Source organism: Helicoverpa zea, chromosome 18 (genome assembly GCF_022581195.2).
Source record: "Helicoverpa zea isolate HzStark_Cry1AcR chromosome 18, ilHelZeax1.1, whole genome shotgun sequence".
NCBI lineage: Eukaryota > Metazoa > Arthropoda > Insecta > Lepidoptera > Noctuidae > Helicoverpa > Helicoverpa zea.
Genome location: NC_061469.1, coordinates 2,783,460 through 2,897,046, shown reverse-complemented (window position 1 = coordinate 2,897,046; position 113,587 = coordinate 2,783,460). Strand labels below are relative to the sequence as shown.

At 37.1% G+C, this 113,587-nt stretch overlaps 6 protein-coding genes and 1 long non-coding RNA gene across 7 annotated transcripts; 4 read left to right on the top strand and 3 right to left on the bottom strand.

Annotated features, from left to right (window-relative positions):
• The first annotated feature begins 1,249 nt into the window (after window positions 1–1,249).
• Window positions 1,250–17,785, top strand: LOC124639087 (serine/threonine-protein phosphatase 2A catalytic subunit beta isoform). The gene is made up of 8 exons (XM_047176311.1): window positions 1,250–1,525; window positions 8,703–8,912; window positions 11,114–11,418; window positions 13,358–13,543; window positions 14,701–14,754; window positions 15,342–15,421; window positions 15,696–15,741; window positions 15,922–17,785. Exons 1-6 carry the CDS (start codon window positions 1,424–1,426, stop codon window positions 15,412–15,414), a joined length of 930 nt encoding a protein of 309 aa, XP_047032267.1. The 5' UTR covers window positions 1,250–1,423; the 3' UTR covers window positions 15,415–15,421; window positions 15,696–15,741; window positions 15,922–17,785.
• A 1,258-nt stretch (window positions 17,786–19,043) lies between these two features.
• LOC124639086 (graves disease carrier protein-like) lies at window positions 19,044–40,248 on the bottom strand. The gene is made up of 6 exons (XM_047176310.1): window positions 39,629–40,248; window positions 37,372–37,598; window positions 23,990–24,178; window positions 23,316–23,472; window positions 21,904–22,045; window positions 19,044–20,684 (listed from the first exon to the last, which is right to left on the bottom strand). Exons 1-6 carry the CDS (start codon window positions 39,690–39,692, stop codon window positions 20,507–20,509), a joined length of 957 nt encoding a protein of 318 aa, XP_047032266.1. The 5' UTR covers window positions 39,693–40,248; the 3' UTR covers window positions 19,044–20,506.
• Window positions 40,249–41,237: 989 nt separating this feature from the next.
• On the top strand, window positions 41,238–67,401 carry LOC124638758 (sialin). The gene is made up of 11 exons (XM_047175839.1): window positions 41,238–41,475; window positions 50,394–50,617; window positions 55,621–55,711; window positions 56,005–56,153; window positions 57,016–57,163; window positions 58,800–58,963; window positions 60,697–60,849; window positions 63,877–64,009; window positions 64,630–64,785; window positions 65,151–65,236; window positions 65,679–67,401. The coding sequence occupies exons 1-11, from the start codon at window positions 41,442–41,444 to the stop codon at window positions 65,835–65,837; spliced, it is 1,497 nt and encodes a 498-aa protein (XP_047031795.1). The 5' UTR covers window positions 41,238–41,441; the 3' UTR covers window positions 65,838–67,401.
• LOC124638759 lies at window positions 57,637–58,149 on the top strand. The gene is made up of 2 exons (XR_006985403.1): window positions 57,637–57,824; window positions 57,992–58,149. It is a non-coding gene; the product is annotated as an uncharacterized LOC124638759 (long non-coding RNA).
• LOC124638757 (5-methylcytosine rRNA methyltransferase NSUN4) lies at window positions 67,397–76,620 on the bottom strand. Its single transcript, XM_047175837.1, has 10 exons — window positions 76,434–76,620; window positions 76,170–76,356; window positions 74,543–74,789; window positions 74,048–74,226; window positions 73,586–73,714; window positions 72,855–73,038; window positions 72,270–72,390; window positions 71,896–72,020; window positions 68,548–68,685; window positions 67,397–68,021 (listed from the first exon to the last, which is right to left on the bottom strand). Exons 1-10 carry the CDS (start codon window positions 76,515–76,517, stop codon window positions 67,874–67,876), a joined length of 1,542 nt encoding a protein of 513 aa, XP_047031793.1. The 5' UTR covers window positions 76,518–76,620; the 3' UTR covers window positions 67,397–67,873.
• A 401-nt stretch (window positions 76,621–77,021) lies between these two features.
• LOC124638790 lies at window positions 77,022–91,252 on the top strand. Its single transcript, XM_047175888.1, has 10 exons — window positions 77,022–78,492; window positions 85,067–85,250; window positions 85,593–86,212; window positions 86,709–86,885; window positions 87,437–87,570; window positions 88,320–88,425; window positions 88,692–88,783; window positions 89,146–89,271; window positions 89,710–89,830; window positions 90,341–91,252. Exons 1-10 carry the CDS (start codon window positions 77,498–77,500, stop codon window positions 90,531–90,533), a joined length of 2,748 nt encoding a protein of 915 aa, XP_047031844.1. The 5' UTR covers window positions 77,022–77,497; the 3' UTR covers window positions 90,534–91,252.
• Window positions 91,253–98,960: 7,708 nt separating this feature from the next.
• On the bottom strand, window positions 98,961–111,591 carry LOC124638789. The gene is made up of 4 exons (XM_047175887.1): window positions 111,541–111,591; window positions 105,332–105,551; window positions 100,903–104,015; window positions 98,961–100,665 (listed from the first exon to the last, which is right to left on the bottom strand). The coding sequence occupies exons 1-3, from the start codon at window positions 111,541–111,543 to the stop codon at window positions 103,777–103,779; spliced, it is 462 nt and encodes a 153-aa protein (XP_047031843.1). The 5' UTR covers window positions 111,544–111,591; the 3' UTR covers window positions 98,961–100,665; window positions 100,903–103,776.
• Window positions 111,592–113,587: the final 1,996 nt, after the last annotated feature.

The window sequence follows — 113,587 nt, the reverse complement described above, 5'->3', positions numbered from 1 at the left end:
TATATTAGAAAATAATTTAACTGAAATTTATCCCACTACCGAAATAGTCTTGAGAATTCGAATAATAAAATAATAATATCGAAAAAGCAGTTCTTCGAGGCTTAAAAATATTACAACATGTTTAAGGAATTCGATGACACAAGACATATAAACTGTAGTAAAAATAAAATTGTATTAATTTGTTTAACTTGAGCATTTCTCCTCAAACATGACGTTTAGCTAAATCAAAACACCAGCTTATTCTCGCAACACATACTTTTCACGTAAGACAAAGGGCCTCGCATAGACCTGCCGCACGTAGCCTCGCAATGGCTAGGGCCGCCGCTGATTTCGTACAGATCTGTGTATGTATGTTACTTCCTGACGCTCAAACGACTGAACCGAATTTGTTAAACTTGGCAGTAACCTTATTCAAATATCAGAATAGTATAGATAATTGAGGTTACTTTTTATCTGAATGCTTTCAAGATTATTAAATCAGTTCCGAATGGAACCGGGTGAATCAGCAGGAGAAAGATAGTTAATATTCTCCCTTGACGCATAAGGGTTAATATTGAAGATTACTATAATAGTTTTATATTTTATGTAGATCAACGCACTCAGATGACAAGATAAATATACAATAATAATTTAAGTTCGTAAATATCGTTGCACAATTATTTAATTATAACTTTATCCAGAATTGCCGATAATTTACAATACGTATATAATATGTACAATTTAAGAGCAATTCAATTAATCGTCTAGGGAGCGCCTTACAAAGACAGAAATAAACTTTACTGAACGCACCTAAACTGATATTTTTGAAAAACGAAAATGTCAACTATTCAATTTCAACAAAATTCAAAAGAAAATTGTGAAGTTGAAATATATTGTCTTGACATTATAAAACTGAAAGAAGACTGATAAATTTTTGGAAATTATTTGCTTAATTTTAAGCTATTTCAGGAATTATTTACCAGTTCATATTATCAACTAAATGGATTTTATTGTTGAAGCACCCCAAACAATGGCTAAAGCAAAAATTGTACCATCCGGATCTCTGAAAGTATGTTTAGCACTATAATTGTTAACATTGAGTTCTTTATAATAGATTGATTGTTGGATTAATTTACGTATATCAAAAAAAGAAATATATATGCTTTTCCAAATCAAGATAAATAATTATCTAGATTATTACACTAACCGTGAACGCATCAGTAAAGTGGCATCATCTGCATTTAGTTCGTAGAAAAGCCGCTTGGTGGATTCCTTTTCGGAAAATTGACGTCACGCAAACGCCATTTTGTAAAGTGTCCGCCGTAGTCAGTTTTCTGGGCACAGTGTAAAATACGTAATTCGCATGGTTTTGTGTACATTTAAAACATAAAGACAATCAAAATCACAGTTAACGTCTCGTACGTTAATCTCACAGACACAAAGTATGGAGGACAAGGCGTCATTAAAAGAACTGGATCAGTGGATAGAACAACTAAACGAATGCAAGCAATTGACAGAAAATCAAGTAAAAACGTTATGCGACAAGGTATTGTATCTTTGAATTCATTATTAGATAATGTGTGCAGTAGATTAGAGACCGATTCTATTACTTTTGTATACATTTTGACGGTGTTGGTAGCTATATGTTGTATGATTCATATACCTACATACAAGAACGCGATTCTACATCGTTATAGGTTGTGGTGGAAGCTGTCCGCCGTTGGTACGCTAATCGTTCCGGGATGTCGGGGGATGGAGAGAGTTCTGTAGTAGACTAGTTCAATCTCTGCGTTTACCACACCCAGCTATCCATCTTTTCTGGTTGATATTAGCCTAATTGGTTAGAAGATATTTTTAGACGCGGCACGGAAAGTCTGATAATCAATTAACACTAGTTTTGTATTTGAAGTCATACGACTGGTGGTTTGTGAATGTTTATCATGGATGTTTTCATTGATTTTTTTGCGGCAAAGGTAGATAGCGTCTTACGGCGGCTTTAGGACTTTTAGTCGTATCAACGTGATTTTCTTGGGATATACATAGTTTTTGTGTGTAACTTACATCCATCCATTATTTATTTATACTCTTATACAAAGTTACTACTATTTTAATTCCTGGAAGACCTACAACATTTGATACAAAGTAGGATTTGTTTGAGTTTAGTAAAAAATAAGGGTATTTATCTTTCTGGCTGATAAAAAAAGCTAATCACATGTTTCTTGATATAAAATGTGTTCATAAATGTCTTAGTACTTGTTTTGGGGACAGTACAAACTTCATCTTTACTATATCTTGAAATAATACCTACATTATACAGTAAAAAACTGTGTTTAAACTGAAATAGTCTGTTTTCTTCGAGTTCCAAATACACCCTGCATCATTTAGTAAATATTTTGAATGTGAATCTAGTTTGCTCATCAAACAAAGCTGACTTTTCCTGTCTTAATCAAATCAGCTGTACCCTCATTTTAAACTGTTGAGTCTTAATCTTTGCAATACTTATTCATAGTAAATTCACAATGATTTTCAATTTCATCTGTTATCAGGGTGACTCATTTTATTGTTTGTTTGTTTTGTTTAGTTTTCAAACTGAAAACAACTTGAAATGGCTTGTAATATAGTCAACATTAGACATTGCATATCTTGTTTTCAAAAACCGAGAATAACACTTTAATTGTTTTTCTGTAATTAATTTCAATATGAGTATACCAGATAGATAGGTAAGGTAGATATGAATGACCCATGAAGGGCACTGAGAGTTAATTAATGCACAAAAGCAAATGCAAGGACAAAATAATACCAAAAAGCGTAAAAACGGTATCAATGCAATTTATTTTGTAATTAGTTTGCTCTATTTAACTGTAGGTAAAATCATTGTTGCTTTAAGTGTGACAAGAATCAAATCATACTGTCATGCTCTGAGTACTTGAAATCTAGATATTGCTTTCTGTGTCATACATGTAACCTACTTGATAGCAATCAATACATTGAAACCTCATTTGTTTTCAAATTATCTAAGGTCATATTTGTAGAAAGTTTTTTAGTCAGTTTTCATGCCTAAAACCTCCTAAGTCTGACAAATACTATGCTGAAATCCTAATCAAAATTGGATGATGCAGACACACACTGACTGAGAACCTCCTTTTAGAAGTCTATTAAAAATGTAATTTGGAGGGTTTTTTACCAATTCTTTATGTTAATGGTTTGTAAGGTTCATTGATAGGGACAATGTATGTCCTGTTTAAGTACACAGTATTGTGTCACTGCATTGACAATTATCTGAAAGGATGTAGCTGCTAAGTGTTAATTAGTACACATGTAGAGTACCATCCGATACATATTACCATGAAATTAAGGTTATTCGAAGCAAAAGTCATTTTTTTGAAGATAAAGTCTTACTAAGTACTTTAATACAAAGATATGGGATTTATTTCTTCTGGTAGTAATAGCATATTCTACTAAAGTTTATGATTTCCAATTTGTAATTTACCTGTTTCAAAAAGTACTTAAGTATTTATTTTGCAAAATTATGACCATGGGAATTACATGTGTAGGATTTCCATTTATAGTTTTCCTCTGCAGCGTAAGTGGTCTTTAAAATAGCTTTTAGAATCATAAAATATCATTGTGTAAACATTTTATGTTTATTGATTAAAGTAATTGATGATAGTGACGTGCATATTATAAGTTGCTAATGTTACTTAGCGCCTTCTAACAACTTTGACTTTTCAGTCTGCTATCTGTTGTTATATCATGTACTTGCTTTTCTACTAGCATTTACTTTGAGATATCTTTAATTTGGAATGCTTATTTATTTACTGAAGTTTTTGACAATATGATTATCAGCATTTGGAAGTAATGGTTAAAAGTAAACCAAAATTTCATCATTTTTCGTTTTAACAAAACACATTATTTCAATATAGTCTTTCTCAGTAGTAGGTACTTGTGTATTCAAAAGAAGAGATTCTAGTCACAACGTGATGCTAGTCTACTAGCAGCCTTAGTTAACAGAACCTATAGATAAATAACACATTGAAAAATATGCATACAATGCTAATTATCTCTTATTATTCTATCGCTAAACTGCACGTGCTCTATACATATTTACACATTATTTCTATCGCCCACACATGTGCTGTCGCCTGCACAATTGCTTAGCATTGAGCCTCCCCAGACAAACTAGACATTCATGATTGAACTACGTTCATTTGGTTTTTGTAAAGTATTCACGCACGCCGATTTGCTAAGATATTCTATGAATCATCGATAGCATACGTCAGATGACGCTCTTTACTATGATAAGCTAAAACAAAGGAATCTTAATGTATTTTCATCATTTATGATATGGTGCCAGCTTTCTTCGGCCCGCGATTATCCATTACAGACGCTGGTCTGCCAATTCTTAAATTATTCATGAATTAAAATGGCTAGTTTGAATGGTACGCAGTGTTAATAAAAACGCTTTGACGGCTAACAGCGCGGGATAAGTTGCAGCTGGTACTAGAATGTTTATTTTTTACTACAAAACTGTATAGAAGAACCGTTCAAAGTAATGTTACCGAGCTGCTTCTATTTCTTATGTTGTCGTTCTAAAATATTATACCGGTGTTGTCATACTTTTGTTATCAAATTCGTCAAGGTCTAAGAAAGACTAGAAACTAATGTTGACCTTTTTCGCGGTAGCATACAAAACGCTATGTTGTGAGACCACTTAAAACGAGTGTGTCGTCATGTAATCGTGTTGTGCTAATTTATTCCTAAGTTTGTATAGGTTGATAGAAATTGTACTGCGTCGAAAAGAATTTGGCAGCTCACGGACACCATGATCACTCGAATACCATCTTCTTATCGCATGCACAACTTTTGCTAATGAATATACTGACCTAATCATTTAAATCGAGTTAGATGATCCGAGACCTAAGATATTAAAGTACTAAAAGACCTCGAACCATACGTACTAAATAACTATGATTCATTATAATGAACGATAAAAGTTCCATCATCCATCAGTATCAGATATTTATAACGGAACAACATTGCAATTTCGCCATATCAGTACACGAAAATAGATATATTTTTTTCGTAGAAACGTCAGCGTCAAAGTAAAATATTGTCGTCGGGTCTTTCACCCTTTCCGATCCATAGACTTTCGTAAAGGGTAGACTGCACGCAATATGTTTTAAAAGGGAAAAATAATAAACATGCATTTGGTATGGAAAACAATATTTCATCGCGCAGGTTGTGGTCGTTAACAAAATCCTTGAAATATCTAATTTTGACCTTTGATCGCGTATCAATCCACATTATAATAATATTAAATGAATAAAGTAATTTGTTTCCATAGACGACATGTAATACATTAGTTACTTTGTAGATTCTTTTACTTAACATTGTACACGTTCCTTGAATGTTGATTCGTAAATTCGATGTCTACGTAGTCTATGCTAATTTCGGAATACAGATAACGCATTAAATCGTAAAAAAATCAACAGATTCTATTCGAGTTCGTGAATAGAAATCGAATAACAATGCCGCTGAATAGCTTCTGTCCGTTTTAACAATTGAGATAATTCATTACAATCAGATCGGTGCTATTGTTACATGCCTTTTTAGGGATAAGTAATCGTGACAATAAATTAGGTTTGTTTATTTTAAAGCGCCATATTAATTTATGTATAAATATTTTCTGACAAATAAGGACACAATGAAATGGCTGAGGAATTCTAATGAATGGTGGTATCAATTTATTATTCTATTTTTACATCAATACGTATTTCTACTATCAAACATTAAAGATTGGTGCAATAAAAATACCTTAGCGTGTTCACAAAAAGCCTTGCCCAAGCCTAAAAGTAGGCAAGTCCGGCGCACCCTGGGCTACCGCCTACTAGGAGCTACTTGATGACTTGCAAAATTCATCACGACACCCGCTCCGTTACATTCAGGAACAAAGTAGAAAGAATTCACACCATGAATTCCAAGCACACTTGGACCAAGTCACTTCTGTTCACATTTTGACATTAGCGCCATACAAATTATGTCAAATTCCTATCTTTAGTAAACAAAACAAAAGATAGATACAATATTGGGAACGGCTTAGACGATATAAAACAGTAATAACTAGTTTCCTTACATAATAAGTTATATAAAACTAGTGTGGCTACATTTATTTCAGTGGCCGCGGATCTTATATGTAGTGCTATCGTTATTTCTGCACCGGGAGCCTATCCGCCCTTCTATTGATTACACGTGACCCGCGTCAACCTGAATACGAGCAATAACTTTTAAGTTATGAATGCTTTGTTTCGTTTCGCGTTTTATGGTAGTTTTCCGGGTTTCGAAGTACCTACGTTGTGTGTGGGGTGCGTTCTGATGGTAAAAATTAGAAAGATTTTTTATAATATGGCAACAAGATAAAATGTAAGAAAGGTTTTTATGTATCAATAAAAGTTAAAGTTAATTTAATTAATTTAAAGACATTTAGACGACCCTTATGTCAATGACCTCTCTAATCGGAAAACCAATACATGGATTATTTTTCGGATGATCACAAAAAGACTTGGACTCTCTTTTTACAATTTTTAATAGGTAATTTATTATCTTGGGTTCTGTGGATATAGTAAAACATTGTTAATACACAATAATTAAGTCCTTCTACATTTCGATCAAATTACGACATTAACTTTTAATGAGATAAATATGTCTATAACCTAGAACCTATTGATTTTGATTAAAAAAAAATGTAATGGTTTTTGTAGCGTTACTAAATTCTAAGCTATTTAATAGCTATTTTATAGTCATTTTTACCCGACTACAAAAAAGGAATAGGTTCGCAATTCGTGGGAATCTTTTATTTTTTTACATTAACCATCGTTGTTATAAAAGAAAGAATACCCACGCTTAGCGTAGTCCTTTCCTTTGTACCTTAATTACATGTCATTAACACTCTGTAATCTTTATCTTTTCTTTGTATTTCTAGGACTTCTTGTCACAATTATTTATCTCTAGTATTTTTTTTTATAAGGACTCGAGGAGAACAGAAAAATTCAAGTCATTATGAAATGCCTAAATTGGGAAACTAGGAATTATTGTAATGATGATACCGCAAAATCTATACAAAAATAGTTTCCAAAAAAAGTGTAATTATTGTTTTTCTAAAAGATTAGCAATTCCACAATTTCAAATATTTACTTTTCTATAAAATTAATATATGTTATCAATGTTCTTTACTGACGCATATAAACCGTATCAGAGGCTAGTTATTTCTACGTAATTTATATCTATCTTTATAAAAGATTTTATCGCATCGCGACTGGGTAATCTCGGGTGCTCATAATCTTAAGCATGACCCTAACTGAATTACCACTATTAATCTATCGAAGAACTATTGAGGCACCTTCATTAATATTTATGGTCACGTAATCTACATATTTACACGTATTTTTATTACATATTTGAATGGTAACGTAGGTAGTTATGGAAAGTGAGCCAAAAACGCTCAATCCTTGGCTGTGTGAGAGTAGGCCTGTGCCCAGCAGTGGGCCGATAAAAAGGCTGAAGATGATGAGAGCCTTTTTTATTTTTTTTTTGAAGTAAGCATTCAAAAATTACTAAGCCTTTCTAACATTCGAAAGAGGTGTAATGCGTTCCAAGACAAGTGGCCTATGTTATGGAATTAAAACAAACAATACCATATTATGACGTCACTTTATAGCCATATCGTTTAGAAATTTCTATGTCCTATCCAAATAAGTATGTGATGACTAGTTACCACCAGCCCGCGATGGTTAAATAGACTATTGTTGGTTCTTCATTGTTCTGACTCGTAGCAGAAATTAATGTTGGAAAACTAAAAAGGCAATCAATTATGAACTTATCAAGACATTTTATCAACTGCTTTCTAAAAGCTGGTTTATTTTTAAGGGTTCTATAGCAAAAACAGTCGTTCGTTTCGTTTCACACGCCCATCTCTAGAATGAAGTGGTTACTCAAGAAACTTGTATCTTTTGTAATGGCTGTTACAATGTTGTTGTAATATTGTTATGAGTACTGCAGATTTTATTACTTTAATTAGAGAATCAGAAGGCCGTTTCTTCTTTTCTGATCATGTCTTCAGAATTTAGACCGTCTATGGCGGTTTTGTCAGTGAAGCTTTTCCAAAGTATTTGATAGGTTGGGTTATCGATCCAAACTCGGAAGATGCCTCCCGTCATCACATCAAAATAATTTTGCGAGATCAAGCAATTCGCTTGAGCACAATTTTAGCAATGATACCCCCAGGGTTGTTTATCGTTTCGCTGTATGGGGCAAAACCAATGCCATTCGGAACGTCCATTTACGACCTTTTTCGATGAAGACCAAACTTCAATATTGAGGTCAAGTGTTCGTTTTGTAAACAGTGAAATATTTGTTTTGGACCATAGTCGAAGTTTTTAGTTTTATGTGTTGAATTTTGCAATACTTGAGAAGGTAACAGGATGAAAGAACGCTTAGATTGAATGCATTGGCGTCATGATTGTTATCGCTCATACTACATCATGATGAGTGGACGATTTAATTGTTTGTTTTGTGTTTATTGATTTTTGTTTTGACACTTGTAGTATGGGAAACCCTTTAGATTATCCTGTTGACCTTCATTGATATCTCTATACTAGGAAGTAATATACATTCCACCCTTGAAAACAAATACCTACCCACTTACACATTCCATTCATTCTTTTCAGGCAAAGGAGATCCTTACAAAGGAGTCTAACGTCCAAGAGGTGAAATGCCCGGTGACCGTCTGCGGGGATGTCCACGGACAGTTCCACGATCTTATGGAGCTGTTCCGCATCGGCGGCCGTTCCCCTGACACCAACTACCTATTCATGGGAGACTACGTCGACCGTGGCTACTACAGCGTCGAGACCGTCACATTGCTCGTCGCACTTAAGGTAAAATTATTGCACTGTGTACTAAACAATCAATGGGTGACGTAAGCGCTTTCAGCGAAAGTGTGACGCCTGTTAGACGCGTATGACTGAGTGGTGACGAAATCCGGTGATTTTAATGGTCACTGATGACTCGATGGGTGACGGACTGCAATTATTGGATTAGTTTGGCATGATACATAAGCTAAACTTTAAAAATATCATTGGTTTATATAATTATGTATCTAATGGATTGCAATTTTATTCAAATAACCTCATCTCATCACACAAGAGATTTGAATGTCAGAAACTCAAGGGCAACAAACAAAACACGATCACCAGTCATGTGTGCATACAAACATTTTATTTTGCTTGGCCAACGTATCCAATTCGCTCACAGTTCACCATATTTCCATAGACCGGAAACCTTATTCTATAAATAACTTTTATACTCCTTTGCTTGAACGCGGGGTGTTCGGTACATTATGTGATATTGTAACTGTCATGATCTCTGCGAGACGGTAAAAACTTCTCACAATCATGCTACGTACTTTTCTTAGCAGAAATAACAGTATTCAACCATCATACACAATTTTGCTGGCAATATTTTCTAACGACTTGACATTACAGTAACACTACGTTTTTACTGAATAAAACTGGAATACCAAAAGTCACCTTCAGTGAAATTCAAATTGCTGCGTGCATTTGGTCGCGAGTTTCCACGAAATAAGCAATCCTATATCGATTGAAATGTGCTAGAAATGAGTCAGTAATTTGCTTTGAATAAACGTAATAAAATCATCTGTATCCCGGCTCACGGCTGTATCAACAACTCCAATTGGTTCGAAACAACATCAGAATCGGAGCTAAATCGAATTAGCATCGATAAAAACGCGTATACGATTCTCTCGATTTAATTTCCATGTCTGCTCATAGTGGACATGTATACGAATTATCTTTTGAATGAAAAGAAATTTCACAAACAATTTCTTTGTCTATCAGGATATTTTTCACGTGAGAATGACGACTGTGGTTATCAGCTGGTATCTTTGATAAAGTTCGGTCACTGTTTACATAGCCTTATCAACGTAACTTCATAATGAGGTACTTTATTATTGCACTGAGTCTAAATTAGGTGTATATGGGAGGCCATTAAACAATTCCTATCAGTTAGAAATACCTAAAATTAGATGACATTTATAACACAATGGGTATCGTTATCTCAATAATGACATTGTTATAAATGTGTAAACAAATGTTATTTATGTCATGTTTTCTGGGAAGAAGGAAATGAGCATGACAAAATAACATTTCTGATTTCGCTGTAGTAGTCAGTGTTAACGAAGACCTACCCACTTTCCAATTAATTTATTTTTGCCTGGAGCTGTCATTTACATGAAACACAATAGCTTTAATTGTGCAGTGGGTTGTTTTGTTCAATTAATTATTCTTTTGCGACCCTAAAATACTAGTTAATTTAACTAAGCTGTTTTTGTACCAAGTAAAATAAATGTAGATTTAAATTTTTATGTTCTCGCCTGCACATCTTAACGAGTCATCTTAGAATGTTTAATGTGTATTGTAATTGACCTTTGCTTGTTACTGAACCTTGTATTAATGTCAAACCAACTCAGAAAATTGATGTACACCGTTAAATATGTATAGGTTACATTTTCTACAAACGAGCAAAAGTATTACCTTAGCAACATGTAAAATTAAGCAATAAATTACCATTTAGAAATACTGAAGTAAGTTTTCAGAAGCTACGCACAAAACGGCACATGCGTTCACAAAATTAGTCACCTTTCGTGACTACAAGGACGAAACTATTTTGACCGAGGTTGTAAACATATGAAACCATTTCACTTTCAAAATGTAACTTTACTTACTGAGTAGGAAAACGTGTTAACTGAATACAACTCGCGTGTTACGACTAGCCTGTGCCGCAGAACGTTTAACTTTAAATTATTATTTTAAAATAGCCCATAGATTATATTATTTCTCACCAAGTTCATTAAATAGTTACTCGCTTGATTGGATGTCCAGGACTTTTACGAATGGAATGTTTCGATGAATGTCTGTGACTTGATCTACCGGTTCTCAACCGTGAGCCATCAGTAGTGGGCGTCTTCATAGAAGTACTGATAAAATACTCCATACATACGCAGTAATTGGATAAAAATAAATCGAAGCATCTTACTCAGCTGCAATTGAAAAATTTCCAGGTCCGATACCGCGAGAGAATAACCATCCTCCGCGGAAACCACGAGTCGAGGCAGATCACCCAAGTATACGGCTTCTACGACGAATGCCTCCGCAAATACGGCAACGCGTCCGTATGGAAGCACTTCACCGACTTGTTCGACTTCCTGCCCCTGACTGCGCTGGTGGACGGTCAGATCTTCTGCTTGCACGGAGGCCTCAGCCCCTCCATTGACACGCTCGACCACATTCGCGCCCTCGACCGCCTGCAGGAAGTGCCGCATGAAGGACCCATGTGCGATCTGCTCTGGAGTGACCCTGATGATAGGTGAGTGTGCTGCTATGACCTTGAACTCGAGAATCAATTTGTACCTGTATGACGTATAGAACAGTCCTTAGGAATCCTAATGATTGATATGATGGATATGTCATATCAATCAGGCTTAGTTGAACATGTGTAAGTATAGAATACATTTTTAGGTCTGGCGTTGAGTTAATGTTTCCTCCACCATGTTTAGGGTGGTAATTTAACGTAATAAGGCTAAACTTAGGTATTATACTTAAGTAAATTGTACGTTGTCTAAAAGGTAAATATTTTCACGTTACTCATTGAATAGTAAACTTTATACGTCTGACGTTGTACGATAAACGTTTTAATAGCCCACAAATTGTGTAACGATGGAAGGATGCGTAACAGGAAATTGTCATGAAACCTTATAACAAGTGCTTACGTGTCGCATATCGGCTCTCCGCCGCAAAACATGACAGTTTACGTAAGGTCAATGCATTTTACGTAATTCATGTTATAAGATTTACTGGGCAAGCACCCAGAAGATGCGTGGTTGCACTCGATAACAAAAATAACGTATTTGTACCACAATAAACACCTCCGGGAGTCAAGGACGTACAACGTATCATCCGCGATATAATTATAGCCGCGATGAAGCCGACGCGTCCTAAGCGTTATCTCCCTAAGTGGGTGACACTAACTAGGTTATTTTATTGATTTTCCGATATCTACTACATGTACATGTTTTCTTGAAGTTGTACCGAATTCGGTGGTAACCAATGACCTTGATATAGCAAGATTCGTTCCTGATTAAGTTGGTAGGACTGTTTGTTTGCACGCAATGTCTGGGGACTAATGAGTTACTCGTTTAATCGGGCGCTGCGAGTTCCGGAAACATATAATTAAGACATTGACTAGAAATAGATATTGAGTGACTTATAGGGGAAATAACTTGTTATCGCTGTTGTTTATATTCGTAAATGGAAAATGGCGACGTAACATAATGCAGAAGTTATGCCCGCAATATTTATTTTTACCCGGCTGCCAAGAAGGGGTATGGTTATCGTGCCCACCTTGTGTGTGTGTAATGTGTGTATGTCTGAATGTAATATTCTTTATTACTTCATATCTCCGAAACGGCTAAATAGATTATGCCAATCAGGGTATGTCTTGATTACCCAAGAGTTCTTAGTTTTCTTAAAGAATCAAGTAAACTAGCATAGTATAATTCTTGGCAGACAGGTAAAAGTAAGCTATAAAGTGACTATTAAATAAATTGGATAAATATCTTTTCAATGATAAGCTTCAACGTCCCGTCACTAAATGCTAAGCTGATTTACAAGAAAATGTCGTTATTTAACTCATTACAAGGCTGACTAACATCGTCATTGAGGTGTTCTTGTTTAATTTACAATTGCATCATCGTCACATTCTTAGAAACACGGGCACCTAATAATAAACACATTAAAATTTAAAATACTTATTATCACTTTAATAGTCACAAGTAATAATATAAATAGTTTTAATGTGTACTTAATTCCCAGTCCATAAATTATGTTGACATTTGTTTGAAGAGCTTGGGAAACCCCGATTGTTCCTTTAAGTTTCATCAGCTTAGGACTTTTCCTCTTGTAAAACTTAGGCTACTACTAATACATACAAATACGTATAATCAAAACAAATTGGGAAATAACCATGAAGCTATTGGCCATACTTTTTTATGGGAATTTACAGTTGGAAATGGGCAAATAGATACGAACTTTACTTTTTGTAACGTTCGAAAGGGAATACATAATTTGGAGTTTTGGGAGTCTATGATTTGGAGTCAATGACATTGTATTTCAAAATCAAAAGTCATTTATTTAAAGTAGGCTGAAAATTAGCACTTTTTGAAGGTCAAATTTACAAAAGACAGCCCGCTAAAACGCCCGCCCTTCACCACCATTTAAGCTAATACATGTTCTATTTTCACAAACAGAGGCGGATGGGGCATATCGCCGCGTGGCGCCGGCTACACTTTCGGCCAGGACATCTCGGAGACGTTCAACCACAGCAACGGGTTGACGCTGGTCTCCAGGGCCCATCAGCTCGTCATGGAGGGCTACAACTGGTGCCACGATAGAAATGTCGTCACTATATTCTCAGCACCCAATTACTGCTATAGGTAAGTCTTAAAACACCCCCTAATTTGTCTTGGACTGTGTTTGGTAAAACTTGATTGATTATTTTTGAATCATCAACTTCCTCCTGCCCTTATCTCAATTTTACTTGGGGTTGGCTGATCATTTGTTAATATTTAGATGTAATAAAATACCACTCTTCTATGGTCCTTTTGGAGACATAACTCGATAATCTTTAGTAGTGAGATCAACTGAAGGAAAAAGTTTTCTTGTGCTGGTTAGTTAACAGATTATTGTAGTGGCAATTTAAGTCACATATATTGGGAAGTACAAAACAAGACAGTTGTACCGGACATACTTAAATATTTCACTGACACATAAATTCAGGAAAAATCCTTCAATATTTTGTCTTTACATAACAATCTCAAGTTTCCTCAACAATTAAATGCACAATTACCAATTTCGAGGCTAGTTATTCCATGCAAAACCTCTTGACGTAATATTCCTCGAATTTACTACAAGTCTTGTCCTCCAATTATATGACAAATGTTGGTCCCCAACTTATGCAAAGTTGGGGACCAACATTTGTAATCTCCGGTTCTAGAGGACAACAGCATCAACATAAATCGTACATTGAGGTCGACCGAAGCTTAACAATGAACGAAATTGACTGTTTAGCATAAGACCTTCAATACAAATTATGCACTTTGTGCGAAATGTTCCCCACACAATTTGCATAAACTCGCGAATTTACGCCAGACATATATTAATATCCTAGCTACGAAATAATATCGCTTTTGATAGCATATGTTATTTTTATGAGTCCAATATTTCGTTGATAACGCTGTAACTGTTTAATAATAGAATACTTCCTCGTTTATCGAGTATAATTGGCTGATTCGCGATTTATAAACTTGAAATTTGTGATTTCAAGCTAATTTTTTCATGACAAAATGTAAACTACCTAACGAGTCTTAAGAAAAATTCATGTATGATTATTTTATCTAAAAAGTATGTATGGTTTGTTGACACATCAGAATTCTTCAGATATGCGAAAGTAATCTGACTGAAAACCGGAGAAAGTTTCCTCAAGTCCCATCTCGGCACACCTAGCCCCATATATCATACGATAAGATAGCCAGTGCAGTCGCATACAACAATATGCTCTTATGCAATGTTCTAATGTAAACGTTTGTTTCAGATGCGGTAACCAAGCCGCCATTATGGAATTGGATGATGCGCTTAAGTACTCATTGTAAGTATATTGTTTATATCCTTATTATCTACAAAACCTTAGTACACTCACTAAGTATATGACGTCACAGAAATGTCAAAAGTTTAATGACCTCACTGTCTTGTATCAGACGTCGTTCTTACTACAGAACAGACTAACATTTCAGAAAGAAGGATTAGCTGCATTTAAATGAAATATTCTGATCACGTGTATTTCTAGAACAATTAGCACTTAATTCTAGACGACATATCTTAAGTAGGTCTAAATATGTTTAGCTTAGTTGAAGGGTTTCAGTACTTCAAGGCGTTGAGATTCACGAGCGTGTACTTCAACTTCACCTTGTATTTGTGAAATAGTCAATAAAGTGTTTTTCCACTGTTATATGCTAGGCTTTATAGACTTTCGATAGTATCTGCTAATAGGTATTAGGATTTTGGAATGATTATCAGCGCAAAGTGATGACATAAATTTGAACTCCACATCAAATTTTAAATCGATAAATTCGATTATTATAAAATGGATAATGGAAAATATGACCTAATGCAGTAGTAACGTAATTAGCTGTTTGTGTTAGAATGTTTATTAATCAGTGTAATGTTTGCCTACAGCCTTCAGTTCGACCCGGCTCCGCGACGTGGCGAGCCGCACGTCACGCGACGGACGCCAGATTATTTCATGTAGGCTGCACGTAAGTACAATTTGGTTTATTCATTTTACATGAAAAACGTACAGGCTAGATAAAACTACTGAGTAAGGCTTATACAGGCGTAGACAGGTCGTGGTTGTCATGAGTTAAGTTTTAAGAGATGTTGATCGTGGAACTCCTGTATCTGTTGCTAAGAATCCCCTTATGTGCCGACTATTAGAATCGTGCCTTATCGTGTTATTTGCGTGTTGGATGCAGCTGTTGTCTGCTCTGGCTTAGGTGAGAGCTTTAGTATAATGTGTATGTATTGTTCCAGAGGAGGCGCATATGAAGGGGGCGGCAAGCGTGCGGGGCCTGGCGTGCGCGCGGCGGCGGCGCGGCGGGCGCGGGGCCCGCGGCGGCGGCGTGCTGCGCGGCGGCGTGGCGGGCGCGGCCGCCCGGCGCGAGCGCCGCGCCGTGCTGGACAGCCTGGTGCGGGTGGCGCACTGGCTGGCGCACGTGTAGCGCACGTGTAGCGCACGTGCGTCCGGCGCCGCGGCCGCCGCGCGACTGCCCCGCCGCGCTTTCATTTGTAAGTGGTTGTCACCAGTCGAGTCGTTAGGTTCTTGCCGTTCACTGTGCATTCGCTCCGCGCTAGTTATGCTGGTATGTTCATGTCCTGCGGAGCCCCGGCCTCCGTCGATATCCCGATGTACCGGACACTATTGGACCTCATTAAACTCGTACGTTTACTAAAACGGTAGTTTTATTTCGCTCTCGTCTCGCATCCCTCGGATCGACAGCGACCTATGGACATACCATCATAATGTTATCTTTGGTGACTAAATGTGCGCCCTATTGGATTCCCATAAAGCTTATGATCTTACATCTAATGTGCAGTAATGGAACTTATAATTAGTGAAACAACATAATTATTGTCAATCTAGCAAATGTATGATGTTTTTCGATTTAAGTTACTGTAGATCAAAATCTGTCGAAGTGCATCCTGTAATTTTGTATTTTTAGTTGCTTTACAAATGAACTATTAAAAGATTTTTTTACAATTTGATATTTACATTACACAATACTACATACTACGGGGGTATTGATCTGTCGAGGTCTACAAAGCAATAGCAAGCATTTAGTTTTATGACAGAATGGCATTATGTAATTATTTTTATTTTATAATTATTATACAAAATAAATTTAGTTCGACTGTAAGTCTGTAAAAGTATTAGGATTTTTAATTGTTTATATACCCCAGTGCAATCATTCTGTCATAAAATGTCTGAGAGAACAAGTTCTGCATTTTGAGATTTATTATTCAAAATTCTCCTTTTCTTGTGCCACAGTACCTGTATGACATGGAATAGTGATTCACAAGAGTGGAGCTTTAAGTTCTTTTTATTCTATATTTGATTATAAAATAAATAATTTTAGGTAATTGTGTAAATACCTAAAGATCAAGGCACCCGAGAGGTTGTTATTGTTTAAACTAAGTGTCGAATACTTTCCCATTAATGTACTCAATTCATAAAGGAGGTAAGTAACTAAATATATTAATAACAATTTTATATGAGATCATTGCGAACTGGGAAATTGTTTTATAACATCTTAGGATAGAAATTCGTAACAAGGGGGTTATATTGAAAGTGTTGAAGCATGTTTTTTAAGATTACATACTCACTAATTAGCCCTGGTTTCCTTATACAAAGCATTTTTTTTCTATTTATAGAATAACTGACAAAAGCAATTTTTTTATTCCATTTTCCATGTAGAAAACGTGTACTTATTTTAGAATCTGAACAGTGGACAGTTTCTTTTGTCAGTGCCATCTTTCAATTTAAAATAAAATTTCAGATTTATAAAATAATTGTAATATTATTTTTATTTCCTAAATTAAACGCGTGCGTACTAATTATACAAAGACCTTACCCACCAATGACACCTGAAGCCACACGTTTCGTTGATCTAAGTATTAAGTATGTAAGTTATAGATAAAAAATAAAATATAATATCCTTAAAGAAAAAAAAAATAACAAAAAAAAAATGAGAATGTATGGCGACCCTCGTTCGCGTGAAATAAACAATGGATAACTGTAGCACAAGTTTGATTTCTCTGCTTTTGGCATTATTTCACCCGATCGAAGCTCGTGTAAAATTAAGGCTTTCCTGGCAAACTGCATAGGCGATCGACATAACTATTGAGAAACTCTTGATCTTTTGTATGCATGGTGTGTTCATGTATAAATGGGACTGGATACTGTTGATAATGCGCCGACTACAGATAAACATACTTCCATCTGGATTCGCTACACAATGGCAATAATTTAAAATGTAAACACAGTACGGTAAATAATTATTCTTGCAACGTGTACTATGCCTGTTGATAGGAATTAGATATAATAAATAAAATTAATTATAAAATTCAAGGGTTTTCTTTTACCATTCCAATGTAGAAATAAAAACCAGCGGTACATGAAAATATATTATTTATTATAGTAATTATAATACATTGTTTTGCAGTTATTTCTGCATTTTATACATTAGACTAACGGATAATATCATTGAATTTATCGTGGATTACTTTTTGCCCCGTACGCTAACGAAGACAGAAGAATTTCTTGCCACAGTGCTTTAGGTATGGATTTTCAAATATTTTAAGTAGGTATGACACAATACAGGAAGTTTCAAAAATAAATCTCAATTTGTTGACTTGGCGTACAGGGTAACCTTTTCGACAAAAATACTATATGCCAATAACATCGAAAATACGATACATTATACTTCGGCCGTTCAGAGAATGCGTTCCTGACACCTATCAGTTAGTCACGACTAGTGATGGGCACAACATAACACTGAGTTCGTTACCGTTCCTTCAAAATGAACCGCCGCATTATTTTAAGATTATTTTCGTTTTAAATTGGCGGAATCATTTGTTTTATATTTTAGTTATTTAAGTGGAAACCAAAAAAAGGTAATATTCATATAATAAAATTGTTTTATTTATTCTTTGTTACAAGTACATTGAATTGAATGTGCGAACAGAATATTAATCAGACTCCGATTTGCTTGAGGAGGTGGTGTCTTCATCATCATCTTCGCCTACATGTATAATTATATTATTATCAATAACAGAATCAATCCTGATATCTCGGTCTAACAAAAGCCGGGTAATCAAATAAAAACAGATCGAAAACACTTGAAAAACGTGGTCTATGCGCACGAAACGACAACGGACGACTGTTTTAGCGTCACAAAATGGCGGCCCATAACGCCATTTGGGGTTACCATTTTTAATCTAAGTATAAAAATGCGGTTTGGTCATAGTTTTATTTTTATATTTCATAAACGTTATAATTAAGTCTTATAGTCCATTATTTTCCAATTCTTAAAAAGAAAATCAAAACGTATTATTTTATATTATAACTGTATAAGAACAGATTACGATACTTGCCTGTTATTTTTAGCACAGCACTACAAAATATAAACCGCTGACATAACCTTGTAATAGCGCAGTATAGATTTAGAAAAATATTGTTTACCAAGTTATTTGACACTCAGTTTGGCACAAAATTATAACATTCATTGATTATTGATATAATAATGTTGTTTTAATGCTCCTCAATTGTTAAAACGGTAAACAACCAGCAAAAATATTTTTATCGTAACTGCAACGCCATTGCAAAGTTACGTCGTCAGTTCAATCGCGACGTGTCAGGAACGCATTCTCTGAATGGCCGAACTTATAAAACATTTACAGAAATTGTACTAGAATGTGTTTGATCTTATCAATGCTATTACAAGAAAAGTGTTCCAACTTTCAATCGAAATAAACACATTTTATGTGCGTATAACTTAGATATACGTATTATATATGTTTTAAACATAAGACGCATCACATACGCGTGGAATGAATATTCTTATATACTAGCCTTGTCACCCTGTTATTGAAACAACACACCAACATTTAAAGCTTTTCTCAAGCAGTCGTCTTATGAGACTGAGCAACTTTTATGTAATGAGAGCTCTTGTAGTCTCTTGATTGTAATATTCCATGCTTTTACCTCCACTAGTTAACATTTCAGTCTGTACTCCCGTTTCCAAAATCCAATTGACAGTTTCACCTATCATAATTTATTTAATATCCCCAATCTAAGCAAAACATTAAAAATACTTTGACTCATGAAGACATAAATAAGTTTACATAATTGAATTGTACTAAATATGGTGAGAGTACATTTTTTGTGCCTTATTTAGAAATAAGCAAAGAATGACAAAACGTAGCAAAGGCACAGAATTTATACTTATCCAAAAGTTAAAACTAAATATTGTCTATTATAAATAGCCTTTAATGGGAAATTACCCAAACGCCTTTACATTTTTGGTTTAGATCCGAAAGCTAAGTGCAATCTGCAGTGATCTAACCAACTACTTATAAATTACCTTCCTTCAACTCATTCCGTTATTGCGTATACAATTTACATTTAGAAGACTGTTAAAAACAAAAAAAATGTTTGAACAGTAAAAGTTGAAGTGAGCAAAGTTTCCACAAATTACACAACGAATATAGAACAACACTATTCATTCAACTACCAAGTTCTAGAAGCTTACAAGAAGCGTAATTTTAAACTCACAGGTTTTTTAATTAGAATACAAAATGTGTACTTTATTATTTTATAGTGACAAGTATAAGTGAGCATTTATGTTTCAAATACTGATATTTGTATAAGTACAGAAGATATCTAGCCTGTCCTGTATGAAGCTTATACTAGGGTAGTTTTTGCTTAAAACAGGGATGTTTTAAAACCCCATTATGATGTTGCCTAACGCTCATATAGCTTAATTTTTAGTCATGGGTGGAAAAACTATAAAAATTGGGTCATATTTTGTGTATATGCACAAAATGGTTGTCATTTTATAAATCAAAATTAATTGTTGAACTAATGTGATTTTAAATAGTTTACAAAGAAATTCAATCCTAAGTCATATTTACAGCCTATTCATATTTACCAGAAACTGCTGAAATAGACTCAAAAATTACAAATTACTGCACTGAACCAAAAATCCGAGCAAAAGGTAAGCTTAAGTGTTCAAGTGACAGTAAAGACAGAAAATATGAAACCCGCCATTTTGTTTTTGCCGCCATTACGAGACCATCATTCCTGTGTCGAGATGCAGCAGTTGCTTCATGAGTTCGTATGTGGAGAAGGAGGTGGCGACCATGGGGATCGCTCGGATGTAGTTGATGCTCATGCCGCGGTACAAACCCTTCACTACGCCGTTCTCACGGTATATGAGGGTCAGAGTCTTCACCATGCCAGTGCTGAAATTATGGAGTCATTAGTGGGAGATAAAAGAGATTGTCAAATGTATTAGATAAATCAGTATGTTGTAGTGATGGATGACCTTCGATGTGCCTTTCTCGAGATTCCTGTTATAAAAAGATAATAAAATCGAGGTTAGTTAGTTTTTGGTAAGTAAGCTATGTAGGTACATATCGCTAGGCTTAGAAATTATTATTATGGTGAACCTAGTGGGGAATATCAATCAAAAAGTAATCGAATAGTTAGTTTTTTCTTTGTAGTAGGTTTATAGTAATAGTCAATTCAAGATGTTAAAAAAATCTTGAAGGATTTTGCTGAAAATAAGTTATAAGTAGTTATAACCTTCGGTAAATAAAATACGCTAGTGATTAATATTTGAGTAGTATTAGTTAGTGTGCATAGTTAAGTTACTACCTCAAAGATAGTTTCAACGAAGAGCATTGCTTCGAAAGCTAAATTGTCCAAAGTTCAAAATTCAGTCTCCATCTCGTTTTTTTAGGTCGCAATTTAGACATAAAGGGACATAATAAATATAAAGATTACACATTTTTGCATTTGTGATAAGATGGAAATTCAATTTTGAACAATTACATTCAGAATAAATTATAAATTAATTAAATAAAAATTATATACAAAAAACATAACCAACCTCCTGCAAGTGTTGCCAACACCACGTGAAAGAGTCATGCAATCAGAAATATCGTTGCATTAGTTATAGGAAGAAGTTTTTGCATTAGTGTACATAGGGGAAAGTGCGGGTACATAATTATGCATTAAGTACAAGTGCAAGTACATTGTAGGATGTTATTATTTCATGGAAATACAGGTACATACATTTATACTAGTCTATCTACTGTTACAATCTTCAGTCAATACAAAGTAGGTAGGTTATTTCCCCAGAATTAAGGGTCAGTCTAAAGATTTAAGGGTAAGTTTTTAATTAAACAACCTTTATTAGACTTTTCGCAGTTTCACATGGATCACCTTCGAAACATGGAGATGTAGATATTAGTAACCTTAAGGTCTGATAATTTTCATTTCTAGTGCGAGGACTAGGTCACCACCATCTACACATTTTATGTTACCCGTGCGATTACCATCTAATGCTTCTAAGTGCAATGCCTACAACTCCAGCTAAAGTATAAAGAATTATAGATGATTGTTATCACCAGATTACATAGGTGTTTAGAGATAATATGTAAAAGTAAGAAGACTTACCCAAACTTAGCCGTTTGAGCGTCCATGCAAGCCAGTTGCATGCGCCGTCGAGTCACATCGAGGGGGTAGGAGACGGATTGTGCGACCGCCCCCGCTAGGCCACCGCACACTAACTTGCCTGGCACTGTTAATACTAGACCTCCTGGAAATACAAATTGATACAGTTAATTGATGCCGAAATAATTAGGTATGTAGTTTTATTAGAAGGGATCTCGATATACCCGGTCAAAGGCGCAGTGGCAGACCAAAACTGCGGTGGTTGAGTGTCGTAAAGAAAGACATGAAAATCTGAGAACTCGAAGAGGAAGATGTCCTGGATAGAGTGAAGTGGAGGAATAAGATACGGAAAGTGGACCCCGTCACAAGACGAGATAAACGTTAAGAAGAAGTATTTTTATTAGAAGGGGTTATTTAAGGTATTGAAGACGAAGTCTAGTAGCTTCCTGAGAACAAATGCGGATTTCTATGTAGGTACATGCTGTGGAAAATTGTGGGATATTGAAAGCAGTTGCTGCGGATGAAAGCAAGCTGCCCAATTCAAGGATTTATGGTAAGGGTTCATAGCCATATGTTCAGTAGTGGATGGCAATAGGCTGACAAGATTATGATGATTAATATACACCTAGTATTCCTATGCTATTTCTCAGTCAGGTAAGTACAATCGTAGACAGACACAGTATGATACATTATAAGCAGATTTAACTTAAAGATAATAGCACGGTCAACACGTTTGCATGCATAATTAATTTTCAACGGAACGAAACATGCATTTTCCTATGTAGTGCACTATTACTTTTTGTATGCAGTTCATGATTTTGCACTGAACTTGGTAGAAACCTACGTATTGCCCTTCATGAGATTATTAGAATTCATCGGATGTTCTATATTCTATAGTTCGTCATACAACTGCATAGCAAGTTTGTGTCTGTTTGACAAAGTAGTAAATTAGTCAGATGTACTGAAAAGCGACGACAAGGCGAAACTTGTTGGCTATTTGTGTCTACAGCATTTTTGCACGTCTGCGTGTTATCTCCAGAGCATGAATTAAAACCTCATAATAGATTTTATGATTTAACAGATGGTTGTATGCAAAAAAGATTTGTGTTGCTGTAAGTATTCAAAAAGTTAGAGTAAAATAGCAACGTAAAACATAGCGGTAAATTGTAGACAGCAATTCTTTTTAATAGCTAACATATACAACACCAACTGTTCCCAGTGTTTTCACCCGCGTCCTTCTGGCCATGCCCGAAAAAATATAGCCTATATTACTCGGGGATAGAGTTTTTCAAATCGTTTCAGTAGTGTCGGGGCGTTTAGGGTACAAAAAAGTTTCCTCTTTATAAGTAGATATGCTAGTAATTCATGAGATGTGCTATGTACTATATACCTTCACTTCTTTCAAGTGTACGTACCGGTATTCCTATCGCACTTCCTACACAGCGTGGTGGGCACGTACTTCATGCAGATAAACTTGAGGTACTCGAAGCAGTAGAAGCTGAAGCCGGCGTACGGCACCATGCCCATCATGGTGGGCACGAAGCCGCGGTATAGAGCGCGGATACCACCCTCCTGTAAATATTAGAATAGAGATATAATAAGTATGCAGTTTCTATGTACAGGCTATTTACAGTCTAGTATTAATTGAACTCCATTTATTAATATTATCAGTCTTTTTATCGTCCCACTGCTGGGCACAGGCATCCTCCGAGACACAGAGATCTAAAACTAAAGTTAAGGCAACTGTAAAATGCTAAATCGGTTAGGTGGGATAGTGTTATTGTCTACACTCCTTGTGGTTCATTGCCTGGTGTTGGTTGATGGTCCTAGAGACCGCCCTTCCGAAACAGTAGGACGCCCAAGGGGTCGCGACAGGTGCTTGTGTCAGAATGAAACCGTAATAAGGTGACATAAGGAGACAGTTTCATCATTATCATAGTCTATAAAGGTCTGTCAAAAATTACATGGAAGCTACCGCGATATTTGATTTGATATCCCTAACATGGAATAAGTCATAGCATAGGTAAAATCTGTGAAAATTTGTCTTTGGTAGGTATAAAACATAACATCTAAAGTTCAATTCCCTTACCGTTTTAAACATAGTAGTAGCAGCATGTGCGATGCCGGTATACTTGTGTTCCCCCGTAATCTGGAAGGCCAAGCGCGCACGGATGGTGTCCAGAGGGTACGTGAGCGTGACGGCGGTGACACCGGCCGCTGCTCCCGCGACGAACTTGTCGCCATGTTGGACTACTGGTATGTGGACGCCGCTTAGGTACTGGAATTGATAAAAGGTGAATTTTAGATTTAGTAGAGAGAAGAACATTTTGCACATTTTTGACATGGTCTAGTAACATAAGTTTTATGAAAAACTTGGATGTGTCCTATCGTAATTTGAAGATGCTTGTTGCATTGATCTATTGCAGAGAGGGTGCTTTTCTACTTTTCAGATTTCTATGGTTAACTGACAAACATTATCTGGGGGCACGGTAGTGCCCCAGCCAAATCTCGAGAAAATCGGGCAGGGCCGTACCATTTTGTACGGGAGCGTATTAATACTCGTAATACAATTGTCGAATTAAAATACGGAGTGAAGACTAATAATCACGGATTGAGGCAATACAAGCTTTAATGTAGGCAAGTTGAGCATAGGAGTCGTAGACATTGCGAAAAACTTACAGGAAAACAATATTATTCGACAAAAACAATAAGACAACAATCGCCAACAATAGTAAACAGAAGTTAACGATATATTTGCGACAAGAATCGTGATCCCGCATTTAGACCGCAACTGCCAAAATATTTACTTATTTATTATTTAGTTCAACATGATAAGGATAAGAAACACGCTCCAATAGTGTGAATCAATAATACTCGAGTTCCGTCGCGAATAATATATTACGTAACGTTTGGGGGCTTGGCACAAATAGAAATAGTTGTCAGATCTATTTATTATCAACAAGACAGTACGGAAAATGTGAGTGTCTACATACTTTAAGAAAAGTATCTCATAAATCAGGTTTTTAGTTTTAACAGTTTTTCCAAATAGCTTCTCCAATTTGGATATTCTTCGCGCACAATTCCGTTATTTTTCATTCAGCGATTATTTATGACGGGGCAAATTCTATTTGACCTCAATCACACTTTTTTTAAGTATGTGTTGGTCAGTATTTAAAGCGACCAGACCAAATTGCTGGTAGACTTATTCAACTTTGACCGAGACATAGCTCGCGCTTTTCTTTTGTTTCAGTAGGTATTCATAAACGGAGGTATGTAGAACTATTCCTGAAATCGGCAAAATCTGATAACAGTGGGAAAGACTTACTTCACAAATCAATGAAATCACTCTGACGAATCACGGACCCAGTTTACGGAAAATACGCCATGGTCTGATCTTTATTTACTCAACTCGTAACGATACTTGCCAATATTAAGTAGGTATTTATTTTGTTTGCTGTTTTTCACATTTCTAAGTAGCAAACAGTATCGTTCGATAACCTTTGAGACTTTGTGACAAATATATGCGATCAATGAATATTCTTGTTTCGAGTTCGAGTTTTTGAAATTTTATTTAAAGCAGTAGTTAGAGGCTAGTAATAAAAAAAATCTACGTATGAAGGATTATGGAGCTCCAGTATGTAGTTCAGGTAACTGAAAGTGCAGGCCTAAACCTACTCCACTTTCTCCCCTCCCTTTTATGAAGAGAAAGTTTAAGTCCCAACGATGGGAACTTTATTTACTTTTGAACATTTGCTAAAAAATCACATAAATAATGCACACAAGATTGGCGCCTCAATCTCACGATGATAAATTATACTTGACATCTTTTCATTTCATGATGAAAAAGTTAACAGCTACATCACCTGATCTTCCGATTGCCGTCAAACTTGCGTTCGTAGCTCGGAGTTCATTTATATAAACTTAATTTTGTAAATTCTGAAAGACTATTAAAATAATGTGTAATTAATATCATGCTTCCGTATATGGCACAGTTACTGGGTCGTGCGGTCGTCTGGTGTCATAATGTCATCACGACACACTACTGCTTGCGAACCGCACTCTCTCTTTCGAAAGGTCAACGGAGTTTCCATTTCGTTTATAGTTTATGGTTAATGGCAATCAACGGTTTGATGAGTTGAATTTTATGATCATGATTAATCAAAAGATTGTAATAACTTATTCAAACCTAATACTATAGTCGCTTGAAAGCGTATGGTTCCCACGATCAGTTCAACCATGTTTTTTCGATTCAAAATCCCCATAGCGCTCCATTGCCAACATTTGCGAATGGAGCATTAAACCATTTTATCATATCTTCATTTCATATTATTTTGTCATACCTATCTTTGAGTAAAATATTGATGACAGAAGCCAAAAAACATTAACCTTATGACACTCCCCTTACAAAGTAGGTACAGCCTTATAAAACTTTAATTAATGTGCCGTTGTGCAGCAGAAACATGAGTCAGGTAATGACGCATACAACCGCAAGCCCATATTGTATAAATTCTTTGTATTCGCGTGAATTTTGCAAGAAATATGAAAGAGGTCACAGAAACCACAATTACTTTTCGTGAGAAAATTACCAACATCAGTTTGAGGTCTTTAGGACAAAAACTTTTTATACCTAAATAGGTATATGTAATAACCGTTGTCTCTACAACTCGACGTTACCATGGAAACCTTAATGATTTATTGACTAAACACCTCGTAATGAGAGTGCGGACATGTAGGATAATCCGAACCGGACTTAGTTATCTGGTAAATATCCATTTTTTAGGAATTAGCTGAGACATTATTTAAACTGATCTCGCAAGGTATTGTAAAAAAGATCCTAATATATTGGAATCCCTACAAGGCTCTACAAGATAAGTAGAGGTACATTGATTTTGTCAGGAAATATTCCATTTGCAGGACTAACATTGCCAAATTGCAAAGTGTAAAATAGCTACGCCCAAAACTATAAAAACCACATACCTGCTGGTGGTTACTTTACTTACATTATGAGCTACGCTGACCAACTGACCGAATGACAAACAAAATACCAGTTCAAAGGTACAGTTATTTAAGAGAGAGTTGAATTATTTACTCTCTGTTAAATCATTGGTTCTACTTTAGATAAGAATCTTTATACACCTGTCGTTCTTTTGCCTAGTTTTTGGGAGTAAATAGGTTGAAAGAAAATTTTGAGTAATATTGTCCTGTAATTATTATATACTCTTCAAATATTTCTTAATGGTTTGAAGATACTAATTTGCAAAGACAAGCATACATCAAAATAGCTGGCTTTAAGTTCAAGTATAACCAAGTACTAAAGCATCAAGTTGTCGGTAGAATCTGTCATCGGAATCACCGGCGCGCGCGCACCGCTGTGCCAGTTAACGGTCGGCGGCCCCACCGGGACCGAACACCGGTTCTTTTGAAAGTGAAGCCGGGATTCACGCATGTATGTACCTGCCTATGTTTGAGGTAAGGAAGGTGAAGAATGCCGTGGGATTGGTTTTATAATCACAATTTTTGAAGCATTCTGTCAGATTGTAGGATTTTATTGCTGAAGATTTTATTTTAGATGATTTATTATTTTGATGGATTTTGGATAAAACTGGAAAACACGAGAGGAACTTTATAACGTATGTTTGTTTTATATAATATGTTTAATTGGAGAAATAATATTCCTTAGTGCCATGATGGCATGATGCCATGGCTTTCCACCGAATGCCTGAGGAGGTGTTTCGAGTTTTTTGGACACGTCGCTAGAAAGAGATTGATAACCTGGAAAAGCAGCTGCTAACTGGCAAATTAAATGGGAAAGACCCAAAGGTATAAGTCCAATTCCTTGGTGAGACCATATCAGGTCCACATTAAACAGCACCACTTGCGACTATATCTTCGCCGCTGAAGATAGGACTAGATGGCGTATAATAGTCCAGGAGAAATTAATTCATCGAGGTCCCGACCCTCAACATTGAGGACAAACGACACAACGAGGAGAAGGAGTGCCACAATATTGTGTTATCATAGGGGACATCGCCCCAAAGAATGGATGTGTGCAATTTGCCAAACGAAAGATAAGCATCAGTTACCGGACATTGCAGATTATACTATCGCAATACCTATTTGCAGAAATCTCAGAGATAATATGACGACAAAAGATCGGATGATTATAAATTGAATCCTGTTTAGTTTTATCCTAACGAGTTTATTGCCTCCTTCAGCTTCTAAACTCTCAAAAATAAGCGCAGATCCTCAGATCAAGAATTGATCTGAGCGCAGATCCAAGTCGCTGTGGCCGAAATCGGTCAAGATCGTATAGATTCTATAGAATTACCTGTCTAGCAAAGTTCTACAAACAGCCCATGACACCAGTCCCAGCGAAACGTTCTAGTTTCTAGACCCGACCTCTGACCATCATTTTTGAAAAGAGTTTAAAACACTTCATATTAAAAGGAACCTGAATTTGTTTATTACAAACATCGTTGTTATGACATCGACGCTACCTTGAACTTGCAACGCAACAAAAATAGCGGTTTATTTTCAAATAATCTAAATTAGAACTCTGTCTTGGCTCGGCTCGCGTGATGTGACGTCATACGACATAACCACCGGATAATAATTAAGATAATACCTTATTTACTGGTGATGTAGGATAACATAGACTATAGATAAATATTTATGTTTAGTCTGCAGCTCTGATTGTGGAAAGAATGGTGCGATGAATTTGATTGTGTGTATAGGAATGCAAAATAATCTTTTACCGTCTGCCTTTAGTCACGCGATAAAAAATATCAAACAATGCTTTCAGTCAATGATTAATTATTAAAAAAATAATTGAAAGTAAGAAGTACCTGCAGTGACTGTACGTAGTCCTGTGTGAGTAGGTAAGTAGAGAATTTCTGGAATCCCTATTAATATTATAAATGCGAAAGTAACTCTGTCTGTCTGTCTGTTACGCTTTCACGTCTAAACCACTGAACTGATTTTAATAAAATTTGGTGCAGAGATAGAGTTGAACTTGAGAAAGAACATAGGATAGTTTTTATCCGGGACTTTAGGAGAATTCTCTTGGAAACGCGATATAACCGAACTCCAAGCGGGCGAAGCCGCGGGGGGAAGCTAGTTACGGAATATAACTATTTCACTTATGCCAGAACCAAAAATGGACTAAGTACTTATTCTGAATGACAACTTTAAATACCTCAGTTATAATAATACAGTACAAAACCAATACAGTCTACATAAAGTATGTTTGAATTGAAACGTGAACCACTACAGAATGTTAAGTATCAGTATAGTGTGAAGTCCAAATACGCATATAGATGAGCAAGATTTGAAGACAGAAAGAAAAATCGTGTGAGTGTGCATAGTTAACATCAAATATAATTAATGTCTACCTATAAGGCCCCTTGTACGAGTTACACTCGACATAATTACGAAACCGTGTGAAACGCACGCGTCATCATTTCTATAATTTGTTACAATATAAAAAATAAGTAATTGAGTTCAGTTCGTTTTCGGTCATCAAGTACACCGCGCGTTCTCACCCTTCATACATCTCTCATCAATATCAAGTAATTGTAATCAAGTTGGAGAATACAGTCATTTCAAACTATATCAAGACTTTTAATATCAAGTGCTAAGATATCAAGAGACGATAATCCTACATGGTCCTTCGAGCTTTCGGTAAGGCGGGACCTTAACGCGAATATAGTGCACTTGTTCGTGTTCCGGTTCTGACTTTAGCCACGTGTCCAGTGCGTTCAGTTCTGTATTAAGAACCAAGCTTTCGTGATATCAAGACGCACGAGAGCTACCTTGTCGAGGCTACGGCTGCAGCCAGATTGCATAGCAGCAAGGAGTACGGTGACCCTTTCGTATCAAGTAGAAAGGCTTATCAAGTAAGATCTTTCCTTTTATTAATTTTTGACCGGTTTTCGCCATGTCGCTGGTGGAAGAACTCCTGTCGGAACAGGAAAAGATCGCTGTTGCGATCGAAACGCTTTTTACTAACTTTAAAAAAGACGGAAGAGAAAGGAAAACTCCGGATTATATCCAACGACGTTTAGACTCTTTAGATCAATATTGGTCGCAATTCAATAATAATCATATCACGTTAGTGAACGTTGGCGATGCATCGCTTCACTATTTTTCAAGTGAAAGGTATGGGGTAATCCAATCTCAATATCAAACTATTAGAGAAACTATCAAGAATTATTTACTGCCAAAGAGCACCGGGTCAGAGGAAAGGCCTCAGACGCCTATACTCAAACCACCATCATTTGTGTTGCCAAGTGCTCAAGAGCAAGATAGAGCATCTAGCAGCAAGACCGAAGATATGTTGAAAAAACAGTTAAGCAATTTTAAGGCGTACATGAGAACTGTTTCAAGTATCAATATAGAGCTTGTCTCAGAAAAGTGGGAATTTGAAGATCTGTTGCGAACTCTGCAGTCCCGTTGGTCAGTTATTGACAAACTTCACTGGGAGTTGGATTCTGAATTAAGTGGTTCGAACAGTGAATATGAACAAGAATTCTCAAAGTATGAGGCACATTATAACAATATCAAGAAATCTATTAATAAAAAGATGTGGTCGGTTGCACACATTGAAAAAACTACACCAAAAATGGATATACCTATTTTCACTGGCAGTTATAGTCAGTGGATTCCATTTAAGGATCTTTTTACTGAGACCATCCACCGCAATCCATCACTTTCTAGCGCTCAAAAATTACAATTCCTTAAAGGTAAACTTAGGGGAGAGCCTGAAAGGTTGATTCAACATTTACAGATTAGTTCGAGTAATTATTCGCTGAGTTGGGCCATTCTCACTAATAGATATGACAATACAAGATTAATTTTTACTGCCCATGCTAATACTCTTCTAAACGTCCCCAATTTACAACACCAATCCGCCAATGGTATCAAGCGCATTCATGATGTCACAAACGAATGTCTAAATGCAATCAAGAATTTAGGCATTAACACCAAATATGAACCAATATGGGGTATATTGGTTCATATTTTATCCCAAAAGTTGGACACTGACACGTATCAAGATTACATGGAATCAGTGAAGCAACCAAGAGCAATACCTAACTTAAAAGAATTTCTAGAGTTCTTGGAAACAAAATTCACCACTCTAGAATCATCACGTCGGAAGCAAGACAATATCACACAAAAATCAAGTTCAAGCGATCAGCATCAAGCAACAGGAAAAAATGTAAACAAGCCTCATCAAAAACTAAATTACTATAAAACCTCATTCTCATCAAGCACTCGAGTATTCCCATCAAACAATATGGGCAACAAAAATATGAAAACTTTCACACCTAATAAATATTGGTGCTTTATTTGTCAGAATAATGAACATGGAATTTATTTCTGTCAAAAGTTTTTAGAGATGCCACCGCATATCAAGAAAAACGTGGTGGATAAAAATAACCTCTGTTATAATTGTCTCTACAATCACTATGGCCAACCTTGTAAATCAGAAAAAAGGTGCCGAGAATGCAATAAAGAACATAACTCAATATTGCATGAAGCATTTCAATCAAATCACATGTCACCTCGCCGCACGCGGCCGGAAGCAAGTTCATCGACCGCAACCACGGGGCAACAGGCTTCATCGCAAGTGCAAGGCAGCAGTCACGTGTCGCTGCAAGGAGACCCTATAGAAGTGTTGCTGCCTACTGCAATTATTAAAATAAAAGCTGCGGACGGGTCATATCATGTAATGCGTGCTCTTTTAGACCAGGGGTCACAGACCTCGTTAATAACGGAGAACGCGGCCCAAATATTGAAACTACCCCGCCAAAAATGCAAAGGTGTTATATCAGGAGTAGGCGCCAAGGAAAACAATTGTAAGGGGATGATTAATATACATTGCATGTCAACTGAAGGAGATTTCAACTTCGAAACAGATGTCTTTATCATGAAAACTTTAATAAAAAACTTACCAACCTGTTCGATACCCAAACCAAGTTGGGCATATCTTAAGCATATTAAGCTAGCAGATCCCGAATTTTACAAAAGTCGTCCTGTAGATATACTATTAGGAGCTGACGTTTACTGCATTATTTTAATGGAAGGCATATGTAGAGAAAATCCGAATTTACCCACAGCACAACAAACACGTCCGGGGTGGATATTAAGCGGAAATGTTAAAACTTCCTTTCAATGTAACGTGCTCTTGAATGATTTAAAGGAGATAGAAAGGTTCTGGGAAACAGAAGACATTACAGAATCGATAGATTTATCCGCTGAAGATCAACACTGCATTCAATTTTATCAAGAAACGACCTCAAGAAGAGATGACGGTAGCTACGTAGTCAGAATACCATTTAAACCTAATTATCAAGAAAGATTAGGAGAATCGAAAAATAAAGCAAGGGCTCAATTTTATCATTTAGAACGAAAATTTGAAAGACAGCCTGAAATTGCGAAACAATATAAATCGTTTATTAATGAGTATTTGTCATTAGGTCATATGACACGTGAGGCCAAAGAACAGGACGGCGACGGTAATATGCAACTCAGCTGTTACTTGCCTCATCACTGTGTGCAACGTGATGACTCGACTACAACCAAGTTACGAGTTATTTTCAACGCGTCAAATAAAACATCAAGCGGTTTCAGTTTGAATGACGTCATGTGCAGGGGCCCAAACCTGCAACGGGACTTACAGAGTCTTATTATCAAGTGGAGGCAATACAAATATGCTTACACGGCAGATATTGAGAAGATGTTCCGGAATATTTGGGTACATCCGCTGGACCAATCATATCAGAAAATTCTATGGAGAAACAATCAGGATCAGATTATAAGAGAGTACTTTCTCGCCACCGTTACCTACGGCACAAAATCTGCCCCGTTCTTGGCCATGATGACTCTTAAGCAGCTCGCTCTCGATGAAAGACACAACTATGTAAACAGCGAAGCCCCTGATGTCCTGGAGGAAAGCTTCTACATGGACGACCTGCTGCATGGCTCGCATTCCGTAGAGTCAGCAAAACAACTGCAAGAAGACCTGATAAAATTATTGAAAGCAGGGGGATTTAACCTAAGAAAGTGGAAAGCAAACTCGTCGGCGTTACTAGATGAAGTTATCTGCGATCAAGAAAATTTTGACTTCAAACAAGTGGAGTCTACAAAAACCCTCGGGCTTGGATGGAACCCTACTAAAGATAACTTCTTATTTAATTCAAAAATAATGCCTAGTACAGTCTCGGCTACTACAAAAAGAGCATTTTTATCCCAGATATCCAAGCTATACGACCCCCTTGGCTGGATTTCTCCGCTTACGATCAAGCTCAAAATTTTATTTCAAGATGTATGGAAGGCCAAAATACAGTGGGATGAACCTATACCAACAGACATAAGAAACGAGTGGGAAAAAATAAAAAACGACATAATGGTAATTAATGAAATTGAAATACCGCGGTGGTTGCAAACAAGGCAACATGACACCATCGAACTGCACGGGTTCAGTGACGCAAGTACGAAAGCCTATGCTTGCGTCATTTACTGCAGAATAAAAAGAGATCAAGACTCTTCGGTTGTATTAGTGGCGGGAAAAACAAAATTAGTATCACTAAATAAAAATACTTCATTGCCACGACTGGAGCTAAGTGGAGCTGTTTTATTGTCAAAATTTATGGCAAAAATCAAGACATGCCTTAATAACTACAATATCAAGATATTTGGTTGGATTGATAGTATGGCAGTATTGGGATGGCTAAATGGGGATGCCAACAAGTGGAAACCCTTCGTAGCTAACCGCGTCAAACAAGTGACTGAAGTGATGCCACCCAACTGCTGGCAGTATATCAAGTCAAAAGAAAACCCGGCTGATTGTGCCAGCCGAGGTTTAACTGCCTCTCAACTTAAAAAACACGACCTTTGGTGGCACGGACCGGCCTGGCTCCGAACATATGAGCCAGATCAAGAGGCTTTGAAAAATAACTATTTCACGAATCTGGAAATCAAGAAATGTAAGCAAGTTAACGTTGCCATGATAGATAATACCTTTATTACTGACCTAATCAACGATTTATTAATGAAATACAGTTCAATCAACAAGGCTATCAGAATTTTTGCATGGATCAATAGAACTGTTTGCAGGAAAAGTACAAACTACCTATCAGTTGATGAATTAACCCAATCAAAAAACATAATCGTCAAAGTAAACCAAGCAAGGGCATTTCACGATGAAATTAATTGTCTCCGTAAAGGGCAACCCTTAAACAAAAAGAGCCATATCTTAAGCTTGAACCCCTTTTTAGATAAAGAAGACTTATTGAGAGTGGGTGGCAGATTAAGACATGCCAACATGGACCCCGAAATGAAGCACCCACTCATCATTCCCAGCAACCGATTAGCAGAACTTATCATTGATCAAGCTCATGAAACTACCTTTCATGGTGGGGCTAAAATTACAACCTCTTTTATAAGACAAAAATACTGGTTGCTGGGTGGAAACAGGGCTGTAAAAAAGAGATTACGCCTATGTGTGATATGCAAAAGACAGAACCCAAAAAGAACAGTACAGATCATGGGTGATTTACCATCATCAAGGGTAAACCCGTCACGTCCCTTTTTTCATACAGGTGTCGATTACACAGGACATGTTTATATAAAGGCCAACAAGGGTCGCGGCATCAAGACCACAAAGGGATACGTGGCAGTATTCATATGTATGGCTACCAAAGCTGTACATCTAGAATTGGTGTCAGACATGACATCATCGACTTTTATTGCTGCCCTCCGGAGACTAGCTGCTAGACGCGGCGTCCCCGGTCACTTGTACAGTGATCAAGGTACAAACTTTATTGGAGCAAATAAAATATTACAACAAGAATATGCAGAAATTCAGAAATCAGTCGACCAACAAGAATGCAAATCAGAGATAGCAAAGATGGGCATCAACTGGCATTTTAATGCCCCATCGTGGCCATCTGCAGGCGGTTTGTGGGAGGCGGCTGTCAAGAGTTTAATTAATGTTTGTTTTAAGAATAACTGGGTTGGTATGCTATTTACCTATTTAGGTGCATATTTACTAATCGTAAACGGATTCCTTGCCCGAAAAATTGGCTCCAGAAAGATTAAATAGAATATTTGCACAGTCATTTATTTATGATTCGGTGTCTGAGCTCCTTTGTAATGCTTAAAATATAATTTGAGGCTACAACTTAAAATTCTTCATAAGTACTCTCTGATGGTAAAAACAACACCTGTCTGTATTGTACCTACATCAGGTTACTGAAACGGATATTTCGAATATGATAGATAACATGATGGCTCATTCATTATGTATTAAAACATGACCTTATTTCATTACTTGCCATTCAAAAAAGCAGACCGATATTATACCGATCAATATGGCTGTCTAACTACTCTGTAGTGGAACCGCAACAAAATAACAAAATAGAGGAAAGAGGTAATATAATAGAAATCATCATTAGTTTCCGAACAGTACCTATATTCATTGCGAAACGGTAATTGGTAATATTTGGCAACATTCTGTACTATTTGGGCAATAGATGCATAGGTACTGATTAATGACCTTTCATGACAATAGCTGCTCATAGAGGTATTTAGCCTTCTGCTATCACGCTGGCCAGACGGGTTGATAGAGGGTTTTTTTTCGAGTTTTCCTTCTCTCGCACTGGTGTTCGGTGCATTTTTGACTCCATTAGTCGACTTCTACGACACCCACTGGAAGAAGGGGTAGCGACATATGTATTCTTAAGCCGTCGCTACACGGCTAGCTACGGGAGCTGGATGCGAGAAGCTGAAAATCGATCTCAGTGGCGTGCACTTGGAGAGGCCTATGTCCAGCAGTGGACTGCGATAGGCTGATGATGATGATGATGATGACAATAGACTTATGTGCAGTTTATATTCTTGTAATAAAGTACTTAATAGCTCAATTTTCAATAACATGTTGAATAATTACTATACGGATAGAGCTCGTGGCTGCGATTCTCTTGCAATTAAATTCGAGCAATATTTTTTTGAAAAACCGAAGCCACCTTGTTACTGGCTTTAGTGCTGGGTTTAAATTAAGTTCCTTTTATGTTTCCATTAGCTGATAGCAGCAAAGCCGGTACTTTTTTTAAGACCACGTTTTATAATTTAAAAAGGTGAAGTATTTTTTGCATGGCATCTTTAAGTATTTCATGATTTATGAAACGACGTTAAGGTCTGAAAGATCTTTCATTCATCATACCTTTATTTTAAACTTACAAATTACTAAAAATATGATTCAGATTTTTTCCCTCGTGATTTTGTAAAGTAAGTACACTGCTATCTTCACGGTCAAATCAATTTATTAATAAGTATCGATTGTTATTGACCGTGGAAATATGACTGTCGTTGGAAATCAGTAATTATAGAGATAGTTATCGTGGTCATATTTTAAGTAGGTCTGTAGTATGATTAGGTCATAGACACATTTGTGGGTGGAGGAAGTGCATAGACCTAGTTAATGCGACTGTGATAATAGAAAATAGGTAGGTACTATTTCATTTAACCAGCCTGTTTTTACTTGACCATCTTTGGTTAAATATACAATTAAATTTAGAGGAATAAACAGTTATTTCTCAAGTAACTGACCCAAACATCCAAGTTTAATTTAATGTTGCAAAAGTGGATTATTTCTTTCTTTGCCGACTTTTTCAATGAAGACTTTAAAACTGATTAAAGCCGTCGTCATTATTTCAGACATCAATTCATGAATTTTCTTCTCAATAAGGAATTAATGATTAATCGACTATAGGTACCTACGTAATATTTTTCTTGACGTTAAATATAAGTTGTGTATGGAGAGAAACCGCCTGGCAAGGCTAGACCAATTGCAAAGCATCCGCATTCGCTCTGACGTACTAACTGGATAAAGGTAAGCATAGTAAAGCATTCGGTGCAGATCGGAGGGTTATTTTAAACTAATGTTCTAATAATTCGGGTCTAATGTTTTATGGGTTAATGTGCTAAATCTGCAGTTTTCAATCTGCGTCTCGAAGGACAAAAGCCTCCAAAATATTTATTTTATTTTAGTTTTCAGTATTTGTTGTTATAGCGGCAACAGAAATACATCATCTATGAAAATTTCAACTCTCTAACTATCACGGTTCATGAGATACAGCCTGGTGACAGACGGACGGACGGATGGACGGACCGAGGAGCGAAAACAATAGGGTCCCGTTTTACCCTTTGGGTACGGGACCCTAAAAACTATTTGAAAATACGTATGTTGTATTCTTATGCTTGCTAGTCTTTTCTTGTCAAACTCGTGAAAAAGAGATTGTTAAAATCCTTGAAATTTTGAAAAATCGCTTTTATTTGAAACATTTTAGCGCTTACCTTACTTCTTTCCAGATATTAATATTTAAAATGTATTAAAAATAAGTAGGTATACGACTTCAAATAAAAACTTTTTTACCTTATAAGACAGGAAAACGAAAATAAAAACCTTACCTTCTTATAAATCTCGAAGCTCGTGAACTGCGTGGCTGCATACGGGAATATCCTGACCATTTGCGCGCCATTGCCTTTGTACAGGGCTATTAGGGACTCCTTCTTGACTATGGCGGTTAAGCCACCGAGTACGCCGTGGTTCTTGTAGTGGGACGACTGGGCTTGGAGGAGGATCTTCATTCGGTCTAGTGGGGCTACCGTGGTCTTGGCGCACATGCCTGCCACACCTGGAATGGGGTTATATTTTTATTTGTTGGTGGTCGAAGATTGCAACTTGATTTTCGAAGATCCAGGAAAATTGCTTGTTCCTTCCTGACATGGTGTCTTTTCAGACACCATGTCAGGAAGAATGGAATTTTTAAATAGAAAGCCTGCAGAAATTCTGCTAGATGACGGGCGATTTTCGGGCTTATGATGGCTTCGTAAAAAATTCGCCTCTAATAAAAAAGGGCTAAATATACGCCTCGGAGACTCTAAGTCGAAAAGAGAAAAGCGGCCAATAAACTATATCTCCTTATTTTGCAGATGGTCAAAATAGAATATAGATTCATAGTGTAATAGAAGAGTTAAGACTAGACAAGATAAAAAGGGGAGGATTCATTTTATCACAGAGAAGACAATGTGATTTTTACAACATCAAAATGACTAAATGATTGTTTTATTGCACCTACTCTACTTCCATATGATAAATCTGTTTATTATCTGGATAATAATCCGTTCTGTAAATAAAAGGTGTTATCATAATCATAGATAGGCTTTACAAATGGCGCGTGTGTAATTTTTGTATATTATGGACTTTGGTACATTATGGTGTAACTTAGGTACATATTAGTATTTCCCATACCATGGGTCTTGCAAAAGAAAAAGTGGACAAAAGGATGTAAACACATCTTCCTATTTTGCACTGTTGTATTAGTACTGTTTGCACTTGGCAAACATTTATTGTGTGGCCAAAAATGGCAGCCTGATTATGACAATATGTAGTTACAAAACCGTAGTAGATACCCGAAATGGTTGTAAATAGCACTATGTACCCAATACAAAAAGTTTTTGATGTCATGATCCTAACAGCTTCTTCAGATCTTGTGCTAATTAGCTTCTATCCCTGTTTTTTCCCATATCCATACCCTGATAAAATATAGGGACTTTTGCATCCAATTTTTGTATCCTTGTTTATTTTATTACTTCTCAGATATGATAGAACAGTAAGATAAAATGTTACAGATTCATGCAATATATCTTGGGATATGAATCATAGCAGATTGTATTTTATCTGATAATTCTTTCATAAATCGTACATAATACCTTAGAGTACATATTGCAGTACATACACTAATACTTTAATTATCGTGGTGGCCTAGTGGGTAAAGGACCAATCTCTCAAGTATGAGGGCGCGGGTTCGATCCCAGGTCAGGCAAGTACCAATGCAACTTTTCTAAGTCTGTATGTACTTTCTAAGTATATCTTAGACACCATTGGCTGTGTTTCGGATGGCACGTTAAACTGTAGGTCCCGGCTGTCATTGAACATCCTTGGCAGTCGTTACGGGTAGTCAGAAGCCAGTAAGTCTGACACCAGTCTAACCAAGGGGTATCGGGTTGCCCGGGTAACTGGGTTGAGGAGGTCAGATAGGCAGTCGCTTCTTGTAAAGCACTGGTACTCAGCCGAATCCGGTTAGACTGGAAGCCGACCCCAACATGATTGGGAAAAAGGCTCGGAGGATGATGATTGTTGTTTACATTCAATTTGTATTCTGTCTGAACTAAATACAATAGTACATCCGGTTTCTGCGTCATCCGGCTAGTCTAGACTCCAAAAATAATATAGTTGTAGAAGGCTAGGCAGGTGATTTAATTAATGATGACCAAAATATCATAAACATTTTTTTTACTTTGTTGCTTAAAATATATATGTAAAGGAAAGGATATCTTATATTCCGATATTTATTTCCTGTACCAACTGCAGTCTACATTCAATTAAAGTTTTTTTTTTGTATAGCAGTAGTATAGTGTTCTGTTACAATATTTTATCTGAATCTTGTCTGAAATATTTCAAGCAAATGAATTGGCATTAATTCATACTGAAAATCAGTACTGAACATTCATAATTCATAAGCAGAGTGTGATCATTTATATATAAATTAATTAAGTAGGTATCTGACCTCTTTGCATAATTACCGAACTTTCTTCATTTCAATACGAAATCAATGTTAACAGATCCCAAATAATTTATGATGTTTTCTTAGCAAGTTCTTACCTCCAGCCAGCAAATTCTTTAGTATAAAATCAAGATCATTTTTCTGTTCCATGGTTAATGCCATTATCACTTCAGTTCATGAAAATATACAACATTTACAGAAACAAACTATGATATCCACTGTTTTCACTCGACCTTCACATTTGAACGTAAATATTCGATATAAAATCACCAGTTAAAGCCATGGCACGCTTTAGAAATTGTCCAATTAATTTATTCAAAGTACAAGCGAGCTGTAGACATTTCTTGACGACTGTTCACGCGACATCTGCGCCAACTTTCACCAGCGATTATTTCCGACACTTTATTTACACGTTAGCCGCCAAGGCAGTCCGCGCGCGAGTGAGCGGCCGCCGCGCCTAACGGAACAAACCTGACTAAAATACCAATCTCTAATTTGAATGTTCAAGCAATACTCGTTCAAAGTATTTCATTGTTTCTTGTCGGCAATCTGGCAGTCAGCTGTTACTGTTGACGGGTTAACCAAAATTCAAAACACCAGTTGATATTTTTTGATAAGATTATAATCACTGCGGAATGTGCTTAAAGTTTAATGTTTCATTCATAAAGTTAGGAATTATAGAATAGCTGACTTTTATAATATTTTATTTCTTTCCATTTTCCTTCGAAAACTCAAAATGATAATTTGTTGCGGCAACTTCAGTGATGACAATAGATTGACGTTGACAACTTATTTGTCAAAATATTTCATCGTTGTCTATGGTTTATGAGGATGTTATTCTCAGAGCGTCACAGATGACGCTTTAGGACTGCACCTAATTCTATTGTCTTTGTCATGTTGTGACCGCCAAATTCAAACCAGATTGTTGAAATAACTACCGGAACATCTTACTAAATGTTTTGCTCCTGTATTTCACCATTTGCATGTATTTTAAAATATGTGTATATTACTTTAAAATACATAGATTAAAGTTTTTTTGTTGCAACAAAAAGTTTTCCATACTTGCATTTCTTCAAGCTGCGGGTACGCGATGCACTTTTTTAACAATGCAGTCATGCATCATCATCATCATCTCCCGAGCCTTTTTCCAACTATGTTGGGATCGGCTTCCAGTATGTATGTGCCTGCCTATTCATTCCATTGTTTACTTGTTTAATTAGGAAATGGAACAGGCCACTTCTATGAGAAACGTAAGAAAATAAAATCTTATGTAATTTATGGCAATATTGTGAGCAGCATTGCAGGACCCCAAATAGTTATTTCGTAATACGCATGTTATAATATAGGTACATACTGAGTCTATAAATGAAAATCACTTTACAACTTCTGTGAGCATTTAATCAATGGTATTGAAAAGTTGAAAGTTCAAATTATAACTTTATGTGCAGTGCATTATGTCAGATGTCAGCACACAAAATGTTTTATTTTCACAAGAAGGTACCCTATAACCCTATCTATAAACCGCTGGAGAAGCAAGTATCCCCATTTCACTGAATTTCACAGGACCTCCTATCGATTACAACTTGAAGGTCACCTTGAAGCTTTGGCGCCAAAAGCTCAGAGGACGCGTGTGACGCGTCTCGTACATTTGGTACATGGCGCTTAGCACGTTCCTTCTTCGATATAAATAAAGTAAACAAACGTTGCACCAGCATTACTGATCATTTCGCCATGATACGAACGCGTTGCGTCTGTCACGCAGTGGTTAGTTGACCAGTAACAGGAACGCGCGTAGTTTTGAGTCTCATTTTACGTTTCCCGCGTATTTTACGGGCGTGATTTATTGTGAAAATAATTTAAATTATTTAGTTTGAAAGTGTTGTAGAAGTTGTTATAGAATAAGACTGAAAAATGGATGTTCCAGTAAGAGAAAGTGTTTTGTGGCGTAAGTTATTTCAATTTATTTTATGACTGAATAGTTTTGAACAGTGTTTTGTTCATTTTAAATGCTCAAAATAAATGGAAATTGCAATAACTATTGTAGAAGAATATAGGTAATACTAAAATGGAAAAATTTGAATCATATAAAATTAAAATCCTGGTCAATTTATTTATTTAAATAAATAATTTTTCAAAGCTTTTATGCTGCCTATGAAAGCAAATAAAGTTTATTCCTAAAAACCATCTATTAATATTCGGTATAATTTGTTTCTTTTTCTCTCTCATAAGACTCCCCTATAAAGGCTATATAAAATAGAAATAATAATAGGTGATAGATATAAATTTATGAGATAATAGAAATGCATTTATTTTGGTAGCGCCTCGTTGTCCTTGAAATCGGGAAGGTCATAGAAGGACGCGCGCTTTTGGGAGGTTTAGGAGTCTCATGAGGTTGTTAACCCCGCTTACGTCCTAGCCTCAGATTCGGTAGGCAATATTTTTAGAATGGTATTATGGTGTTTATTTAATGTGGGTACGAGTGTGATATATGCATTTTTAACCGACTTAAAAAATTAGGTTCTCGGTTTGATCTGTATGACTTTTATGTTGTTTGTAAAAAGTTTTTATGTAATATAAAAAATACAGTGGGGCTGGTCTAGTAACGAGTGTACAATTAATAAATGAGTATGATTTCTAAATTGGAAATTAAACTGGCACCCACCGACGACCACTGGGACGACGAATATCACCCTCTATGTATAGAATTTTCATATTATAGGATATTCATATTATTTTATTTTTCTATATAGTTAACTTTGGCCCATTTTTAATCTGTCTACTAGTAGATAAAATAATGGTAACGAAGCAAAAATAGATGATTCATTGAGCCACTTGTAAAGGTGCGAAGTTTTCCTGTTGACTGTAGTACTAATTTTAATTATAACGTGTCTTATTAAATCTCCGTTATTGTTGCGTAACGGTGTTTGTTATTTTATCTGCTTTAAAACACTCATAAATACTTGTATTGATCTTTTCTGTTAATAATAAAACCAATAAATTCCATGGACTTGTGTGTGGTGCTATATGTATGCAGTGGCCACACTGGGGCAAGCTGGGGCACTTGCCCCACCCTGGGCCCTTGCTCTGACCTATAAGGTGTCTGATTAAACAATGTTTTTTTTACTAACTCTAACTAAAAACATCAACAATCATATGTACTATCCGTAAGTTATTGCACAAAAAAAATTGTCGACTTTGAAAAGAGCGCGATCAAGACAAAATGCACGCTCGAGTTCCCGAACATTTGAAAGGGAGCCGTATTCCCTAAAGGCGGGTCTACGCTAGACGAACCGAGCACGAGCGAAGCACAAGCGGAGCCGTTCTCGGCTTCGTCGATAGCGACTCAAGTGTGGACGTACAACGAACCTACAACGATCACTGTTAGCAAATCCCTTTGTGTTCGTCAAAAACCGACAACAGGCGGAGCGCAGCCGAGCACGAACGAAATGCTCGCAGCGCGCTCGTTAGAGGCTTGTAAGTTGGTCGCTCGTGCTCGGTTCGTCTAGCGCAGACACAGCTTAAGAATAGGTGCTATGTGGCGTAGCTAGCCGAGCCGTCCATCTAATCCAAAAAATAATGCATTGAAGGAGATGGAACTGGTAGATGTGATCAAAATTTCGGAAATGCAATTTTATCCTAGTGTAAAAACCGCGCTCGCTATTTTGCTTGCCCAGCCGTGTACGACCTGTACAATAGAACGATCGTTTAGCACAGTGGTTCTTAACCGGTGGTCCGCGGACCACTGGCGGTCCCTGGAGGCATTCCGCGAAGTGGTCCGCGAAGCTTAGCTGCGCGACGTTGCTATACGTTATCTAACTCTATTTTTATCGACTTTTCTATGCGAGCGAGGGTGTTTTCGTACCTATGGACGTAAATCGCGTGTGTCGTACCTAGTCCCCCCATTCATGAAAATGTATATTTGGGTGACATTTTACGTAGTTTTTGGTTTTGAGTCTTAAAAAATAATTATTTCGCAACTATTCAGAAACATTCAGAAACAATATTATTTTTGTATTTGTCAAGAAACAAAAAGTTAAGTACGTTTGGGCTACATTTTACGTAATATTTGGTTTAAAACCGATAAAAATTTCACGCTCGATTCGCTCGCGTATTCAGAAACTATATGCCCTTATTTTTGCATGTGTCAACACACAAAAAGTTAAGTACGTTTGGGCTAAATACGTAATATTTGGTTTAAGTCCGATAAATATTTCGCGCTCGCTTCGCTCGCGTATTCAGAATCTATATACCCTTACTTTTGGCTTTTGTCCTGTGTGTGATTGTTTATTTTCTGTACCTGAAAATATAAACCTCTCAAATTAAGAGATTAACAAGTTTGAGGTTAACAGCTCAAGATACAAAAAATCGGAGGGACCCCGCCCTCCCCCGGGGGATAGGTTGACTGCTGCCCCACCCTGAGCCCAAAGCTGGCTACGCCCATGTATGTATGTTAACTCCCCGTAGAAATCCATCCGTAGGGACATGATTGATTTGACTGATTTATCCTAAAAACGTCATGTGTATTCGTAATCGATGACGATTAGAGCTCTTTATCTTAACCATATGACCGCAGGCCATGCGAATTGAAATTATTTGTTTGCTAACACAATACCTACAAGTATTGTTAAATTTTTATAGACTGTTTAACTGTAACATCATGAAACTAATCTAAATCTCTTGGAAATCTAAGGGGCGATACAATTTGCTATTTTTTAGTACCTATGAACTGCAAGGGACAGCTTCAGCATAATAAATTTGTAGAATTTGGCGTAACGATCATTTCGTTCCAGTTAAAATAGAACACGCTTTCCTTATCGTCATCCTTGGTGTCACTGCAGTTCCGTGCAGTTAGCAATATTTCTATCTTTTACCACAGATTACTATAATAGTTAGTTTTAAGTTTAAGTTTAGTTTTTTTAAGTTCCGCAAAATTTCAAGTGTTAGTTTACCGGCATTCCTCTCCTCGGTTCACGGTACTGATACATTAACCAGAAAAATATTGTCTTCTTCTGCACTGGTTGATGTTGAAGTACCGTGTTTGACCGATGCGCTGGATGCCTGGAAAATGGCTACTCCCAATACGGATTTGCCCGGCAACCGCTGCTCTCAGAGACAATGGGACGGGCCGCTCTGTAGCACTATACGGAATAATCTATATACATATAATAAATCTGTAAAAAAACTGTGTCTGTACATTGAATATATTAAAAAAATAATAATTGGGTGGGGTTTAGAAACAGTAATGGAGCACAAATCCAAAAAAAAAATTTTGTCTGTATGTCTGTATGTCTGTATGTCTGTTTGTTTGTACACGCTAATCTTCGGAACTACTGGACGGATTTCAATGATTTTTTCTTTGTTGTATCGGTATAAAGTCGGGGCAACATATAGGCTATAATTTATCTTCGAAACTTGAAGACCTGGTGCAGAACTGCAACAGATCAGCAAAACTATAAGAGATACAAAAATGGTGCCATGGCAAAAATTGTTCCACGTGATGAGCATTTTCGGTTGAGAGAATAAATTTGAAGATCTGGAACACCTGATGTGGAACCCCAAGAGCCCAGCTACACTGTAGCATATACGGGTATGACGTTTTAGCAAAAGTTGTTCAATCTGATAAGCACTCTCTGTTGACTTATAAAAAATGAAGATCTAAAACACCTGGTGTGGAACCCCAAGAGCCCAGCTACTCTGTAGCATATACGGGTATGACGTTTTAGCAAAAGTTGTTCTATCTGATAAGCACTCTCTGCTGACTTATAAACAATGAAGATCTAAAACACCTGATGTGGAACCCCAAGAGCCCAGCTACTCTGTTGCATATACGGGTATGACATTTTAGCAAAAGTTGTTCAATCTGATAAGCACTCTCTGTTGACTTATACAAATTGAAGATCTAAAACACCTGATGTAGAACTCCAGAAGCCCAGCTAGACTATAGCATATAAGGTATGACGTTTTAGCAAAAGTTGTTCAATCTAATAAGCACTCTCTATTGACCTATAAAAATCGAAGATCTGGAACACCTGATGCGGAACTTCAAGAGCCCAGCTACACGATAGCATAGGTACATAGGAATACCGTTTTAGCAAAAGTTGTTCAATCTGATGAGCACTCTCTGTTGACTTACAAAAATCGAAGATCTAAAACATCTGAAGTTGAACTCCAAGTACACTTGAAATGACGTTTTAGCAAAAGTTGTTCGATCTGATGTATATTTTCTGTTGACTTATGAGAATCGAAGATCAGAAACAACTGATGTGGAAATGAAAGCTATCTCTAATTTCACTGTATAATGATATAATAAGCTGCAAGTACCTCCAAGCGGTGAAGGCGGTAATAGTTTAGAACAGGCTTTCAATGGTGATGGTAGGTATATCATCGTCAATTTTACTCTTTTACTACAAAACTTTATAGAATGAATGTTCGAGTTTTAATGCTATTTGAGTGTTGTATTCTTTTCCATTTATCTTCATGACAGGGTAGCCTACTCAGTACCGCGGGGGACGAGGGGGCAGGCAGCTAGATTTTAATTAATCAGGTCTATCTAGGAAATCATCATCCTCCGAGCCTTTTTCCCAACTATGTTGGGGTCGGCTTCCAGTCTAACCGGATTCAGCTGAGTACCAGTGCTTTACAAGAAGCGACTGCCTATCTGACCTCCTCAACCCAGTTATCCGGGCAACCCGATACCCCTTGGTTAGACTGGTGTCAGACTTACTGGCTTCTGACTACCCGTAACGACTGCCAACGAACGAAACACAGTTATTGGTTTCAAAACCGGTCATTGGTGGCCAAAATATTCTTAGAAAGTACATACGAACTAAGAAAAGTTGCATTGGCAAGTACTTGCCAGACCTGGAATCGCAGTCACACACTCATACTTGAGAGATTGGTTCTCTAAACACTAGGTCACCACTACTTTGTTATTTAATTAAGGGTCCGTTCAGAAAAACCACTTAAATGCGGACTAATTAGAATCACTACTTTTATCCCTATGGTCACGCCTATTGCGCTTTAGTTCTTAGCGTTTTGTTTAGTCTGCTGTGCTTTTGCCGTTGACGTACAAAAGTGAAATTTATGGAACGTTTCGAATGATTTTGCGTATACTGTTGTTTGCCCGTCAACGGGCCCTTTAAATTCAACATCAGACGATCCAGATCTTTAATTTTGCTGACCCCGCAGTCGCTGGCATAAGGGACAGGATCCGCGTACGAAGTCGCGGGCAGAAGCTAGTCTATTAAATACGTGTAATAGTGCTGCTGAGCGTGCCCGTTTGTTGGCTATGGGAGAGTGGGAGTCGGGCCTCTGGTTACAGGCGATCCCGTCATCTAGCATACGCACTATGCTGGATGACACAACGTTCAGCATCGCTACATGCTTACGGTTAGGCGCTCCCTGTGTTGCTCCGCATCGCTGCCATTGCGGTGAAGCCGTCGACAGCCTCGGGCACCATGGTCTGTCGTGCTGCAGAAGTGCTGGTCGTATTGCACAGCATGCCAGCATTAACGACATTATCCGTCGTGCTCTTTCCACCGCCGGCGTACCAGCCGTGTTAGAGCCTAATGGACTGGTACGTGACGATGGAAAGAGGCCAGATGGTATGACGTTGTTGCCACGGAAGTTGGGTAGGCCCTTGGTGTGGGATGCAACGTGCGTCGACACCCTGGCGCCTTGTAAAGTAACCGCGAACTCGGACCATGGGGCCCGAGTTCGCGGTTACTTTACAAGGACATCGCGAAAAGGCTTGTCGACGCTTCGCGTGACCAGAGGGCTGGCTTATTCTTTGGACAAAGAATTAGCATTGTCATTCAACGTGGCAATGCAGCCAGTCTTCTGGGCACGTTTCCGGAAGACAGTGATGCGGAGGAATATGTTTTATGTTTATATATATTTTGTATATAGTATTTTATTTTTAGTTTTGTATAAAGATAAGTAGTTTAAGTTTGTATATATGTATAGTGTGTACTAGGGCATGCAATACCGGTTTACCGGTTTCGGTTTTACCGGTAAAACCGCCCATTTTCGTGATTTTTAAATTACCGGTAAAAATAATATGTAACCGGTAATTTACCGGTTTTTACTTTTTCCTGATAAAATATAGCAATTGTTCATTTGACGTCAAATTTTCATTATGTAGCCTGAACATAATGTAAGATTGCATACATTACATATTGTAAGAGTGTTAAAGTTGCTGTTTTTTAGGAAAGTAAACTTATGTGGCTCCTTAACTATCTCTAGGTTAGAAACAAATCTTCTTTCTCATCTTAATTTTCGGTTATTCTGATTTTCCTGTCAGCTCATATTAGGTAAAAATGTAGCTTACGCTTATTTTACCTACTCTGTGACCTTACAGAGCAAGGGCTTTTACTTCACCACCATGCGGACAGCTCTGAGGACAAGGTGGAGCACACAGTCCAGGTGTGCACTGCCTGGGAAGAGTAACGCCCAAGGGTAACGTGTCGTCGTCGAGGCAATAGGCAGCGGAACCTCTCGCGTCCGGTCCTGGTTCAAGCCATGGTCCGGAGTGAATGGGAAGCCGTCGCCTCCTTCTGCGAAGCAGTCATGCTCGAGAAGGAGACGGCGGAGCGACTGCGAGTTCGCACCACTCATCTCAGCCGCTGTAGTGGAACATGAAGACACCACGGGCGCCGAGTATCGAGAGACGACTCCCGGCCACCGCAGGCGTCGGTCTTTGGGCGGTGAGTTCGGGTGGCTCATTGTTCCTCCGTCTGCATAGACAGCAGACCCGTATCGGCGGCGCGCGTTGTTCCACGCGCTCCTCAAGGAGATATCAGCAAACACAGCGGGGCCCAGCAAGGCCAATGCCTGCTGGGGCTGCGGGATTTTTCGAAAGAGTTACCGCGACCCTGGTCCATAAAATGCCTACGATGTACCATAAAAAAGGTCTTTCACTTCAATGAAAGAAATATTTTTTTTCACGGTAATTCTTAGCGTTTATCCCGTCTTGTGACAGGGTCCGCTTTCCGTATCTTCTTCTTCCACTTCGCTCTACCCTGGACATCTTCCTCTTCGAGTTCGTAGATTTTCATGTCATTCATTACGACATTCAACCAACACTTTGACCGGGTATATCGAGATTGAGTACATAACATTGGCGATGTATTCAGTTGGTCTCTTTTTTACATGTCCGTACCATCGCAGCCGTTTCTCTTGCATTTTGTCGGCGACATCGCGTACGGATGGTACTGACATGTTTTTTTGTTACGGCCACGTCACAAAAAATATTTACCACCTTAAACCTTGTACTTTTATTTTTATTTTTTGCTTTTAGACTACCCAACGTTATGGTTATAATATCACATTTTAAAAAATACAAAAATTACCGTTTTACCGGTTTACCGGTAAAAATATTTTTATTACCAAATTTTTACCGGTAAATTTTATTTTACCGGAATTGCATGCCCTAGTGTGTACATTGTATAAAATATAATTAAGTTACCTATTAAATGACAGCTAAATATTGATGAACTATAATAGTTAAGTACTACATACGCTTTTACCGTACCGATACATACTTCTCTACATAGGTAGAGTTAACATTTAGATAGAGAAAAGAACTAGGTATAATGTGCATAATATTTTTGGATACATTGTCGCTGATTGAGAATTACACGTTTACATCTGATAAAATTAGGATAGATAAAACAGATCAGACAATTAGTCAGTTTTTGTTTCAGACTTCATTTTGCTATAAATAGACACTGCAGTTTCCGACGGAATTATATTTGATGACTATTGTCGGACTCATTTGTAAACTAATAAAAGTAACATCGGAAACATCATCTTGGTGTAATTATCCTTAAAACATTATTGTATCATAATTGGCACTGGAGACCAGAAGACATAAAGATACTTAAATAAATTCTCGGAATTGGAAAGCTGAACTGCATATTTAAAATTATTTTGAAGTCAATGGATACGTGACCGATGTCGCATCGATGCTCCCAACGATCAAAATGAATTCGCTGGTGATTCTGGTTTTAAATCAGTACATGGGTACTTACTATCTGTATGTATTAACGGGTATATTTGTTTGTTATTTAGTTAGCGGGAAAGTGGCTTTGTCATTAGTAGAGTATGCTATTACGTAGGAGAACAATAATGGCCAAACATTAGCTAATGATGCTTTTGAACCAATTCGCAGAACTCAAAAGTATGGTCGTATGTTTTCTTAAGTCAAGGATAGGAACCAAGATATTTGGGAAAGGCTAAGAAGACTATTGTTAGAAAAATGCGTCTCGTATCTTCTAACATATAGACTGTAAAGTAAGTCTTGGATGAGCCACAGCGTTGAGAAGTGATCACTCCAGTTGTCAATATTGACCGAAGGTGCGCCAGTATACCTATCAACATGCAATCACTTAGGAGATATTTCTAGGAAATTGATGTTTATATTGAACAAGTTATAAATGAAGAAGCGTTTACGTAGAAGTCATAAAATTACTTCAAAGCTGTACTTTAAACCTTGAAGAGCCTTTGTCCTAAATTTTATCTTCCACTGACCCAGTCTTTCATGTTCCTTCTCCGAGCCTTTTTCCCAAACTATGTTGGGGTCGGCTTCCAGTCTAACCGGATGTAGCTTAGTACCAGTGCTTTACAAGGAGCGATTGCTCTATCTGACCCCCTCAACCCAGTTACCCGGGCAATCCAATACTCTTTGGTTAGACTGGACCAGTTTCATGTTCATTATGGTAAATAAATTCTAAGGATAACATTGATCCATAAGGGTTCATTTATTTCCTTTTGAGGTATGAATCTCCAAAAACTGTAAACTAGCAGACATAAATCTCGACCAAGACTCCTGAAAAAGCTCTTACACATTGTTTTTTTTTTCAGGTGTCTTCCCAGCCAGATACATATTGGCAGTTCTTGGGTCCATAGGCTTTGCAATAGTCTATGGACTCAAAGTGAACCTTTCAGTTGCCATGGTGGGAATGCTTAACCACACTGTGATCAAGATGGCCCAGGTAGCTGAAGGTGGACATGAGAACAAGAGTGTACAAGAGTTGTTGGGAGGGGAAGAGGAATGTGCCCCGACTGGGGGAAGCAGCAATGTTACAGTGAGTAGTGATATATTTTCTTATCGAATTTTCGCTAAAATACCCATTAATGTGTATGAAATGTTTTCCAATATATAGACGGGATTTGTGTGACAAAAATCCACCATAATAAACTAATGACATGCATTACTTAATGAGTAGTAAAAGGTTGGCATTTATCTGTACAGTTCGGCTCACTATTTATAGATTTAAGTCTAATTAAGAAATAGATTAGGGACTATATTGGTCTCTTCGACTACGGTAATGTCATATGTACCTAATATAAGGTAAATTATTGGTTCTTTCCACAGCGTAGTAATTTTTATAATGGTGACGCTATTGACAGAAATTAAGTACTTATTACACGAATATTGGCACTTGATAGGAGTTGCAATATTTACGAGCTTACTTTACTGCCACATAAAGTACCTATAGAGAAGTTAGGTAGGTAGTTACAACTTTTAATATTCTAAGTGCCCTTTGTTGATAGTGATTACCTACACTTCTCTGAAACCTACAGGGGCCCGATTCTCCAGATTTACGATTGCAATATGATTATAGAGCAAACTACCGTTTAGTTTAGACCAAAATCACCAAAATAGCAGACCAATCGCAAACCAATCGAATGTCGTTGGAATACGATTGGTCTTATATTAGTAGCAGAATGCCCGATATGGTTAACACTGCTATTGCGATTCAGTTTCTATTCAATTTTGACATTATTAACTTTTATTGGGCCCCAGTTTCATTATCTTCAGTATTTTTACGATGTGACAAGATCTCGGAAATGTTCTCAAGACCAGGTTTTCCCGCGACACATAGATCGAAGATTCCCGGTAATAAGGAAAAATATTCTCTTTAATGTTGATAAAAAGTTCTCTCAATGTTATTCATTTCGTCTGGCATTTAACATGAGTTGTTTTTTAAAACAATTGGGTCGATCGTAAACTGTGATATACGAATATGATGCATTTCATTGGCTATATCAATGTTGTCCTCATAAATTACGAATGTCAACTGTTATAGCTTTCTCGTTAAACGCTGTGATATTGTTTTGTTTTAATTTTGTACGAGGAAAATCATGTGCTAAAGAATCTTCGCGTGTTAGGTGTAGGTGTTTTGCGAAATTATTCTAATTTCACCCTTTTCTGTGGACCCACGTACAGTTTCCGCTATGGGACTTTTACTGACTAAAACTCAACTTTATTCTTTCCGGAGCGCTTCGTGTGCCAGCAGTCCTTTAGTTTTCAGTCTGGATTGAATTAAAGAGATGATTTTTTATTCTATCGCCGATAGTATTCTTCTTCTTCTTCTTCTTCTTTCTCCTGCCCTGTTCCCAAATTTTACTTGGGGTCGGCGCAATATGTCATTTTCTTCCATTTTCCCCTGTCACTCGTCATACTGACACTCACTCCCTTCCTATTCATATCATCTTTCAGGCAATCCATCCATCTTTTCTTAGGTCTTCCTCTTCCTCTCCATCCATCTACATTCATACTTAGCACACACTTTGTTGCATGCGTATCATCCCTCCTCATTACATGTCCATACCACGACAATCTTCTACTCCTCATCTTTTCTGTAACTGGCGCTACTTTCAGACTTCCTCTAATGTAATCATTCCTCACTTTATCCATTCTTGTAACACCACACATCCATCTCAGTATTCTCATTTCTGTTACATGCACTCTCTTCTCATCCCTCTTTTTCAATGCCCAACACTCCGATCCATACAGGACGACAGGTCTAATGACGGATTTGTAAATTTTGCCCTTCAGTTTGAGGGGCATCCGCGGGTCACAGATAGCGCTAGTAACCTGTCGCCACTTCATCCATCCAGTATTGATCCGATGCGTAACGTCCCTGTTCACCTCACCGTCACTTTGGACGAGTGAACCAAGGTACCGGAAGTCGGAGCAAACTGGTAGGGGCATGCCGGCTAGGGTTATGGTCATGGGTCCCGAAATACCGCCAAAATCACAATGAAGGTATTCGGTTTTGCTCCTGCTCACCTTCAAACCCACTGTTTCCAGTCTCAGCCGCCATGCCTCCAATCTACTCTGGACCTCTGGCCCACTCTCCCCCACCAGAACAATGTCATCGGCGAAAAGCATACACCAGGGTGCCTCCTCCCGTATATCTGCCGTAAGCGCGTCCATTACGAGCAGGAAGAGATACGGGCTGAGGGCCGACCCCTGATGTAAGCCAACACCTACACTGAAGCTGGCGGTAGTGCCCGCTGAGGACCGGACTTCTGTACTGCATCTGCCGTACATCGCTCGGATCAACTGCACATACTTCCCTGGTATACCTTTCTCCTCAAGGGCCCACCACAAAACCTCACGAGGCACCCGGTCATATGCCTTCTCGAGGTCAACGAACACCATATGCAAGTTTTTGTGTGCACCCCACCCCTGTACTTTTCGCACAATTGGCGAATACAGAATATAGCGTCCGTTGTACCCCGACCAGGCATAAAACCGAATTGATTTCGTGCGATATCACTCTCTTCTCTCAGCCTCCTTTCAATAACTTTCTCCCACACTTTCATACTATGTGACATTAGCTTTATTCCTCTATAGTTGTTGCAATTCAACACATCACCCTTGTTCTTAAAAATGGGCACCAGGAAACTATTGCACCACTCGTCTGGTATAGTTTCCTCTTGCAACAACTTATTGAAGAATAAAGCCAGCCATTTCCATCCATCCATCTTTAATAATTTCCACACTTCCACTGGTATTCCATCTAGTAGTATTATACAACAAGATTTAAACTGAAATGGGTATTTGACCTTCAAAAGTCAAGATAACTTCGTTGATCATACTTTTTGGATCGATTCCAAATAACCCGAATGATTCTGGAGAAAGAATTTGCAGTAAAAACAATTCCATTTCATATCCAATAGTACATACAGTATGTATGTGTGTCCAATAGTACCAGTATATAACTTACTAGATATCAACAAAAAAATACGAGGTTTTTGAAGTCATTGCTTGAACTTAGCTGACCTTTGTGTAACCTCCAGACTTCAGCTAGACAGATTGACATCAAACCTCGTAAAAGTTTAGATTCTCATCTTTCATTTCGTGAAACGACTGTATTAAATTGAATTGTTTAATCCTCAGCTAAAACCAAGACATTCAGAAACTGATGTTGCGGGTTCTCATAAAATAGTAGGCAAAACCAAGACCGTCTAGCTTTGAACATCTCATTAATCTGCAAGAGTGCAAGTGTTCGGTAGACCTTACTGAATTTAGGAAAAGAAATAAGTCGAGACCCATGGAAGTATTTGGAAGCTTTTATCTAGTTGTGTAAAGTAGTTCCCTCAGGAAGCATACGACACTGAGGGAAGCAGCTGATTAAATATGAACTTCATGATGGCCTATTTAAAAACAGTATTGCGATTCAGTAAAATCTTTTGGGTCAAGGATATCGACGTCCATTAAAATTTTATACGTTTTTCCAGACGTCATTTATGATCCAGAATCCAGAGTCTGAATTAATTTCATAACTTGTGTAAAGATAAAGATAAAAGATAAAGATAAATTTATTTGTTTAAAACATATGTTACAAAGGTGTTACAATAGTATTTATGGTTTCAATATGTTTTGCCATGTCAGGCGTACAAATTTACATATATTAAACTTAAAATCTAGAATCTATAACAAATTTACAAACATTTATTGAACTTAAAATCTACAAATACTTGCTTTACAATACAAACTACAAATATTACTACAAAACTTAGTATATTAAATATTATCTTTTAAGAAGTCACCTATACTATAGTATGCTCTTTTACATAAAAGTTTTTTTAGTCTTTTTTTAAATAGGTTAATATTTAATAACTTATATCTATCTGGTACTTTATTATAAATTTTGGGAGCCATACAGAACAAACTTCTCCACATGAGGGTAGTTTTGGCGCTGTGCAAGCATAGTCTATTATTATTAAGCCTATTGCGTTGAGATATACTTGACTGAAGAGGAAACAGTTGCGGATTCTTTTTGACGAAAACACAAATTTCTAAAATATACAAAGATGGTAATGTTAGTATATTATGTTTTATAAAGAGTGGTTTGCAGCTATCTGTGACTTGTAGACCAAACATAGCACGGATACAACGCTTTTGTATCTTAAAAGCAAACTCTTTGTCTACCGAATTCCCCCAGAAAATAATGCCATATCGTAGAACAGACGCAACCAAACCGTGATAAGCAATTATTAGGGTTTCTGTATTTACTGTAGGTGCTAGTTTATATAGTGCGTAGGATGATTGACTTACTTTTTTGCAAATCTTCTCAATGTGTGCTTTCCAATTGAGTTTTTTATCTATTATTAGCCCGAGAAATCTAGTATTATCTACCTCTTGTATTATCTGATTGTTATAACTTATGTTCATATGTGAAGTTTCTTTGCGTTGACTAAAATGTATTACGTAAGTTTTAGATAAATTTATTTTTAAATTATTATTTTTTAGCCAGGTTATTACAGACGAGATGGATGAATTAATGTCATTTTGATATGAGTTCTGGTTATTTTTTGCAATTACTATTGAGCTATCGTCGGCAAAAAGGGACATTGGTTGCGGGACTGAATTAGGTAAATCATTAATATATAATATAAATAATAATGGTCCCAAGACGCTACCTTGGGGAACTCCGAATGCAACATTACATTCGCCAGACAGATAGACTCTTTGGTTTTTTGTATTAGTATCTAATTTAGTAATTGCTGTAACTTGTTTTCTATTAGATAGGTAAGAATTGATGAGTTTCAAAATGTTTCCTCTGATACCGTAGCGTTCCAATTTGTCTATTAATGTTTTATGATCAACATAATCAAAAGCCTGCGTCATATCACAAAGAACTGAACATACAGGCGTACATTTATCGACCTTTAACATTATGTTTCTTAAAAAATCAAAGATTGCTAGATTTATGCTCATATTTTGTCTAAAACCTTTTGTGTACCTCTGTAATTTGGTTCTTTAATGAATGTGTGTTATTTTCGTTTTTAGGAACAAGATGGTCCCTTCGTGTGGTCTTCCGAAGTACAAGGCATTGTCCTGAGTTGTTATTTCTGGGGATATTTCGTATCACAGTTACCTGGTAAGTTCAATAAAATTATGTCAAACGCACTAAGTCCAATCATTTATGTTACCTCCCATACTTATTTTTTCCTAACTCCAAGATTTTTATATGTATATCGCGCTATGTATGTATTTATCTACGTATTTTTGGCGCCATATCATGCAACATCTCGGCCTAACTCACAGAATGGACATGTGAGATACTGCCATTCAGTCACATCTTATAGATTTTTTCACCGCAAGACACAACCAAACAACAATAATATTTGCCGAAGTCAAAATCCATACTTACACCAACATTTTATCCTATAGCTGCCCGCATAGCAGAGTTGTACTCAGCGAAATGGGTGATGTTCTTCAGCGTGTTCATCAACGTGGTGTGCACTCTGCTTACTCCGGTCATGTGTGAACTGCATTATTCTGCTGCTGTGCTCATGAGGATCGGGGAAGGCATTGGTGGGGTAAGTTCTTCCAGAAATTGATATTTTTTTGCTGAAACTGCGGCGTGAGGAAATCCGAACTTAGGGAATGCCAGCGTGTATCGCCAAACAAACCTAACTGGTGATGCATTAGTGCGTCGACCATATATTTACGATCCTCTTAACGTATTTTCTGTCAGTTAAGAACCTTCGCCTAGCATATTACCAATCCATTTTGACTTAGCGTTGCGATCGTTCCTTGTCTTGTGAGGAAGTCTTTTCCCGACTGCGATACGTCGATATAATGTCTGAAGATTATTTGGGGCAGCTGACTGTAGTGATAAGTAGATAATGATATTTGATAGCAAAAAGTAAAATTGAATCAACGGAATCCATACCATAATTCAGTTCCGAGGATGGAGGAAGGAATATACACGGACATACATCAGGACAAATAAATGTAAATACGAATAATTTATCATAAATAATATGCACGAAATAATAAACAATAATGTGGGATCACTCTCCGAATTAACTACGTAATGACGTCAATATTATGATTTCATTTTGTTAGGCTGCCCCAGCGCACGTATTTATAGCACTGGTTTATACAACAGGCAAATAGGTATAGAGGTAAAAATAAAATAAAGAAATGAATAATCCCTATTAACGGTTAAACGATAATGCAAATTCCAAACTCGAAATATAATAAATAAAAATAAATATATGAACCTACCTCAACCAACGATGATCAAAAATAATGCAGGTAGACAGAAACGCAGACAGGTAAACAGTAGGGAAATAAATAATTGAAAGTCTATTTATTTTGGATAGCACAAACGTAGATTACCAAAAACCATGAGTCTTTGTGGATAACCTTTTCCAAAATCTACATTATGTCCAGGGTGTGACATTCCCGGCGATGCACACGCTGCTGTCTAAATGGGCGCCACCATCAGAGCGCAGCTTCATGGCAGCGTTGACGTATGCCGGCACCTCGCTCGGTACTGTCATCTCTATGCTGATGGCGGGAGTTCTTACTGCTAATATCGGTAAGTTTGGCTTCCTTTTTAAGGCGACGAATTGGTCAACAATAATTCCATAACCGGCACGCGCATCTAAGGCGCCAAAAGGGGTCGGAGCGTCTGAGCGGGGCGCGCTAGCTTATAACTAAAAGTCGTAAGCGACAAAATGGTTTTGTAATTTTATTATTTAGAAATGATAATTTGATAAAAATTCCTTCTACAATTTTAAAGAGTATGTATATACTCAACTACTAAAAAAGTTAAGAGGCTTAAATCGGTCCCGTTTGCCCATAATAGATATGTGAATCTCTTTTTAAAAAGAGGTATGTTTGATATATTTTTCTCTGTTATAAAAGTTACCTAATCATGTTTCTACGTCTAACAAAATAAGGTTTATATCATGAACTTTCAGGTAACCAAGTTGTATTTTGATCCGTTTTGTATTTACTGAGAAAAATTGAGATCCTTGGCGCCAAAAATTCCAATTCGTCCTCTTAATCTTTTGTTTGATTGGTTTGATGTGAATGTAGGGGAGATGTTCCTAAAACGGGTACCCCTCCTAAAACGGGTAGGCTTTGCCATTCGTATATTATAGGTCTTAGTGTGAACCTGTGAGTGTAGAGCGGTGCACTACCGTCCCGCCGATCACGGTCAGTTGGCTCGCGCGCCTAGAGTGAGCGTTTTCGAGGTAAGACGTAAAAAAGTTTTTTGCAGAGTTTATTAAAAAAATTCGGCTAGTGCTGACTACTCAAATATGGTGCAAGATACGGTTTTCGTAGTTTTGTATTATCATTTTGCATGTTATATGCTTATTAATTGTGAATACTTAGTGGTCTCCTTGTTTACTATTTTAAGGTTAAGGTAACCCGATTTGAAATAAGGGGCCACTTCCTCAACTGATCCCACAGAAAGCTAATCGAAGACAAAGGGAGCTAAAGAAGTACAGGAACAGCGTGAAAAAGAAATTAAAATATGTTTTCTCTGATTTTTAATAAAATTATCTGCTGGTTGAATTATTATTTCAAATGTAACATTTAATAAAGTAAAAGACTGATCAAAATAAGAAAACTGTTTAACATAATTAAGGAGACTAATTAATGATAAAGATTTCCTGGATAATAGGAGGCTAAGATATATTTTCTAATTCATTTATCACATATATTCATTCATTACCTGCTTTGCCCAAAGGCGCTACCCGTTTTAGGATCCCCCCGAGGGCAAAGCGGGTATTTCGAGGGGGTTTATTTTTTTATTTTTTTTTCTGAATTTTGAAGAAGACCACTAAGACTATCTTATGTTTTCCAAAGTTTATTATATAAACAACCCTATGAGTACAAATACAGGTCGCATGTAATGTTCTTGGTTATTTTATTTAACATCTCCCTTAGCTTACCCGTTTTAGGAACATCTCCCCTAGTGGTCGACATTATGCTATGGCATTATATGGCAAACTACAGTATTGGTAATTTTTTTTGGTAAAAGGGATGTGGAAGATTAAAGAGCTTCGACTTTGGAAGTCTGTTCCTGGTCTGAACTAACTGAAATGATAATTTTATATCAACCCTATTAAATACACACACTTATATACTTACTTTTAGAACTCATGAACCTTTGTAGAAGATTTCAAATAGTACTTCATTATTTACCCAATTTTTCCATAAAGGTTGGGAGAGCGTATTCTATGTGATGGGAGGTTTATCGCTCATATGGTGCGTGCTATGGGTGGTGTTAGTTCAGGACTCGCCGCAACAGCAGCGGTTCATGACGGCTGATGAGAGAGCTATGGTCACCACGGCTCTGGGCAACCAGGGACAGCAGTCGCATAAGGTGAGGATCTGTTTTTTTTATGGCATAAATCAGTCCATGGTGTGCAGAACACCTGTTCCTGATGAAAATACCTTAATTCAGAAACTTCGATATTTTGTGTCGCTTGGAAATCAATATTTTTTTTACTGACAATAGGACACATTGTAAACATTCATACATAAATCTTTGCCTTAATTTCTATCGTCCCGTACAGCTAAGTCTATCTCTTTAGTTGTTCCCTGTTTATTATGATTGATTTCAGCATAGACAATATAAGATGGAAAATAGATCTTCCATCTGAGAATCTACATACGTATTCAGTTTATTCTCTTTTTGCAACTCTAGGTAATATTTTCGGAGAAGCCAACCAAAATTATTCACTACTTAGCTGAAGAGATTGTTCCACCATTTCTTCTTCCCAATGAAAACACATGGGAAGTCATGAAGGGCGGTAGTTTAAATTAATATTATATAACTAGCTTATGCCAGCGACTTCGTCCGCGTTAGAGTCGGACTTTGTGCAAAGAGAGGAAGAAATAATAAACACCAGCCCCTCCAATTATCTAAATCTATGCGTACTTACTGCTACTTTAAGTAATAAAATGTAAACTATTAATAATTTGTAATTTGAACGAATACTTAAACACAAAAATAACTAATAGGTACCAACCTATTTTAAAAAATAACAACAAAAGAAAGTTAAAAATAAATTATTTAAAACCTAAGGGCCTTACTACAAAAACTTTAAACCATATTTTACACTTGTCTAATAAAACTCTGGCTGCAAAATGAACCATATGTCAACGTCATAATTTGACATTTTTTTAGACAAGGCATAAACTGACGTTTAAAAGTTTTTGTGGTAAGACGGTAAAAGTCGCGCAATAAGGTTGAACGCTCTGAACATCTATTCGCATCAATCGCACCAACAGCCAAAATTGTATGAAGCTTGCGCAGCGACCGCGCCGCGTGTCGCGCCGAGCGCGGCGACCGTTGCACAAAAATGATCCTTATAGCGTGATTCAGTATTCACGCGCGATGGCTTATTACCGTTTTTCATGTATAACTTTGGTGTTTCTTTACCGATTTAAATCATTCTTTTTTTAATGAATAGGTAATACTGTTAACTATTTTTAATTAGTATGAGTGAGAGTGTTATAAACGAAATAGTAGACAAATATAATCAGAAAGCTCCGAACGTTATTGTGAGTCAACCATAAAAGATAGACATATGCTGCCATGGGATATTTTTTACATAATTTTATGAAGAACATTTCCGTCCTACATGGTTTCTGTGTAGCTGTAACCATTAGGGCTGCACACGCGACGGAAGCTTAAAAAATGGAGTAACTTCTCCCGTTTTCCTAACATTTACCTTCACTGCTCTGCTCCTATTGATCGTAGCGTGATGAAAAGTATCCTATAACCTGCCCAGGAGTATGAAGAATATTTGTGCCAAGTTTCATTAAAATCCGTCAAGTAGTTTTTGTTTCCATAACGAACATACAGACAGACAGACAGACAGACAGACAGGCAGACAGACAGACAGACAGACAAAAATTTTACTGATTGCATTTTTGGCATCAGTATCGATCACTAATCACCCCCTAATAGTTATTTTGGAAATATATTCAATGTACAGAATTGACCTCTCTACAGATTTATTATAAGTATAGATAAATTATCGATTTTATCTTTTCTAATTTTGACTGAAGACCTCTTTACCTCATAATTGCTATGTATATCTCTTCCAGCATAACCACCCAGTGCCATGGCGAGCAGTATTCACATCGCCGGCATTCCTGGCTATCCTGGTAGCTCACACGTGTTCCAACTTCGGCTGGTACATGGTGCTCATTGAGTTGCCCTTCTACATGAAGCAGGTGCTCAAGTTTAATATGACTGAGGTAAGTTCCAGTGATTAAAAATCGATGAAGATATCCGCGAACACACATAAAAATAAAATATACGGGGTCCAATTGAGAAACTCCTTCTTTTTTTGAAGTCGGTTAAAAGTATATATTTTTGTTGGGAGGTTTTGTAGGTAGGGGGACAGTGGAGGAATTCAACATTTCACCCGATGATCATGATTTTTACGAATTTGGAAGCTTCCTAATATCTGTGGTGTTAAGGCAAAAGGGGATAAGTCAGAAATTGTGAAAAATGAGTTAATTACACAGTTGGGTACAAAATTTTACGAACTATCATGGTAAAAAGGAGATAAGTCAATATAATGCATTTTATTTCGTGAATCTCAAATAAAAAATACGAGTCTAGTCATAAATAGCAAAACCTAAAAAGTAAAAAAGAGTTTTGTCTAGTTATCTTCTTATTGCATACGTGATCCTTTACTTATAAAATTAGGTATAATGAGATAAGTCGACTTGTGCCTAAATTCATATTCGTCGTTCCGCGTTAGTTGCATTTCGCGCGCGAAGTTGACGTCTTTTTACTAGTGCAACGGTGCAAAAAATCCTAAAATTATGGTTTACGTGGGTAATTTGAGTGTTGCAACCTACAGAAATGAATAGGATTAACAAGTTCGATTTAACGTAAGTATGATGGATTTAAAACCTTAAAATTATGAGCTGATTCGGATCTGGAGGACAACCAGTATGGTTTCCGTAAAGGGCGTTCAACAGTTGACGCTATACTGCTTCCTCCACGCATACGCGTGAGGGTCCTGGCGGTCCTGGCGGAGGAAGCAGTTGACCGGGGCGAGGTGGTTTTGGCGGTGTCGCATGACATCGCTAACGCGTTCAACACCCTGCCCTGGAATATCATAAAGGAGGCGCTCCGTTATCATGGAGTGCCAGGGTACCTCCGTCGCATAATCGGGGCCTATTTATCCGAAAGAGCTGTCGTGTACCCGGGTCGAGAAGGATGGAGTCGTCAGAACATTTCTTCCTCAGGGGTCGGTTCTCGGCCCTCTCCTGTGGAACCTTGGCTACGATTGGGTCCTGCGCGGTGCGCTTCTCCACGGCGTCAGCGTGATATGCTACGCTGACGACACGCTAGTCACAGCACATGGGTAGGCGTACCGGCAGGCGGCCATTTGGGCCACAGCCAGTGTCGCGCAGGTCATGGGTAGGTCTTGGCCTCGAAGTGGCCTTGCACAAATCCGAGGCCCTTTGCTTCCATGGGCCAAGGAAGAAGCCACCTCCGGGGTCCAGTATCGTGGTGGGAGGGGTTAACATCGCTGTGGAGCCGACAATGAAATACCTGGGACTCGTTCTCGAAAGTCGTTGGGACTTCGGACCACACTTCCAGCGGCTCGCTCCTCGGTTGATGGTCGCAGCTACAGCGCTCTCACGCTTATTGCCCAACCTCAGGTGACCCAATACCTCCTGCCGGAGGCTCTATATGGGGGTCGTGCGGGCGATGGCGCTTTACGCCGCGCCAGTATGGGCGAACACCCTGACGGCCCGCAACCTTGCAGTGCTGCGAAGACCACAGCGAGCGATGGCCATCAGGGTTATAAGAGGATACCGCACGATCTCCTTCGAAGCTGCATGCCTCCTAGCCGGATCCCGGGACTTCGAGACCGACAGCCCTCGCGTCACTCTATACATGGCGCGAGGAAGCGGTGGGGCGGGCCGAGCGCCTCGTGCCTCAGCAAGTTGAGGTGCGCAGGGCAGAGCTCGGCCAAGACCTCATTGCGGAATGGGAGCAGCGACTTGCGCGACCCACGGCAGGGCACGCCGCTCTCGCGGCGGTAAGGCCCATACTGAAGGAGTGGCTGGAGGGACGCCACGGCGCCTTCAGCTTCCGGCTGACACAGGTCCTTACCGGACATGGGTGTTTCGGAAAGTTCCTGTGTCGCATCGGTCGGGAGCCCACGCCCGAATGCCACCACTGTGGCATCTGGGGCAACGCAGCGCCGTGACCTAGCGGCAGCAGTAGACGCTGCGGGAAGTCTTTCGCTGCCGGCTGTCGTGTCCTGCATGGTCGGCAGCGAAGATGGATGGAACGCCGTCGCCTCCTTTTGTGAGGATGTGATGGTTTTAAAGGAGGCGGCGGAAAGGGAGAGAGAAGCTGCTTCCTCTCTCCCCGCCCGCAGCAGACGTGGAGGACGTCGCAGGCTGACTGATCTCCGGCCACCATAGGGCGCGGCCTGCGGTCGACAGACTAGGGGCGTCTGTCGTCCGATCAGAAACAGGCCTCGAAACGGTGGCGTTGTGTTGCGAGCGCCTCTTTTAGTGGAGCTTGCTGTGGCCGCTGGGTGACGGCCACAGCGGATGACGAGGCCCGCCTTTGAACATCTGGGGGGCCAATACCTGTCGGGGGTGCGGAAGAATGCTTTGGCGATACCCGTGCCCTCGACAATAGGTAATTGAAGGCAATACTGGGTGGGTTTTTAGCCGGTAAGAGTTCGGCACACCCCCTCCACCCACCCCAGGTGGAGGGAAGTCCATGAGGATTTCCACCCTGCCAAAAAAAAAGGTATATACGTAAATAATAATAGCAAATAAAGAGACGAGTCGTTCTAGTATTTTTTTTTTAATTTGTACCGTGTTATGGAAAAAGGAGATATGTCAGTTATTTTAATAATTAAGAAATAAAAATACTTTTTGGGTACATATAAAAGACGACTAAATTAATAAATGAATATTAAAACAGAGTTGTGTTAATTATTTCTATACACTTTTGATTAAACTGCATTTTTATTACAAAACAAACACGCGTTTTTTTGATTAGCCCCTGGTGAAAAGTTGTGTTTTTTGACTCATCCCCTTTTGCCTTAACACCACAGATATTATCGGTAAATTCATAATGTGTTGTTTCGTGACGGCAAAAAGTTTGGCGAGAATCATACGATTGATGTACAAATAAGAGAGATAAATAATTTATTGTTGCAAAAAAGATTAGGACGTAACGGGTTTCCAGAAGTTTCTACCATTTTGAAATTTCTAATATCTATAACTTTGTTACAGAACGCATTAGCGGTGTCTATGCCATTCCTATCTCTGTGGTTCTTCAGCATGGTGTTGAGTCGCACCCTGGACTGGCTGCGCGGCAAGTCCATCATCACCACCACCACGGCCAGGAAGATTGGCACTATATGTGGTAAGATTAACATTATCCTGATATATTCTCTACAGAGTATCCTCAATCCTGATGTTCTCATCAGGATCCAAATCCTGTTGTTCTCTTCGGGGTCAGGACTCGCATAAGATTTTTCTAATCTTTTCCATGAACGACTCCTCATGAACTCTAAAAAAAGATGGAGAGTCTTGATGTAAGTTTTAGCAACCTCTGGTTTTGTTACTGAAGTAAGTAATAGCAGAAACATGGCGAGCGGAACTATTCCCTGGTGGATAAAAAGTTTTCCTCGATAAATGGTTTACCCACCTAATAGACTTTTTTTTGTTGGACCATAGGTTCATGATCTACGAGTCGATGGAGATAAGACCCACCTTTGTTTCTTTTTTTAACGACATCAAAAATCATCAAATGACCCCTCCTGCTGTGGTTTGGCAGTGGTGTGGGAGTGTCATACTCTTACTGACTAAAAACCGACGTCTTCTGTCGTAGGCTTTTTATGTACCAGGGCCGCGGTAACTCTTTCGAAGAATCGTGCAGCCCCGGCCGGCCTGGGTCCGCTGGGAGATATGACCCACCTTATTTAATTTTATCTACTTCTAATAATATATATCTTTGTACCCCCAAAATTACGTTCTCCTCAGCATCTCTAGTGCCAGGAGGCTGTTTGCTAGCGATCTGCTACATCGGCTGCAGCCGGGCGGCGGCGGTGGCGCTCATGGCGGTCGCCGTCACGTCCATCGCCGGCATGTTCTGCGGCTTCCTCTCCAACCATATCGACATCTCGCCTAATTTCGCTGGTAAGATTTAAAGTTCTAGAATATTCTGGAAAAACGTGCCTGCGGAATTTTGACATATGTGGGATTTTTTTGACCGAGGAAATTAACAAATATCATGAGACTATGAGACTATATTGGAGTACCTACCTTCCTATTTACATGAGCAATATTTAAGAAAAGATTTTTGAGGGAATTTTATCATCGTTACATAATGGCACATACCCAGTTTGAAAATTGCGGCATGTATTTTGTTTGAAAACTGAGTACACACATATAAGTACCTGGTGTAGGTACGACTTATACTGTAACTTGATCCTAAACCACAAGTGAACATAATAACATAAAGCTATATATAATTATAATACACTTGCTGCTTGTGTTCCCAGGTACACTGATGGCTATCACGAACACAGTGGCGACAGTACCCGGCATTGTGGTGCCCATCTTCGTAGGATACGTCACTCATGGAAACGTAAGTACCTACGTAAATATCTAGTTGTTATAACTTAATTAACATAAAAGGTAATTCAAAAAAGCATTTATAAAGCTTTTTCTATCGACGTCTCCATTTCTGGTCGCAACAGAGCATTTCTCTATGTATCCTATATCCTACATAGTGTATATAGGTCTTTTTTTAATGAAAAGATGTGGTAGGGTGCAAGACCACATAGGTACATTGAACTTGGAATATTTTTCCGAATTATCTACTGCACCTTAATTAGCCTTCTGCCCTTATCCCATTTTTTTAACATGTTGTCCTTTTGCATGTCTGACGCCATCCCACGAGTGTCATAATTTTGAGCCATTTTTTAATACCTACTTTTTTCCTACTATATTTTAGCCATTTACAAAGACATCTGCAGTGGCCTATTTCTATTCTATAGAATAATAATGAAATTACATTTAATTTCCAGCAAACAATACACGCATGGCGCAAGATATTCTTCACCACCATAGGCTTATATGTCATCGAGTTGGTAATGTACACTATATTCGGCTCCGGAGAGGAACAACCTTGGAACAAAGTGGAGACTGAAGACAAGAAGGAAAGCAAGCCTCTTAATAATGAATAATTTTACTATAGAGTGAATAAGAAAGTTTTAAAAGGAAATTTCTCAAAAATATGTGAACGTCAAAATTACAAAAGTCAGTCTCATAGAATTTCTATCCTTTATTTTTCCCTTTAACACGTTCGAGGACAGAACGAGATTAAACGTCATCGTTCGAAATTTTGATATGGCACAACGTACAATGACGTCCAAATAACTTTTTGACTTTACAACAGAACGTTCATTTCCGGTGAAAGTTCAAGTTAAAATCCTATTGAATGTATCTTGAGTTACAACATGTAAAATACCCGAAGCTGTACTGTCACGTAGAGTAAGTTTTAAACTATTTCAAATAAGTTCCGTTGACAGTGGGCGGTAACGGTACTCAACACGCACAACGCGCAACGTGTATACACGTCCCGCGCGCACACCGCGCTCGGTTGTGTCATGACGTCTTTTAAAAATATATTTTCATGGGACGCTACGTGCATACACGTCGTATAATTTGTATGGACATTTACTGTGTCATTTTGGTAAACAATCTCAAGTTGTAGCGTCCGCGAAAGTGGAATAGGAAGAAGTAAAATAAGTCAATTGATGTGAATACTACTGCCTTTTAGTTAAGTTTAAACCTAACTAGGTACGACTGTTTAGTTTACAAAAAACTTAAAACTATGACTTACAAGGATCTGTCTAAATGTTGTGAACTCTATCGCAATTGACTGCCTAGGCAGGTTTATATCCATCCTCCGAGCCTTTTTCCAAGTATAATGGGGTCGGCTTCCAGTCAAGGCAGGTTTGTAAAGAATGATAATTAAAAAAAAAAATAGTAGAGATTTTATAATACTTTTATTTCCTAAATTACGCTTTAAATGTTTAGGTAATCAATATAATATTAGCTAATTAAATATTTACTGACTTTATTTAAAGTGGCAGGAATAATCTAAGGATAATACATATTTTGTGGTCTATCGTATGTATAATGAATAGTATTTTTGTAACAATAACTTTATTGTTTTTAATAGGATTATAACTGTATGCGAAAATGAAAATTTAGTTTTTACCTATTTTTATTTTAATTGTGAGAGAGGTTAGATTATACATTGGTAAAAATTATACTTTTTTGTAAAGGACGAATTTTCACAGCTTTATTTTTAGGTGACTTTCGTATAAAATTGCGCAACTAAAGTTAATACGAAAAAAAGTTTTAACTAATGATAACATAATATTATGTTTTCGATTGAAATAGATATTGGAAGAAAGATTTCTGAGCTTTTTTGCAAGTCCTAGTAATTTCTCTCTATTTATGGATCTCGACAAAGTTCTTTTTTGTGACACACTAATAAAAGTACCTAAAATTACTGTTTTATTTTGAAAATAATGTGTTTTTTTTTGTATTTTTAGATTATTATGGACTGACAAAATTATGAAAATATAGTGTGTAGTGTTTTCAAAGTTTCATATGAAATTATTATGCATTTATATTCAAAATATTTAAAAATTGTACTTATACTTGAAAGTTTGCTTACCAAAGACATTTTGTGTACTTACGCAAAGGTTTTTTTATAAATAAAAATTATTTGTTTTATTTTACGTATTTTATTTTATTTACAATATTTACACAATTTCAACTTCTGTACCAATACATGTTCTTCATTTAAATATATAGCCAGGGTGGAATACAACAAACTGAATATGACATAGACCACAACATTTTTACGTGTGATAAACATGGGATTGTTTGGAATTTGCAGCTAAAATGCTATAAATAATTCCCTGGTAAATCTTTTCTTTATGATGCTAGATTAATGCTTCTATTTATTCTTCGGCGAACGAATTGTTCTTAATACAAAAAGTCGGCAACAAAAGTACATTAACTCAATTAAAAATTGCAAGAACTGTGTACAGCGACTTTTGTAATTCTCTGATGTTCGGATTATTTTTCTGATTCACAACATTAGAATTTTACACAAAATTCATTACCAGAACAGTATATATATTCATTCATATGGCTTAATAACTCCAAAGACCAACAAACGAACTCACCCTTTTCCAAACTTCTATCGAACGCGAACAAGTTTGGCGATATAAGAAGGTCCGAAGTTAGCGCCGACAGATGGCGTGACGAGCTGTCCGTATTTCGGTGCCGCGTTCCCACTGCCCAGCACTAGTGTGCCCGTTAGACCCGAGAATGGTGTTGACATGTCCCTGGAAAATTATCATATTGAAATATTTTAATGATATAGGCTGTGGAAAAGGGACTTTTATTTTATTATTCCCACTTTGATATAGGTACATGAATTTTATTCCTACTTTTTTTGTATCGGTGACCATTATGCGAATCTAATTTTTATTTTAGACTTTTGTTTCTTAATTTTGTGAAATAATTCGTATTGTTATTTCTTAAACTGCTTTAAATTATGTAGATGTGAGTGTGTGCCAGAGTGTGTATTTTTGTGTTAGATACAGTTCGCGTCAGTTAACTTTGCATTTCTGAAGTTAGCTATTTGGCGCCTCATGCGTAGTATTGGACAACTGTGCGGTCAATAGTAGCCAACTTCGGACAAGCAAAGCTTTTCGACAACGACAATATCTGTACGAACAAATGCGATGGGATGGGAGTCAAATAACTAAATAGCTAACTTCAGAATTGAAAATTTGTGGCGCGAACTGTATTAAAATAATGGCATAATAAGTCTTCAACACTGCAAAACAAAATAGAAATCGCACTCACTTGATAGTAGCAACAACGCTATGCGCTTCGAAGGCGTGTTTGAGCGCCATGTGCACGACGCCGTCGTTCTGCACGGGGCTCAGCGAGCACGTCGCGTACACCACTGTGCCGCCCACTTTCACTAGCTTTAGTGCGTTGCTGGAATATTACATACCATATTACATATATGATTACTCGAAATATGATTAATATTTAGATTTATCACTATAAATAATAGCTTTTTATAAGAAAAGTCGAGTATCATTCTTCTCATCTATATCTATACATATAATAAATCTGTAGAAAAGTAATTTTTGTACATTGAAGAAATTGACAAAAAAAATAGCCAGCATGTTAAAGGATAACTAACAGAACCCATTTCCATCATTTTTGTCATTTTTGTCTGTTTATCTGTTTGTTTGTTCTGGATTCACGTAAAATCTACGAATTAAATGCAGACAATGCTTATATACAAAAATTCTACGTAACTTGGGGTATTACTTAGTTTTTGTTTCATCGAAATCGATTCACTCTATCAAAAGATATGATTAATTTTGTGAATTCAAGATGTAAAATATTACGACACGCAATCTATTTGTCAAAACTGTACATTTGAATGTTGTACTTATATTAGTTGATCGGCCTATTATTAATCTTTACACAGAAAATCACACCTTTATAAGTAACTTCAGAAGAAAAAAAAATATGAAAATTTTGTTTAGCTAAGGTTAAAGTAGCTCCATCTGTGGTAAATAAAATACATCAAATTTGTCAAAGGAGCGAGGTGGTAAATGACAATATTACCATACATTCTTTATAGAGGATTATTATTTCAACAGATGGAGTTGTGTATTTTCCGTAATTCACCATATTTTAACACGTAGTGTAATTTTTCGATAGACATTTCAATAGTGTTTGTCAGTTTGCCGTGCCACATCAAAATCCAACTATAATTATTACCTTGATGGAAAGAAAATTAATAGTTCTCAGCCAAATTTTAAACGCTGCCATCTAAATTATTTTTTGAACATTATGTCAAAAATGATGACTTTAGTGGAACAATTAATTATCATTTAAAGTTACAGATGGAGTTCATATCAGGATTTTTTCATAAACATAGTTTAGCTTATCTTCCACTAATGTGGTGGCCTTAAAACAAATTACTTTGAGTGAGTAGTACCTATTAAGTAGACCTTAATTATTTTTTCTGATGCAAAATATGTAAACTTAATCCTAGAAGAAATGAGGATCTATCTCTCGCAAGCGCTGCTAAGCGTGAGGAAGGTAATGTAGGATTCTGTAGCTTTAAAAACAAGCCCAGATACAAAGTGCAGATAAGAAATGGGAGCTCTCTCTATTTAATACCATACACACGTAAAATGCTTTATGCGTCTGAAAACGTACAAATTACGCGCCGCATACCAGAGACATGCTTACTTTCAACTTCTGATCGCAAATACACTGTTCACGATTACGAACAGTCTCAGTAAGACCCGAGCCAAGTCTAAAAACCCTAAAAAACACCTTTTATATAAAACTACGTTTGATATCATTTAATCACAAAGACAGAATTGTTCTCTGTTGCAAATCCTATTCACCTATATCCTATCCTAATCCAGAATGCATTGCAGGTGTGCATTGCACAAAAACCAATGGTATCCTATTCGAGAAGTCAAAAGAGTTGACCTGCCAACGTCAGCTTCTGCGCTAAGCAAGTGTTCTTAATAGTACCATCAGAATTACATTCATCGTTGAATGAGGTGAATAAATTTTCAGAAACCACAATAACAGTAGGAGCCAAAGCGTATTATCGCTTCATAGAGCTCTGATTGGCCCCAGGTGACCAAGTCAGGTCTGATTTGTTCGTTCATCAGATCTTTGAAAGTGTTTCGGTGGATACTTACTGTCGTCCTGTTTACGTGTGACACAAAATATGGTATATGAACGTCCTCCGCAAGAGCGAAATTTTCCCGGTGTGCGGTAGTGACGCACAGTATACAACACTTATGTTTCTTTTGATTTGCTGGCTCCACCAAGAAATGACAAATTGCGAGCGTACATTCTGAAAATCTTGGCAAAACTACAGGTTTCAAGTACGAACACATGAAGTGGACTCTCACAGATACGTACATTTTGCCTATTCGTGAACTAATGCAAACATTTCGGTGAAGTCCCGGCTTAGGCCTCCCCCACATTAGGCGTGCGCGATCCTCGGGCGTGTGAGTAGCGCGGGCGCCGCGCGTGCGTCGCGAGCGCGTTGCGTGAGCGTCGCGTTTTGCTGCCCTGCGGCATTTGCAGCGCGCTCGCGGCGCGCACGCGCCGCTCTCCTTGACGTTTAACTGCTAAGGCGTTTAGCGGGCGGCGGGGATAGCGGGCGAAGGGGTAAGAACGCAACTCGAGCGCCGCGTGCTCGCCGCGAGCGCGTCGCTTGCACTCTTCACACATGCCGCAGGGCAGCAAAACGCGACGTTCACGCAGCGCGCTCGCGACGCCCGCGCTACTCACACGCCCGAGGATCGCGCACGCCTAATGTGTGGTCAGCCTTACCATGAGTAAGTGAAACTATCCTACCCTATGCGCCTGCTGATGATGATGACTCATTTTATCATCCATCCAGCTATTCCCCAACTATGTTGGTGTTGGCTTCCAGTCACCGAATCTGTTTTAGTACCAATATTTTGCTTGGAGCGACTACCTATCTACAATCCAGTCAACTACACAAGACGATATCCATATTATGGTAAGACTGACAGACTTTCTGGCTTCTGATTAGTCGCAGCAGCTGCAGAAAATGTACAAATGACAGCTTTATCAGACTCAAAGCATGTAGACATAGATTATAGCTGTTTCCTGTGAAAATTACTTACGCACCATACGTAATAATTTTCCAAATTGGCTGAACAACGTCACAAACTTTACTTCTTTTGTTTGGATAAATGGTCACATCCACAACACAACCTTGATCAATGAATCTATGCGACTGCGAAGTGCTAATCCTAATTATACTGTCACGTGAAAGAATGCACCTACCGGATAAGTAGTATTTTGACGATTCTATATTGCCCACGCAGACGAAGTTGCGGGCAACAGCTAGTTAATATTATAAAGGCAAATGTTTTGTGTACACTATTTTCTATACAGGTGCAGATAGTAGCTTCTAGCTTCCTCAGGAAGCAAGTGAAACCACTGGCATTTACCTAGCCAGTGGTCTGTTAGAGATATTTGTCTCGCCTTCACTAACCATATTTCAAAAACTATATTTCTAGCACTCGTAAATTTGCAATTTCACTTAAAAGATTGGTTTAATTGATGAATCACTTTCATCAAAGCGCCAATTTAATAAAAATAAAATTCTATGATGTTACTCACACGAGTAACTGCGATTGCATTTCAGGTATTCTGAGCCTCTCCTTGATTCTGTCCGGTCTGAATATATTGTTTTCATCTTCATTCATGGAGTGACGGTCTGTCGTGCAAGGGACGTCCACTAAAACCTAGATAGACAAAAAATATTATATTTGAATAACAGAAAATTCACCAACGTTATAGGCTTCAATAGAAAACAGATGTCAATCACAATAAAAAAACAAATACATATTCACATATGCAAACTCTTGAGAGATTTTTGGAAGTTTACGAGTTGCGCCCAACTCTGCGAGAAAATTTTGAAAACTGATCGTAGACACTCTTCTATTATGTTCAGAATGTATATTTTTATAACAATTAGCTGTATGATGTCTTACCTTGTCAAACCCTTGATCATCAGTATACAATCGGCCATCAATTCTTTTGAATATGACTCGTTCGCGCCATTTGTTGCTCGTCTCGAAATCGAACAGGTAATCTTTAAAAGATCGCTGTACCCTAGAATAAATAATAAAAATGACAGCGGAAAAAAATCGGTAGTTTGGTAACATTGCAAAATAAGAACAGGCTTAAAAAATTACGACACGAGTAACCACGATAGTTATTTCGATTAAGATATAATTTTACATATCGACATCATCGATAGTCACATTTCCTCTCTCTATCTTCAATTTAATAGAAATTAATATAACAATTTTTTTTTTGGTTTGTACCATAGAGACTCCGAAAGTACTGGATAGACTTGACAAATGCACTGTTGTGAAGCTGGACTATGCCCGAGCAAGTCAATATTTTTTCAGAGTACTGGAAGAAGTTCCTCTGGGACACAGGACAACCATGGGCTACCGTTAATTAACATCTGCGTCCCAATGGAACTTTTTCCCGTACCCGGAATAAATATAGCCTGACAGTTAATTACCGTGAATTATAAGCACATTTCTTTCTAGACATTTATAACTTACCTATTCATCCTAGATATAGAAATATCATTGCATACAATAACGTCAGGCAGTAAGGTCTGTAGTGCTACTAGGGCTTTGCCCCCGGGAGCTGAGCACAGATCCAGTACGCGGTCTCCTGCGGAAAGCCCTAAGGCTAATACTGAGAGTACGCTGCCACAGTCCATTGGGTAGTAGTTGAATACACCTGAAAGTTTATAAAAACAAAAACAAAATAAATTATTGTATTTACAGTAATTAAGTATGCTTCACACTTTGTCTGTAGTAAAATATGTCGATACGAAATCTTAAACTAATATTATAAAGCGTAAGTTAGTTTGTTTGAATGCATTCATCTCAGGAACTGCTGGACCAATTTGAAAAACTATTCCAGTCTTAGATAGCCTATTTATCGACAATGCAAAGTGCGCGGAGAAGTTCTCATGGGATGCAGGTGAAATCGATGGCGGGCCTTTTCCGAGCCTTTTCCCAATCATGTTGGGGTTGGCTTCCAGTCTCACCGGATTCAGCTGAGTACCAATGCTTTACAAGAAGCGACTGCCTATCTGACCTCGGGCAACCCGATACCCCTCGGTTAGACTGGTGTCAGACTTACTGGCTTCTGACTACCCATAACGACTGCCAAGGATGTTCAATGACAGCCGGGACCTACAGTTTAACGTGCCATCCGAAACACAGCCAATGGTGTCTACTTACTTATAAAGTTTTCGTGAAGAGTACAATTAACTTAATACCTGTTTGACATCTCCTGGGTTCAGGAAAACTGGTAGCTTTGCTGTCCATTTCATAAGTGTACACTTTCAAATGTTCCGGATAGTTCAGTGCTGTTTCTGGTTCTATCAGTAACGGAAAGTCTTTCTCCTCTGAAAATTATAATTATCATATAATGTTTAGCTATCCGAAATGGCAAAATATTATTATTTAACTTAATTTTCATGTAACATATCTATGTAATTATCAGTCAATTTTACAGATCTTACATGCCTAATTCATGCAATGAAGCATCATCATCACCAAGGCTTTTAACCAGTCTAACCGGATACAGCTGAGAACCAGTGTCTTACATGGAGTGACTGCAATCTGTCTGTTACAATCCAGCTTTACAAGCAAACAAATAGGTAAGACTGGTTGCCAGACTGAAATTCTAATTCAGAAGCAAGCACAACATAACATAGGATGACGTAAAATATACTTACTAGAATAATAAGAATAATGCACAGACTCAGCGACAAAATCGTCCATTCCTTTCAGCTTAGTGGCTGGTAGGAACTGGTAGAGTGACTCCGATGTCATTCCTAGTGATGGGTCTATTATTCTGGATTCATCTATCTGTGCGTCTGCTATTGATTCTTCTAGAGTTTTGTTTGGGTAGGAGCTGTGAACACAAATATTTATATAACAGATTAAAGACTGAAGAATCAAATGATTAGCTTTATATTTAACAGTATTTATCAAAGGGCCATGAAACTTGTTTTGGGGCAATTTAAATAATATAGATATAGAACCAAAAATGTTTACAGACAGGTAATGTCTAGCTGATTCTACTGACAAAGTTAAGCAATAAAGTTGCAAGCTTCATACTAAAGTAACTCCAATTTTGTGATTTGTTTGATTGATTATTTTGGGAGACTTGTAAATTCTACTTTACTTCTCTTCTAAGTTTTAATTCTACTTCATCCTGCATCACTTACATTTCTTCCTTCACCTTTTTACTGTCCACCCTTTCAGCATTGTCCGCCATATCCAATTTCTCAGGCACATTATCAGTCTTAGGGTAAATGCTAGATATTTCATCTGTCTGCTGTCTCTCTATGTATGCAGCGAGTCTGTCTGACTGTCCGTCTGTCTGTGGGGGGGCTTGAGTTGGTGGGGGCGTGATGTTGAACTGCTTGTGGAATTCCTCTTGTGTTGATATTAACTTTCTTAGGCAGTGTGCACCTGTAGTTACAATATAGAATTAGAAACTTTTTAAGCTAAGTAATTGAATGTTTTTTTTACACATTGATTTTGTAGATTATTTATGTGGATTTCAATAACATTAGTTAACCTTACATAGCTTAGACATGGTTTACTTATTAAGACTTAAATATAGCACATTGAGGCTACAGTTATCTAAGCGCAGCGGCGGCCCTAGCCATTGCGAGGCTACGTGCGGCAGGTCTATGCGAGGCCCTTTGTCCAAAGTGAAGAGAGTAAGCTAGCGTTTTGATTTAGCTAATCGTCATGTTTGAGGAGAAATGCTAAGTTAAACTAATTATAAAAAAAATATTTTTACTACAGTTCATATTTAAAGAATCACAAACTTAACAAACATTAAACTAAAATCTTTAATTAAAGCAGAATAATCGAATGAATGAGCAACGTCATTTTCGATCGAAAGAATAGCAAGGGCTGAAAGTCGATCTTGTGTCATTGAATTCCTTAAGTTTTAAAAATGTTAAGCCTCGAAAACTGCTTTTTCGATATTATTATTTTATTATTCGAATTCTCAAGACTATTTCGGTAGTGGGATTAATTTCAGTTAAATTATTTTCTAATATACATTTCAGCACCGAGATAATATTCAGCTCTTCGTATAACTGATTCAGGGCCGTCTCTGGCTCATGTAGCGCCCGGGTGCAATCATGACCCAAGCGCCCCCTATGTATTGAAAGATTGTAACTTAAGTAGTTCGAACGTTGCGTCGTAAATAAGAAAGTTCATACGGAAACTAGGAGTTATTTTCTTGTTAATAAACGGCGCTACCTTCTAGGTTCGGCTAAAAAAGGATGAAAAAATAAAACAAGTGGAAAGGAAAGCACCCGCGAGCGCAGCGAGCGCGAAAATTGTTGAGTTTTGGGACATAAAAGTACTCTAATCAAGTTAGAAGGGAAGGCACTGGGCACCAAGTGAACAGCCGCGAGCGTAGCGAGCGCGAATTTTTTTTTAAATTGTTTGTTTAAGGACTCTCAAAGCACAAATAAAAAGAATCCATGACTGGATCGAGAGCCAGTTGTTTTTGTTACTTTGGTGTTCCAACTTTTTGTTAAATTGAGGACTCAAAAAGTAAACGCAGGATGAATTAGAAATAAAGAAAACATGCACATTTTTTTTCTTGGACCAGATAAATATCTTCTAATTTTTTTTTTATATTAGTGTGGGTCGTAGCGCGAGGCCCCCCCAAGCGCGAGGCCCTGTGCGATGGCACAGTTCGCACCCCCCTAGGGCCGCCACTGTCTAAGCGCTTTGAAAATCGGGACAAAGATTGAATGGGTATCATTTCTACTAGTCACATTCTGCCTCTGAAGTTAGCTTAATAAATAGAATAGACATAGTTACCCCTATTTGTAAGTTCCTCCATGGTCTGTTCTGCATCTCCGTAGTTATTTACGAGCGCTACATACTTCGAGCGCCGTAACAGCGCCTCCTTCATTCCTTCCCATTTGTTACCAAATACTGATCCGTAGAACTCGTCAAAATGATTCTGAGCCTTATATTTAGGACTGGTTTTTCTTTTCAATTTAGCCTGTTTAAGTCAAACGAAGGTTTAGAAGGTAAAAGTTTAGTAAATAGAAGCAAAATCACAGTGAACTGGAAACTTACCCAATGTACAGTCTTTTTATATCGAGCTTGTAGCACTAAGTAAGAAGTGCAGGTATTTTTGTAAACGCTGGATATGTTAAACATTTTAAGTGAACTTTATGTTCAATTAAACAAAAATAAAAGCCCGAGATAAAAGCTTATTTTGGTTTTGAGGTTATCTTCAGGTTTATTTTCCTATCAGTATGAATTTGACGTTTATGCATCGTTTGGAAATATAAAATGATTGGAAATTCATTTCATAACTCTGTAACGATGAATCAGTATCAATATTGAAATCAAAGCATCTTTATGCATGCTTCTTCCGTTTATTTTCGTATTTTATTTATTTGTTCGTGTTAAAAATCACGTTTTTCTATTATATTTATATTAAGAATAAGAGGCTGTGATAAGAGGCTTTCAAAGTTTTGTTGTTTTACGAACGCATCTCAATAGCTGTCAAAGTGACTGAAACGGAAATGTCATGCCGAACTTTTCGCACTTGCGCCGGTGCGCCCGCGAATACCAAATTGGAGTATTGATTTGTTTACAAGTAGCAGTGCACGGAGATCTCTTGAGTGCTTATCTTGCACTATAGCTACATATACCGCACACACCACAGCCTTGTCTGTCAGAGCGATCGGGAGATAATATCCTGCTTAATTACTGCCTTCCGTGTCAGACTTTATCAGTGGTCGGTGCCAGTTGTGAGCCGCCCCGCGAGTTTCGACGGCTCCTAAGCTAATTACAACAGTTTGGGGCGAGTTGTTTTATCGATTACTTGCCCTTCCGTGCTTCGGTTCAGTGGTGTTCTCTTCAGCGCTGCGAGACTTGATAAAGATCTGAGAATGTGCGACGAAATGATGTATGTCAATGGTTTTATTCACGAACTGGGTCATCGATGAACTTCTGTCGGCAGACGCGGTTTATTCGCGCGGAACACTCTATAATGGTTGTTTATTTATTCAAGCTGTAATTCCGTCTCCCAGGCAATGGAAAGTGCAGTGATTGTGTTTTGAGGGATATTATAAAGCAGTAGTCATGTATGGGATGTTGTATGTTGGCTCAGTGGCGGGTAACAAGGTGGCATGGATAGCGGCAGGCTGGAGGCGGCCCCAACCGGGGCTGAGCACCTGGACACAGTGAGGGCCCTGCACCAGACTGTAGTCTCACTTAGAACTGCACTAGAGATATCCAAGAATGAACTCAAACAGTTGAAGGAGAAGTATGAGCAGCACTCCCATTGCCTAGATTACGCTGATGTTATAGAAAAGTTGACTTTAGAAAATCATATTCTGAGGCGTAGAATTATAGATTCAGATTATGAAGAAAAGGACCCTAATGCACAGAATATAAAGTTGGAAGTCACTTACAGCCCTCGTTCACACAATATTGAAGAATACACCAGCAGTGAAGTGGTTATTGCAACTGCTACTGACAGGCACAGCACTATAGATGAACTAGACCCAATCCCACAGGAATCGGACGAGAACAGTAATTTTTGTTCTAATGAAAAATTGGATGAAATACCAGAGGATTTAGGAGAATATTCCGCATCTCCCGAATTAAACGAGTCTGTTGAACACAGTCCAGCAGATGAAGGTAACAACAATACTGAGATAGGAGAAATATCTCAGATCTCGAGTTTACCGAAACAGACAGAAGAATCAGAACCTCACCAGCCAAGTTTTAAAACTAAACTTGAGCTGCTATCGAAGTTCGATGTTAGAATAAAAGTCCGTACTTTAAAAGAAGGGACTATTATATCTAGCACTACATCGGACAGTGACTCTTCAGAAGACCGTAAAGCATTTGAAAAAGAATCAACCATCTTTAAAAACGGCCAGCATTTTCATGAAAAAGAAGAACAATTGGATGATAATAAGACAGTGAATATAAAGTCATATTCTACAGACAACGTCAGGATGGCGGTTCCAAATGAAGCGGACGTTAAGAGTAAAACGGACAAGTTTGATGTACAAGTGAGGATTACGTCTGAAGAGAATCTAGTTGTGAAGGAAAATGTAGAGCGGACGAGAAGGAAAGACACACTCAACTTGGATGTTGATGATTTAAGTCTCAGGTAAGGAATAATATTATTTTGTTTTTATTTTCTTACTAGGTGTTTTCTGCAGTTCCTATATACCTTTTTTTTATGTTGCTGGGCTAAAAACGCTATTAAGCATCCCCTTCCTGTTGGGGGACGGGAGAGGGGTATGTGGAACTCCCCGTTAAAGACGTTCCCGGTATACCCACTAAAAGGCCCAGCGGCACTCCGACCTCGCCTGAGTGGAGGGGGTCTGGGAATCTATGGCGTCCAGTCCCCATCGGCGACAGTTCCTATATACCTAGTTTTGGAACATCAGTAATATTTGTTGTATTTTTTATCACATGAATGAATCCTAGTAATAATATAAATGAGAAAGTAAACTTTTTTAAAATAAAAAAGCACGACAGACTTTCACGCCAGAATGACTGAATCGTATTAAATGGAATTTGGTACATGTCTGTACAGATGGTCTAAAATCTACGAAAGGACTAACTACTGTTTATCCATGTGCGAAAAGTTCTTCCCCCGGAACACTGGCAAAACCGCGATGAAAATCTAGCGTTTACAATAAACTAATAGAATTGGCGGAATTAATCACCTAATACAATTAAGATGTCATTATCTGATTAAGTGGCATTTTCGCCCACTCATTACGAAACCTTGACCTGATTTCGACGAGATTTTGCGAAATATCTTTCCTGTCGAGACTTCTAAATTAAACGTAGGAGGTGACTAAACACCTACGCTCCTTAGGGAGATGGCGAAAGGAAATTCAATCATGGAGCTATCGTCTCCACGCAGTTTGCTTAATAGATTCCCGAGGGTTTTTACTGATTATAATCAGAAAATTACACGAATATTTAGTCGTGTAATCGCATTTGGGTAAACTCGATTTAGTCTCTAATCTAACTAATATTATTAACAAGGAAGTTTGTTTGGATGTTTGTTCCTCAATCACACTTGCACGATAACAGATTTCGATGAATTTTGCAGTACATAAATATGTATAATATGTGTGCTACATACGTATTATGTACTGCTACATTTTAATGATAGAATAACGTAAAGGCTACTATTAATAATTGCGCGGAAAGTAGTTGTTGCCCCAGAACACAGGTGAAACCGCGATTGGAAGCTAGTTATAAAGAAATAAATTGTTTACATAATTGAACGCGCCCATAAGAAAAGACACGGCATGAAAAATCACGGCATCGCGTTTTCGTTTGACGTCTGAAACTTGCTATCATATTCATCCACATTTCTGACTACCCTCCTTATTTATGATGCGCAGTATTGCGAAGGAACACGATATCGTGTAGAAGCCAAAGCAAGGTAGGTAGATATATGTATAGATAGGGATACGCCATTTATAACCAAGTTTAAACGTTGGAAAACTTCCTGCGCCTTCGAAACTCGTTAATTCCCCCCTTTCAGCTGCGATTTAAAGGGAAATGTGAACTTTAGGTTCTAATTTATTAAAGTAATACCTTCCGCCCTCGCCTCGAAGGAACTACTTATAAAACTTGGAAAAAAGTACCTTACATGAAATATCAGCTATATTACTGCCAATTTTCATCAAAATCCACCCAGTAGCTTTTGCATGAAACGGCAACAAACTTTCCACACATACAAACCTTCGCCATTACAATATAAGTGTGATTCACATTGACCCTAAAGTCTATTTTTTCTTTCACAAAATAATTCAATAGGGCGTAGATTGCAATCTGAAAGCTCACGTCCAATTGCAGCCTTTTAGGGCTTCTCAGGTCGCCGCCATAGTATAATAATAAAGGAAATCGTTATGTAGCCCCTAGTGCCCTAGTTTCTGCCGTGAGCTATTTATATAAATCAGGTTACTCTCATAGGACACGCTGGGACGCACTTACACCTACAGCTTTGGTACTGAGTTTGAATAAATTCAAATAAGTACACGGATTTATCCATCAAGGCAAGCAATGCTTGGCGCGGTCGGTCGTAGGATGGGTGACCATCTTGTTATGACGAGTTTCTCCGTGTTCGTTAGGCACGAAAGATTTTGACTGCCACTCAAAGAACGTCTCTGACAGTCGTCACGGGTAGTCAGAAGCCAGACAGTCGGACAACCACCCAAGGGGTATCGGGTTGCCCAGGTAACTGGGTTGTGGAAGTCAAATAGGCCATATAGTTAGTCCATTTAAAACACTGGTACTCAGATCCATTCGGCTAAACTTTGAGCCGACCCCACGCAGTTGGAAAAGCCTAGGCAGATGATGATGATGATGATGAACCTTAGGAACCATTTCGCCACATAAATATTTTGTCTTACAGTTTTACATAAAAGGCAGTTTAAAAAAAATGTTTTGCAAGTATAAACAAACATCGCAGTATAAATAAACGGGAGGCTTGCATGCAAACTAAGGTTTTTGTTTTCATTTCACGTAAAACAGCAAGAAGGTCGACTGGTATAAACTACAACACAGTTTCAGCTTTAAAGCCGAATACTGAAAAGTCACTCAATTTTAAGTGGTGCTCAAACATCATTCTAACCCTGCCACATTTATATAAATTGCTGGGACAGAAAGACTTAAGGTTAGAGGTTTTAGTATTTCAGGGATCCGGGGTGAATATTTTCAAGAGTCTTATGTTTTAAAATGTCAAAGTTCGATCTTGAAGAGCACCTGGACCGAATTCCTTGAACTAGTTTTTGAAGAAATCAGTAAGGGTGGTTTTAGTAATTTGTATAAAGGTTTGTATTTTATTGTACTATATTTTCCTTGAAATCATACGTGCATTGATATTTTGTGGAATGCTTTAGAAAAACCTTATAAAATTAAACTTGATTTTCCGTAGAAGTTGTAACCCTGCGTTCAGCTTTCTCTACTCCCTAATGAAATAAAGGCACGTCCGTAGGTAACAGTCCAATCATCAGAGATTGCTTTCATCTGACCTTCGTATTATCCTGTTTTTCTACGGTCTGTAGGTGAAAATGAACATAGTTATAGTTTTATATATAAAACTAGCTACCTCTGGGATTTCGCCCGTGTCCATGTAAACTCTAGAACTGCTGCTCCGATTTGATAAATTATTTCAGTGTTAGATAGCCGTGAGTTACCTTCCTCAATAAATGGGCTTTCTAATTTCCCTCTCTCGGTAGCTTTTATCTAGGTGCGCGAAGTAGTTTCATGTGGGTGAACACGTTTGCGATAATTAGTAAGCCTTTTATACTGCCATTTCTTATCAAATTCCATCCAGTAGTTTTAACGTAAAAGAGTAACAAATAGGTATATACAACCTACATTGCAATATTAGCAGGATTCAAAAGTCAGTCCAGTTCCTATACAAAATAGGTTTTGTATGTAAAGCATATTGCTTCGCTGTCTAGGCAGCAACTGTAAAACCTAGACACTGGCTCTCGTAAATAAAATACTGAACTTCGTCGAGCTGACATCATGAATTTTAGAATTTATATGACGGGTGGACTGTTTAAATATACATTTTACTGGTTTGACTACTGCGCAGTAGTCAGAAATAGAAGTCTAGAATTTGCAATACAGTTTTAGGGTTTCCAGGGTCAATGATGGTCCTATTTTAGTCCTTATAATTTCTAAAATTGGGGTTATAATGTTAATTAAAATCCAATGATCTTCAATGACAGGACAATGTTAAACCACAGCTTTGTAGCCAAGTTCAACTACTAGCTAGCGAGATTATGATACGGTGTCAAGATCAACAAATCGCCTACTTGTCAAGTTCTGGTTATACATCTATTCCAACAGATCTAGTGAAAAAAGATCTACTTTAAAACGCCTTTTTATAAAACCCTGAAATCTGTGCTCCATAACAGTGCTAACATAAACATTATGTTAACAGTCAGGCTACATTTCAGTCTAGATTGCTCGACTAGGAGTTTGCATACAAACAGCGAGGGGCCAGTTCTATTTGTACGACTTTGTTTTGCTAAAGCTTTCAAGGGAAATTAAATTCTCGACTTTCTCGTCTTTCTGTGTGAATGGGAGTTGATTTTCTCAGTATTTGATGTTATTATTTGCTCAAAGACGGGCTTACGATACAATTAAATCTTATTCCGAGTTTATTTCAAAGAGAACTGCTCGCTTTGGTAATATTGTTTGGCTCTAGGGGTTTACGCCATATCGAGTGCCAGATCGGCGAATATCGAATGTTTGTTCGATTCGATCACTAATAAAGTAATAACCGAATGTCTGAGTAGTCGAAAATTGTTTTGGGGCGGGCGAGAATCGAGGGTGGTTTAGACAATCTATTTAATTTCTATTGTAACATTAGTTGATTGGAAAAGAGTCATTGAAGTCAGCTTTTCATTATTTAAATTTTAATTTTATGGCAATAAGAAGTAGCAACGGAGAAGTTAGTCATGAAGTAGAATACATAACATTACATTTTACCCCCCCCCCCCCCGTACATTTTGGCGCAAGGTCTGCAAATTAGACTGATATGTATGAGCCAGTATGAGTATAAGAAAAAAATATTTGACATAATTCGATACATGTATGTAGACGTTTCCAAACAGAAATAGTCCTGATTTTAAGGCAAATTTGCGTCCACAGCGGGACATACCATAACATCACGATATTCTATCTATAGGATTCCCTTTTACAAACCCATCAAATACAGGTGGTGTTTGTATGTTTTTTCAACCTTAACCTTCAATTACCCACACCTGGATAGGACTTCCGATAATACACAGCCTAATCCGACTAGCGTCTGAAACGAGCATTACCATCGACAGATCTATTTACAGAACCTACTAGACTCCAAGTTAATTGGCTTTGAGTAATGTTATCGCAAAGGTATTAAATGCCAGGATTATCATAGTGCTTCCATTATTCATAACAAAACATCTTACTTTATGCCGATTGTTCCCGAGTCGGACTACAGTTGAATATGAATTAGTTTTGTATGGATCTGAATTTATTATGACTGAGGTCAATTGCTTATGCCACGTAAGATATATTTTGGTTTCGGTTTGTGATAATATCAATTGGTACGTTTGGATTTTCATACCTGCTTATTTCACACAACAGTCACACTCTCTATTATCTTTATTATTTTTTCTGTATGCGGCTTATTACACTTTCACGTTAAAATATCTTAAAGGATAAAGATTAAAGGCATGACGATAGATGGAAACTTCAAGACGGAGTCGGGAGGGACGGAGACTTTTTATCCGGGTGCGGAATATAGTTCCTTTGGGTGCGGGACGTAGTCCCTTTGCGACGTGGATGAAATCTGGTAAACTGAACAAAGAAGGCAGTTTTTTCTCATATCAGATATGCTCTAGTAACCTACTTATTACAATATTACAGCATTACCATATCTAGAAAATAATAATATTTTCTAGTCCATCCTGTTTCCGGAAGAGCAAGCGTGACCTATTTCTGTAAATACCAACTACTAATGATAATTTTGTACTTAGAAACTTGGTCTTTGTGTTTACTCGGTTATATTAATACTTGGAAAATGGAATACTTGGTTTCAAGGCACTTTAAAGTGAAAATTATTCCAAGATGTGTTTTATGATTGTTAATTTTCTTTGTATAACACTGAAGAATTTCTTTTTCAGTCGTTCGAAAAGCAGTTCTTTACTTTTTTCAATATTAAACACTAGCCGTTTTCCCGCGGTTTCATCCGCGTCCCGTGGTAACTACTGCCCGTACCGGGATAAAATATGGCCTATGTTACTCGTGGATACTGTAGCTTTCGAATGGTGAAAGAATTTTTAAAAACGGTCCAGTAGTTTTTGAGCCTATTCATTACAACCAAACGAACAAACAAAGTTTTCCTCTTTATAATATTAGTATAGATATTGCAAGAATAGCAATTGCTATTGGTTCCAAGCTTACAAGTGCCTAGGGCCCTGCACCTAGGCGTATAGGGGAATTGCGTCTGTGTTTTCTTCGCTGATTTGCAGTCCAATTTTGATAATTTAATATGTTTTCTACTTTCTTTCTGCTACCATATGGCCCCGTGCCAAAATTTTCTACGAACCCCACGTTTACTTAATCCGACAATGCTATTTTACGACTCTGGTTAATATTCCAGATCCTTACTTTTATTGCTTTTGGTATTTATCATATCGATTGGGTCCACAGACAACGAGAGACTTCCTCGATTGATTCTACCATAGTGTTTGATATCGTGGTTTTTGTTCTTTATTTGGGCCATTTCAGGACGTAATTAATTAAACATTGGGTCTTGTGTAGGACCTTTTTTCGTCATTGATTGATTTGATCCTTTTTTTGTTTTATCTTCTCATTAGTCGTTTCGCAATGTAGGAACAGTCTCATTGTTTCAACACTGATCATCGAGTCACAACGCAATGTGTATTTGATCGTGCAATATTTTTTTAATTATTTGAAATAGTTTGGACACTATGTATAGGTATTAATATAATTTACATTAATATTGTAAAGCTAAAGAATTTGCTCGAATGCGGTAACATCAGGAATTATTGAACCAATTTGAATTTTTTCTCAGTGTTATATAGCCCATGTATAGAGGACGGCTATAAGCTTAATTTGATTCTTGTGCGCTGAGTTCCCATGGGAAACTGCTAGCGGAAGGTAGTAATCTAATATTCTTTTTTTCTCAGGTCGATGTCAGAAGGAGACAATTCAGTTTTCTCTGAAGGAGGCACGACCCCCATGGATCCCAATGCTGCTGCAGTAGGGGATGAGAAACAAGAGGATAATGCAAGTGGCAATGAGTCTGAAGAGGTGGATGATATAGAACTCATATTTACTACAGATGAGTCTAAGGATATGAGTAATTTGCAGGTGAGTGCAGTTTGTATTATTTAATTACTATTTTTAATTACAATTTGTCTTGTGAATATTCATTGGAGCCTTTTTAAATCTTTAAAATTAACCTCATCCTAAAATCGTGCCGAAAGATTATTTCTTGTCTGTTAAAATAGTTGATTGGATCCAAATAACTTGATAACAATTATTTATAATTGTAATTGATATTTGAGAAGTTTTTGGGAGTAATCTGACATTTAGCTACCGAAGTTTCAAGTGGATTATTTGTTCTCACAAAATTACTCCTACGACGTTAAGATCAGACTTCTTTTAGTCATTATAGTATAAGCTACTAATTTTCGTTTTTATTAAATCCAGGAGGACCTAGTCTCCATTCGTGAAGGCGACCAATGGGCTCCTCAGTCGGCATCAACAGCCCAGTCCACACCGGTCCTAATAAAGTTCCACACTCTAGACCCTGACTTCCAACCAGGGCCCGAAGCCAAGGACCCTTCAGAGAACCAGGAAAACACTGACCAGCCTCCAGACCAGCCTCCAATAGAGATTTCGAAACAGAAAAGAGTATCTTTGCCAAATGATAAAGAAATTCGTCACGTTGCTTTCAACGGGAAGGGGAGCTTAGACCTACCAGGTCGAAGTATCCTGAAGAGTTGTGACAACAGGTCAGATAATATGCTGTACAGGAAAAGCCCTAACACAAGTACCAGGAGATTAGACAGCATTGATAGTCTTACCTGTGAGTACAATCGAGGCTTAAGTTTTGACAATACGAAGTCTTCGAGCTTCGAACTCGGTTCAAGCATGGATATCCTACATAGAGAAGAAAGTGTGGACAGTTTCCACAGGAATATACATCTGGGACATCGGTATTCGGTATTCGCGGAAACGGATATTTCGAAATGTGGCACTTCTGAAGACGATTTGGCTGCGAATTTGAATGTCAGGAGGAATACGTGTCCCAATCCGTTTCAATACAGGTAAGGCTCGTGAACTCTTTTCTACTCTTTCTTTATCAAGACGAGTTGTTGGAAATATTGTTTTTGATTACTGATCTCTTAAAATTAATCTAGCTGAACTGGATCATGATTTGTTAAAGGGTTGTCCGAGAGTGTTAGCTGTTAAGATAACTTAGACCCTTCTAATCCTAATGAATCCTGCACCCCTTGATTTTCAGTTTTCTTTCTCAGTCAGCAATTGCCTTGGCTCGTTTTGGCTTTCAAAAAATGTATCAGTTTTAATCCCAATTTTTAACACGCTTGTGTTAGCTTCACTTGTAACTATGTATGTAAGAAAATCTTGGAATCTTAATTTGACCCACTGCCCGGCCGTCGATTATGATGAAATTTTGCCCACGCTCTGAGTTCTGATACATACATGACCAGCAAAGAAACGTTACAAAAAGCGTGTTTTTTTTTGTTAAACTTATTATCTTACATTATTCCCCGAATTCAACTTCAACTTAATTTTATTCAGGCCTTCAAACTACCGCGGCGTATCCCGTCCACCGGGCCCCTTCAAAGCCGGCTCGGCTCGCGTGCGGCCCGTGCTGCGTGACAGTGCGTACGCTCGGCGCGACAGCGGAGCGCAGACTGACGTGTGCGCATTGCCGCCCAGATGGAGCTCTGATGGATATCTTGCGCATAAGGTAGGGTTGTTTGGTGGTGAAGTTCAGATTATTTCAAGAGGCTTTGTTTCTTGAGGCTAGTTGAAAAGTCCTGACGACAGGGCAAAAAAATTGTGATTCTAATTAGCCCGCATTTTAGATTGGCAACAGATATTGGGCATGGATTTTTTATTTTAACAAAACATTAATAGGTAGGTACATGCTAACGTCTATGTAAAATTTGTACATACCTAGAAGTGACGTAACACAAAATCTAATCGTGTTTCATTTTTGTTGTTATTTGTTATGAGAAAAAAGAAAAACTACGTGTCCATTATTTTAGGTTTATCTAAAAGGGGGCCTCATTATTTTTTTTTACATTCGCCATGTCTGTAATTTTGTTCGTTGATAGCCTATTTTTCATGTAGATCCCAGTGCCAACCAGCTCAGCGGCAACAGTAGCCCCGCGCGGTGCCTCCGGGCCGCGGCGCCTGACGGTGCCGGACGCGCGGCCGCCGCCCCCCGCGCGCCGCACCGACGAGACGCGCCGCGTGCTGCTCAGTGACATCGGTAACTGTTACTGTACACTAGGCACCAGTGCAACCAGCTCAGCGGCAACAGTAGCCCCGCGCGGTGCCTCCGGGCCGCGGCGCCTGACGGTGCCGGACGCGCGGCCGCCGCCCCCCGCGCGCCGCACCGACGAGACGCGCCGCGTGCTGCTCAGTGACATCGGTAACTGTTACTGTACACTAGGCACCAGTGCAACCAGCTCAGCGGCAACAGTAGCCCCGCGCGGTGCCTCCGGGCCGCGGCGCCTGACGGTGCCGGACGCGCGGCCGCCGCCCCCCGCGCGCCGCACCGACGAGACGCGCCGCGTGCTGCTCAGTGACATCGGTAACTGTTACTGTACACTAGGCACCAGTGCAACCAGCTCAGCGGCAACAGTAGCTCCGCGCGGTGCCTCCGGACATAGGTACCAGTGGCTATAGGTACCAGTAGCTATAGGTACCAGTGGCTATAGGTACCAGTGGTTATAGGTACCAGTGGCTATAGGTACCTGTGGCTGTAGGTACCAGTGGCTATAGGTACCAGTGGTTATAGGTACCAGTGGCTATAGGTACCTGTGGCTGTAGGTACCAGTGGCTATAGGTACCAGTGGCTATAGGTACCAGTGGCTGTTGGTACCAGTGGCTACAGATACTAGTGGCTGTAGGTACCAGTGGCTGTAGGTACCAGCCACAAAAATCGATTCTTTTTTCTCTTCCTCGTGCGTACCCAAGCTTTCCCTCCTTTTTTTGGTTGGTGGAAAATAAAATTTCAATGAGAGGATTTTACAGTTGTGTGTGTAGTACTTGTGTTCCTGAAGCCCTTTGTGTACCAGGGCCGAGTTAACTGCTTTGAATAATACGTCAGCTCCGCAAGCTTTTCCACCTTTCTTCTAGTTTTCGTTACCAGAACTTTTAAACTGTAACACCTTGCAGGATTCACATCGATGGTGCCGGAGCTGTCTCGCTCGGCGGACCCTGTGTGGGCGCTCAGCAAGCGGCCTTCACACCCTGACGATTCTACCACCACTTCTACTTCCAAGTTAGTCTTCATTATCTGCCTAGCTCTTTTCCTTATCTAGGCATACCCTACCAACTTTAACTTTTGACACATTTATATTATCTGCTGGTTCATTTCTGGATAAGAACTATCTACATGTCATATTACTTGAGATAAGAAACACATACATAACTAAGCATTTGTTTAAAAAACCTGTACTTATTTAAAGGTTCTAAAACTGACCATAAATATGTCAAAATAAGTTTGCTTTGAAGTAAAAAAATAATTGTTTTTTTTTTCTCTTATAGATTTCTGTCTCGCGGCTCGTCGTATCGGTCGCCTTGCCTCAGCATAGACAGGAGCAACGACTGGACACCACAGCATGTATATCTGCCTAGAGGTAATTTATTATATTGCAGTTGTCAAAAAGGTTTGTCAATGACCTAGCTATTAAGCTGGTTCTAGGAAAAAAAACTATTAGAAAATCAATTCATGGTGAAATTCTTTGAAGTGTCTGTGTGTGTGAAGTAAATAAAGTTTTTGACCCAGTGCGATAACTGAGAGTTTATTCTTATAATTTTAGTTTACACACCCATTTTTATATAATTTGCACACTGCGCAAACATAGCGCACAATTTTGTGCAAAAGTTGCGCTTAAATTGCGCAAACGTTACCCTTAAATGGCGCAAATGTTGTTCTTATTATAATATTTTGTTTTGCATAGTTATATGAAAGTAATCTGTGGACTGAATTCTTCTGCAGATTCCAGCCGCCCTTGGCGCAGCTCATTGCCGGATGTCCGTCGAGACGATACCGACGAATTACTGGAGGAAGCCGAAATATTTGTCAGGCGATCCATTGACAACTTACAGGCGCCTTCTATTGACTGTAAGTTTATCTTAAATTGTAGTGGAAAATTGCGGTAACTGTTAACTTTTGTGTGCTGAATAATATACCTTAGTATTAAACGCAAAATTCCGCAAAACTATCAGATAAAGCTTTTGATTAATTTTGAGATTTTTTACATTTATAAACAAATTAATAATGAATGTCGATAGTAGTCGAAAGAACGTCACTTGTGAGATGACGCCAGATAGAAGAGTACGGAAGAAGAAAACATGCTGTGCCGTGCTCAAATAAAATTGGGATAAGGGCAGGCGCACATAATGTTCAAATTAAGAATAACTCTCTTTCCTGCTAAGTATCCCACATGGTGGTGGGGTCATCTTTCCTAATTTTTCTTCTGCGCTGCGCTCTATCTGTGACATCGTCGTTTAAATTAAGAATATAATATGTCTAATAATACATTATTTATACGTTTTTTAGTGGAGAAATCAATCGGCGTGACGGGCACCCCGTACATCCCGGCGGAGCCGCGGCACCTGCGCCTCGGACACACCGTCAAGGTCATCACGCCGCACGGACGCATCGCTGTCGGACGCGTCAGGTAATAATATAACATTTATGAGCGTATCATCAGCCTTTTTTCTTTGTTCCACAAAGGCACAGGCCTCTTTTCATACGAAAAGGAATGCGTCACTACCTTGCTGAAGTCCAGGTTTCTTCGAAATGTTTGTGAAAATAATGCATAAGGTAGCAATGACTAGAAGTTCAGTGAAGTAATAATTGGATTTTTTATTCTAAAGGTCATGAACGCACACATGAACGGTACAGAACGGCGCAGCTTCAATTCCATTTGACCCATAAATCATATCTCGTATAAAATATTTTATAACTTCAATATAAAAAGCCAACGACGAGGTGACAGCTTGCACCTACCTAACAATTTGAGTCGCCTCGTGCCTTGCAGTGCGGTTCATGTATGCCATGACCATTACAATAAAGATTCTACCTTAGTGCAGTAATACAATACCTTTAATTTTACTCTCACATTCTGCAGTCAATCAATATTTTGTTTTCTATAATCAAACTCAAAACAAACCACCCTTATCTCCAGATACGTAGGCGTGGCGGGCGGCAGCGCAGCCACGAGCAGCGTGGTGGTGGGCACGGAGGTGCTGCACACTCAGCAGCCCGGCCTGCCGCGCAACGACGGGCTGCACCGCGGCCGCCGCTACTTCCTCGCGCCGCCGCTATATACTGCGCTCTTCGTGCCCTTCTCTAAGGTCGTCATGGCATGGACGAATTAACGGTAAAAAATAAAAACTATGTATGTACTTTAAAGGTCTAAAAAAGGACGGGAGATGGGGGTCGGTTGAAACAAGGGTCAATTGAATCATCTGTAAAATATACTGCACTCTTTGTGCCATCGTCTAAACTAGCCATGGCGTGGACGAATTAACGGTAAAAAAAATTAAGTATGTATTTTAAAAGCCTAAAGATAAGTGGGGGTCGGTTGATACAAGGGTCAATTGAATCATCTGTAAAATACACTACACTTTTTGTATCATAAGTCGTCATGGCTTGGGCGATTTATTATCTATTTGAAAGGCCTAAATAAGACGGTGTCGGTTGAAACTAGAGTCAATTGAATCATGTGAAGGAGGGAGTAGATCGCTGTATTGATACTAAATTGAATGTTATGTAGTCTATTTTTGAATTGTTGCAACAATTGACAACAAATGACCCCAGTTGAAACATCGTAATGATCCGTGTTTGTACTTGTCGAAAATTATGACCCCCCCCCCTTAGAATTTTAACTTACAAGAAGAGAACTAATGTCAATTTTTCAGAAGAGCATACTTGTCGCCCTATTACGTATCAGAATGGCAATTGCAATTGGTATATTTAGGAGTGCATACCGTTGAATAGGGACAATAAAAGCAGTTGTGTGTCACTTAATTCGGGCACTAATTGCTTACAGTGTAACAAGTCGTGTTTTTTCGGCGAACATTCGCAGTGATCAAAATATACCAAGAGACATTAAAAAAAAATACGGCCTAAATGCCTGAACAATCAGAAAGCTTAGTGTATAACAAGAAATAATAAAAAGAAATACATGGAAAAATTTGGAACTGGAACGATATGATATGCCTGTATTGGGCAGTAGATTGAAACATTATAGGGTTGACTAATAAGATAAGTTCAAGCGTAAAAAATGAAAATAATTGAATGTATAGACGCCAGCACGTCAAACTACTACAATGTGTATTTAACCTCGTGGTTCAATTTTGAAATTGTACGGATTAGAGTAGCTTGATGAAATGGTATAATGGTTTGTTGATTTTGAAGACTATGAGTAGGTCTACGGCACTTAGGTTTGGTTACGAAAGATACAAAAAGAAGAATGGCATATACAATGACTAAAGTGCAATAATTTAAATTCCTTTATGGGATCTAATTGAAGGATCTATCACATAATTAAATGTCTGTTTTAATATTTTAACTAAAATAAAAGTATTATTCATATTAGTCGATGTTATGATGTTTTACTGTGAAACTCCTAATATAGGTTTACTGTAAAAAAACTTGATATTGTGATAAGCATATTTTTGTCGGAAATATACTTTTTGAATGGACAAGTCTCTCTCCTAATGAATAAAGTATGCCTAAATATGAATAGAAGGTACATTTAGCTTAGGCTATGGTCAAACTATATTTCTGTCACAACTTCAAAATAACAACTTATAAAGCATAGATGGAAATTGGAAAAAATACCTTCGATATGCCTCGATCTAAGTGATTTCTCGTAATATTAAACTACCTACATTAAATCATTTTAAATGTATAGTATAATTTAAATGGAATTGAATGTACGCCTAATTATACTACATGGGGAATAATTTTCAGTATATGTATATTATATGTAAATGTATAGAGCACAGTAGATATACTGTATGTATGTATAAAATATGTGTTTTAACTATATAATATGTTAATGGTACTAAGTATTTTGCGAGTGAAGCACTGCCGATTTAGAGAAAAATGAGGATTTTGTACGGAATGTGAAATTGTCTATGGTAGATTGGCTATGGCTTAGGTAGAACAGAAATTGAAGGCATTCTGTAGTGGGAAGTATTGTGCAAGGAATTTAATCATTTGCGGGTTATATTAATATTATAGTTTTTGATTTCTGTCAATAAGAGTATTTAAACATATTAAATAGCTAAAGTATATAGTTAAACGAACGGTCAAAGGTAACATATATGAATTTTACGTCTGCTATTCATCAAAGTTTTCGATTACCAAGTTAGCATTCAGTAAGTTATTTGTGGAAATATACATAGTTGCAATATGCACTCTATATTCAAGAACATAAAACCTAAAATGGATTGTGTTCACTTTTCAAATAGGCTAGTTATATGCATTTCTATGTGTATTAATATATGCCTAAAATAAGGTTCATGGGAAGAGTCGAAGGAGGTTAGATCATAGAAAAAAACAATTAAAAAATTAAATGTTTTTTGGTAGTTCTCTAAATAAATATTACTGGTGTATCTTGTCGTCATGAAATGAGACGGGAATAAGTTAATAGTATATGTTAATAGTAATAATTTCCTCATATAATAAGACTAAATTATTCAATGGATAACACTGGTCAACAGCATTTTTGGTGCAAGGGTGAAATATATCATTTCTTATAGATAATTTGATACGTAATCGAAGTCCAGAACATAAAGTTGCACTTGCACGTAGGGATTTAGAGATATACCCCTCCTAAAGTACCAAAAACGCGTTTTTTAACGATATTTGACGATTTTTTTGAAGGACAGCAAAATTGTTTTTTAGTTTCTATCTATAGCATTATATAGTACTACTCTTCCCGATTGAAATTCATTTTTATTTCGAACGCTAAGAGTTTAAATTTTCATGAAATATGTATACAGCTACGATAGTTCGATCTTCCCTATATTTTATTTGGCCTGTTAGTATGAAAAAACTCCACTTTATATTTAAAATGGTATATATTGAGAAAGAAAACTTGCAAAAATATATACTAAAATGGGGTTAATGCGGGGAAAGTAGTACTATATAATGCTTTAGTTAGAAATTACTAGAAAATTCTGCTGTCCCCAAAAAATTACATCAAATATCATAAAAAAACGCGTTTTTGGTACTTTGGGAGGGGTATATCTCTAAATCCCTACGTGCAAGTGCAACTTTATGTTCTGGACTTCGATTACGTATCAAATTATCTATAAGAAATGATATATTTCACCTTTGCACCAAAAAAATAATAATAATTTGTTGACCAGTGTAATTGTTCAACGTGTAATCGTTTGAGAGACGATTTTTCAATCATCAGTTAACTTCTATTTGAGGAATTAATACGGCGGTTTGACATATTTTTTAACTGACTTCCAAGCAAAAACCAGCTCGCGGATCAGATTCTCAACGCGTTTGTTTTGTCAATGTTGTCTCTTCGCTCGATAGATGGCGTTGGCGCGTTTAAAATCGCGCTATGGTTTCGTTACAAGACGTTACATACATATGGAGAAATATTCAGAAGCTAGTTAATCCGGCTCGAAGGACCAATGTTATCTAATTTAAGAAGATAGATAACATACTTTTTGAAAACCGTACCCTTCGGTACGGTTGTGATCTTGTTTAAAGTTTACCTGAGTGCTGATTCCGAGTTTTGACAGCATTCGCAACTCGATACGTAATTATAAGTCTATTGAAATAAAGAGTCGTATGCTACTCACATGATTTAGATATTACATGTTCATTAATTTTGCCGGTTAATAATGCTTACACTCGCAAAAGTGAGCTGGAGTGTTATACGACCAAGTACCGATGACAGACTTTATTAAATAAACAATTCTATGATAAGTGCTACGTGATTCAATGGTATTATAATCTTTGCATCGAATAAATTTACTTGCAAAACTCGCACTAGGCACTCTGAAATTTATATGTTTGTTCACAATTCGGATAAATCGAAAGCCTGCGACCGCCAGACCTGCGTTATATTATAAAGGAAAATAATAATGCTTCGGACAAACAAAATAGTTTCCAGCGGTCTGCCGTCTGTGTCTAAAGCGTTATAATGAATTACCGACAAAAAACCCAAAATATTCACAAAAAAAAATATCCAAATTTAACAACATATAAGAGCTTGTTCAAATAACATTTTCTCTACAAAAAAATGGATCTTATGCCCATTTTCACCAACAAATACCTAAATTAAGGGATCCCCTAAGAGCATTTACGGAACACTTAATAAGAATTTCGTTTTCACCAAAGTTTAGGTATCCCTTATCCATAGTTATGTATGTCAAAATTGGGAGAGCCCTTATTCTAAGTGGCAATTAGATTAAGAGTTTGTTGGTGAAAACGGGCATTAGAATAACAAAACCATACTTCCGGATAGAATACGGAACCTCCGACAAAATTACTAAGTTACCGACAACAGAGGTTTTGTCAAAATAATCATATTATTTTTACAACTTGCATGAACTGTTTTAATTTATATTGCTGGTTATGAAATTCATTTTTTAACTCTCAATAATTATGAAAATACCTCAACAGTTCGGGCCGCGGATCCTGTACTTGCCCGCAGTTTTGTAAAAAACACGTTTTTATAGCAAAGCTGTCAAAACGTCAAATGTATTTTTCAGATAAACGTTATCAGGCGATTGAAAAATCAGCCCTAAACATTATATCTGTCGTTCTATGCGGAAAGTCTAGATAGATATTTTGTACAATTGCTTTGTCTAACCTCCTAGGTAATTTGTGCTATGGTTGCCATAAGGGCTTAAGGCCAAAAAGTATACCTATGCTCCATTTGAGTAGGCACTATATTATATTGCCTTTGATTCAAGTGACTTCTCAAATGCAAGAGCAAAATGGGCGTTCCCGCTTGGCAGCTAAAACACTTGAATTTCTCTTTCCTTCATATTCGTGTATTAATATAAAGGTAATAGGGATGTAAGAGCCGCATTTATTTATTTATTAATAAATATAAAATATATTAAACCGTTTAGTAAATTCTGTTAACTGTGTAGATAAAAAAAACATGGCCTAGTGGCGAAGTAATTCATATAAAAAAATATTTAGTGAAATTTAAGTAATTAAAGTGTATGGCTAAACATTGCTCATACTTCTACAATGGTGCTCTATTTCTTTGTCTTTTCTATACAGGGTGTTATGAAAACGGAACATTTTGTTTTTTTTTTTTTTTTTTTCTACTCAAACTTGCTAGTATTTATTTTTAAATAATTATTTTCAGTTAGCATAACACTCTGTATCTACATAGTTGCTTACTAATATGTTATTCAACGCTTAGTTCGGGAATATTCAGTAGAATTTGTTAACAATTTATTTACGCATATTTTTATAAATACTTATTTTTCTATGCTATTCTACAATTTTATACTGTCTAAGGAAAGATGCGAACAGTGAATTATTACTTTCGGATGTACGGTCAGGGAAGAAAGTCTTTATACAATTTTAACAAAATAGTTAATTTCTATGACAATTTATTAAATCCAAAACAATAGATTAACTTCCTTGACAGTACCTGGCCTGCTATTGCATATCAAAACAAATTGTAGTATATTATATTTTCTTATCTCTGCGACAATCGTCTATGAACTTTAAATATTTTAGTAAGCTTAGCTTAGCCGTTTCGAATGTGTATTTGATGTATAGTGTAACAATATACTGTATTTGTAATATATATGATGTCAAATGTTTAGCTCACTACTGTGGTTCTAAAAATATATGTACCAGTTTATAAAGGAGTATGTGTAAATTTCTAAAAAGGATTAATTTTGGAAGTGTCACTTTCGTGTAAAACAAGCCAATTTTCATCAAATTTTATCAGTATGAATAGTCAAACACGAAATCATTAATAAGGTACTTTTTTCAAAAGTTTAAAGGTAGCTTTAATATTTCTCTACCTATATACTTAACATGAAAAAAGGGATCTCTTTTCGGCGTTAATTTACTTGAAATTGTAACCAAATGTTTTTTTTTATTTTAAGTTACAGACTGTTAATTTAACATTTCATGCATTATTGTATTATTTTCCGATTAAGTAACATTTGAACTTGCAAATTATTTAAAATAATTGGCCTAACTATTATACTTGGAATTGTAAAATATGAAATGTTACGAAAAACTTCGAATATCATTTATTTGAATAAATATTTTGATAGAAAGGAAAGGATGTGATTGTCTAACAGTGTCTTATTACGTACTTACTTAGGATACAGTTAGCAATTATACTTGAATTTGTGTAGAGAGAGACTTTGCAATGTTTTACACATTTACACTTTACTTACGGAATTTATTTATTTTACAACAAAAAGGGCTATTGGCCAGTTACATTTGTTTAAAAAAAGCTGTTCTTCTCACAGAAATCCCGACATACCTATAGTATCGTCTACCTACGGTCAGAATTTGCTTGACTTGGCATTCAAGAGTGCATTGAGCGCGGAGTGTATAATAATATGCGCGCTATAAGATATACAATATCGAAATGTATGATAATATAGTGATATATCGAAGTAAACATTCGGATTCGAATAAGGAACAAGAAAGTTGAGGTTTTGTATGTGTAAAACATTTCAAAATATTCTCATTAGGAAGTGTTTTATGATAGTGATCTGAACAAAAATATCTTACACCCATCTTATACCTAAGTTTTGATCTCAAATGTAATTTTTTTATTTATTTTAGATCTGAAGATTGCTGTGATTTTTTAATTTAATGTGACTGAGTTTTTCAGTATTATTTACTATGTTGTGAAAAAAATCATGATGGTACATTTAGTGGCTACTTTATTTTTTTCTTAAAAGAAATGCTACATTATGTACTTAAATGAAGCACTGTATTATAATTTTATTACTTTTATTTAATGTAAAGTTCTTTATTGTGATAGACAAAGAAACCAAACCAAAGAAAGTGGGTTATGTGAAAAAATATAAAAATACTGTCTTCAAATATTGGTAATTTACAAATGTATTTGCTGATATAAAAGATGTTAATATTGTAAAAAAAGGCTATAAATGGGCTTACAGAGGAAAAATAGTGTTCATCAAAATGTGCCAAAGACTGGCTAAATGTCAAAAAATATAATATAACGTGTTAAACTTTAAAGCATCTGTCTGTACAAAGCCTTTGCCCAATTATTTCATACAATTTCTCAATTTCACGCACAAACTCTTTTTGCCTAACCTGGCAACCCCACGGTCTAACAAAGTGTTGCTATATGGTACAACTTAAAGCCTACTATACTTCGGCCGTTCAGAGAATGCGTTCCTGACACCTATCAGTTAGTCACGACTAGTGATGGGCACAACATAACACTGAGTTCGTTACCGTTCCTTCAAAATGAACCGCCGCATTATTTTAAGATTATTTTCGTTTTAAATTGGCGGAATCATTTGTTTTATATTTTAGTTATTTAAGTGGAAACCAAAAAAAGGTAATATTCATATAATAAAATTGTTTTATTTATTCTTTGTTACAAGTACATTGAATTGAATGTGCGAACAGAATATTAATCAGACTCCGATTTGCTTGAGGAGGTGGTGTCTTCATCATCATCTTCGCCTACATGTATAATTATATTATTATCAATAACAGAATCAATCCTGATATCTCGGTCTAACAAAAGCCGGGTAATCAAATAAAAACAGATCGAAAACACTTGAAAAACGTGGTCTATGCGCACGAAACGACAACGGACGACTGTTTTAGCGTCACAAAATGGCGGCCCATAACGCCATTTGGGGTTACCATTTTTAATCTAAGTATAAAAATGCGGTTTAGCGGTCATAGTTTTATTTTTATATTTCATAAACGTTATAATTAAGTCTTATAGTCCATTATTTTCCAATTCTTAAAAAGAAAATCAAAACGTATTATTTTATATTATAACTGTATAAGAACAGATTACGATACTTGCCTGTTATTTTTAGCACAGCACTACAAAATATAAACCGCTGACATAACCTTGTAATAGCGCAGTATAGATTTAGAAAAATATTGTTTACCAAGTTATTTGACACTCAGTTTGGCACAAAATTATAACATTCATTGATTATTGATATAATAATGTTGTTTTAATGCTCCTCAATTGTTAAAACGGTAAACAACCAGCAAAAATATTTTTATCGTAACTGCAACGCCATTGCAAAGTTACGTCGTCAGTTCAATCGCGACGTGTCAGGAACGCATTCTCTGAATGGCCGAACTATAAACTTAAACTACTTATAAAAATTCTTCAATGAAAAATGAACTCTATCTTTTCGACGTACAAGTTAATTTTGTACAACTCTGATTGTATATGTGTATACCTGTTATATATAGGTAGTGTATGTCATATACTTGTAAGTAGAATCTTAGATCGAACCACCCTTATCTGTGCTGTTGATGAGATCAAAAGAAATCTATTTTAAATATCATTGTACGAGATTATATGTTAAGTGTAAGAAATAAAAATATTAAAAATACTATCTGTTTTTCTTGAATTACTTTAAAACTTTTTGTAGTTAGTAATTTCATACTTATGTCGTCTGTCCTTAGCTAGACAGGTCTTTTATGACCAAGTAAGTATAATCAATCAAACACATTCTGTAATTACAGCATGTGTAGTATCAGTTCTGAGCTTGTTTTCATAAGCACTTGAGATAATGTAAGAAGGTAAGATAATAAAACAACAGAAACACGTTATTAACACATTTATTTATCATCGTCGAATAGAAAAAAGAATATAAAAACAACAGTATTCGAGTAATCAACAATGATTTATTATAACAGCAACAAATAACAATATTGTGCATCAAAACTTAACAATTATTTGTTCTAAATCGCACCAGGTAGCTTGGTTTCAAGAAAAATGAATATTAAGAATGTAGAATAGAACAGAAGTTTGAAAAGGAAGAGAAGAGAAAAGATATAGAAATAGTAAAAGAAAGAAATCTTAAATGTGAAAAAAGATAAGAAAGTGAAGAAAGAAATATGAGAGATAAGAAGCGTCTATTAGAGATGGAAAAGAAGGGAATTGAGATTTGAGAAATAGAAATAAGCTGAAAGTGAGAAGCATGCAGAAGGTGAAAAAGTAATAAAGTAGCAAGCAAGAAAAAAGATAAAGTAGAAAAATATATAAGACAGAGGGTAAGAAAAATAAATTGTAAAGTAAAGAAGGCAGAAAAAAAGGTGAAATAAGTGCGAAGTTAAGGAAAAAGAAAGTAGTAAAAGCAAGATTTAGAATAGAATAGAAGTGAAATTAAAAATAGAAATAGAAAGATATAGCATAACTAAGAGTAGTAAGATAGCGTTTAAGTCGAAAGAAGAGATAAAGCGTGAAAATGAAGTACTAAAGTACAGTATTGAAGAAGTGAAATATAAGGAAAATAGATATAGCGTGTAAAGTGAAGTTAGAAGAAAAGAGAAGATATAGAATAAAAACGTGAAGTTCAAAAGGATGGAGATAAAGCGAGTGTATAGGTTCAAAGTAGAGAATAAAGTCAGTGAAAAGATATGAAAGGAAGTACAAAGTAGATTAAATAAAGCCAGTGGTGTTGTAGGGAAGTAGTAGAAATAGTGTTGAAAGGCAAGTAAAGTTTGAAGCAAGTGAATATAAAAGATAGGTTTAAGTAAGAGTAGAATAAAAAGTGCTGGAAGAAATGCTTAGTCCAGTGCTACTTGACCTGTGCGTTTGGCTAGATTATGAGGACAAACAATTAATCATAAATATTGAAATGCCTGACGATACCAAAACTGAATTCTACGATGATACCTACGAACAAGTCATACGCCATCACGCATTAGAATAACTTCGAAAGGTTCTTTGAACATCGTAGTGTTAATGGTCAATGAGTATGAAACGGAAGCTAACGCTATACTATGTATAGAAGCAGCGTTGTGTTCTCCTTTCCTTTTTCGCAAAGGAATAAGTCCTCGATGCGTCGAGACTGCGCTCCATGACTTTACTTCATTGCAGACTGCAGGTAGGGTCAAGTAGATTCATCTCCACCTACTTACTACTCTTCGCCTAGATATTAAACTGTATACTATGGTGAAGAATAAATCTTGCCAGATAATTTTATTTTGTCAATGTAGACACATGTAGACGCTTTAAGAAGAGATGTTAGAAGGAATATAATTAGGAAAATAAGAAATAAACAGAGAGGAAAAGGAAGGCGGTAATAGTAGAATAAAGATGAATTTTAATCACAGAGGTATCAGAGGTAAAATTCTTACAGAGATAAGAGAGATGAGAGATCTTGTCTTATTTATGAAATGAAGTTTAAGAAGATTATGTTGGTGGTAATGATGATTTTGATTATTGAGAAGGAACTGGAAAGATTCTTGAAAATCATTTGAGTATGTACGTAGATATGATTATGATATTTATTTATGAAGGTACAGCTTGGCAAAAAAGAGTCTGACGCGGTGACAGTTGGAACTAAAAATCAAAATCAAATAAAAATTGTTAACATCGTTAATACTGGACATTGAAGTATCCCAGGGACATCGCCTACTTAGGATTGAATATCTCCAAAAATAACAAATATCAAAATCTGTGAGTCGTAGTATTCCGGGTTGCCACAGGTGCGATAGTGCTGACCTCATTTATTCCACACTCTTTTTTGCCAAGCTGTAGGTTTGAAGTGTGAGCAGGCAGATAAACGTCATCATATAGGGAGAAAGGTAATAATCGAGATAATCGAAGATGAAAAATAGTAGGACAGAAAGTTGACAGAGAAATAAAATAGATTTAAAGTTACTTCATAGTTGATAACTTGAAAGAAGTAGAAAATAAATAGACAATAGCTGATTGTGTAAGAATAACAGATTTGAACATAATAAAGAAGATTTTCAATTCAATGCAAGTAAGAGAAGATAAAGATTTAGGAAACTGTATATATTTATTGATCAAAAAAATTTGATTCAGTGCCGTGATTATTGAAAAAAAGAGAAGAAAGTAAAAGACGATATCAAAAAATATAAGAGTAAAAACAGACATGTAGTTGGTATAAGTGATATGAAAGTAAAAGAGAAGTGGATCGAAATCTTGTTTAAGTTAAAAATAGGACAGATAGTTAAAGTAGATAGATAGAAAAGTAAATACATAGAAAGATACATCCATAGAAAAGATAAATACATAAAAGGAAACAAAAAATAAGAAAAATAATTGAGTAAGTACTAAAGTTGAAATAAAATAGATAGGTAGATAGAAAAGACAGATATAGAATAGATATTAGAAGTATAGTGAATAGAAATAGAATAGGTATTAGAAAATATAAGAAGAGTAGAAATTGAAGATTGAAAATTTAAAACGAACCTAAATAGATTGTGACAGATTATAAAATAAGATTATTATACTGTGAGTGAAATATGATTTTCGTATATTGAAAAAGAGGCAAGTGAAATAAGAAGAAAATATAAGATAGTAAAATAAAGAGAAAATGATAGTAGGTAAGAGAATAGAGAATGAGGATGAAAAACTAGAGATAGTATAGAATAAACAGTAAGATTAGAAGATTAAGAAAAAACATAGAACATAGAAGATAGAAAATAGTATTTAGGTATGATAGAGAAAGAAAGAATTGGTATAGACTGAAATTCAGAAAGTTAAGAAAGTACTGGAACAAAACGTGTAAAATGGAAAAAATATAAGATATAAAGATTGTATTTAAAAGTAAGGTTAACAGAGGAAGAAAGAAAAGAGTATCATCACGGCACTTATGAAAAAAGTAAGTTATAGTCCAAATTGATTGTTCAGAATAAGTAAACAACAGACAAAGAGTAAGAAATAAATGAAACAGAAGGATTGTAAAAGGAGACTAGATGAAATAATGTAGAAGGATCGTCATAATAATGCGTAATTATAAACATAAGTCAGACACAGATTAGGAACAGTATAGGTAAATTAAGATAAGTAAGTAGACAGTACAAGTCAGCTGAGAATAAACAAACTTTAAAGAATTGGCAATGAGATTGATGGCGGATAGGAAAATAAATAAGAAGAAGCATTGGTTGTATAAATGATTCAAGAATATGACAAGTGATTAATTCGTTGAAGAAAAAGAAAGAGAGTTAGAAGTTAATAGCGTTTCTTGCAGTTTTTTTAAAGTCGTTAAAATAATTTTGGTGCAGACATCATTATCATTAGCCGCGTACGCACGTACGAACAAATTTGTTGCGTTACATGATATGCAACAACTTGGTTCGCACGTGCGTACCACTATCGAACATCGAACACTCTGTTCGTCAAACATGTTCGCGGCGATCCTTGTAGTGTGTTCTGTATGGACGGTGTTCGAAGCGCTTTAATAACTTCACAATCGACCACTTCCAACGGCGCCGTCATGGCTACTAAGATAGAGTTCACGACTGTTGTTCGCGAACTCGACTCGAACTAGGTTTGCGTTCGTGTTCGAATATGCCGTCCATACGTACGAACCAAATGTTCGGGTCTGGTGTTTGTGTTCGCTATGTTCGTGTTCGTACGTGCGTACGCGCCTATTTGCTTAGCATGCTCCTGTGTCGAGGTCGGTTACCAGTCTCACTGGATGCAGCAGATTTTCAGTGTTTTACATGGAGCGTCTGTCTTTCAGACCACAACCTAGTTATCCAGGCAAGCCGATACCCCTTGGTAAGACCAGTTAAGAAACCTTACGGCTTCGGGCTATCCGTAACGATTGCCAAGGATGTACAAATTATATAAAGAAAGATAAATAAAATAGAGAGAGTAAATGCAAGAGGAGAATGGTGATATAATAGAAAAAAAGGGTTTGATGAGTATGATTAAAAAGTAAATCAAAGTCTAAGTGAAAAAGTGAACATGCGTGAAAAGAAAGAAATTATGTGGAGTGATAGCATGAAATGAAACGAAAATGAAAGTAACAGTTATAGTATATTTGTAAACAAACAAAATGAAAGCGATACAGATTTAGCAGATAGATAAGAAAATAATGAATGAATAAGAATGATAAAAGAGTAGATAAGTAATAAAATTTATGATGATATTGTACTTGTACAACAATTTATAAAGAAAGCGTGAAAAAGCAAGCATAACAGTGAAGTGCAAGGAAAGATAGAAGTTAAGAAGAATAAAGATGAAGATAAAATAAAAGAAAGCAAAGATAAGAAGATAGAACTACCTAGTACGTATCACAGTGTACTTTGTAAACTTAATTCTAATAGGACAGGAACTACCATTGAAAGTGCATTTAAAAACGTTGAGCGGAATGAACCGTTTTGAACAAATGTGCGGTTATTCAGCTATGAACCTAAACCTAATAATATCACTTGAAATAATACTGTCTTTGGTCTTATTAGAGTAACAAGTGCTTGGCAAGATAGACCTCTATATTGGCAAGTTTTGAGTCAGAGCAATCCTAAGATATCCCACTTATTTTAAAAGAAACTATGTTACCAAAAGCCTAACGTTTAACAAAAACTGAAAAGTTAATGTTAATTAAGTGGGATTCACCTTCTAACGGTAGGATTTGCTCATCTTGCTTATGTTACCTACTTTCTGTAGCTAGAATCTTGTTGGTTATTGACTGGGTAGTCAGCGTACCAACCGAAGGCCCCATTATCACCGGTGTGGGCCCCGAAATCCACGTACTCTCCGAAGTCTGGTGGTCTTTCCGCGAATTGTGAGGCTCCGCCGTATGTTGCTGATCCAGAAGCATCTTGTGGTTGCTGTTGTAGTCTTACGAGTCTTGCTGGGGCCTCATTTTCTACAGGCGGGGCCAGGGCTACGGCTGTGAAGAAAAAAATAACATGATTTCTGAAGAAAAGCTTGTTAAAACTAAGTGGGGCATTTTGGTGACCTACTGACAAATGGCAATGAAAGAAATCTGGGAGAAGTAAATCTCAAGCTAATTTTAGATTGTGCGATAAAAAACGATGCTGCAATAAAACTCGTGGCAAAAATTAAAGTTGCAAATAAAAATCTTGATATAAATGCAAACCAGGCTAATGAGCATATTCTCACGGCCGATACATTTATACGAAACATTTCAAAACCTGAGTTGAAGGAAATGCGGGTACGCATGCATAATAATGTTTACGAAATAGATGGTAATAGTTTTTTTTTGCATGCACAAACCGGCACAATCAACGGATTAAGCGTGCGTGACCGAACTTAATTGAGCAACGCCTTCAATGGCCGCCCAGTAGCAACTAAGTAGAGTGGTACCACAGCTGCAAGTCTTACAACACCCACCAACTCACTATCTATGACCGCCTCATACTAAACGAATACACCTACAAACATTCAGATCACGTCGAAATCGAAAGTAACGACTTGAAGTTACAACATAATCAAAAATCATTGTGAAACAAAAAGTTTTAGCGAGATTACGTAAATCACTTTACAAGATCTAACAATGAGGAAAGTAAACGGTACTTCAAGCCCGTACGTCTTTGTTCGCCGAGTGAACGGACACGATACAATTGAATGTAAAACACGTTATAACAAATGTGTAGCTGCATAGAAAGCAGTTGATCCTTTGTTCTGCAGTGAAAGTGATGGGGTCAGAATAATCTTGATTGATGGCCGTACGAATCGACATACAGATCCATTTAAATGTCTGCTATTTCGCAACTGATGAAAGGCGAAGTACTTACTTTCGAAGATGATGAATGATAAGTTTGAGTGGGCAAAGTCACGGCTACGTAATAAATTAAGCATTATTACCAAACAGTTAATAAAAACGGTAATAGGCAAGACTGGGTAATAAATAAAACATGTTTCGTTTCCGCAGCGCTCGCGGAGACGTAGTGATTTCCTCTCTGATAGTAAAAAATATACCTATACCTATTGCTGATTGAATTGGTCAATAACTTTAATGATGCAATTCAAATTAAAAATACTTAATGGCAAAATTTTCTATCTGTAGTAAACTCAAGACACATTCCGAGCAGATTCTGGCTTAATAAATAAGAGACTTGAAAAGGCTGATAAAAAACTTAAAAGACCAAAGAGGTTTGCACCAATTGAAATCTCAGGTTTGCACTAATTTAGGGCAACATTAAGCAAAATATGACAGTTATAACAAAACTACATAAAACTTACGTTGCTGCTGGTACTGCTGCAGAGGTATAGGCTGATACTCTTGCTGGTACAAGGCTTGAGGCAGCTGAGGCGTCAGCGGCGGTGGCGAGAGCGTCTGCCTCGGGACACGGCGTACATGTAGCGAAGATAGATCCACGAACGCGATCTGGTCAGCCGGGACTGCTATGTAGGAAGGCATGGCCGTCGTGACGGCCGCTAAAGCTGCCAGTATTAGTGTATGCTGTAAAAGAAGGATAAGGTTAATAGTCTAGAACGTTCTCAGGTAAATCCAGAAAGACGGGTAATAGAAGAGGTAAAATTCCAGATTAGAGTTTTTGGTCTCTGCCGATGTCGAAATTCACAGTCAACCATACGTTTCTATTTCCATTAACTAGAACATCCAGTGACAACGTATGAAAATCATCAACTCCATGGATTTAGTGGTGTTGTTTATTTTCCATGTCTATTTAAAATAAAATGTAGGTCGGTCTGTCAGTGTCTCTCATAGTTGAGATACATTTAGACCGGTTCTCATTGCTTTACGAAACTATTTAGAATGTGTGAAACGTTGTGTAAACTATGTGCGGTTAGACCTTGACTAAGAAACACTAGACTAATAACTTCCTTTCTTCCTGCAGACGGAAAGACTAGACTAGATTTAAGATTAACTAAACAATATTTTTTAGGCAAAATTTTGATTAGAGTCAAACTCAAAATGTATTATTCAAACTTGACTACCTACTAAGCAGCAATATTTGGACGTCAACATTTACAAAAGGCAGTCCCTAAAACGCCCACCCTTCATCACTTCCTATATGTTTTTGCTGGGAAAAAATAGTGGCGCAACAAATTCCTCATCTAACGTAGTCAGATGTTTTACGAAAGCGGGTGAACCATACACTCGTGCGTATGTTAGAAGTGTTGTTTACAAACAAATACCTAACGATGATTAGGTACCTAACGCCATTCTGTCAACTCGCGTGAATCAAAACAAACTTAACGGCTTTATCTCGAGAACGGGCAATTTGCACGTACAACAGGTAATATCCTCAGATTAGCGACGCAATGTAGGTAAGAGTGATTATAATGTAGTTAGCTATACCACGTAACAAACCACTGTCATTTGTCACTGTAAAGTTAGGTAATGTTTGTCAGCAAGTGAATTATGTATTCAGTGACTTTAGAACACTATGCGTAGTAACGTTGTTAGATCATGAGATGTTTTGCTTTCTCTTGGTAATCATTGATACTGTGGTAGTTTATCGAAGTAAATAATCGGCAAATAAGTGTGCCATTAAAATATTTCAACGAAACACGGCAAATTGCAGCCATCGTTCAACTCGATCCATAAAAGGATGCTAGAACGCCGAGATTTCCGCTTGATCACGATATATTACAAATATGTATTACTCACATTGCCTCACAAGTGACACGGGCTTGCAATAAGGGAACTGGCACTACTGAGTACTACAGTAAGTTAACGTTTAGCGGCGCTTGCGCAACGGTAGTAATTGGAGCCCGCCCGCGTTGCGCAACCAAAGACATGCGCGCTGGACCGCAGAGTTCATTGTTTTACACGAAAGCTTTCAGTGTCGAAACGTTCAACAATTAGTGAGAAAAAGATTATATCGATAGGCTTTTTGTTAATTTTTAACGGTCTGGGAATAAAGTATAAACAAAATTAAGCAACAAAGTTAATACCTTTCAGAACAAAGTGCAGTAACCTATTTAGGAATGCAGATTTGCATAGTGATTGAGTCACTATCGTATCGAATTTCGCGATTGCAGTAATGCATGCACGGCCCATTGACACTAAGACGTATTTTGTTACCTACCATGCACAATTGATGATTGCTATTAGAAAACAAACGAGCATACACAAATCGTGTCACGTATGATTATCGTTAACCTCCATTGGATGTTGCAGGACTTAAAGTATGTGCAACAAAAGATACATAGACTGTACGTGCAGTGGAAAAGTTAACATGTTGCAAAGATAGTTTCATTCAATACATATTATATAACGACTACAATTAAAGTTGAATAACTCATCAGTTATTATACAAACTATGAATGAATCACAAGTCTCACTCAAGATTTAAAACGACCATTTATAGATTTATGTTCTTAAATTGTGCGAAATGTCGTAATCCTAGTTCTAAACTGTGTAGGTTGACAGTGGGTGTCACTTGTCAATATAATTGAATAGTCGATCAGTGGGCCGCGATGGAAATAAGCCCACATTGGACTTTCCATTTAGACCTTGAATTTGCCTGTATAGCAATCGACCTTAACAACTGTCGCGACAAAAGCTTTTCAATGGCCGTTTGTGTCAGCGGAAATGTCATATCAACTTGTTTTACTTGAGTAAATTCTTATTTTTATCACGTCCATAAAGTAAAGAATTTTATCAGCTGACTTTTAAGGAACAAGATACCGATGCAGTGAAAGTGTTACTGTAATTATTCTGTCATTAGTGAGAGGCGTATACGCAGCGCGATTAAATTGATTAAAATAAGGAAGGTATCTTATACGCATTCTAGTAGACAGATTTATCATGTCAGCAGATAGGCATATAATAAAAAGCTAAACTGATCTAGGATAAGAATAAGAACTCTAGCTGTTAATTTTCTCAGGTTTCGCGGGTCTCAAGTAAATTATAATGCTTTGTCACGGTTTTGACATATCAACGTCAAACAATGCGGCATTTATTACGCGCTTGAGATCTTCACATGTTTTGTCGTTGAAGAATTCACACATTTTGTGGCAACCGCAACAATGCATGGTAGAATTGGTGAATTCACAACAACTGTAGGACAAGGCTATGTTGTTTTGGTATGTAGGTAGTTCTTTAGAAACGAACGTCAGTAGCACAAATTATTTTTACGTAATCTATTATGGCTATTATCTATGTAGTTGCAACCGTTTAAACTTTCTGAGTGAATGAGTAATTTTAGTACCTAGGTACCTATGTAAAATGTCGGGATTCGAATCGAAGGACCAAAATTGGAGGAAAACTATATATGAATTAATAATTTTAAAGCCAAGTTTCAGATTTTGTACTGAACTTACACTAAGGTTTGTATACTTTGCAGTATATGAATGATAAAAGAACAACATTGCCCAAACCGAATATTATCAATGAGTCCATCTAACATTGCGATATAAGTATGTACATATTTCAACAAGTTGTTGTTATCGCTGCCTTTGAACTTTCAAATTCTTTTTAAATCTTTTCACTTTCAGCTTAGTTCCATATAAGGTATCTGGTAGATACTATAATGTGCCTAAGATTTAGCTTATACTGCCACTACGTCCGTCTGTGAGCATTATTACATACATTACATAGTCTGATGATTGAAAGAGAAAAAAAAAACACACATTCGAATTAAGAACATCCTTATTTTTGGGAAATTGGTACAAATAACTAAATTCCCTACTTCTATAAGTTTTATCTTTTCTCCTGTCTTACGTAGTTTCCAAATACCGTACCTATAAATTGCCAACTTTACCCAACTTCGTTGAGTTCCAAAGCTGTTAACACGTCTGGTACTCACGATTTACTTTCAAATATCAGCGTCAAAAGCGAAATTACGTTATGTAACTGTCTAATATAATGTCTTCAACTTTTCATGCTTGATTTGTTGTCAAAACACTGACAGACTGAATTTGAATGTTTTGAGTTTTGGAAAGTTATATGTAATTTCATCTGTAAACGATACTTTTAAAATTCAATAAATAATAACCCTTTAAGTCGTATCGTAATATGCACGGATTAGGTTAGTTTTTTGGAAAAAGTCTGGGCATAGATATTAATTTTGGTTTTTGGGGGTCGATGGGCATGCTATCCTGGATTAATTTAGGCTTATGTTGTATTTAATTTAAAAAATTGTTTTAATTTTTAACCGACATAACATAGACTTATTTTTAGTTTCTCTGCATTCAGTTCAGTATTGTAGGTACCATAGAGTCACAAGAAAACTCTCATCATAAATAAATTTTAGAGCATAAATTCATAAAACCAAACTTTTTAGTCGTGATTCTTTATTTAAACGTGGCCAAATCAAAGCCAAGCTAATGAGCCCAATAACAAATGTTACGTTCTTACAATTAGAAAGTAGAGTAAATACAATTTCATGGCTTTATGAACTGGTTGGTATCAATTACACAACCGTTTTGCACCGAATCGAATCCAATCGATTAAAAGTAAATCGACTTTTTACTTTCTTTTTGATCGGAAAGTCAATCGATTATTTCGTCTCATTTGTTAGTAGTGATCTTTCTTTTCAAGATAATAACATTTATTGATCGGAATAAAAAGTTTTTCTGTTAACTATATAGGTACTTCAGCGTGAGAAAGTAATATTTTTATTGAAAGTCAAATTTTATTTTATTTATTTGTCGATACAACTTACATAAAAAGCGTCAATTATATAATTTTAGTTTCGACTAAATAGTTATTTTTGCTGCAGATTACATCATTGTAACAGTTACTTACTTGACTATTAAAATATTGCTTTTTTTTCAGCGCAAAAAGTTTTTCAGAACGCCCATGAAGGTAGTTTAGAATTATTTTTTTCTGAATCAGTTGTTGGTCTTTAGAGGCAGTCTTAAATGATTTTATGTATTATAGTTATCGTTTTAAAATTTTCATTCCATTTATGATAATGACAGATTTAAATAACTGAATGCAAAACGCTATATTATCAAGATTACAAAAAGTTCATTTAAATTCCATAATAGTTAGTTATAAATATTATAATAACTGCTTTAATTTGCAATTTAGACCTTTAGTAGTAGTAGTTCCGGCTATGCAAGTGTACCTACAGCCCCACCCATTCCTGGTCACCTTCGATACAGTTTCCGCGGATGAAAGGTTTTTCAATGCCATTTACTTTTTGCTTTTGTATTTATAAATGTAACAAAATTATGTCGTGTCTGTGTATTGTGTCTGAAGGAACAAGGTCGGTTGTAAAAAAAACTGATTGACATGAATTGCACCTTTTTTGTTGTCAAAAGACGTTTTTTTTTTTAATTTGATATAAAAGCTGTTAATGGTTAATATTTTATCAAGATTTTTACTTCCTATATACTATATTTTTATCACTTAAGAAATAGTATTATTTTTATACAGTAAAATTCTTAGTAATTAAATATTGTCTAAGATAATAGATATTGTCTCAATAAATTAAATTAACTATCTTCACATCCGATACTTATCGAAGTAACATGACTTTTACTGGCTTTTACAAGGCTCATAAATAAGACACGACTCTCTATTGTCACGGAAGATAAATTGTCTTAAACTTTTGTTAAAGTCAAATAGAAATAGAATTCACGATCTAGTATCCATTGAAGTAATATAATAAATAATAAGATAAAATAACTTTACTTGACATTTAAGAAGACAATTAGCTCTTAGGTTTCTTACCTGCAATTCTGAGAATTTACCTGTATGTTGGAAAATCACGAATAGGTAACTTAGGAACAAAAGTTAAGGAAAATGATACGAAAAACTTAGACGTTTTGATGCCTGAGTTAAAGAATAGATGAAAATGATTTTTTGAATTTAAAACTAGGTATTTTGTAAGGTAGATTAAAACCTGCTTAATGAATAACGTGGCATATTGAAAAACACATTTATAAATAAATGGCACATAGACGTACATAATGAGTTTCGTGGTAATTAGAGCAGAGTGTTATTGTTTCAGCTGTGTAAATTAAAATCTAACTAGTCCACTATTGCCTTCAGCATTTCGGTCAGTTAATGCTCTATTAATTTCATAATTATCGTAACTTTACAATAATTAACTATCATGAATTTAATCTATGCTTATTAAACTTCATTGATGTAAATAATAGGATGTGATATTTCATGAGATAATATAATTTTTTGCTATCAGCGCCAATCTTTGTTTCCGCTGTTCATGTAAAATAATTGACAAATGTAAAACCCAAAAACCCAAGCTGATATAAAAGAAAAAGTAAATATGAATTACCGTAATACGTTGTATAATACTTAAATTAAAATAAATAATAATAATTAAATACTTTCACTAAGACACTTAAATAAAATACACTATGATAAACACTAAGTATAAGCTCGAGTCTTGGCTGGGGCACTGCCGTGCCCTCAGATAATACACTATATTAAATAAATATTATGTGATAAGAACAAAAGGAAAAACAAAACACGGCGTGAACAAATCGAAAGTGAATTGTGAACTGACCATTTTGTCCAGAGATGGCGTGACCGACGCGACACGACGCGTTCGCCTCGACTGAGCTCGCTACAACCGTTGCTACAATTTATAAAGTATCCGTACCGAGCGGTTTCACTTTCTACTCGGGTCCGGTCGAACATGATCCACTTTTTTACGGTCGCCATAACTCTTACACCTTGAATGGTAAACAAAGAGCATGTTTCACCCCCGGGAGAAAAGACCAGGTGGCTCATTTTGTGGTCCTTTGAGCCGATTGCCATATGACTTGATTATATCAAGATACGAGTATTAACGTGGTGTGTGTATTTGCATATGAAGTGAACTTGACATAACATGTGGCGTGACTCAGTGAAAAGCTGGACTCTTGATAAAACTTGATATTTTAATAGCTTGTTACACGTCCGTGGTACTTTTAGTGGTCAGAGTCAGACTTGTCAATGAATGCACCCTTCACACTTCTCCTGCAAGTTTCCCACATTTCCTTTATAAGTATTTGTATACTAGGCAAAAGGGGCATTCAAGCTTATTACACTCTGAGCTTTTCCGCTAAGTTACGGTTATTACCGCGGCCCACGGCATAAACTATTGACCTAACTCGTGCCAACACGAGATAGGAAGCATGAAGCATAAACATAAATTATGATACCGGCAGTTGTAGGCACTTCAGGACTCCTTAACTCCTAAATCTGCTTAAATTAATTTTGAGGACTATGAAGTATTTTGCAATGCAAGAGGGCTATGACATTGGGGCTGCGGGATTGTTCGAAAGAGTTACCGCGGGCCTTGTACATAAATGGCTTAAGAAGGTACATGATGGGTTTTAGTCACTAAGAGTCAGACACTCCTTCACAATCGCTGCTTGTCCTCAGCGGGAAGGGTAATTTGATGATGATCCATAAGATATCAACTCTCTGCTAAAAATCCAAAGGTCCTTAAGTCGGTTCCTATGAATTACTTGTACCTCCTACTATTCTTTCTTTAAATATGGTAAAAGTAATGATTGTAATCGTTATATAATTATTTGCATTCTAAAAATAGGGGAATTTCTAGGTTACATAAAGTGTAATTTGTGGTAATTCGCGTAGGAACCTCTAATAAGCTATTTGTTTACTGAATCAGTAAGAATTGTGCCTCTAATAGAGTCGAAGGTGTTTAGTATTAGGACCGTTTGACGGCCGTTACTAATGATGCGTTCAAAAAAAAGTATCACATTTATTCAGAAAAAATTGAAAATAATATAGGTAAGTAGGTTACAAGAAAAGAGTACCTATCGGCAGATTTTCCTAAATAAGTACAAACAGGATGTTGACATTATGTTTAAATACAAACTTAAATGGCCTAATCTTATCTGTCTCTAATCTTTAGTTACCTTTACAGCTAAATCCTTCATTGATTTCTCGCAATAGTTATTTATTGTGTTTCGAGGTAATAAAGCCGAGGCACAGTGAGTCATCAGCCTATTCAGAACTACTTGACTAAAATCTATTTACGTCTGTAGATCTGTCCCCAATATTCTATCTATCTTTTGATTTGCTTACTAGAGATAGAGAAGCCTTTTTTTTTTCCGACGTCAAAAATCATCAAATGACCCCTCCCGCTGTGGGTTAGCAGCGGTGAGGGAGTGTCAGACTCTTACTGACTAAAAACCGTCGTATTCCGTCATAGGCCTTTTTTGTACCAGGGCCGCGGTATCTCTTTCGAACAACCCGCAGCCCCGGCAGGCCTTGGCCCTGCTGGGCCCCGCTGGGGTTGCTGACATCTCTTTGAGGAGCGCGTGAAACAACGCGCGCCGTCGACACGGGTCTGTCGTCTAAGCAGACAGAGGGACGATGAGCCACCCGAACTCACCGCCCACAGACCCACGTAGATAGAGAAGCCTGACACCAATAACTGTTTCGGATGGCACGTTAAACACGTACCTAGGTCCCGGCTACCATAGAACATCCCTGGCAGTCGTTACGGGTAGTCAGAAGCCAGTAAGTCTGACACCAGTCTAACCAAGGGGTATTGGGTTGCCCGGGTTGAGGGGGTCAGATAGGGCAGTAGCTCCTTG

What these genes read in the sequence shown, in the direction of transcription:
- LOC124638790 (XM_047175888.1), top strand. Translation starts at nt 77,498, where the DNA reads ATGGATAGCGGCAGGCTGGAGGCGGCCCCAACCGGGGCTGAGCACCTG. An exon ending in GTTGATGATTTAAGTCTCAG is followed by an intron (nt 78,493 to 85,066) that starts GTAAGGAATAAT and finishes TTTTTTTCTCAG; the next exon opens with GTCGATGTCAGAAGGAGACA. An exon ending in ACAGGCGCCTTCTATTGACT is followed by an intron (nt 89,272 to 89,709) that starts GTAAGTTTATCT and finishes TACGTTTTTTAG; the next exon opens with TGGAGAAATCAATCGGCGTG.
- LOC124639087 (XM_047176311.1), top strand. Translation starts at nt 1,424, where the DNA reads ATGGAGGACAAGGCGTCATTAAAAGAACTGGATCAGTGGATAGAACAA. An exon ending in CATTGCTCGTCGCACTTAAG is followed by an intron (nt 8,913 to 11,113) that starts GTAAAATTATTG and finishes AAAAATTTCCAG; the next exon opens with GTCCGATACCGCGAGAGAAT. An exon ending in GATGCGCTTAAGTACTCATT is followed by an intron (nt 14,755 to 15,341) that starts GTAAGTATATTG and finishes GTTTGCCTACAG; the next exon opens with CCTTCAGTTCGACCCGGCTC.
- LOC124638757 (XM_047175837.1), bottom strand. Translation starts at nt 76,517, where the DNA reads ATGTTTAACATATCCAGCGTTTACAAAAATACCTGCACTTCTTACTTA. An exon ending in ATAAAAAGACTGTACATTGG is followed by an intron (nt 76,357 to 76,433) that starts GTAAGTTTCCAG and finishes TGACTTAAACAG; the next exon opens with GCTAAATTGAAAAGAAAAAC. An exon ending in GGAGGAACTTACAAATAGGG is followed by an intron (nt 74,790 to 76,169) that starts GTAACTATGTCT and finishes TTGTAACTACAG; the next exon opens with GTGCACACTGCCTAAGAAAG.
- LOC124638789 (XM_047175887.1), bottom strand. An exon ending in GCAGCAGTACCAGCAGCAAC is followed by an intron (nt 104,016 to 105,331) that starts GTAAGTTTTATG and finishes TTTTCTTCACAG; the next exon opens with CCGTAGCCCTGGCCCCGCCT.
- LOC124639086 (XM_047176310.1), bottom strand. Translation starts at nt 39,692, where the DNA reads ATGGCATTAACCATGGAACAGAAAAATGATCTTGATTTTATACTAAAG. An exon ending in GCTTCGAGATTTATAAGAAG is followed by an intron (nt 24,179 to 37,371) that starts GTAAGGTTTTTA and finishes TATCAATTCCAG; the next exon opens with TACCTAAGCGGCGTCCACAT. An exon ending in GCTCAAACGGCTAAGTTTGG is followed by an intron (nt 20,685 to 21,903) that starts GTAAGTCTTCTT and finishes CCATAATTTCAG; the next exon opens with CACTGGCATGGTGAAGACTC.
- LOC124638758 (XM_047175839.1), top strand. Translation starts at nt 41,442, where the DNA reads ATGGATGTTCCAGTAAGAGAAAGTGTTTTGTGGC. An exon ending in AGGGACAGCAGTCGCATAAG is followed by an intron (nt 58,964 to 60,696) that starts GTGAGGATCTGT and finishes TATCTCTTCCAG; the next exon opens with CATAACCACCCAGTGCCATG. An exon ending in GATACGTCACTCATGGAAAC is followed by an intron (nt 65,237 to 65,678) that starts GTAAGTACCTAC and finishes TTTAATTTCCAG; the next exon opens with CAAACAATACACGCATGGCG.